The sequence below is a fragment of the Miniopterus natalensis genome, chromosome 4 (assembly GCF_054644295.1).
Source record: "Miniopterus natalensis isolate mMinNat1 chromosome 4, mMinNat1.hap1, whole genome shotgun sequence".
Classification (NCBI taxonomy): domain Eukaryota; kingdom Metazoa; phylum Chordata; class Mammalia; order Chiroptera; family Miniopteridae; genus Miniopterus; species Miniopterus natalensis.
The window spans coordinates 63108589-63224801 of NC_142084.1; the positions used below are offsets into that span (position 1 = coordinate 63108589).

Genomic DNA, 116213 nt, shown 5'->3' on the forward strand with positions numbered 1-116213 from the left:
TAGGCCCTGCCCACCCTCCACCTCTCTTCCTTTCTTGGTGCAAGGGGCTGAAATCCAGTGGGACCTAAGGGGAGTGGGCATCAGGGTGATGCTCACTGTGGCGATCTGAATACTGAAGGCTCAGTGCAATTGGGCAGGTTTCTCTGATGCCTTGGTTCCTGTGAAGACTTGGTCCTGCCCTGGCTTTTCTAGAACATCTCCTATGAGCTCTGCCTCCCCTTAGTCTCTCCTGCAGCTGCGGGACTGGACGACCTCCGTGCTCTGCTCTCCCTCTGACCTCCCTGCGAAAGGCTTCAGCAACCAGATTCCACTGGTGACTCGGGGGAACTGTACCTTCTACGACAAAGTGAGGCTGGCCCAGGGCAGCGGGGCACACGGGCTGCTTATCGTCAGCAAGGAGACTCTGGTACAGCCGCCTCAGCACCCTCCTGTGCAGTATGACCTACCTAGGGCAAGGGTTGGAGGTGCTCAAGGGAGGCAGGAAGGAACCCCTGGGCCCCACTCAAAGTAGACATGGGCACTGGCCAGGGTCCAGGCGGCCACAGCCAGGGGAAATGAGTTTAGTTTGCTGACTGGCTGTGGACTTGGGCCTTTGGACCCTCATCTTGGAGTGGGCTTGTCCCAGAGCAGTCCTGTGGGTCGGGGGATACAGGGCCTCGAGGCAAATCTCTGGAGGTGCCTTCTAAGGAGTAGGTGGCAGGGGCCCATGTGCCGGCCTCTCCTCCAGGCCCCTAGCAGGGTGAATAGGCTCCTGACCCCAAGGTTTGAGTGAAGGGCTAGCTTTTCCTTCCCTAGCGGGTCGTGCTGAGCTTGTAGGCCTCCCTCCTGACATGTCCCCCTCCCATGCTGCCTGGCACCTGAGTACTCTGCACACACGAGGGAATCTTCCCCTCCCTCGGAAAGAGGGCTAGCTCTGTGGGCCATGCCATCAGGAGGGGTTGGCTGTCTGCCCCATCCTGGGTGGGCCTTGGTCAGCCTGCAGATCTGCCTCCTCTGGGCTCCCAGGTACCCCCAGGAGGCAACAAGACGCAATATGAGGAGATCGGCATCCCTGTGGCCCTGCTCAGCCACAAAGACATGCTGGACATTTTCAAGGTAGGGGTCTCTCCCCCTTCAGTCTGCATTGGGCCCAGGGCCTGAGTAGATGGTGGGCAGGGCCTGTGGCAAGGCTGTCCTGTCTGGAGCTGGCTGTGGGTGAGTCTTGCCCACTGTGAGTCAGCCACATCATGAGGGTGGGCCTTCTGTGCCACTTAAATCCGGAAATGGAAACCATGGCCCTGAAGTTCCCTACGCAGCTGGTTAGAGTAACCCAGGCTCCCGGCTTGGCCAGCCTGGCGCTGCCCATATGTGGAAACTGAGCATCACTCCCTCCCTGCTGCTTGCACACTCCTGGCCTAGGTCTTTTTCACCTGAGGCCTGTGTTCATCTTTGATTTGGGGAGCTGGGTCTGTAGCAGGGCGAGTGTCATTATATAAGTAAACGGGAATCTCAAGGTCTCTGTTAAACTTCCAGAAATGCACAGTAAACATACCTGAATGCAGGCCTCACTCCTCTCCCCATGGTGCCCCCATGGGCGACCTAGATGTTATGCAGGTGATGTGCATTCTCATGCATGCATGTGCACATCTAGGCTGGGGGTCTGTGTTCTCACGCGCAGGGCTGCTCGCCTGCCTTCGTGCACGGCTTGTTCTGTCAGAGCTGACTGCTTTGGGGTCAGGAATGATGGGTGAAGGTGTAGGGCGAGGGGCCCAGGGATGGTGACAGCCTGGCCTTGAACTCTGATGTGTTCTCTGAGACAGAATTTTGGCCGATCGGTGAGGGCAGCGCTGTACGCCCCCCATGAGCCCATGCTGGACTACAACATGGTCATCATCTTCATCATGGCTGTCGGCACCGTCGCCCTTGGGGGCTATTGGGCTGGGAGCCGGGACGTGAAGAAGTGAGTGCCCTGTGTGTGTGTGCGCGCGCGCGCATTGTATGTACACGTGTGCACGTGTGTAACTGACGGGTGACCCTAATGCTGGGAAGTGAAAACATGAAAGTAATAGGACTGCCTAGAAGAGGGGCATCTACGTTCCCAGAGAACCTTTTGGAATACAGTTGCTGTGATTAGCTGGGAGACCCAGCTAAAGGCCCTCTGGGTCCATTCCCCAAGACTCTGCTTGGGCACTGGGATCCGAGCCCAGGCCCTCCCAGACTGGGCCACACTCAGGAGACGGGGTTTGTGGGTAGTCCTAGTGGTGCTCAAGGGCATCTCATAGTCGGTGACCAGGGGCCCATCTGTGGGAGCCTTGTCTGCAAGGTCCCAGAGCTCCTGGACAAAGATGTGAGGTCCAGGGGGCAGGCCTGGCTCCCCTCTGGGGCACTGGGGACATATAATGGATCTGGAGAGGGTGAACAGCCCAACAGATGAGCTCTCTCTGCCTGTCCTCCCCTGTCTCTGTGGCCCTTTGTCCTGGGCACTGTGCCAACTGGCCAGATGTCCTCATGACCCATCTGTGCTTCTCAAGAAGGTATATGAAGCACAAGCGGGATGATGAACCTGAGAAGCAGGAGGACGAGGCTGTGGACGTGACACCTGTAATGACCTGCGTCTTTGTGGTCATGTGCTGCTCCATGCTGGTGCTCCTGTACTACTTCTATGACCATCTTGGTGCGTTTTCACAGGCCATGGCTTCTCTGGAGAAGTCCTGTGGACAACAGGGTGCAAGGAAGGGCTTCCGAGTGGGCTTGTCCCCTCCCTTTAGTGGGTACAGGTCACCCTGCCCAAGTGCTAGAGTGCACGGGGCCCTTCCGGGGGGTGGGTGTTGGGACCCCGGCAGCCTGGCCTTTCCCTCACTGATACCCTGCTCTGCAGTCTATGTGATCATTGGGATTTTCTGCCTGGCCTCCTCCACGGGCCTCTACAGCTGCCTTTCGCCGTTGGTCCAGAGGCTGCCATTTGGCAAATGCAGGTGAGCTCCCTCAGGCAGCCTTTGCCCAGCCTCATATGGCCCCTTGCTCACGGCTTTGTTCTTGAGGTCCTGCACCACAGCCTCTCCTTGGCCCAACTGCTCTGTTTTCCATTTCCTGGCCCCTGAGGCTCCAAGCTCAGCTTCCATGATTCGAGGACCCCCTCACTGTTCTGTGGGCCTCAGACAGTCTGGCACAGCACAGGCTTACAGCACATGCTCACTCAGTGCTTGCTGGGGGCTCATGGGTCTTGGGAGCAGGACAGAATGGGGAGGTGAGTGGACTTTCTCAGTCCTCCCGCTGTCTCAGATGGCTTCCCTTTCCCCACCTTCCATTCTAGGGTAGATAGGGCCTGTGGGGACACGGGTGCTGAGTGGGATGATGTCGGTGTATGTGGGTACTCGGCAGCGGTGCTGGCAGGGCAGGGCTGGGCCACATGGCTGGATGCACTGGTGGTTCAGGCCTAAAGGTTCCCTGGCCCAGTCTGGTTCTTATAGAGCAGATAGGCAGCTACTCAAAAGTTTAGACAAGGGAGACAAGACCTTTTAAGGTTCCCATACAAGGGTGAGAAGGCAGGGACCTGGGAGGCATGGTACTGAGCTGAGGGCTCCCATGGGCTCTCCTGAACTCTTGTGGGCTCTTATGGGCTGCTCTTGTAAGTTCCTGTAGGCTCTTATGGGCAGGCTAGCTTGGAAACTGGCCAAGGTTTGCTCACCCTGAGTGCCTGCCCCCACCCGATTCTTCTCTGCTCTTGGGAACCTCCCTTCTAGAAGTGTAATAAAAGGCAAGGGGATTATGGGCTTAGAGAATGTGAAGTAGAGGAAGGAGCAGGGCCAGGTGGGCAGGGTCGTGGCCCCTCTTAGGGCAGAGCCTGGAGGACAGCTGGAGGCCTGGGCAGCAGGCCTGTTGGAGTCAGGACTTGAGGGGGCTGAGGGGCTTTTGGGCAGGAGTTGAGATGACCCTCTGGGTGCTGGGTGGGAACAAAGCTCTAAGGGTCAGAGGTCAGTTGGGAGGGTGAGAGGCATGCTGCCCATGACGACCGCCCCCTTTTCTCCTACCCATCTCAGGATCTGCAACAACAGTCTGCCCTACTTCCACAAGTGTCCTCAGGTCCGCATGCTGCTCCTGGCACTGTTCTGTGTGGCTGTCAGCGTGGTGTGGGGAATCTTCCGGAATGAGGACCAGTAAGTACAGCCCCCTTGGAGGCCTCTGGCCGTTGGGTGGCACCTCCCTCTTGAGGGCTGTCCTCAAATGCTCTGAGTGCTGGACTGCAACCTTCCTGTACCTCCCCTGAGGCCGTTTGGGGGCACCTGGAGCCAGTTCACCTCCTTGGTTATTAAAAGCCCTCCTTTTAGTCTTCTGGAAGCGGTGGCCAAATGATGTCCAGGTGTTGACTGGGCTCAGCTGACGGCCTCCCAGCCGTGGCTGCCCTGCCTGCCTGCCTCCTGCGTCTAGTTTCATTTGAACTCTGATTGGATCTGGATATGAGATGTTGCAAACCCTCTTGGCCTGGGCACTCCAAGCTGTCTTTCTCCAGGATGGCCTCAATGGGGCCCTGGGCAGTGGGAGGGGAAGCCGCTCCCTTGCCCTGGCGCCACTTGTCCCCACTGCTCCCGAGGTGGTGCCCAAGGGGTGTGCTCAGCCAGCATTCTCATCGATGGTTTAGGAAGGCTGGCTTGCTTCTCAGAGAACTTGCTTCCCCTAGGCTCGGCCTCCCCTTTGAGGCAGCATGCCCGCTCTGTGGCCTGGAGCCCAGGCTGCGATGGGAGGACAGAGCCGGCCTGTTCCTGCCCAGCCCCCTGTTGCTATCACTGACACCATCTGGCGCTCTCAACGAGCCTTTCCCAAGGCAGTTAAATGTTCTTGGCGGCACCTCCTTTTGGAGCCATAGCAGATTTAAGTGGCAGAAGGACAATGGGAAAATATTTTGAGTCTTTTGTATACAAAGAGAATCCAAACTCTCACAGTTCAATCTAAGCCAAGAGACTTGTATAAAATTAGAACAGGCTGAGGTTCTCTGGGTGCATGCAACTGACATGCACCCACCTGCCGCCTCCGAAATTTCCCTGTTCTTTAACCTGCTCTGGCTGGGAGACGTTTGGTTTTTTGTCTGGTGAAGCATCTGATGAGTGAGGTGGACAGGCAGAGCCCTGGCCAAGGTGCAGGGCGAGGCAGGAAGGGGAGGACAGAGCCCAGGCAGGGCCAGCCAGGTTGGGACTGCACCACCTCCACAGCCTTGGCGGGAGGGGCTGCACAGGATGAATGTCCCATGTCCCTGCTGGCCCTCTGTCGAGTTATTTCTTAGAGCCTAAATGTAAGACTTAACAGCACAAATTTAATATGCAGATTCAGGAGTGTGTCTGTAGAACGGCAGCGCCTGGGTGGTGTTGGGTTAATATGTAGGTATTTGAGATGAGTCTTGCATCTGCTTCTTGTTCCCATGGGACTGTTCCAGGGAATTCCAGATGCTCATCCTCAGAGCCTGCCCCTGGTGGTCCGAGCCCTAATTTCCCATGGGGCCAAAAACTCTGTGGAACCTGGCTGGGCACAAGTTTCTCACCCCATCCTGTGATCTGGGTATGAAAGCCACCACCACTGTAGAGAGACAGAGGGCCCAGCATGTATCTGTCTCTGGCCTCTTGGCATCAGGGTGGAGGGTTCGTTTACCCCCTGCCCCATCATCCATCACTAGCCCACCTGTCCCAACAAGGTGGGGTCCATCTCACAGGTTTTGGAACCCACACCGCTGCCTCTGACAGTGCCTGAACCTTCAGAACATGGCGGGGTCAGGACTGGTGTGAGATATGTCAGACTACTTGGTGTGGATAAGGTTGCTGAAGAGGGACAGATCTGGCTCTTGGTGGAGTCTGTCCTAGCAAATGATGCTACTCTGCCCTCCAGGTGGGCCTGGATCCTTCAGGATGCGCTGGGCATCGCCTTCTGTCTCTACATGCTAAAAACCATCCGCCTTCCCACTTTCAAGGTGAGGGCTCCAGGGGCGGGGGTCCTGGGGGATTGAGTCCTGAGGACCTTTTCTGTCAGCCCTGTCCCTTGAGTGGCCAGGCCTGCCTGCCACCCAGCTCTGTCCTGGCCTTCCCCTCTGAGCTTGGGGCCCAAGGTTATTGTCCACAAGATCTGGTGGGAATAACTTAGAGATACATGGGGAAATTGAAGAGGGTCATCAACCTCCCCAGACCCATAGCTGACCCATCACATAACATATGTCCCCCAACTGCTGACCTCTGCCACCTTTCCCAATTACTGGGAAACGTAGAGAGTGTGACTTATGCTCTGCCCCCAACCCTCCACTGGACATCGCTCTGGAATACTCCTTTGTCTCCTGTTGCCCAAGGGCTGGGACGGGTGTTGCTCAGACTTTCTCAGAAAGACTTCATCCCAGCGGGAATAGTCTGAGCCTTGTGAAGGGAACCAAGAGTGTGGGGATTTCTCTGTGGGTCTGTGCCTGGGGTTCCTGGGCTGGCCCCTTAGGACACCTCTCCCCAGGCCTGCACGCTGCTGCTGTTGGTGCTGTTCATCTATGACGTCTTCTTCGTGTTCATCACTCCCTTCCTGACCAAGGTGGGAGCCCCTGCCCCCTGCCCTGCCCCTCCCACACTGCCCGAACCCCATGCCCTACGCCCCTACTCTGATGCGGCCCTCCTCTGTTAGAGCGGGAACAGTATCATGGTAGAGGTGGCGACTGGTCCTTCGGACTCAGCCACACATGAGAAGGTATGTTCAGACCCTGGTGGCCAGAGGGGAGCTATAGGCTTGGGCTGGTCTGCAGGCACTCCCTCCTCTCCCCACAGCTGCCCATGGTCCTGAAGGTGCCCAGGCTGAATGCCTCGCCACTGGCCCTATGTGACCGGCCCTTCTCCCTCCTGGGTTTTGGGGACATCCTAGTCCCAGGTATGGGGGCTGGGCTTGTGGGTGGGTGACTCCACAGTCCTGAGGACACCCAAGTGTCCTGGTAGTGTTGGGTCGGGGGCCATTGGGTGGAGATGGGCCCAGCTGGTGGGGCTGGTGGCACCCAGGGCTGGTGCATGTTCGAGGTGGCCCCATGTTGACCCCAGGCGTCAGCCCTGCCCTGTGGGTCATAGCTGCACAGACATGCCTGCCTGGGGCTAGCTGCCCAGGGCAGAATGTGGCCTTGACAGCCCCACTGCACCCAGGGTCCACCCAGGCAGGACCTCCTGCTCCTCTGTGCTGTGGGATATTCGCTGACTCACTGTCTCGGGTCATAGCTCCATTTTGAGCTGGCAGAGTGGTCATCTGTGAAATAGCAGTAATCACTGTTAGACAAGACCATGCATAGAGCCTGGCCCCTTCCCACGGGGTCACCCGGCTCTCATCCAGGGCTCTGGCTTGGACCCTGGCCCATGTTCTCTTTCCTCCCCAGGGCTGCTTGTGGCATACTGCCACAGGTTTGACATCCAGGTGCAGTCATCCAGGGTCTACTTTGTGGCCTGCACCATTGGTAAGCACCATGCTCGGGAAGGGCCAGGCTGCAGCCCTCACACCCCCATCCGTTCTCGTTGGCTCAGGGAGCTGGGTGGGAAGGGGGTGGTGCAGCCTCTGCTCACTGCACAGCCCTGTTTCTCACTTTTCTGTGATTGTTATAGTTTTCCTTTTGTCTCCTTTTTGTAACTCTCTTTTTCTTCCTTGTTTTCCATTGGTTTCTTTTGTTACCAAAGCCAATGACACAAAGGTGACATTTTCTTATTTTCCATTGAGCCCTGATTGCTTTTAAAAATTTCCCAGCCAGTTTGACTCCCCACCCCATCAACTCTTAAGGAAGAGAAGTGTGTCATACACTTGCTCTTACGCACACCTGCCTACTCCTGCAGGAGAGCCAGGCTGGGGGGATGTACTCCCCTGACCCCTGACCCTTGTTGTGTGCAGGGAGCAAAGTGCACAGGCCTGACAGCTCCCACATCAGGGGAGGGGGACCTTGTAGATGTCACTATAGCACCAGGAGGGCAGAGGCTAGCCTTCGGGCATATTTTGGGGTCATTATAGTTCAAACCTGCCCACTCTGGTGCCTGCAGTTGCTGGCACATTGTATCTGAACATTCCCTCCAAGTTACAGTCTTCAGAACCATCCTGTAAAGACACAGCTACAGAGGCTTCCCTGTCTGACCCAGTGTGTCAGAAGGTTCTCGTAGTTCCCATCATGGGAACCCTTTAGATCTTATAAAGCTGCCAAACATCTATATCCTTCCATTGTCTGCCCTTGTGAAGTCATTTTATTAGGACACAGGCAATCGACATTGTTACATAGGAACCCTCCCTAAGTGAGCACACCACTCGGAAATGTGGAGTAAGGATCAGGACAGAGCCCAGTTGGATGCTGGAGATGGGCTCTGGGCTCTGGAGGAAGCTTCCAGTTAAAGGCTGGTTTTCTTGTAACTTTTTCCTTTGAAATAATTCCAAGGTTATTGTTGTAAGATTAGTACAAGAGACCCCACACTCCCACCCTCACATTGCCCAGTGGTTGATGTTTTGTCACAATTGCCTCCCTGTATTGTCTCTCTTTGCATATGTGTGTATACATGGTTACATATTATACTCAAACACATGTAATACACGTTTTATTCTGAGTTGTGAGAGCAAATTGCAGACCTCATGCACCTTCACACTCAGTGCCACCCCAAGGAACAAAACATATTTTTCCAGGATTACGATTAGGTTATCAAAAATATGATTTCCTAATTCTTTAGATACATTGTTATAATTCAGAATCACATTTCTAACTAAAAGTTTATAAAAATGAGGTATTTGGGCAAATTCACGGCTTTCTTCAGTTACTTCTGTGATTCCAGACCCTTCCCATAGCTATAGGCTGCTGATAAAAAGCCCCATAATTTCCTGTCCCCTTCCTCTTCCTAATGTCCCCATCCTTTCCCCAATGTCCTCACCCTCTCCCTGGTGTCATCAGCCTCTCAGCTACACCGTTGTTTCCTCCTGTCTTCTCGTTGAAACCTGACTCACATCTTGCCTGTCCCCTCAGGGCCAGGTGGGGCATATGTCCTGGAAATTGCCAGAAGTTTCCATTCACTTCTAGAAGTACCCAAATCTCATTGGCTTGTCCCTGTGTCATGTTTCTGGCACCCTGTGCTCCCAGCATTCCTTCAAGAGCTGGGGGGGGTGGGGGGGTGGCCTTGGGGACTGCTGGCCCAGGTAACACACTGCTTATCTCTGTCCCTCCAGCCTATGGCATCGGCCTCCTTGTGACGTTCATGGCCCTGGCCCTCATGCAACGTGGCCAGCCGGCCCTCCTCTACCTGGTGCCCTGCACGCTGATCACCAGTGGCGCCCTGGCCCTGTGGCGTGGGGAGCTGGGCATGTTCTGGACTGGCAGTGGCTTTGCGGTGAATACCAGTTTGCTATGACTGTCTGCAAGAAATAATAACCCATAAGCCCTAACTAGAATTAAAGTTGAGTAAAGCCTCTAGTTTTACAACTAAACCCTGCAGCCCCCATCCCATGGTTGGTGTCTCCCCATTTCCAAAAGATTTTGATTTGGGTATTGTGTCCATGTTGCTCTGGTGGCTCCGAGCTGTCCCCGTGGAGGGGATAATGTGTGGCTATCGAGCCAGGTGTGACTTGAGGATGGTGCTGGTCCCACAGCACAGTAGCACCCCACTTGACTGGGCATTGGCTTCCAACTGCTTTCACCATTGAGAATGCAGTGTTAAGCTGGGGGGAGCACTGAAACCCCTCTGCCAGGGTAAGAGCTGTCACAGCTCAGGCTCTGGGCTCTGTAGGGGACCTAGCACCTCATTCAGGCCCAGCCATAAATGAGTGACAGCAGGGGAGTGTGGGCCAGCCCAGCCTTTCCTTGCCTGTAGATCAACTCAGCACACTGCCCAAAGGAGGGGGCATCAGTGAGGCTTCCCCACCTGTGACACACGCCATGCTCAGCGATACCGTTAAATGTAGTGTTATGCCAGAAAGGAGCAGAGCTCCAGGTCTAACTGATTGATTAACCCAACCCAGAGCCAGACCCTTTCCCAGGCCCTTGGGGAAGGCCTCCTGGGCTAGTGCTCACAGTCCTCAAAGGGTCTCAGTCCCGACTACCATTGGCTTTGCCACAGAACTGGTGGGCTGGTTCTGGAAGGTTCAGGAGTGGGGGGACAAGCCAGTGATGTCAGTTAGGCTTCTGTTTCAGGTACTCTTCCTGTGGCCTACATGCTGGCCGGCGGGACTGGACCTGCTTATTCTGGGCCTAGAGCCTGACCCTCGGACAGTGACTCCGCCTCTTCTCCCGAGGCTTCACTGGCCTCACCCACACCTTACCGCTGGCTCTCTCCTCTTGCAGAAGGATCTACCTCAGCCTACTTGGGTACCAGCCTCAGCCGAAGGCCCACAGCCTCTGAAAGACTCTGAGGCTGTGTTTTCCCAGCAGCCTCCAGAAGCACAGGTCAAGTCCACGCTGCCCGAAGAGCAGTCTCCAGAACTGGCTCATCCCAAGGATGTGGCCGATGTGTCCACCCAGGAACCCACAAGTCCTGTCAGTCATACCCCTGAGCCTACAGGCCTGCCAGGCACCTCAGCCTAGGAGGGCAGTACAGCCTCAGTCCCTTGCCGTCCCCCCAAGGCTGGACCTGCCATCCCCCAACTTGGTGCTCTGGTCTGGCCGATGCTCACATCTCCTGCCTCATCAGGCCCAGCTGCACCTGGACCCCTGGCCCTGCTCCCAGCTCATGTGGCTGCCGCAGCCCCTTGGACCACTGAGGTCCCCATCCCGCGAGCCCAGCCCATAGTCTTCCTAGTCGGAGTGTCTTGGTGGAACCTCAGACAGGACAGGAAGCGTCACCTCTGCCCGCCGATGGCTGCAGATCTGCCACATTTGGTGCTTACACCACGCTGCTGCTTCCTTCAGGTTTTCCTGAAGATGCCCTGTCCTGGGCAGGAGGGCAATGGTCTGCCCCTGAAGGCCATGGCTTTCCTTCTGTGGTACTCCTGGCCTGGATGCCGAAAGCCCGGCCCGGAGATGTGGACTCAAGCCCTCAGCCCGGCTGGCATGGGGTCTGGACCCACCTCTGGGTAGGTTGGGGAGCCAGGCTAAGAGCTGCGAGCAAGGCTGGCAGTAAATGGACAGGGGCTCTTGGTCTGAGCCTGACCCTGGTTCCTCCATCAGCCTGGGAGATGTCTGGAGCCTGTGCTCCATCCAGTCCCTCCATGTCTTAATAAACAGCCACTACTTTCTGAAATTCCACTGGTTTTGCCTCTCTTGGACTGCCCTTCCTGGAGGCAAGCTGGGTGCCAGACTGGGTGGCCAGGCCCTTGGGGTCCACATGGCCCAGCACCCCGGAGCCCTCAACGGCCGGCTCTGCCCTTTGTGTAGGCTCCACTGCCTCAACGCAGAGGGACTGGGGCTTCCCTTTCCACATCATGGGCGTCTGCACGTTCTTAACACTATCCCAACAAAGACAACTCGCTGGCCTCCAGCTGCAACATGAGCAAGGCGAGCACACTGCGAGGAGCTTCTGGAACGTGGGAGAATATTTTGGAACTGGCATTTTGTTTTCTACCTCTGAACCTCACAACATGCCGTGGTAGAGCTGGCCCAGCAGCCCCCATTCCCTGGCACCGTCCCTCTACCATCGTGTTGCATGTGTCACCACCACTCTGAAGCCAATGACAGGTGCCTTGGGGCTACGGACCGCCAGGACTGTCTGTGGCCCTGGGGCCTTGCTCTTCCCCATCCATCCATGCAACCTCTAGACTCATGTTCAGGTGTTTCCATTGGTGTGATGTGAAGGCACAGACCCTCCAGCCACGTGGTTCCGGTCCTGTCTCTCATAGACCACGGGCACGGGACCAAACCATTACCCACTCCAAAAATACCAGCGACAGACAGACTTGCAAACCATCTTTGTTAGCCACACTTCTCAAGGGAGAAATATTCCCCCCAAAACAAAAGATGTCTTCCACCTGTTTCCCATGTGTTTCCCCTGGGAGGGAGAGCAGCTAGACCTTTGGCCCCATGGAACTCCTGGACTTGGGGGCCAGGACCTGGATGTAGCCATGGGGCGGCCTGGGCAAAGGATGTACATGGACCCTATCTGACCCTTGGCCTGCGCCTTAATCTAAGCCATTTTGTACATTGGTGTCAAAGATGGGAATCTTTTTTGTTTTGAAAATTAGACAAATGTCACGGAATTCGAAGGTGATGTTCCTACAGTTTTTGTTTGCAGTTTTGGCCTTGCTTCTACTAGAATCTTATAATTAAACACAGCTTTTGATATGTAGGACTCAACTTTTGCCTTTTCTGAGGTGCAGTGAGCTGGTGGAGTCTGGCACACCATGGGATGCATAGTGGAGCTGGGTGGGTCGGGCTGTCCTGCATGGGCACTTGCTTGTAGGTATTGGGCAAATCCACAGGTTGTGCTGGCTGGTGCTGAAGCTGGGCTTTTGCTGCAATGCCGCTGATTGTTGTGTGGGTGTGGTGTCATATTAAATGGCATTTCACAGTTGAAGGAAGTCTATTCCCCATGTCTTGGATACTGTTAGTTTATTTGTGGTTATCTAAGAAGTCTGGAAGGAAATCGCCTATAGTAGGGGCTGCAGACCTGCCATAAAGGCAGATGGCAAATATTTGGGACTTTTCAGGCCACACAGCATCTGTCGAAACTAGTCAGCTCTGCTGCTGGGGCCAGAAGCATCACAGACAACGTGTGAGCAAACAGGGTGACTGTGGCCAGAACTATTGGTGGACACTGAAATGTGAGTTCTATGTAGTTTTCACAGATCATGAAGTATTCTTTTTGATATTTTCCAACTATTCAAAAACATAAAGCTCGTTCTTAGCAAGCAGCTATGCAAAGACAGGCAGTGGGCCAGATTTGGTTGACACGCTCCAGAGTGCAGACCCCCAGCAATAATGCAGATTATAAAGATGTGGGCTCTGCAGCCAAGGGAGCTGGCCAGAGTGTTGGGACAAATGTTCTGTTGTCGCCAACCTCTTTTTATTTTTTTTTTTAAATTTTAAATATGTCTTTATTGATTTCAGAGAGAGGAGGAGAGGGAGGGGGAGAGAGAGAAAAACATCAATGATGAGAGTCATTGACCAGCTGCCTCCTGCACGCCCCCTACTGTGGATTGAGCCTGCAGCCCGGGCATGTGTCCTGACCCGGAATCAAACCTCAGTCTCCTGGATCATAGGTGGATGCTCAACCACTGAGCCATGCCAGCCGGGCCACCAACCCCTTCTTTACATATATACAGGAGGCATGTCTCCAAATCCAACCAGCCTGCACAGGGCCAGCAGAGATGGGTGGAACCCTCCAGGTGCCAGAGTCACCAACCCCCTTCTTGGGCAAAAACCCCAACTCCTATGAGACCAACAGAAAACAGATATAACCATCAGCGACGTTTAGGGCAGACACTGCAAAGCCTAGTTTAAACCAGCTGGGAAGGGATGGCTTAATCACTACAAGGTAATTCTAGAATATTTAAAATCACAGTTGTTTGTAAATGTTAACTATTAGTCATCTCCAATAAGCTTTTCTAAAAGGAGTGCCTCAGAACTATCTTAGGCAGGTTGTTTACCCTCTGAGTCCTCTGTGACATGGGGGTGATGACATACCTGCCGCCGGTCGGGGGATGACCCTGAGGTCAGGTGCCTGGGTGTCACTGAGTAGTTGTATTGACTTGGTGGCCTGTCCATCCTACACAACTGATGGTGGGTGACGCCTTTGTGAGGGTGGCGGAGCCCAACAGGTGCCCGGGTGGGGAGAGCCCCACACACTTTTCAGAGTGGAAGCAGTAGCTACACATTAGCTCTAGAAAGAGCATGTTTTGGTTCTGCTCCATTGAGGTGCACAGCTGAGCATCTTGAGCACAGTGATTCCCTTTTACTAAGGCTAGATCCTACACATTTTTCATTTATCCACTCATTCATTCATTCATTCATTCACTCACTTAACCAGTCTTCATTGAGTGCCTGCTGTGTGCCAGGTCCCCTGCATGGGCCCAGGGATGAATGTGTGAGTTTTGGATCCTGCTCTGGCCCAGGTGGCTCAGCCTGGTGAGGAAGTACAGGACACAGGTCAGTGCAGGAGAGGCCCTCAGCTCCATCTTGGAAGGCAGGTATCAGGGAAGGCAACCCAGAGGAGGCAACTGTTAGCTGAGCCCAAGGGACTCAGGAGAGGCGGTTCTAGGCTGAGGTGGGGAGGTGAGCCTGCCTGGTTCCAGCATTCAAGGATGGAGGATGAGGGCCCTGGCTGGAGAGGGGAGGGGATTGCCAGCAATGTGTGGAAGGCACTGGCATGTCACCAGATGGTGAAGGGGCTGGAGCTCCAGAAAGAGCCCAGTGGATGCCCTGGGAGAGAGGAGGGTGGCCCCCAGGGTTTGCAGGCTCCTCCCCACACAGCTGTCCTGGCTCAAAGGAGGGAACAGTAGGAAGAACCCAGGTCTGGAGCTGGGTGACTTTGGACATTTCACTGCCCTCTTGGGCACCCTGCCAGAGGGGTGACAGCTACTTCTGCAGGATCATCTTGAGCACCAGAGAGAATCTGCATGTGCTCAATAAATGGACCCTGCTGCAGACAGCTGGAACTCTGAGGGACAGCTCCCCTAGCACTTCCCAAAACAGTAAATCACTATTTAGGGCACAAAGATGTTGCAGCCAACGGTGGTAAAACAACTAGTTCAGAATATCCTGGAAGTGTCCTGAGCAAAGATGGTGGTTTTAAGGGAGGGAGGGCAGGCAATCTAAGATGGAAGTGGGATGGGAGGATGGACTGCCCTGTGCATCAAAAGAGATCAAGACAGCCCAGCTGGTGTGGTTCAGTGGTTGAGCGCTGACCCACGAACCAGGTCACAGTTCAATTCCTGGTCAGGGCACATACCCAGGTGGTGCGCTCACTCCACAGTGGAGGGCATGCAGAAGGCAGCCGATTGAAGACGCTCATCATTGACCTTTCTCTGTCTCCCTCTCCTTTCCTCTCTCTGAAATCAATTTAAAAAAAGGGGGGGTCAAGCCATTGTCCTAGCCAGACTGAGAAACACACCTGAAGAACCCCAAATGGGGCAATTGAGGAGCATCTACCAAACTCCTGACCCCTCCTCCTCACTACTGCCCAGGGCATCCAGAAAGAGGAATGTCTGAGAAACTGTCACAGCCTAGAGGGGATGAGTCACCTGTCAGGTGGGGTCCTTGGACAGAGTTCGGGGAAACTGAAGAATCTTAATAAAGCATATGTGTTAGTTAATAATGTGTTGATATTAGTTTGTTAATTGTGACCACGTCCCAGCTAATGTAAGATGTCAATAATGGGGGAAACTGAGTGCCAGGTACATGGAAACTCTAGTACGATTTTCATGACTTTTCTGTAAATCCAAAACTGTTCTAAAATCAAGTTTATTTTAAAAAATACTGTAGTTGCCCAGCCGGGCGTGGCTCAGCGGTTGAGCATCGACCTAGGATCCAGGCGATCAGGGTTCGATCCCCGGTCAGGGCACATGCCTGGGTTGCGGGCTCAATACCCAGTCGGGGGAGTGCAGGAGGCAGCCAATCAATGACTCTCTCTCATCATTGATGTTTCTATCTCTCTCTCCCTTTCCATCAATCTGAAATCAATAAAGATATATTTAAAAAAAAAAAATGCTGTAGTTATTCACACAGGGCACCCCTTCCCCCAAGCTCTCCCGCCCTGTGCAGCTGCTTCCGCAGATCCCTGCAACCCTGCCCTGCCCTCTGGGCAGGATCACCTGCCACGCGGGCGCACCTGCCCAGGCCCTGCCCTCCACCTGACGCCCGCTCCCTCCGCGGCAGCCCGGGGGTCCAGGGACGGACCACCCGACCCCTGGCTCCCAGGCACCTGGGGCGCCCAGCCCCCTCCCTCTGCTGGTCGGGCCCATTCTCCAAGCAGGTGAGCGCCCGGGCGGGGGGGCTCCTGAGCGGCCGGGGGGCCGGCGCACCCCGCGTCCTCTCCGAGGCTCCGAGAGCGGCGGGCGGGGCTCACGTGCGCGGGGGAAGGACGCACCTGGGGCGGACGAGGGAGGTGGGCGGAGGGCGATGCCCCGGCGGGGGGGGGGGGGGAGGGGAGAGGGAGGACGCCCCAGCCCAGGTCCCGCCCCCAACCTGTGTCGCCCCCAGCCCAGGTGCCGCCCCAGCCCAGCCCGGCTCCCTAAGGCCAGGGCTTGGTTTGCGCAGCGGGAGCCTGACGCGGTGCAGCCTCGGCGGAGCGGAGCGCGGTGAGTCCGGGGTCCTTGAGCGCGGCGCCCCCTCCTGAAATGGGGCAGGGCGGCCCCTCCCTCAGTTTTCTCGGGCCTCGCGCTGTGTGGACGCGGCTTTGTAGACGCGTGGACAGGCTGTGTGGGCGCAGACGGGCTGTGTAGACACCTCCGGGGTGTGTGAACGTGGCGGTCAGTGTGGATGCGGCGCACACGCGGGTGCACGCTGCGGGCAGGAGGTCCCGCGGCTCCCCATCCCCTACGGCAGTTCGCCTGCAGTTCTGTGAATTAGTGAGACTAAAACCCAGCGTGGTGCCTCAGCCCGGAGCCTGGGGGTGGGGGTGGGGTGCGGGTGGGGTCTCGGGCTTCGGCAGAACTCAGATGGTTAGACTGCCCCGTGTTTGATAAGGTTCTGCTTCCCTCCCTGTCCCTGGCTCAGCTTCTTAGTTACTGGTGAGTGAATAAATGACAAGGATTTGGGGGTAACGGTTTGGGGAGGGTGTGGTTATAGGCCTGAAATTGGAGTGGGGTTGTCTTTGCCGGGGAAGGGGCTGTCATGAATTTAGTTACACGTCACAGGAAAGCCATTCCCGGCACACATTTTTTATGTTCTCCAAGTTCTCGTGGTCTGATTCGAAATTTTCGTATTTCCCACGATTTGGCTGAGGATGGCCAAGGTCCTCACTCTCCTTACCCATCTTTCAGGGGTCAAAGCCAGGCTCCCACACAGGAAGGCATGGGCTTTGGGGTGGCCAGAGGTTTGAGGAACACGTTTTCACATCCACCAGGCCCCCTGGCCCCGGTGTCCACTTATTGGGACTGTGAAGAGAAGCCTCTGTGAACCTGGCCAAACTAGTGACACATTTTGTGCATCGTGACTGTGGGACTTAATATCTGACAAGCAGAGGTGGTGGCCTCCATAGTACCTCCGACTGTGTCCGTGGGGCGCTGATCGTGCAGACCCAGACCCCACCCTGCCTGCCTGTGGTCCTGGCCAAGTGTGGTGTGTGTGTGAGACTGTGTGCAGCTGTGTCATGTGTGTGACCATATGTGTGAGATTGCGTGTGGCTGTGCATGTGATTATGATTGTGTGTGGTTGTGTCATTGAGTGTGTGCGGTTGTATATGATTATGTGTTTTTGTGTGTCTGTATAACTAAGTTTGTGACCACGTGTGTGCAGTTATGTATGGTTTAGTTGCAACAGTGTGTGGTTGCATGAGGTTGTGTGTATGAGTGTGTATATGCGAACTCCCCCTTACAAGTTTTCTCATCTGGAAAATGGGACAGGAGTCACTGCCGCTCACACGAATCTAACAGCCACATAACCTGAGTCCACGTTGCAGTGGGCAGCCCTCTTGTCCCAGCAAACACAAGCCCAGATGTGTGGCCGTGTGCTCATTCAGTGTGCATTCGCGTGGGTGGACCTACAGCCCGTCCTGGCTTCGGGCCCCATCCCTGTTGTTTGTCTCTGCAGAGTTCTGAAGGTTTAGGGTGCAAAATGTGTAGCTTGCAGTCTGTAGACAGCAGCAGCGTGTTAGACAGCCTTTTGTTAAGGTTGGGACTCGGACAGCCTGCTACGGAAAGCTCTGCTCCGGTTCTCACAGCCGTCTGTCAAGGGAGCCGTGGCAGGGCTGTGGTGGCAGGGTGGCACTGCTGAGTGCATGTGTAAAGGCAGGTGCCCCCCTGACCGCGGCCAGGTGAGTCCTGTCGGTCCTGGAGGAAGCAGGAACAGAAGCAGGGGGTGCGTGGGGCTGGGCTGCTATTCTCGCCCTTTGGGAAAGGAAGGAGAGAGGGACAGGCAGGGAGAGGGGGTGCACATGTGGAGCCATGTGGGTGCCGCTGTCTCTGGTCCCTATCTTCATGGCTCACCTGCCTCACCTGGACAGCAGGGTCCTTGAGTAGCAGAGGCCCGTTTTGTGATTGAGAAGTCACTAGCAAAAGGGGAAGAATTCTTGGAAGTCTAGGCACTGCATATGTGTAAGAGAGGAGGGGGAGAGGAGGCGAGGGAGACAGAGATAGAGACAGAGAGAGGCAGAGGCAGAGAGAGGCAGAGACAGAGACAAAGAAACAGAGATAGAGAGAGGGGGACAGAGAGATAAAGAGACAGAGAGAGAGACACAGAGAGATGGAGGCAGACACAGAGAGAGGCAGAGAGACAGAAACAGAGACAGAGAGGAGATAGTCTCTCCAAGGCTCAATTTTGTCATCTCTAAAATGAGAATAGTTGTGCTGGCCCCTGAGGCCTGACTTAGCCTACTGAAGTCTGTGAGCCGCTCAGGTGCTCCGTGTGGACTTTGCGTCATGGCTGCTTCTCTGGGCATAAGCACATCAGATCCCCACAAGCGGGGACAGGGAAATGGCTGTTCCAAGCTAATTATGTGAATCCGTGTGGCTCTAAAATTAATGCGGAGATTAACCTCTTCAGAGTTGTTGGCTGATATCTGCATAAGGCTTTGCTGTTTTACCCACTTTACTTCTGTTAATTAAAGAAAATGATTCCAGAATAATTTTAGTTGCAAAGATGGCAGGGAGGGTCCGGGTCCACCCTTCACCCAGCTTCCCCTGGTGTTAAAATCTTACATAGCCACAGCACGATAATCACAACTAAAAAATTAATATTGTCAACACTCTCAGAGACTTTATTCTAATTTCCCATGTTCCCACTCATGTCTTCCTTCTGTCCTGGGATCTAAGCCGGGGACCCTCCATTGCATTCAGGACCTGTATTCATTTTAAATTACAGGAGTCCTAAGTGATTGGAAGTTTCTTTTTCGAATCTGGGCGTCTTTAGACTTTATCTATTTTCCTGGGTATCACCCGTGTTTATTGGCTTCTCCCCTGGAATCCCCCGCCCTCAGGATCTCTAACTCCCTTTCCCCTGTGCACGTTATAAAGCTACAAGAACACAAGATATCATCATTGCAAATAGTTTTCTCACAAATACCTCTTCCCATGAAAACCTAACAAAAAGTCCATAGACAAAAAGAAAAAAGCAGACCAAACTTATTAAGTTTCCTTTAGGCTTGCTGAGTGATTTATTTCATGAAGCTGGGGCAGAGGGGAGGGAGGTTTTCCTGGCTTGGTTTGAATCTGAGGAAGTGGATGGGGAGAAATAGGAGAGGCTGCGGTGTAGACAAGTGAAGCCTGTTCCATAAACAGGCTTTGGCTGCAGTGGGACCAAAAATGGGGAGACACGTGGGATGGGAGATTCCAAAATGCAGGATCACTTTGGATTAGGAGAAAGTAAAAAGTCATGCAGACAGGTGGGCAAGATGGTCACAGAGTTGAGAGTGAGTTGGGGGAGAAGTTTAGGCGGCCAGGGGCAAACCGAGATGAAGTTAGGGGTGAGGGGTTTTGTTGACGTTGATAGCTCACCTTGCTTGGAAGAAAGTGAACCCAAGCATTCTGTTTCCCCTTGGAGAGGATGAACCACTGTTTCAACCAACTGGATAAAACTGTCCATTAAAAGCAGGAGCAGATTCATGGCAGGCACTTGGCAGGCTGCAGGGGGTGGGGCTGAGGAAGATATGAAGAGACGGGTGCAGGATGAGCCACCCAGAAGAGCGTGTGCTTCCTGGGAGGGAACTTGGAAAACCAGACAGAAGGGTCATGGACTCTGGAATCCTGTGTATTAGTTATTGGTGGCTGCATAACAAATTATCTCCAAATTTAGCAGATTGAAAAACAAATATTTATGATGCCAGTTTCTGTGGGTAAGAATTTGGGAGTGATGATCTGAGTGGTTCTGCCTGAGGGTCTCTCAGTCAAGCTGCTGGTTGGGGCTGCCTTATCTGAAGGCTGGACTGGGGCTGAACTTCAAGAATGGCTCCCTTGTGGGGCTGTTGCAGGAGGTTCCCACTTCTCTCCATGGGTGGCCCCTCTGTAGTGCCTCTTGAGTACCCTCGCAACATGGAGGCTGGGATCACCCATTGAGTGATTCCAGAGAAGTGAGGAGGAAGTCACTCGCCTTTTATAACAGCCTCAGAAGTCATACTCCATAGCTTCTGGCACATTAAGATTGAGTCATCAAGTACAGTCTGCACTCAAAGAGGGGCAAATTGGACTTTGCCAAAAAGAGGATGACAAAGAATTTGTGGAAATGCTTTCAAACCATCACATCTTGTGACCTTGGGCAAGTCGCCTAGCTCCTGTGCACCTCTGTTTCCTCTTCCATGAGAATATGGCTGGCCTCCCAGCAGAGTGGTGATAATAAATCAGATAATGCAATGTAAATATTTAGTGTGATGCATTTCTCTCAACAGATTTCCATTCTCTTGATGAACAATATACCAGCCGTAGTTATCAAACTGTAATCCTCGAACTGCAAGGCCAAAGGGCAGAGTGAGATAACTCACTCTCTTGGTCAATATTGGGGTAAAGAGTGGAGAGAACATTGTGGCTGTTCTCTCCCTGGCTCCCTTCTCAAAGGATCAGCCACTTCTCCTAAAGGGACTCCAGGGGATCTCAGGCTCTGCACCCTGGAAGAAACCATCCTGTCATCTACTCCCATGAATACTGCTTACAAATTTCAGGAGAAAACTAAGTAGGGGATGGGGAGGTGACCATCATGAGGCTATAGATAAGCACATCAGGTGCGGACGCATTCCATGTCCAAAGGCCCTGAGGCTGGACTATGCCTGGTGTGTTTGAGAAACAATGAGGAGGCCCATGTAGCTGGACCGAAGGGAGGGAGGAAATAGGAGCTGAAGACAGAAACCAAAGATCGGGTGGGACCACAGGGAATGAGAACCATGGGGATGTTCAAGCAGAGGTGGGACATGGCCTGACTCAGATTTTTGATGATGAGGATGGAAGCAGCCAGCCAAGGTGATGTTCTCCTTCTCCTAGGGTAGAAAGGGTGGAGGTGACCCAGTTCGAGATATATTTTGAAGGTGAAGCTGATAGCATTGTCAGGCAGACTGCATGGGGGATCTGAGAAAGGTGTCACCAATGACCTTTTGACCAGAGTGATCATAGAAATGGAACTTCTGTCTGAGAGGGAAAACTGTGGGAGGAACAAGTACTTAGGGGGCATGAGAAGAGCTTTCAGGAACTCAGTTTGGTGTGTGTTGGATTTGAGGTTCTTGTTAGTCATTGGATTGTGGTGACAAGTTACCACAAATTTGGTGGCTTGACAGTTTCTGTTTATTATCTCACAGTTTCTGTGGGTCAGGAGTCTGGACATGACTTAGCTGGGTCCTCTGCTCAGGGTCTCATGAGGCTATAATCAGAAGGCTGGCTGGGCTGTGTTCTCATATGAAGGCCCGACTGAGGAAGGACCCACTTCCAAACTCATTCAGGTTGTTGACAGGTGAAGGGCTGGCTGTCAGCTGGTAGCCACTCTCAGCTCCTAGAGGTTACCTCCAGCTCTTTGTCCTACCTTTTCCAGCCTGGCCACTTACTTCATCAAGCCAGCTCTAGTCTGCTAAGACAGAGTCTTACATACTGTCATATAATCATGACAGTGATGTCCCATCACCTCTGCCATAGTCTGTTGTTTAGAAGCAAGTCACAGGTCCTGATCAGACTCAGGGAGAGGAGATTACACAGGAGTGTGAACACCAGGAAGTAGAGATTAAGGGGGTCACCTGAGGTCACCCAGAAGCTGGTTCCAGTAGCCATTTGGATGTGGGTCGGGAATTCAGAAGATGAGTCTGGGTTGAAGCTTATAGCCATCAGGGATGTTATTAAAATCACAGACTGGAGGGGATCACGGGGGTGAAAGCATAGCTGTAGGTAGTCCATGAAAATAGTTATTTAATCTTCTTTAAATGGCCTACTTTTTAAACCTAAAAAATTTTTTTTAAGGAAACTTAGTTGCTGACGCATACAAATAGAAAACAAGTAAGAGAATGCAACTTTTCAAATAAATGAGAGAAAAAAAGTTTTCTTAAATTGCTACTGTCCTCCAGTGCCCAAATTTAGGTGAGGCAAGCAGGACCTCACCATGGGCACAACACTTAAGGGGATGCCAAAAACTCGGTGATCCAGAGAAATAATATCATAGTGCAATACTGTAAAATATCAAGTGAGTGCAGAGGAGTCCTTGATAAGCAAAATACCAACATTTTAAGCAAAGACAGCACAGGATGGGGCTGGGATTAGGGGAAGAAGAACAAGATGAGTTGGGCAAGTGCAAGGTTGGGTCCTGTCTTTAGGTAAAATGTCTATTTAGTGTGTCATGGGTTTTTGGCATTAATTTTTATTTTTTTTAATCCTCCCCCGAGGATTTTTTTTTTAGTTGATTTTTAGAGAGAGAGGAAAGAGAGAGAGAAACACTGATCTGTTGCCTCCCATATACACCCCGACCAGAGATCGAACCCAAAACCTAGGTATGTGTCCTGACAGAGGAATCTAATCCCAGCCTTTTGGTGTATTAGATGACGCTTTAACCAATTTAGCCACCGACCAGGGCTTAATTTTGATTTTAAAAAATTGTTGCATATGTTATTTATCTTGTGGGCCAAGGTTTTTGGTGCCCTCTTAAATTTTGCCCCCTGAAGCCAGTATCTCAGTTGCCTCACCCTAGGCCTTGGCCTTGACCTTGGTCGCCTCCCAGAAAGCTCTGCACCTGAGGTTCACTCTTTTTGGAAACAAACGCTGGCAAGCATGAGGGTGGCATTAAGGACAAGTTGGCCTTAAAATGAGACTCTCCATGTACCGCCAGGAGGCTGCAAACAGATGATCCTGCCTCATCCACAACTATGGCTCAGTTCACAAAGTCCTCTTGCTTAGCACCTCCTTAGAAACCCCCAAATTGTTCCAGACCCTTCCTGGCAGATGAAGACAGAAAGGGGAGTAGAGTGGCCAGATGACCTGATTTCCAGATTCAAGCTGGAACAGTTCCAGGTGGCCTAGGACGATCAGTCACCCCAGGTGGGAGTGACTCGCTCAGTGTTACACCATCACTGTGGAGTTGGGATGAGAGTCAGGCCTCCTGCCTCCCACCTGGGACAGAGGACATGGCATGTGTTAAGCTGGAGGCTGGTTGAACCACAGGCTCAAGTTGGGGACATCAGCACTAACAATTCAGTTTAGTTCTGCTCTATATCTTGATTCCTTCTCTATATCTTGGTGACCCCTTCAGATCTTAGATCTGGCGCCGATCCTTCTCAAAACTGTTAGGACCATTCCTGGAATTGGGGACAGCAAGTCCCTCACCCACTCATTTCTCTTTTTTACAACTGCACATTTATTCTTTAGCTTCGTCTGGGGTGTTCTCATGTATCTCTCAAGCTCAGGTGGTAACTTATCCTCCTATGTGGCTTTCAAAAAAATTAATTATGCCTCATCCTGTCAAGGGCTTTCTCTTAGCTCAAGGTTGCCCCTTGTGCTCTCTTATTTCTCCTAATCGGCTATCTTCCCTCTTTCTACCCAGCTTTTGTATCCCACTCTCTTCCACCCCCAATCTTTGCAAAAAAATAAAAATAAAGCAAATTCTAGAAGAGATTGTGTAGTCTGAGGTTAGAGGTGTCACGGATCTTCCGGATCCTTCCATCCCTTTGTCTCTCTCTCTTAAGCAAAACACCCACTTGTCCGAGACAGGCTGTCTCCGTTCCATCTGAGTGAAAAGAAAAAGATACATCTAAACAGGCATATTTGTTTTTCATCTACCCAACACCAAGTAATTTTTTTGGCTGACTTTTTTTTTTTAAGCCCTAAATGAATTTACATCTTTGTCAGAAGTTTACTTCTATTTAGAAATATGGGTGTTTGGGAAAATTCGAGTGTTAAATGGATGTTACCTTATGACTTGATAATTTGCCCATGACGACTCCAGCTTACCTGAGATGGAAGATAAAGCAATCCAGACAAGCTGCATCTGGAGGTGTGGAGTCTACTCTTTGCAAAGCTAATCAGCACATGGCCCATTTCTTCTTTGGCAACATTGTCAGCTTTTCACTCAAGCAGTAAAGGCCTTGTCTATGCCAGTTGTTTGCAAAGACTTTGCAGGGACATGAGAGCAGGCGAAGGTGCCGAAGGCTCTGTCCTTGAAGAGCTCACAGGCATTGCAAAGTTTCTGTAAAATGGGTGCATCTGTATAGAACTTTATAATTGCTTCCCAAGCCAGCCCCTGGTCCCTACCATCCCACTTTCTGTCTCTGGATTTGACAACACTAGGGACCGCCTATGAGTGGAATCACACAGCATCCTTTTATTACTGGCTTATCTCACTGAGCATAATGCCCCCAAGGTCCGTCTGTGTTCTAGCAGGTGTCAGGATTTCTTTGGGAGCAGAATAAATGTGGAATGGCTGGATGTGGTGGGTGCTGAGTGATGAGCTGGGAGGGTGTCGGGGCTGAGAATTTGAACTTGGTGCTGAGGGTAGGGAAGAGCTGTGGAAGAGCAGGGAAGTAATGTTAATATAGATCAGACTTACCCCCCCTGGGCACAACTGAAGTTCCGGGCATCCTGTGCACTGTGGGGTGCTGATCAACATCTCTGACCCCCACCCACTCTATCCCAGGAGCACCCCTAGTGGTGACAACCACAGATGTACCCAGATGTCACCCAGTGTCCCCTGAGGGCAGAATCAGCCCCAGATGAGAACCCCTGGTGTAGGCAGATATCTTTAGTTGTATGAAAAAAATGAGTAGGTAGGGGCAAGCCTGGAGTTAGCAAGAAAGCCGCTAGCCCAGGGAAGGGGTAAAGGTCCTGAGAGCTGAGATGGGTGGGTAGAGTCCCTGGAGAGGAGCAAGTAGACTGGCTGGCCAGATTTGGAGGTGACCAGCAAGGAGGGGAAGGAGGAAGGAGTCACACCGTACTCTCAGGCGGTTCTAGAGTATCAGCTATGGGAGAGAGGTGGTACCCGATTGGGTGAAGGAGTGGGTACTGCGACTGGAAGGCCGGGGTCCTGTGGGGCCAATGACCAATGTGGAGAAAGGGAGTAAGTACTCTGATTGGCACGCCTGGTGGCCAGGAGGGTGGGACACCACATGGGGGCACCGTGATTCCCAAAGAAAGGAATTCTGGGAAGACAAAAATGATATTGTCACCCACATGCCATAGAAAACTAGCACTAAAGGGACAAATCTGATCAACAACCAGAGGTAATGTGGCCTGAAGAGGTGAACTGCCTTTGGGGGTCACTGATTAGTCAGACTGAGGCTGGAATGTGGACACTGGTCTTCTGTGAGTCCTCCCACATGACCCAAGAGAACAGTGGGGGAAGGACAGATCGCATTTTCAAGGTGCTCTTCGTATAAAGATGCCCAATGCCCAGATCAGCACTCAGTCCCCTCTCCAGGGTCAGCACTGGGCAGCGTTGCCCACAGAGCTTGTGTTCGTTTCCTGTTGCTGCTGTGACAGGTGGACCTCAAGGGGTTAAACCCAGGCGTCGCAGGGCTGGTCCTTTTGGAGGCTCCAGGGTGAATCGTTTCCGGCCTTTTCCAGCTTCTGGAGGCACCGCATCCCTGGCTCTCGGCCCCTTCCTCCACCTTCACAGCCAGCAGCGCAGCCTCTTCCGTCTCTCTGACTCCCTCTTACGAGGACTCTGCAATGACACTGGGCCCCCAGGGAATCTAGTGTGGTCCCCATCTCAGGGTTCTTGACTTAATCCCAACTGCAAAGTCCCTTACTGTGTGAGGTAATGTGTTCATAGGTCCTGCGACCAGGACGGGGATGCCTTTGGGGGCATTATTCTGCCCACCACAGTGCCCAAGTAAAATGCCATTTTTATGGAAGCACCAGAGACACTGTCAGAATTTTTGGATCAAGCAGTCACTGCCTTTTCTGAGCCTTGCTTGGTTCAAAGGCAGATTTTGTAGCTTGATTTTTATCTGCTCTCCACCAGGCCTGCCAACTGCTAGATGAAGTTTCTCTGCCCTTCGAGGAGGGCCACGGCGGGGTCGAGCCGGGGCATGGCTGCACTGTGTGCAGGAGGCTTGGAGAGGAGCATCTGGCCTGGTGGGCTCCTCCTGGGTTTCCTTGTTTGTTTGCAGATACTTGCTGCTGGCTCCCCTCATTCTGGATATTTCTGTGGAGAAACAGTTCCAGTGTGTCCCATTGTCCCCTTTGATTTTGAGACTTTAACTGTTACTTGCACCAGCTTTCTTCCCACGTTCCAGTTTCCAGCATTTCCTCTCTTTCTCTTTCTTAAGTTTTTTTCTTCCTATTTATTTTTTATAACATAAAATTCAGCATCTTAATTATTAAACTCTAACTTCCCTTCCCCCACACCAGCCCCTGACTCCCACCCTCTCCTTTCTGCCTCTATGGATCGGACTCCTAGGGCCTCCTCTGAGGAGACTCACACGGTATTTGCCCTTCAGTGCCTGGCTTCCCTCATTGAACATAATGTCCTCAAGGTTCATCCACATTGTAGCAAGTGTCAGTTTCCTTCCTTTTCATGGCTTAATAATATTCCAGTGTGTGGAGGGGACCACACTGTGTTTATTCATTCACTTGCTGATGGACACTTAGGTTGCTTCCAGCTTTTGGCTATTGTGAATCCTGCTGCTGTGAACACAGTGTGCAAGTACTTGTTTGAGTCCCTGCTTTCAATTCCTTTGGGTATCTACCCGAAAGTGGAATTGCTGAGTCATGTGGTGACTCTGTTTAATTTTGTGAGGAACCACCAAGCTGTTTTCCAGTCAGCTGCCCCATTTCTCATTCCCACAAACAGTGCACAAGCATTAGGTTTCTCCACATCCCCGCCAACACTTGTTATTGTCTGTTTTTTAATAGTAGCTATCCTCCTCGCCGGCATAGCTCAGCAGTTGAGCATCGACCTAGGATCCAGGCGATCGGGGTTCGATTCCCAGTCAGGGCACAGCCCGGGTTGTGGGCTCGATCCCCAATCAGGGGCGTGCAGGAGGCAGCCGATCAATGACTCTCTCATCATTGATGTTTCTATCTCTCTCTCCCTCTCTCTTCCTCTCTCTGAAATCAATAAAGATATATATATTTTTAAAAATAGTAGCTATCCTAATGGTTGTGAAATCTCTCTTTTTTAACTCTTTTCCTTTGTGAGAAGTTTAGGGCTGATGACAAGGTCAGAGGTCACAGTCCCCATGCTAGTTTCTGCGGTAGGCAGACTTCTAAGGCAGTTCCTAAGGTTCTGCTACTGGGGTACACGACCTATATAATCCCTTTCCCGTGAGTGTGAGGAACCACTGAACATGATGCCACGGTCCCTCCCTGAATTAGGTCATGTTAGATGAGCAAAGTGACAGTGTAGCTCCCACGATTCCTTTGCACTGTATAAGACTCGGTCCTAGCTGACTGGAGTCGGTTTCTCCTGGTGGCCTTGAGAAAGTCGCTGCCATGTTGTCAGGGGCCCTGTGAGCAGGAGGCCCCTAGGAGCTGAAAGCAGCCCCTGGCCAACAGCCAGAAAGAAAATGGGGACCTTCGTCTTACAATTACAAGAAAACACATTTTGCCAACAATAAGGAGCTCAGAGTGGACCCTTCCCCAGTTGACCCCCTGGATGCGGGTGCAGCCTTGTGAGACGCAGAGCAGGGGACCTAGCTAAAACATGCCAGGATCCTGACTCTCAGAAACCTTGAGATAATCAATGTGCGTTGTTTTAAGCTGCTACACTCACGGTAATTTGTTACAAAGCAATAGCTGACTGACCCACTTTCTCTACATTGGCCCTTCCTCCCTCCTTCCTGCCATGGGGCTTTTTACATAAGTACTTTGTTCTTACTGTATGAACATCTGTTACATCTCTTCCTTCCACTGGGCACTTACTGAATTCTTATTTATCCTTCAGAATTCAGATAACTCATCCCTCCCTCAGAAAGCCTCCTCTGACCCCCTGTCTAGATCCGGGCTCATAGTCCCATGAATGCATCTCATTTTCGAGCCTTTATTGTTGGTATAATTTTAATTTATTTAGGCCTCTGCCAATAAGGCTTAAGCTCTGTGAGCTCAGAGAATCACATCTGCCTCATTCAGGGTTGGGTGCCCGGCACAGGGCAACCAGGTCACAAATGTCAGGCAGATGGAGAACCGAATGAATGGTGCTTCTATATTCGATGCTAAATAGCAGCAGGGCCCCTTCTGTGCCCTAATGATGATGATGACAAGACAACTTAGAGAACACAGGAATCCTTAGAAGACTCACGGGGCTGGGGCAGCAGGGGCAGCTGGGGCCGAATGAACTGTGTGCGTGTGTTGGGGGGGCGTCAGTGAGCTCACACACTAAATCTGAGTTTCCAGCCTTAATCACAGAAGTGAATCTTGGTGTCTTTGTCCCTAAAACATTTCATCAAGTAATTCTTAGAGATTCTTGGCTCCTCGGCAGGCAATTCAGCTCAAGTGTGAGAATAAAGGGACGAGTGTTATGCAGCCTCGCTCCCCGCCAGCCCCGGGCCCCCCGCCCCCACGCATCTCCCCTTTCTCATCAGCTCTGGATGGTGGCCGTGCAAAAGACCACATTACAGAAAGTCTTCTGCATTACTCAGTATCTAACAATTTAAATGTTAATCTCATTTAAAAATTACCGTCACAGCAACATCTAGAATAACGTCTCACCAAACAACAGGGCGCCATAGCCTAGCAAAGTGGACACACACAATCAGCCATCCCAGGGACATACTTATGCCATAGATGTGTTGTTTATATGAAATTCAAGTTTAATGGGGTGTCCTGTATTTTATCTGACACCCAGGCCTGCCATTCAACCCTAAGAGCCTCCAAAGCAACTCCATCACCTTCAGGGAAGCCCTCAGCCAAGTGGCATCTTTATGGAGCCCTGTCAAGGAAAATAGGATAGGATTGTCACCCCAGCTTTCTTCTCTGTGGTTTTCTGATGGGGAAAAGTGTGTCAGAGTCCAGGGATGAATCCTCTCCACCCACACGGTGAAGGCAGCTTGCCGGGAGCCGAGGGAAGGGGAGGTAATGAGAGCCGCCTCTGCAGAAGGCGCGGAGGTGATTCAGCCCCTGTGGAGAGAAAGGCTCCTCTGTGGGCTGAGAATGCGGTGGGTTTGGAGTAAAGGTCTGCTCAGGTCTCGGGCACCTAAGAGAATTATCCAGTGGGGGGCTATTCAAGGCTCTGTCTTAGGGCTCTTCTAGTCGCCAGTGGCAGAAACCAACTGCCCTATGTAAAAAAGAGAATTTGTTGGCTCTTGACAAAAAGTTTCAGAGGCAAAAGTGTCAGGGCTCAGCCCGTCACCACCTCTCAGCTCTGCTTTCTGGGAACCGAGACCCTGGAGCCTCCAGAAGAATCGTAGCCCTCTTTTTGAGACTTCTGACCTCCAGCATGTCATGGTAATAAGCCTGTACTCCTTTAAGCCTCTAGGTTTGTGGCCATGCAAACCAGCAGCCCCAGGATACTCACACATTCTTTCCAGCAAGGCACCCCAGCGGCCCCGGGGAGCATATTTAATCCGTGTTTTAGGACTTTTTTGAGTGTAGCCTGCTGGTGCCTAGGGCACTGTTGACAGCTGTCACATCTGCACAAGATGGCTTAGGGGAAGAGAAACGCTCTCCAGCGCTGATAATTTTTCTGCCCCTTTTTCGATGGCATCCAGGTAGCTGGCTGGGCATCTGGGAGCCATGGAGCCCACCGCTGGTGAATTACAGCTTGTGCCCAGGACGACAAAAGAAGTCCCTGCGTGCTTCCGAGTGGCCCTCTCTGCAGTGGTGGCCACCAGCATCGTCATCCTCACCCTGGCAGTCCTTGTGGGTAAGTGGCTGAGGGCTCACACGGCTTCATACACTGGGTGGCTTGCACCGCAGCGCTCAGGCATGGCTCAGCGGTGTGCCCACATGGACCTGAAGGCTGCCCTTCAGGCCGCCAGGGGATAAGACGAGCAGACCGGGGGCCTGGGCACATGCTCTGGGGTGGGTGGCGTGTGGGCAGGCAAGTTAATACCTACGTATTTTGGTTGCCCACAGCCGGGATCTCCAAGGAAGTTTTCACAGCCGGGGTGAAATGGAGACAAATAGGGACAGGGAAATGAACTTTTTAAGAGTCTTGAGAAATTTGAGAAGTATTAAAAAATGAATAATTGTCTATATTCCCACAACACAATGATTTCCATTTCATGTTTGTTCCCAGTAAATATTCATAGAATTTAAGATGAAACATGCACTCAGAGGGGGTGGGGGTGGGGAGAGATTAACCAAAGAACTTATATGTGTATGTGCGTAACCCATGGACACAGACAATAGTGTGGGGAAGGCCTGGGGGGGGAGGCCGGAGTAGGAGATAGGAGTCAGTGGGGGAAAAAGGGACATTTGTAATACTTTTAACAATAAAGATAACTTTTTTTTAAAAAACATGCAAAATGATGACCCATCTATACAGTGTGGGACTGCAGTTATAAAATAAAGTTCTTATGTTTCAGTAGAATCTTCACAGGCCCCTGCACACTGTGCCGCATTCCAGTGTCGTCCTACATTTGTGCTGTCCATGATGGTAGCCCCGAGCCCTAGTGGATATTTAGAGTTAAATCCATTAAAATGAAGTAACTTTTAAAATTAAATTCCTCAGTCCCCACCAGCCACATTCCACGGGTGCTCGTGGCTATTGTACTGGACAGCACAGATCTAGAACATGCTGACATGTCGGGAAGTTTTGTGGCTTATCCTGAGATGATAAGGTTCTTACAGTGTTATTTGGGGATGTGAAAGTCACCCTACTTTCATGAAATGATAATAACATGTAGTAGTTTGCAGGAAAATGCTCAAAGATCTCATGTGGCAAAATAATAAATTGGCACCCTAGCCTGTTTGGCTCAGTGGTTAGAGTGTCGGCCCTTGGACTGAAGGGTCCCAGGTTCGATTCCAGCCAAGGGCACGAACCTTGGTTGCGGGCTCCATCCCTGACCCCGGTCAGGGAACGTGCAGGAGGCAACCGATCGATGTGACACTCTCACATCAATGTTTCTCTCTCTCCCTCTCTCTCCCTTCCACTCTCTCTAAAAAGCAGTGGCAAGAAATATCCTCAGGTGAAGATTAAAATAGTAATAATAAGTTGGCAATCCTATGTGGGTCCCCCTAATTTAAAAAAATATATATTTGTGGAACATCAGGAGTATCTCACAGCTGGACATAGCTCACCAAGGCCCCTAGTGGCTCTGGGCATCAAGTGCAGGAAAACTGGACTCGTGCATGCATGTGCACGTGTGTGTGAGTGTGCATGTATGCACATGCACGAGTGTGTATATATGTGTGAGAGTGTGCACATGTGTGTGGGTATCCTTGCACCAGGAAGAGGTGGGAGCAGGGTTTCACACCTTTATTCTAGAAGCACAGATACATTTGTGATCAAGAGATAACATAATCCCCAGCAGAACCCCTGAAACCAAGGAAGGCTTGGCTTTAAGGAGTACTTAAAATTTAAAAAAATTTTTTAAAAGTTTTAAAGTTAAAATGAAAATGTATCCCTTTGCCCTTTAGGACAGCTTGCAAGTTAGCCTTGTGGGGACCTGGAGGAGGTGCTGGGACCTCTCTGCTGTCTCCAGCTTCCTGAGATCCTGTGACTATATATCCAAGGGAAACTGAAAGGCTTAGTGAGATACAGAGCATAAGCAATTTTGTGTACACAATAGGATGCTTGTTTTTCTTTATTTTTAATTTCTTGAGAGACAAACCTAAAAGCAAAATTTTTAGAATTGGTTTAGAATATTTGTTTTATCTACTGAATATACAAATATCTAAATATCTGTCTAGATGAATATTCATTCAGAAGAAACAGAATTGGGACCTAGCTTTCATGGTTTATGTGGCTGCTGCTATTTTTTTTTTAATTTTTGCAATTATGATCATTTTTTGCTAGTGTGTCCTTTTGACAGTTCCAACATATTTTCCACAGTTAAAAACCCCTGTTTTCATGGTTTACATGGTTGCTACTGTATTCTGTATTTAAAATTTTATAACTATCATTCCTTGGTAGTGTGTACTTTCAACAAAGTTTCTGACAGTTGGAAACCCACGTGTTTTCAGAGGGTAGCGTCCAGGACCCTGGTCCGAGGGTCCTGATGCCCGTGGCTGTGGTCATGCCCTTACAGCATTTGGTGTCCCCTTCCTCGGGAGCAGGTGGGATTGTGGTTCCAAAGTGGAGGGAAGGTATCCTGAGGTCATTTCAGTCATTTTTGGCTGAAGTCGGCCTCAGGGCCTGGCCAGGCACATCCAGTGAGACAAGGAAAACTGGGAGTTAGTCCTGCCCTCGAGCAAAGCCTGGGGATCTGAGGCTTTGTGCTGTACCCGGGGCCTCCAGGTGGGTGATATGGGAGCTGAAAACGAGGCACTGTTAATAATCACTTAGGACAGCCCTGGGGAGTCAGCCCACCTACCAGTCTGTCAGGGGACCCGGCCCCTGGGTGGTGAGGACCTTTGAGGCCCCTCAGCTGAGCCCCACAGTGGGCTCGCTCACAGAGCCCTGGTCTTGCCCGCAGCCTCCCTCTCTACACAGGGCGTCGATGTGGAGCACACGGCCGAGCTGCACGGAATCCGGTACGCCCGCAGCCTGCAGCAGGCGGCCTCGGACTACTACTGCGCGCTGACGCCCACCCTGGAAACGCTGGTGAGGGGCACCTGGGAGCAAGGGCGCGGGGGCGGCCAAGAGCTTCCCCAGGAGGCGCTCTCATGCTGAGTGAGCTCAGCAGGGGAAGGGCCAGGTGGGCCCAGGGCAGAGAGACGCACATGGGGGAGTGCGGCAAGGCCTGTGTGGCCAAGGCTGGTGCTTGTAGAATGCAGGGAGAATGGTGTCCAATGGGAAATGACCCCTGCAGGGCTTGTGGGCCACATTTAAAGGTTGTAAATTGTCTTCTGGTGGAGAAATAAGAACCCTCATACACGCTGGTGAGAATGGGAAATGGGGCAGCCGCTGGGGAAAAAAGTTAGCTGTTCATCAAAAGGTTAAGTATAGAGTCATCCTATGACCCAGCAATTAATTCTGCTTCTGAGTATCCACCCAAGAGAAATGAAAACATATGTCCACACAGAAACCTGCACATGCATGTTCATAGCAGGAGTCACAATGGTCCAAAAGTGGAAGCAACTCGTGTCCATCAGCTGATGAATGGATACACATTGCGGTCCCTACACACACTGGAATATTACTCAGCCGTGAAGAAGAGCGAGTCACTGACACTCTTTAGAGTGTGGATGGACCTTGAACACATGGTGCTCAGTGAATCAAGTATCCATTTTAAAATTTAAGCATGAATTAATTAAAATTAACTAAAATGGTCCTGGTTGGTGTTGCTCAGTGGTTAGAGCATCGATCACAGACCAAAGAGTCGCCAGCTTGATTCCTGGTCAAGGACACGTACCTGGGTTGCAGATTTTATCTCAGCCCGGTCTGGGCACATGCTGGAGGCAACCAGTCGATGTGTCTCACTCACATTGATGTTTCTCTCTCTCTTCCTCCCTCCTACCCCCCCTCTCCCTCCCTTCTTCCCTTCTTCCCTTCTTCCCTTCTAGTCTTTCTGAAGATCAATAGAAAAAAATATCCTTGAGTGAGGATTAACAAAATAAAAAAGTTAATTAAAATGTCAAAATCAATTCCCCAGTAGCACCGACCACGTTTCAAATGCTTGGTAGCCACGTGTGGATGGGGGCTGCTATATGGGGTGGGGTAGATGTAGAACATTCTGGACTTTGTGGAATTTTCTATGGGACAGTGCAGGTATAGATGCAGGCAATGAGGACATGGACTGGTGAGTCCATCACCCCAAAATAAGCCCTTTCCCCACCAACAATCACTCATTACCCACCTCTGCTTCTAGTCCCTGGCAACCACTAACCCACTTTGTGTAGATTTATCTGTTCTGACCATGTCACCTAAATGGAATCACACACTGTGTGGCCTTTTTGTGTCTGGCTTCTTTCCTTGAGCATCACGTTTACAAGGTCCATCCATGTTGTAGCAAGTGTTGGTACTTCGCTCCTTTTCATGGCTGAGTAATATTCCAGTGTGTGGATGGACCCCATTTTATCCATCCTTCAGTGGAGCAATATTTTCATATTAATAACTTTGAAATGCCCTTCCCTGTCATTATTTGGCTCTGTGAAGTCGCTGCGTGCATTGGGTCTAAGAGGAGGTGCTTTTCTATTCCCCTTCCCCAGCTTCCTCAGGGTGCCCGTGCTGTGGTCTCAATATCTGCTGCTGTTGTTTCCGTTGTAGTTTGTAAGCAGCTTTAGGAAGACAGAATTGGAGGCCAGCTGCGTGGGCTGCACGGTGCTAAGTTACAGGTGAGCTGGGACCTCTTTGAGGCTAAAGGAAACTTGATGGACACCTGAGATGCTGGAAGATTCCTGGGAGAGGGACCCTCCCTCCACAGGCCTCTCTCCTACCTGCAGGGATGGGAACTCCAGTGTCCTGGTGCGTTTCCGGCTCCACTTTCTGCTACTAGTCCTGCAGTCACTGGACCTGGGCCTGGAGCAGGAGCTGTTGCAGCAGGGGCTCCGAGAGAGGCTACAGGGCCACGGCATCCCCCTGGCTGCCCATGGCACCATTGTGTCCGCCGAGCTCACAGGCAAGTAGGCAGTGGAGACCTCAGACACTGAGAAGCAGGGGGGAAGTGCTGTGGGAGGGGAGCATTAAATTTTAGGTTTTCAATAATCACCCCTCCCATGATAAGAAAACACATGCGTACTGCTTCACAGTTAATGGTATGGACCAGGTGTCAGCAATCTGTAAAAGGCCAGAGTATAAATATTTTCATCTTTGGAGTCCACCACTAGACTCTGCTATAGTAACACAAAAACAGCCCAAGATAATGTCTAACTGAATGGACACAGCTGTGTATCAATAAAACTTTATTTACAAAAACAAGTGGTGGGCCAGATTTGGCCCACGACTGGAGTTTGCTGACCCCTGGTGTAGAAATGAGATAAATGCTAAATTCTAAAATCTGAGGATGCATCAGACTATCAGTTTAAAGATTGATCACCTTGCCCTTGCCCTTGCCCTTGCCCTTGCCCTTGCCCTTGCCCTTGCCCTTGCCCTTGCCCTTGCCCTTGCCCTTGCCCTTGCCCTTACCCTACAGGACATTTATGGTCTCCTCCCCACCATCCCTGACACACCAGTTGAGTCTTAGTGGTCTGGACATCATCACTGCCTAATAGAGTTTTCCGTGGTGGTGGAAGTGTTTCATGACTGCGCTGTCCGCTATGGTAGCCACCAGGTGGCTATTGAACACCTGTCCTGCGGCCGGTGAGACTGAGAAACACTGTTCCATTTGGTTTCATCTTAATTGATTTAAGTTAGACTTTTAAGTGGCTCCTGCAGTGGATAGCACCGTCCTCTGCTTTGCAATTCCATGTTTTCAGAGTGTCACTGCTCACTGAATGAGCTGATATCTCCTCTCCATTTTACTGCAGGAAGCCAGAAGGGGCCACTGACAGAAAGAGACTTGAAATCAGGTATGTTTTCAAGCGCCCTTCCCTGAGCTCCCTGCCCTCTGTCAGGTTTCATCTGATTGTGGGCACTGTGAGAGGGCTCCTAAGACAGTTCCAGTGCACAAAGGAAAGGCCTGAACACGGTGAATGCTAGTTCTGCGCACCAGCCTCCTACAGGAGATGGATTTGCAGCCCTGTGTGCACACAATGTTTACAGATGAAGCACTTTGTTATAACAGTAGTCATGGGGATGTAAAGTACAACGTAGGGAATACAGTCAGTAATATTGTAATAACTATGTGTAGTGCTGGGGGTACTAGGTTTATGGGGGGATCGCTTTGTGAGGTATATAAGTGTCTAACCACTATGCTGTACACCTGAAGCTAATATAATACTGTATGTCAACTGTAATTGAAAAATAAATTAAAAAAATTTTAAATAAAGATGAGGCACTTTGAATTACACGTGGCCAAGCATTATTATTATTATTTTAAATATATCTTCATTGATTTCAGAGAGAGGAAAGCAGAGGGAGAGATAGAAACATCAATGATGAGAGAGTCATTGATTGGCTGCCTCCTGCACACCCCCGACCAGGGATCGAGCCCGCAACCCGGGCATGTGCCCTGACCGGGAATCAAACCCCGATCGCCTGGATCCTAGGTCGCCGCTCAACTGCTGAGCCACGCCCGGCCGGGCCAAGCATTAGTAAGAGAAAACATTGCTGGGTTTGGGGTTTTTTGCATGTTTTTTAAAGTGATGGAGCCCGGCCGGGCATGGCTCAGTGGTTGAGCATCGACCTAGGATCCAGGAGATCGAGGTTCGATTCCCGGTCAGGGCACATGCCCGGGTTGCGGGCTCGATTCCCAGTCAGGGGCGTGCAGGAGGCAGCTGATCAATAACTGTCTCATCATTGATGGTTTTTCCTCTCTCTCTCCCTCTCTTTTCCTCTCTCTAAAATCAATAAAGATATATTTAATAAATAAGTAAATAAAGTGATGAAAACCTGTTGCTAAAAGAAAAATCAAACAAATAATTTGGGGGAAAAAGAAAAAAAGATTAAGTGCCACCTGGAGCCTCATCGCTTTTAATATTTTAGTGACTATCCTTCCAGACTGCTCAAGACACACATATAGATACATTTATTTAGCTTCCTTAACTAGGGGTGACTCTGCCCCAGGGGACACTGGGTGATGTCTGGAAAGATCTGTAGTTGTCACAAATCAGGGTGCTCCTGGCATCAAGTGGGTGGGGCCAGAGATGCTGCTCACATCCCTCCCAATGGTGTCCAGGACAGGCCCCCACAAAGTGTGACCAGGCCCCGAGGTGAACCGTGCACTTAAAATGGTTAAAATGGGAAGTTTCATGTTGCGTATTTAACCACAATCAAGAATTTTAAATGTCACCTCTCTCTTTTTTTAAACGTGGCTCCTAGAAACGTGGAATTACATACATGGGCGCATACACTCCTGTAGCCCAGCGCTGGCCTCGGTGCTCACTGACATTCTCTGTTGTCTCCATGCTGATTTTGAGAAAGTCATTTCAGAAATACTCAGAGATGAGCAAGTGGATAGGAGATGTCCATGCTGGGGGTTCTGAGCAGAATGCGGAATCTTGCTGCAGCCAGGAAAGATGCAGTGAGGTCAGGAACTCGTTTTCTCTGCCCTCAGGTCACTGTCCAGGGCATGCCTTCTCCTGCAGGAACAGCCAGTGTGTGACCAAAGTGAACCCGGAGTGTGATGACAAAGTGGACTGCTCCGACGGATCTGATGAGGCCCACTGTGGTCAGTCCGCGCGTCTGGCCTGGTCTTGGGCCGTGTCCCCTTCCCAGGGCTGGCTGCTGTTTGTGCTCTCTGGCCCACTTTGCACAGCAACGCCAAGTGTGGGACCCTGAGCATGTCCTTAAATGTGGGGGCTGTGGGGATGAGAGACTCAGAGACGGGTGTACCAGGAACATGGCACAGTCCTGCCTTCTTGGGGTCCCGATTGGTGGTCTGTCTTGCAGACTGCGGTTTGCAGCCCGGCTGGAGGACAGCTGGCAGGATTGTGGGCGGCGTAGAAGCTTCCCCGGGGGAGTTCCCTTGGCAAGTCAGCCTCCGAGAAAACAATGAGCACTTCTGTGGGGCCACTGTCATCGGGGCCAGGTGGCTGGTGTCTGCTGCCCACTGCTTCAACGAGTGAGCCTGAGGCCCTGAGGCTTGGACCCTCCCCGTCCCTGTACCCCACCTTCCCTTCCACCCTGGAGTCCCCACTTCTCCTGGCTGTCCTTAGAGCACGTTGGGACTTGTTTGTTCTTTTCTTCTCTTCTTTTTTGGTTGAATCTGAATGCATTCTTTTTTTAAAATTATTTTTTTAGCCTGGCCTGGTGGCTCTGTTGGTTGGAGCATCATCCCCTGCACCAAAAGGTTGCGGGTTTGATTCTCAGTCAGAGCTCATACATAGGTTGCGGGTTCGATCCCTGGTCAGGGCACATACGGGAGGAAACGTATCCTTGGGTGAGGATTTAAAAAAATGTTTTAAAAATCGTGGTAAAATATACATAACATAAATTTACCATTTTAACCATTACAGTTAGGTAGATGGCATTATGCACATTCACACTGTCATCCCCACTGTTCATCTCCAGACTTCCATCTTCCTGAACCGAAACTCTGTCCCCGTTAAGCACTAACTCCCTCTCCAGCCCCTGGCTCCCACCATCTACTCTCTGTCTACGCATCTGACTCTTCTAGGGACCTCCTATGAGTGGAATCACACAGTATTGGTCCTTCTATGTCTGGCTTATTTCACTGAGCATAATGTCCTCAAGGTTGTAGCAGGTATCAGAATGTCCCTCATTTTCTTTTTTTAAAAAATATATCTTTATTGATTTCAGAGAGAGGAAAGGAGAGAGAGAGAGAGAGAAACATCAATGATGAGAGAGTCATTGATCGAGCCTGCAACCCGGGCATGTGCCCTGACCAGGAATCGAACCCTGATCTCCTGGATCCTAGGTCGATGCTCAACCGCTGAGCCACGCCCGGCTGGGCATCAAGACTGAATAATATTCCATTGCATATATATATATATATATATATATATATATATATATATGCATAATATTTTGTGCTCCTTAACATTTCTCACCCTAACTCAGACCTGTTGGATTCTGTCTTTGTTTAAAATGCTTCTAATTCTCACACCATGGATTTTTCTTGCATTCATTATGCTTTCTGACCATGTTGCTTGAAACTGTCAGTCTTGAGGACTGAGCTTTGGGGCACCCCTTAACATTTGCCCCCAGAGATGCCTCCCTCTCCTAACCCCCGCTCTTCAGCCCTATCCACAGGAGCCTCTGAACTGCCATTTGTTTGTCCTGCAGGTTCCAAAACCCCACGGAGTGGGTGGCTTATGCTGGCACAACCCAGCTCAGCGGCTCGGAGGCCAGCACGGTGAAGGCCCGCGTGGCGCAGATCATCACGCACCCCTCCTATAACCCCGACACAGCCGACTTCGACGTGGCGGTGCTGCAGCTGGGCAGCCCCCTGCCCTTCAGCAGGCACGTCCAGCCCGTGTGCCTGCCGGCCGCCACGCACGTCTTCCCGCCCAGGAGGAAGTGCCTGATCTCGGGCTGGGGCTACCTCAAGGAGGACTTCCGTAAGCACCCCGCCGGCGGCCAGGAGCAGATACGGCCACATGCCCTTCTTATCCGGATTCCCTCTTTGGGAATTCACCCACTTGCTAACACTTGGGACCTCAGGTGGATACAGATGGGAATTTTGTGCTCATTTGCAGATATGCACAGAACAGTGAAAAATCTGAGTTGAGGACAAGCATGTTCTCATTTAAGGTGGGACAGGTGATGCCCTACCTTCTTGTTTCAGCCCAGACTGTAAACTAGGGTCCTTTCCATGGACGTTTGCAATTGATTTCATGGTATATTTATTGCCATGTTTTTGGGTGGTTTTTGTCTGTTTGCTTTTTTATGCTTTTTGTGGCTGATTTTGCTGCCTCCCAAGCACAGAGCTGACGTGCTGGCTAGTGTAGCAGAGTGCAAGAAGGCTGCCACGTGCCTTCGGGAGAAAATGTGTGTTAGATCAACTTCCTTCAGGCTTAGAGTTCGGTGTTAATGAATTGACACTGTTCTGATCAGGAGACAAAGGCAAAGGGTATTTATGAGACAGGGAAGGGGAATAATTACATCCATAGAAGGAAGGTATTGCTATTGGTGCAGGTAACGTAACATAGTGATATTTATTCTAAATGTTTTAAATTTTCAGTCAGTAGCTATCAGCCCAGTAGTCATAATATCTGCTTTCTTGTTATCTTTGCAAACAGTTCTTTGGGACACAAGGTTTCCGTAGGCCCAGTCCAAAGGTTATTTTGCCTTGTGTTTTTTTTTATGTACCAATAAAGCTTTATTTATAAAAACAAGCAGTGAAAATTCAATCAAAAACAAGCAGTGAGTGTATCTAGCCTGAGAGATATAGCTTGCTGACTCCTGCTCTAAATTGCAGTGAGGTTAGTGGGAATAAAGATATTTCACATGGTTATTTTGCCATTTTTACATTCCAAGGTTTGATGTATAAGATGTACAAGTCAGTTCTTCTGGGGTGGCAACTCGGGCTCTATTTTAAAGCAGCTCTGTTTTTTTTTGACAAATGTATATTAAATAAGGTGTTTTTAAACAGAAACATACATAACACAAGGTTATGTGTCAATTACTTGAGGAAAATGTTGTGATGAATCTCACAGGAACCTGACCTTGCATTTCCTCAGGAACAGTAGTTTCATATTCATTAATCCAGGGTTTGTGGCAACTTTTGAGAACTGAACTGCCTGAAATAATGAGAATTGATTGTGCCTGGATGGTGATAGGTGCTGAGGCTGCAAGAAAAATGAATTGGTGGTGGGAGGGACAGGTTTAGGAAAGGCCCAGGAAGGTGACACCTCAGCTAAGACCTGACTGATGAGCCAAACCCAGGCAGTCAGGAGACAGGAAAAAGTCCCATCATTGAGGAAAGTTCTCTTGGACAATGCTGATCTAGAACATTATAGAGCTACAGTGTCCAATACAGTAGCCACTAGCCTCAGTCCAGTTCAGTAGGTATATAGTTTTTTGTAGATAGTGCCTGTCAATGACTCGAGCCTGGGGGTGAGGGGTCCTTGTACAGGAAGCCCTAGGGCTCCCCGAGTTCAGGGACTGAGAATCAGACACAGCCGACCTTCTTAACAGGGCCCACTGGCCTGTGTTTTGGGCTTTTCTCAGATCTGTGCCTGCCTGAGAACAAAGCAAAATCCTAGAAGATTAGGATTTTTGTGATAAGGAAAGATATTTGCCACAAGAACCTAATCAGGAGGGAAAGTAGTTGATGATTAAACTCAATCAACAAACATTTGAATCCCTCCAGCTCACTTTTCCGGGACTAGGCAGGAAGCAAAACAGACAAATCCCCGCCCAAGTGGAGCTCACAGCCCAGACCAGCGCCGTCCAGCAGAACTTTCCTTGGTGACGATGTGCTCTGTGCCGGGGCCTCCACTACAGGAGCCGCCAGCCCCATGCAACGTGGCCAGTGCAACCGAGAAACTGAGCTTTACATTTTATTTCATTTGCGTGCATCTAAATCTACGTTTAAATAGTCACGTGTGGTCACTGGCTACTGTACTGGAAGCGGCAATTCTAGGGGCAGTAAATACTAAACAAGATAAGTGATAGATGGTGATAAAAGCAGTGGAGAAAAGAAGCGAGGATGGGGATGTGAGGGGGGCTGCAATTTTAAATAGGTCAGGCGAGGCCTCCCGGAGAAGATGAAGAAGGCAAGCAGATTCCTCGGGGACGATCATGCTAGGCACCTGGAACAGGATGTACGAAGGCCCTGGGGTAGGTGGTCTAGTCTTGGGCATTTAGGCTGAGCCAGGGGGAACACACCCTCTAGGGTTTGAGGCTAAAAAAGTATATAATCTGATTTAGTGTTTAGCCAACATGGCACTGGCTGCTGGGCTAAGAAAAGATTCCAGCAGGTAGGACTAGAGTAACAGCAGCTATAGGTAAAGGGAACAGGGATGTGGAGCCCAGTCTTGGGATGTTAACCTGGACACCTCTTAGCTGTCCAGGTGGAGAGTGTTATTAGTGGGTATTTGTAAAGCATTTACTCTTTGCTAGTTTCTGAGGCTGGTGCTGCAGCATCTCTGCTTGCAGCTGGGGAAATCGAGGCACAAAGAAGAGATGTTCTTCAGTGTTCCGGCTCAGGGTGACTGCCCGGGGCCCTGGAATGCTCACCCCACTTGTCTCTCCCATCCCGGGCAGTGATCAAGCCGGAGATGCTGCAGAAAGCCACCGTGGAGCTGCTGGACCAGGCCTTGTGTGCCAGCCTGTACGGCAGCTCACTCACGGACCGGATGGTGTGTGCCGGCTACCTGGATGGCAAGGTGGATTCTTGCCAGGTGAGCCCCAGTGCCCACAGGGACCCCAGATAACACACCACCCAAGGAGGCCAGCTATAAAAGTCCCCCAGGTTTCCACCCCGTGCCCCCCCCAAAAGGGGGAGTCCTCACAGTTTCTGGTCCCTCTCCAGGATGTCCCCTGCTTGATTTTTAGCACAACTCTGGATTTCCTTCTTTGTAGTTTATATTTTTGCTCTCATTTCTAAAGCCTGGTGGGTGAGGAGAGACTGCTACATGTGCTCAGGTTGCCATATCAAAACCGGGACCTGGAGGAAATGGGAAATAGTAAGAGTTCACTGGTGATGGTTGGAGACTTGATTTAGGGTGGTGAACATACAATAAATACAGTGTACACACGGTGTGTTGTAGAATTGTGCACTTGAAACCTTACAATTTTATTAACCAGTATCACCTCAATAAATTCAATAAAAAAATAAAATGTGCCCTGGCCAGGTAGTTGAGTTGGTTAGAGCATCGTCCCAATACACTGAGGTTTCGGGTTCGATTGCATAACTAAGTGGAATTTATCTCTCCCTCTCTTTTTCTTTCTCTCTCCCTTCTCTCTCTCTAAAAATCAACAAATTAAAATTAAAAATTAAATGGGGAAAAAATGAGAGAACGCTTGTGTTTGAGAATGTAAGAGTCAAGGTGAGCTGGGTGTGAGGAGAAAGCAAAGGACCGCAAGACAGGATAAGTGAGGGCAGATCAGCCACTTCAGGAGAATGCCACAGCAGCCAGTGAGCTGTCTGGAGGCCCCAGCAGGGCAGCCATACTGTCAACCTAAACAAGAGGTGACATTGCCAAAGATCTAGTGAGATTAGGAAGGGAGGGGATGTTGCTGATTGGGGTGGGTTTTTAACTGCTAGTGGTACAACTGAAAGAGATCTTAAAGGTCCCATAGTCCAACTGTCCTATTTTAATTTTACAAAAGAGGAAACTGAGGTTCTGAGATGTGAATTCTCAGCCCACATTTTCTTCTGAGCTTGTGTGGGGAGAGGTCACCATCCTGGCAACGTTCTCTGACCCTGCAGCTCTGGGACTTGCATTGGCTGAGGCCAGGGAGGCCTGACCCCTCCTGAGGGTATGCCTTTGTCTCTTAGGGTGACTCAGGAGGCCCCCTGGTCTGCGAGGAGCCCTCTGGAAGGTTCTTCTTGGCCGGCATCGTGAGCTGGGGCATTGGTTGTGCCGAAGCCCGGCGTCCCGGGGTCTATGCCCGAGTGACCAGGCTGCGAGACTGGATCCTGGAGGCAATTGCCATGGCAAGCAAGCCTCCGGTTCCCACGGTGGCTCCTGCCCCCGCCACCCCCAGCACTGCCTGGCCCACCAGCCCCAACAGCAGGGTGGTCAACACCCCCACCAAACCCACAGTGGCCCCCAGCTCTGCACCTCTTGACTCAGTGACCGCCTCTAAGCCACAAGGTATTTCCTGGGGAGACAGGCAGAAGTAGGCATCTGCTCGCTGCAGGGTTGGATCGATTGGTACTGGCTTCCTGAAGCGTCGGTGGGAAAGAGATTGATCAGTGATGATGGTGATTGATCAGTGATGTCTGTCACGAGCACAGGCTAACACACCCACGTGGCATCCTTCAGATTTACAGCCTGGCAGTCATGCAGTCCAATAGGGTAAACACAGAACACCCCAAAGGGTCAACAACAGGCTAGTGACCATGACTGTGGAACCAGGGTGGGAGAGAGACTAAGTTTTCATATATGGGGCCCTTCCAGAAACACCACTTACATTCAGCGCATAATGGACATTTTAATATCCAAGAACTCTCACTTCATTTTTCAAAATTTTCCTAGACATGCTTGCAGGCTTCTTTTCCCATGTAAGATCAGTTTATCTGGGTTTTTACTTTTATTTCATTTTTAATTGTGGTGACACACACAACGTAAAATCAACTGTAGTAAACATTTTTGAGCACCCGGTTCATTAGTTAAGACTATTCGCCTTGTGGGCCTTGGTCTTGAAACACACTCTACATCTGTCTTCACTTTGTGGCTTCCAAGGACCCAGATCTGATATTGATTCTCCTTTAGGTCCCACAAACCTACTATGCTCTGAGCCCATCAAAACTCTGCTTCACAAAAATGTCCCCCACACCCCACCCCGTCCCAAGATCCCACAATAGCCTGACTTTCCCCTCCCACCCCCAACCATGGCTTTGGTGTGCTGGCCCCCGCCTTACAGCGAGCTCATAAACCTCGCCTTGGGAGCTCTGGATCTGTCTGGTGGGGCTTAGTCTGATGGGACCAGGGCCCTCTATAATTTTATCTTCTCATTTTTAACCTATCCCCCCTGGCTGTGCCACATACTTGCTACCAGACCTTAGGACACTTGGGCACCTTTAAGCCTCGTCTTATTCATCTGTATAATGGGGTGATTTGCCCTTGCCCAGTCAGAGCCAGGAGGCTGCGCCCTGGTGTCCGAGGCCTCTCCGGGCCCAGGTGCTCCCACTTCTGAGCTAAGGCGCCTGGGCCCTCTTCCCTTCCCTCATAGAGTGCGGCGCCAGACCAGCCATGGAGAAGCCCACCCGGATCGTGGGCGGGTTCGGAGCCGCCGCTGGGGAGGTGCCCTGGCAGGTCAGCCTCAAGGAGGGTTCCAGGCACTTCTGTGGAGCGACTGTGGTGGGGGACCGCTGGCTGCTATCTGCGGCCCACTGCTTCAACCAGTAAGACCAGCCTCGGCCCAGGAGAACTGCTCAGCTCGCCCCATCATCACTGGGCCCCCTTCCCTCCAGCCCTATCAAATCCCCAAGCGTTCAGAAACCACTTATGACCAAACCTGTGGCCATCTGTGCACTAGGGTCGCCACGGCAGAGCCCTCCCAACATGGCCCCCACCCCACCCCGGGCTCACAATCCTAATGTCTGGATGTCCCAATGCAAATGAGAGGGGGGAACATGAAGAAGTAGGGTGCTGTAGGGGAGCCATCTCAAGGGCCCGAGCCTGGGCTGCAGCTTCTGTCAAGCTGGTCTTTGTGGAACAAATAGGGGCTACCTGGGGAGGGGACAAGGGCTCCTTCCCTTGCACTGCTCAGCCGGGCAGCATTGACCTTTGAGAGCCATAAAACTGCAGGGGCCTCTCAGGCTGCTGGGCCAACTCCTCGTTCCAGACAAGGAAATGAGGCCCATTTCCCTGCCTTGCCCCCTGTCCCCCAGCCTGGGGCTGTTTTGGGGGAGCAGCCGTGTGGCCCCTCCACCCTCCTGGTGCCCCCCACCCACCCCGAGCCTGGGCCCTGCCGCCCTGCCTGGCTTCCTGGGGGCAGCAGGTGTGTCTGAGTGGCCCCTTGTTGGCAGCACGAAGGTGGAGCTGGTGCAGGCCCACCTGGGTACTGTCTCTCTCATGGGCATCGGCGGGAGCCCGGTGAAGATGGGGCTCAAAAGGACGGTGCTGCACCCCCAGTACAACCCCAGCATCCTGGACTTCGACGTGGCCATCCTGGAGCTGTCAGGGCCCTTGGTCTTCAACAAGTACATCCAGCCTGTCTGCCTGCCCCTGGCCATCCAGAAGTTCCCTGCGGGCCGGAAGTGCATGATCTCCGGATGGGGTAACACGCAGGAGGGCAACGGTGAGTGCCTGGTGGGTTCTCTGCGCCCACTGCCTGCAAGCCACTGCTCTCCGCACTCCTCCCGGGGTTGCAAACTCCAGCCGGAGGCCCAATGCGGCTGTTTTTTATATATAACATTTTACTGGCACACAGCCATGTCCATTTGTTTACAGATGGACCATGGTGGCTTTCCTGCTACAAAAGCAGAGCTGAGTAGTCCCAACAGAGGCTGGCCCGTAAAGCCAAAAGTACTCTGTGGCCCTTTCTAGAAAAAGTTTCAGAAACCTTGTGCTATACCCTTCAGAGCCCCCAAGAGTTAATGCTTCCTTCAAAAACTCAGAGTGGCCTCCCCTCAGGTCACCCAAGGTGCTAGGGAATCAGCTTGGGGACAGTGGCGAGATCCTAGGGCTCTGAGTTGGGACTCTGGGCTCCACTTCTTTCTTGCTATGTGACTCAGTTTCCCAGCAACACTGTGAGCCTCAGTTTCTTCATCTGCAGTATGAGGATGGCACCTTTCGGAGCTAAACCTGATATTGAACGGTGATCACTCTGGGTCACGGGGGGGGGGGGGGGGTGTCTCCTTTTCCTGGCAGCAACGAAGCCAGACACTCTGCAGCGAGCGTCCGTGGGCATCATAGACCAGAAGGCGTGCAGCGCCCTCTACAACTTCTCACTCACAGACAGGATGCTCTGTGCCGGCTTCCTGGAGGGCAAGGTCGACTCCTGCCAGGTAGCATTCAGAGGGCACTGGGTGGGATTCGGACAGAGCGCCCACACCCTCCCCCCCGGCAGTGCTACTTGTATGGACTCGATAGAAGGAAAAGGATTTTCAGTGCAGGGAAAATTGGGAGATGAACTAATGTCTTTAAATGTATAATTTAGAGAAATTATAGTATGTCCCAGCAGAGGATGAGGTAGCAGTTTAAAATTATGTAGTAGGCGCTGGCCGGTGTGGCTCAGTTAGTTGAATGTCATCCCACGCACCAAGAGGTCACCAGTCCGATTCCCAGTCAGGGTGCATGCCCAGGTTGTGGGGTCAGTCCCCTGTAGGGTCATGCTGGAGGCAGCCGATGGATGTTTCTCTCTTCCTCTCCCTTCCTTTCTCTCTAAAATCAATAAAAACATTTTTTTAAAATCTATTTTAAAAAATTTTATGTGGTAGATATATACAAAATATATACATATTTAAATATATCTATATATACATAAGGTAAAATTTTATATACACATATTTTAAAATGTACAGTGTATAGTAACTGAAGAAAAAGCTAATCACAGATTAGTACACATATGACCACACTGTCCAACAGGATCACTCCTGGGGAGGTGGGGCATGGGGATGAGGGTGGGGCTGTTTTAGTCTCTGGGTCCCCATGCCATGTCCTCTTGCTCCCCTGATGGGCCTCTCCAACTGTGGGAATTAGGGAGGTCCTGGCAGTGACCTCTGCAGAGAGGTGACAGATGGTCACAGCCAGCCCTCTTTCCTTCTTTTTAGGGTGACTCTGGGGGGCCCCTGGCCTGTGAGGAGACCCCTGGTGTGTTTTATCTGGCAGGAATTGTCAGCTGGGGGATTGGCTGTGCTCAGGCTAAGAAACCTGGCGTGTATGCTCGAATCACCAGTCTGAAAGGCTGGATCTTGGACATCATGTCCTCCCACCCCCTCCCCACACCTGCCTCCTCCACCATGAGGATGCCTGCCACCACCATTCACATCCCCAGGACAATGGCTGGCCTCACAGTCCTGGGGGTAACAGCCAGCAGACCCACCCTCTGGACCACCAGCAGGACAAACAGCCAACCTGCCAACAGGACTGCCACCGCCATGAGCACAACTACTAGGGGACAGACACCACTTCCAAATGCCTCAAGGACCACCAAGGACTCCAAGCTACCAGGTACTGGGAGGAATGGAGTGACACGTGGGTGGCAGGGGTCCTATATCGGTCTAGTAGGGCTGCTGTCACAACATCCCACAGGCTGGGGGCTTAAGCAACAGACATTTACTGTCTCCCAGTCCTGGAGGTCAGAAGTCAGCAGGGGTGGTGGAAGGGCTGGCTTCTCCTGAAGCCGCTCTCCTTGGCATGTGGACAGCTATCTTTTCCCTGTGTCCTCACATGGTCATTCCTCTGTGTGTGTCTGTCCTGATCTCCTTAGGACACCAGTCATATTGAATTAGGACCCACACCAATGACCTCATTTTACCTTAATCACTTCTTAAAGGCCTTATCTCCAAATTCTGATGTCCTGGAGATCAGGGCTCTAACTATGGCTCTTGGGGGGACACATGTCTGCCCATCATCCTGATGGCCAGGGACATGGGCACGGGCACTGACGGGGCAGACCTACACCATCTAGTGGCAAATGCCTTAACCTGCAACCCCTGGCTGCTCCCAATTTAAAAAGGAAACTTCAGGGGCATGCACCATAGTGCATGGGAGAGTCCCTGACTGGGGTTCTCCATGAGGGGACTTCTCCATCCCCTCATCCCATGCTCATAAGGCCCTCCTCTGTGCCAGACCCCATGCCAAGCTCAGGTACAGCAGGGACCCAGAAGGCTGAGAAATAAACTCATAATAGAATGGCACATAGGAGTGAAAGGAAGACCAAGCAGGACAAAGCTGGAGCACAGGAGTGCGGGCTGAGGAGTTATCTAACTGGCTAGTAGAGACACAGAGAGCGAACATAGCCCTGAGATCTTTTCACTTGTGTCTAAAGTGCTGAGTTCATTTCTATTAACTATTAATCAGAAATATATGAAACTACTCTATTTGTAGGTAAAAAATAAAGCCCTATCAAATACAGGTAATTTCATTTGGCTCGAGCTAAGACTAAGTTAGCAGAAGCCATCTGTAGTGTCTGGGGGACTAAAGAGAATACATTGGCTTCTGCATGACATGGGATTTGCCAGGTGGACCCCAGGTTAGTGATCCCACCCATTCCCCAGGCAGACATTAACTTAATCCCCAGCAGGGGGCATGCAGGAGGCAGCTGATCAATGACTCTCATCATTGATGTTTCTCTCTCTCTACCTCTCCTTTTGTCTGAAATCAATAAAAATATTAAAAAATATTAGAGGTGACATGTTGAGTCTGGAACCCTCTTATCTGAGCCCTGCACCTGGAATGGAAGTCAAGGCAGTGTTTTAGTGACTTAGACCCTCCAGGCCCTAGGGGGACCTTTCCTTCACAGCATTTTCTGCCCGTCTGGGTTTAGGGTACAAGGTTTCCAGCAGGGGCACTCAGAGGACTGGGGTGTTTGATACTGTATAGCTGTAGCTGTTCTTGAAAGTTTCTTTTTAACTCCCCAGCTAGCTTTAGCTGGGTTGGGCCTCTAGCCTGATGATTTCCCCTTTTCCAGTAGCTGTAGGCTGTGAGTTAACTTGGGGGCCCATAGGTGGAGGAAGGCCCTGAAATGGCAGGCATTTTCCACTGTGGGGGCAGCATTTCCAGGAACGGAGTGCAGCTTTCATCAGATTCCCCAGGCCCCTTGGTCCAGGGCAAGGTCGACATGGTGTCAAAAGGGAAGAGGCAGTAGGGCTAGCACGGATGGGGCAGGTGGCCTTTTGTCTCCCCTCTTCTTCCAACCGAGCTGGGGGAGGAGGGCCTTTCCTAAATCTGGAGGGCAGGGGAGGCAGCTGGGTGCTGAAGAGTGGCTGGGCAAGGGGACAGGCTCTAGAATGGTCCTGTGGGAATCGGGTGGGTAGGAGTACCCCTGGTGGGTGGGTGATGAATCCCTGCAGCACACTCTTGAAACCACCTGGTGCTTTCTACAATTGTTCTGAGGGTGAACCTTGTGCTGGGCAGAGTGTCACAGCTCAAGGGTGTGTGTGAAGACAAGCTAGCACGGAAGCTGGTGGTACAGGCAGGGGCCTTCTGGCAGTGCTGAAGGATGTACAAAAATCCTGAGCCAGCAGGGAACCTGGCTCCTAGGGAACTGAGAGATGCCTGGGAAGGGGCGGTAGTGGGAGAGGACACTATCCTGGTCCCCATCCAGGGAGGAGGCAGAGACCCATAGTATTTGAAAAAAGCCTAGAAGAGGCGCATTTGTAGGACCAAGAGCCAAGTCCAGTGTTTGTGCAGAGATTTTTCAAGGCACTCACACACACACACACACACACCCACGAGAGGCACTGTGCAACTGCCCACGCCCTGTGCCCGCTCCCCTGCAGACTGTGGCCTAGCACCTGTGGCAGCGCTGACCAGGATCGTGGGCGGCAGCGCCGCAGGCCTTGGGGAGTGGCCATGGCAGGTGAGCCTGTGGCTGCGGCGCCGGGAGCACCGATGCGGGGCCGTGCTGGTGGCTGAGAGGTGGCTGCTGTCTGCTGCACACTGCTTTGACGTGTGAGTCCGACCCGCCCCCAAGGCCTCGGTCTGTTGCTGGTTCACCAGGACCGATTTGTGGCCCCCAAACTTACTGTGTCATGTCTCAGCACCTTTCCCTGTGATGCCCCTACCTCCGCAACTGAGACCCACCACCACCCCTACTCCATGCAGCCCACCCCTGCCCGCTCACCACACAGAGCTGCGGTGACTTAGTCTTACACGCACACCACTGCGGCTACCCCACACTCCCACACCCCACGGCTGCAGCCTCTCCCAGTCCAGGGCCAGGCTTGCTGGTGACATGGGGTTTCTGGGGAACTGAGACATCTCCATCCTCCAAAGGCCACACACTGGGGTGTCCCCTTCACGGCAGGCTGCGCAGTAGGGTGGACCAGGCCAGGGGCCATGACCCCTGTGGAGATGCACAGCTCTTGGGTGCACACTCTGCACCTTGCAGGGCAGGGTCAGAGGGAATGGGCAGGCAGGGCAGGGGGCCCTCTTGGCCACCAGAGCCCTAATATTGGGCAGAAATAGACAGTTCATGTCACCTCATTGCTGTGTGTGCATTTCAGGCATAGGCTCCCCCATCACTATCCTAGGAGGAAGGAATGACTCAGCCCCATTTCCAAATGAGCAACCAGGGGCCCAGAGAGGTCAAGTGCCTTGCCCAGTCCCTGACCGACCCCCTGGGGCACAGGCAAGGACCTGACCACAGTCCCACCAGGCAGAGTTCAGAGGAGCCCCAGGCAGGTGGTAACTGGAACTTGGGGATCTGGGACGCCTGTCCCCATGCACCCTACAGCTATGGAGATCCCAAGCAGTGGGTGGCCTTCCTGGGCACACCATACCTGAATGGCGCTGATGGGCAGCTGGAGCGTGTGGCACGCATCTACAAGCACCCCTTCTACAACCTCTACACACTCGACTATGACGTGGCACTGCTGGAGTTGGTGGGGCCTGTGCACCGAAGCCGCCTGGTACGGCCCATCTGCCTGCCTGAGCCTGCACCCCGGCCCCCTGATGGGGCGCGCTGTGTAATCACCGGCTGGGGCTCGGTGCGTGAGGGAGGTAGGCGAGCCTGATAGGCAAAGCCAGGCCCTGCACCCTCAGGGGTTATTGGTCTGGGGACATCAGGAAGGCCTCCAGCCTGGTCCCTTGTGGCGCCACGGCCCTTTCGCTTGTAGGCTCCATGGCACGGCAACTGCAGAAGGCAGCTGTGCGCCTCCTCAGTGAGCAGGCCTGCCGCCGCTACTACCCAGTGCAGATCAGCAGCCGCATGCTGTGTGCCGGCTTCCCACAGGGTGGGGTGGACAGTTGTTCGGTGAGCACAATTTAAAATTGAAATGGGGCTCTGTCAGGGTCCAGGTCTCATCCATCGGGGGAGAGTAGGGTACTGGTCACTCTAAAGCCCACAGCCAGGACCCACTCTTTGGTGCAAACTTAGGCTGATCAACCAGGGAACCTTTCCGGCCATGAGGTTTCAATGGACCACCATTTATTGGGCAGCCATTACAAGCCAGTTCCCACCCTACCACATCCCTACCATGGCTCTGCAAGGGAGGGATTTCCAGGCTGCAGTGTAAAGCCATTCTGCTAGGGAACCTCAGTGGCAGGTGTCCATAGATGTCTGCCTGCCAGATGAATGGCTTATCCTAGCATTAAGCCAATTCCCAATAAAAGTGAGGCTCACAGAGCTAGTCACTCAATTGGGGGTCACATGGGGAGCCCAAGCGACACTCCTGTGGTGTGCAGATCAGGTCAGTACTCCCTTGGCCCCAGGGCTGCTACGGGGGAGGGAAGGAATGCAACTAGCCTGCTCTGAGTGCCTTTCCTCTCTCCTCCCCTCAGGGTGATGCTGGGGGACCCCTGGCCTGCAGGGAGCCTTCTGGCCGGTGGGTGCTAACTGGGGTCACCAGCTGGGGCTACGGCTGTGGGCGGCCCCACTTCCCAGGTGTCTATACCCGAGTGACTGCTGTGAGAGGCTGGATCATGCAGAACATCCAGGAGTGACCACCCCATGGCTGTCCAGGCCTGGGAGGAGAGATGTGAAGGCAGTAGGAACCAGCCAGCCACCAGCCTGAGAAGGGGAGTCCAATTCAGGTGGTGGGCAGGGGGGTGCTGCCGGTAGCGGAGTACAGTTTTACTGTATATTTTGTTCCAATAAAAAGCCCCTTGATCCCTAGCTTACTGGCTCAGCACTTCCACATCAAAGGAAGAACCACTTGCCTGCCCATGACCCAGGGCCCAAAGATGGGATGAAGGATGGGGGCTGGGGGTCAGCCTCATCTTCAAGGCTCCTTTTTGTGTGAATACATTCCCTCTCATCAAGGGAACCCAGTAGCAAGCATGGAAGGGGTGAATTGGGGCGAGGGGAGGGCAGAAACAAGCTCAGTCTGGGCATGGGACCCAGGTACCCCAGACAGAGGCCTCCTACAGGGAAAAGACACAGGACTCTTCTCCACCCCTCCCTCATAAATTTATTTGTCAGCCCACCCCCAAGAGGTCACAGCTCACGTGGGGTCTAACTATAGCCCCAACCCCAGGTCCACAGGAGGACTCTATGGCCAACACTTTGGGAAATTCCAGGACCCCTAAGTCCCCAACTACACTCACTGGCAGGTGGGAGGTCGGCTAGGCAAAAGTGGGGAGGCATAATCCCGTGTCCCAGCACCAGTGTCATCCTCATAAACCAGGGGCAGGCAGCACGCACACGCGAGCCCCTGCCTCACAAAGCACATTTATGGAAACTGAACACGGGTAGGGGCGGCCCACCAGTTGGGCCAGGCCCAGCACCTCCCGGTCACATGTTGGCTCGTTCTCGCTGCAGCCGCGAGTTGTAGGCGCGGGATACGGTATTCCAGGCGTCCATGTAGCGGTCCATGCACATGGCGATGCATTTCTGCGGGCGAGGAGGGCGAACGGCTCACGTCTGAGTTCCCCGGACCCAAGGCCCTCACCCAGGGCAGCAGACTGCGCATGCGCAGAGTTCCCACCACACCGCCCCCTTAGTCTGCGCAAGCGCAGAGGCCCCTCACCGGTAGAGCCCACGACCCACGCCTGCCTCAAGGTCTCACCTGCTCCGAATTGTCCAAGGAGCCCCCCGGCTTCCCGATGCACTTCCGGAAGCACTTGTCTGTCATCCTCTGTGGGGACATGAGAACCCTCAGCCGCGACGCCCGCCCCCTGGCGGCCCCCGCCGCCCTGGACCCCCGCTCCCAACCTGGCCCCGGACCTGCAGCAGCTCCTGCGCGTTGGCCACGGCGATCTGCACCTTCACCTGCTCCATGATGAGCCCCGGATCCAGCTTGCCGCCCCCCGAGCCACCGAAATCCGAGCCGAAGCCTCCATCCATAGCTCCGCAAAGTCAACCGGCACGAGGCCGCGTGCGCCGACCCGTACCTGCACCGGAAGTCGGACGCCCGTGGCTCCACGGGAAATGGAGTCCGGGCGTGCTGGGGACAGGACGACGGGCAGGACCACAACTCCCATAAGCCCGCCGCTATGTTGGAAGCCGATATCCAGTGTTGACTTCCGGACAGCTTGCTGTGCTGGGAGCTGGCGGCTCCGACTTGGCGCGGGGAGGGGCACTCCGCGCACAGGCCCAGCCCCCAACGCATCCCACCACGCATGCGCAGGGGGAGGTGGCGGCGCGTGTACCCTGCGCGCTGCATTGGGGTGGAGCCGAGAAGAACCCTGGGCGCCTCGAGTGAAGAACGCTGGCCTTGTTGGAGGCTCAGCTAGAGAAACGGTGCAGGGAACTACGGTAGCGAGTACTGCCGGGGGAGGTTAAGAAGTGGAGCCTGTCCGCACCTGCCAGTGGTAATTTTTTTTAGTGTGTGTGAGGCCTAACCACTTGTCAACCCGGAGAAAGAATAGACCTGCCAAAAAGGACTCCTTCTGGTTAACTGGGCTTGAATTCATAACCAGAGTCTAGCAGCCATTGCTTACAGGGGCCTCTCACCCACATTGCATTTTGGGGAAATGCTGCAAAGTAAGCTGCCAGCCTCCTGCACTGTTTCTGCCTGCTGACTCACTTTTAGAAGAGAGGTCCTAGGATGGTAAGTCTACCAATAGGCTGAAGACCTGCCCTTTCCAATCAGAGCTATGCAACTATAGCCTCATTTGTATCTCTACTGTCTAATCAAACCACTTGGAGCTGACTGGTATATGGGCCAATCTGCAAACGTGAAATCCTCATTTGTATAGGAATGGACCAATTGGTAACCAGAGGCTGGCACTCTATATATACACCTCACCGCTGTATCAGCAGTGTCTAGTTGTACAGTATTTCTGCAGTTTGCAAATTGAGCTATAGCACCCGATCCCCTCACCTCAGCCCCTGCTTCAACTAAGCTGTTTGACACCTGAGCTGGCCCACAGCCAAGCTCACATTAGCAGGCATGTGGAAGGATGCTTTCATAAAGAGGGGTGCATGTGAGGATGCTCACCCTATGGGCACTGGGGGGCAACACCACCCATGAGTACAAGATGGGTAACACATGCTCTAAAATTCTAAAGTTAATCAGCCGCCTCCTGGTGGTAGCAGAAGGGACTGTACAAAAATTACAGCCCAGAAAATTGCATTTGGCTAGGCCTCTGGACAAAAATCATGAGACGATCTTGAGCTTTGTCGGCCAAGATTTAGTTCCTTTGAAGCCCCAAAGCTTGCCTGAATACCATATCTCCCAGAAATAGTGGGAAAATTTTGCCCATACCTTGAAAACTCTAAAGTAAAACAAACTGAATGTATCTGTATTTTAAATGGCTTCTGAGGTCTCTTTTTCTCCTCCCCATCTTTGGGGGTGAGGGGTGGGGGGATCTTGTGTTCAGGCTGCACCTCTGGAGCCATCTTCTTTGACTCTAGGAAAATCAGCTCCTTTAATCAAGCCTCCTGAGGCTGCTCTCTGCTTTCTGAGCTTTCCAACTTTACTGTGCTACCACCCACAGCAGTTACTAAAATACTTCTAGAAAAGATTTTTCCAGATTGGGAAGCCCCCAGCTAGCTCCACTTTACAGGACAAACTCTATAACAAATAATGTAAAAACTTGGCTGACATTGTAGCATTTGTATTTCGTTTACCATTCCCAGTCCTCTGGCCTTATGGGGTGGATGAGATGATTAAAACTCAATTGGTACCCTAGCCAGTTTGGATCAGTGGTTAGAGTTGTCAGCCCGTGGACTTAAAGGGTCCTGGGTTTGATTCTGGCCAACGGTATGTATCTCAGTTGCAGGCTCCATCCCTGGCCCTAGTTGGGGGGTATGTGGGAGGTAACCAATAAATGTGTCTCTCTCATGTCAATGTTTCTCTCTCTCTCTCTCCCCCTCTCTCTAAAATCAATAAAGATATATTTTTTAAAAACACAAAACTCAATTGGGGCCCTGTCCAGATGGCTCATTAGGCTGGAGAGTCATCCCATACACCACAAGGTTGCAGGTTTCATTCCTGGTCAGGGCACATACCTATGTTGTGGGTTTGATCCCCAGTTGGCACGTACGAGAGGCAACTGATTGATGTTTCTCTCACATCGTTGTTTTTCTCTGTGTCTGTGTCTGTCTCTCTGTCTCCCTCCCTCTCTCTAAACATATCCTATCCTCCTCAGATCAGGATTAAAACAAAAACAAAAAAACTCAATTGGTGAACCTTGTTGAATTTTTGAATCTACCCTGGCCTAAAGCCATTCCTGTGGTATTTCTTAACCTTAGAACTATTCCCTTTGGTAAGCATCGATTATCTCCTTTTGAAATAACTACCAGGAGACCCCTGAGACAGCTCAGGAAATACATGAACCTGCCTTAAGGAGACATTCTTATTGTAAAGAAACTATAAAAGCCCTTGAAATTATTCCAAGGACATTTCCAGAGAACTCCTCTAACCTCGATGGAAGGAACTACACTGGGTATTGTTAACTGGTCCCTGGACCAAAAAGTTAGAAGGTAGTCTCATAAATTTGTGTTTCACATTTAGAAAGGCTCCCTCACTTACACCTCATGCCCCTGACTGGGCCTCTCAGCCTGTAGACCTCCAAGTCGTCGGAGCAGACCGCTTTCCCAGGACCTGGGGCCAGGCTGGGAAAGTCCACTCCTGCTGTGCATAATCCTTGTTTCATAGTTGTCGTATTCCTGGATATGCTAATGATATGAATTTTTTTGCAACAAGCCAGTCACCATCCCTGTGTTTTAGATTGTATGTTCTAGTTATTCCATATTGTTAACCCCTGACTACACAGGCCTTCCTGGTTTTTGTTGTTTTAACCCCTGAATTTACTATTGATTTCGACAAACCTCTTCCTTCTGAGACTGGTCAGGTTAGACTACAAAAGAGGGCCCCACCTCTCCCTTGTGTCCACCTAAACCTATCCTCTACATTGATCACCGTATATGCATACACTTTCCCCTCCCGGCCCTACGTGGGACCTGACCATCTCCTACAACTGAGTTAGTCTCTATCTGTTAGGGCATCGCTACTGCATCTTAAATGCCTTAAATTAGGCTGCACCTACTTCAGCCCTGGCTGTTGTAGGACTCCCTCTGTAAGCCACTATGGCCAGAAGCAGTACTATTCAGCATGGTCCCCCTCTCTGCCGTCAAAGTCAGCATTCCAGTAATTTTACATACCACCTAATGGTAGCCTCACTTTTCCCTTATACAAGGAGCTCTTTTGGACCTATGTGCATCTTCCTTTGTTTCTGACAAGTCAAGGGAGCTTAATTCGTGTGTCCAGGTAGAATGAAGTGCTACTAGTTTATGAAAAGTACATTTTATTCCTTCTATCTTGCTTCTTATGCTGGAAAGGTTTGTAACCTCTATATTGATATCTGATCAGTTATTCAAGTGGAAAAAGACCTGTATCTCAATTGAGGCGATTTAGAGCAAAGTGGTAAGGTAAAAACTGATGGCTGAAAATTGATGCAATCTTGATGAATACTTTCAAATGTGTATTATCCTCCTCCCAGTACCTTAAACTGAAAAGAAAAGGGGCAATTTCAAATATGAGAAAGACTCTTTCAGATAGGAGTGATATCTCAGCAGTGGTCAGTCTGCCCACTTAAGGCTTCTCTTTCTTTACTCTCGGCACTAACTGTATTGAGTAGAGCTCAGTGTTCTGAAGACTACTTCCCTTTGTGAATTCTGTATCTCCCACCTCATGCCAGTCCTAAAAAAGAAAAAAAAGAAATGCATTTTAAGTGTTGTCAGAGAGAATAAGTCTAACATTTTAAATATCTATTAGTATGGATAACATTTAACATTAAATGTGCTATATGATGGATTGGTGTTTTCTGTGAGGCAGAAGGAAAATTCCTTTCCCAGATGTCATCCACCAATGGTCCTCAGGCCCACACACTTCCCTAGGTGCTGTAGAGGTTACAGGAAAGATGAGACCTGCTTCTGTTCACTAAAACAATTTAAATTTCATAGAAGAGATGAAACTGTTGCCTGACAATTAGGGAACAACCTGACTTAATTAGCAGCTGGTCTTAACTTCTCAGTCGTTGATCCAGAAATATATTTCAACCAGGGACTTGACTTCCTGGAAAACAGGCTTGTTGTACAATACCAGTAACATTCTGGAACCTACAAATTCAATTCCTCAGATCCTTTAGAACACCTACCTCGGCCCAGACACTGCAATGAGTTATTGGATTGATAAGAATGGGTTAAATCGGTAAAAAATTGAGTTCTCCCCCTTTCACCTATGAAGTCAGGATGATGTATTGGAAGGGGAAGAGTATTTATTTTTCTTTTTTATTCCCTTCCCCCACCCTTTTCCCCTTTGGCAACCATCAGCTTGTATTCTGCAGTTATGGACCTGTTTCTGTTTTGTTTTGTCATGCATTCGTTTTTTGTTTTTAAGATTCTATAAGTGAAAAAATATGGCATTTGTCTTTGTCGTTCAGACTTATTTTACTTAGCATAATACCCTATAGGTCCATCCATGTTGTCGCAAATGGTAAGATTTCATTCTTTTTATGGCTGAGTAATATTCCATTGAATAATGTATGATCTTTTTTTTTTTTTTTAACTAAAAGAGTTGACAATTTTATTTTTACATTTCACAATACAAATGAAAATTGCTTTTTTTTTGGTCTCACTACTCCCCTCCAAAACTATTCTCTTCTGATAGGAAGAAGGAGTGAATCTTCTTGGCCTTGCTGTTAGAAAACACCCAGAGTCACAGTAGCACGATCTCCTGGTGAAGTAGAACAAGTAACCGACAGAGAGGCTCCCCTCTCCCCTTACCTGTCTGGTCCAGGCGTTCCTGGCCAAGTGGGTGCCATCGTGGGGTGGGTGGGACGTCGCATCACTGGGGGCCCAGGCATCATTGGCGTGTGCCCTCTCGTGGGTGGCCGCATTCCAGGAGCAGATGCCACTGGCATCATCCCAGGAGGTGGAGGGCCCATAACTGGCATCATGGAAGGGCCCCATATGGGGTGCTGGCCTCATCCCAGGGTGAGGAGGGCGGGAAGACGCGGGGGAGGTGGGGCCGCTGCCCATGCAGGGGGAGGAGCAGAGAATGGAGTGGGAGGCACCCTTCCTTGCTCAACTGCTGTGGTTTTGTCAGTCAGGCTCTGAGCATACTCTCCCATCCATTTCTGATAGTCTTTTACATTTTCTTCCATTTCCTACCACTGCAGTGTATCTTTCTCACAGATGGAGAGTCATGGCTGAGGTATCCCAGAAGTCACCATAAAACTTGGGCATCTTGCTTTGCAGGCCATTGGCCACTCCATTCCTTGTACCACCTCTTTATCCAATTGTCTATCAATAGACACTTAGGTTCCTTCCATATCTTGTCCATTGTAAATAATGTTGCAATGAACATAAGGGTGCATGTGTCTTTTCAATTAGTGTTTTTTTCTTTGGATAAATACCTACAAGTATAATTGCTGGATCGTGTGGCAGCTCTATTTTTATTTTTCAATTACAGTTGACAGTCAATATTATATTAGTTTCAGATGTACAGCATAGTTGTTACACATTTATATAACTTATGAAGTGATCCCTCAATAAGTCTAGTACCCACCTGGGACTGCACATAGTTATTGCAATATCATTGACTGTATTTCCTATGCTGTACTTTATATCCCCATGATTATTTTGTAACTGCCAATTTATACCCTTTTCACCCAACTCCCCTCCCATCTGGCAAACCTGTTTGTTCTGTCTATGAGTCAGCAGTCAGCCTTCTTTGTTATAAATTTACTGTGTTAGGGATGATTTATTTTTGGGCTATTCTATTCCACTGGATTATATATCTCTTTTTATGCCAGTACCATACTGTTCTGATTATTGTAGCTTTATTGTTCGATATCAAGGAATGTGGTATCTCACCACTTTGATCTTTCTCACAATTTCTTTTGATGTTCAGGGTCTTTTGTGGTTCCATCTAAATTTTAGGATTAGTTATTCTAATTCTTCGTATGTAGGTGTGTGTGTCCAAAGTCAATCTCATTAGTTTAGGAAACCAAACCCTTTGCAATAGCCCTCTCTGGCCAGTATCATAAGATCCCAAGTCTTGTAAGTAGCCTGCAGGTTTCTCTAGCTACTTCAACCTCACAGACTCCTGCATGGTTGAACCAACTGAATGTGCATAAAGTTTTCCCCTTCTACTGTATTTTCCATTTCATTTATTGTACTCTTCAGGTTTGTTTGGTTCTTTCTTACACTTTCTCTTTGTTGAAGTTCTCCCTAAGTACCTCTCAAGTTTGGGGAGGATCCTTATAACTGTTTCTTTGAAATCTTTATCAGGCAAATTACTTATTTCCATTTCCTTAAGATGTTTTTATGGGTGTCTCTTCGTTCCTTTATTTGAAAGATATTTTGTCTTTTCATTTTAACTTTCTAGGTGGGTTTTTAAGAATTAGACAAAATAGCTCTCTCCCCCAGCTGTGAAAAATGGCCTAATGTAGAAGTAGGCTGCGTGTGCCAGAGGTTTTGGCAAGTAGGAGGTGAGCTGGTGCCTAAGGATTGGCCCTGGGGCGGGGAGCCCAGATGTGTGTAGTAATGCCGTAATCGGCTTGCTCACTTTGTTCAGGCCAAAATCGGCTGGAACAAAGCCATGGATTGAGCCCCCAGGGCTCTCCCGCCTTCTCTGTAAGACCTTCCTCGTACAGAAAGTGGCCTCTGTGTAGGTTAGGTGTGTCAGGTGTTTTTGGCAGTTGGTAGAAGCCTAGCAGGTACCTAAGCATCAGACCCAGGTGTGGAGGCCCAGGGCCCTGTTGTCCCTTTGTTCAGAGGCAGAAGGCTCTGGGCAGTGTAGCTGGGAACTGTAGTGAGCCCCTGCTATCCTATGTAGGTGGAGGGGACATGAATGGTGCTCACAGGCCGAAAAAGGCCATTGGCATTTTAGCAGTTTGGTTGCAGTAGCTGGGCCTCAAAGTAAACTCAGAGGGACAACTTAAAAGCAAAATGTTTATTGGAGTGTTGTACAAAAAAGTTTCCAGTCAGAAAATGTGTATTACAAAGCATTGGAGGAAAAAAGAAAAAGACCACACATTTGGCATGCACCTTAAAAACCACCAACACATCTGAAATGAAAGTGTAGACCTCGCAGTTCTGGAAGCAGACTCCACTGCAAGTTGTGTTGAGGTGCTGGCATAGACATAAAACCTTTCCAGTAGCTCTGCCGGCCTGGAGGAGCGTTAGTCTCGCTTGGATATGCTAATGTGTACAGGAGTGCAGTCTCCGTGTCAGAGCCTCAGTTAGGAAACTAGCTGAGTGGCCATGCCCTAGGTGGGCGCCCAGTCACCTCCCTGGGGGCAGCCCCCTCACTGCTGCTGGGGGCCAGTGTGGTTTTTCAGTAGGAGCGCTGGGCTTAGTCACACGACAGGGGCTCAGTCAGAGGCATCACTTCTCCATCATTGTAAGAGGCTTAAAGCCAAGCTTGTTTAAGGACACGTGCACTATTTCCCAGGCCATAACAAGCAATTTCACATTGATTTCTGCTCCATGTTTCCAAATACTTGATTACCCATGAGTGTCACCACCAGGTCCAGGTGACCCTCCCTACTGGGTGGAGACTGGGCCACTTCCCAGCCCCACCCAAGGCCTCTGCCAGGCACTAGGGGGGCCCTGTCCATGAGCTTACAGCTGGGAGACTGTTAGCAAACCACAAACCCAAAATCCAGGACAGTTTTGAACCCTCAGATTTCCCCCCTTTTGTCTGGGGCTACCAACACCCATTTTCCCAGTGCATCACTGTACACTCTCCAGGCCCTCACTGTCCACACAGTTCCTGCAATGGGGCTGTGGAGGCTTGTGGGGGGCAACCCTTGGCCTCAGGGGCCCTGCATGCACTCCCAGGAAAAGTTCAGGTAGGGTACAGGGTGCTACATCATCAGGCAAGCTCTCTGGGACCCACCAGAACCTTCTGTGAGTTGTTCTGGTGACACTTCCCTCCTTGGCCTGCGAACTTAGGGTGGCCATGGGAGGAACCTGGACATAAAGCGAGGGCTATGGGCGACCCAATAGTGCATTTAGGTTTTCAGCCTCTGGGGCTCTCCTGGCCTGGGGCTCTGGCCTCCACCCTTCCTCACTATAAGCAATTCCTAAGGAAAGCCAGGCCTGGGGGTGTACACATGGCAAATGTGCTTCTCCCAGCCAGGGGAACCAAAGGGCCAGCCATTGGGGTGCTCTGAAACTGCCCGGCCAGGCAGCATGCTGCTCTGGCTCAGTATTGAGTCTTAAAGACTCGAGCTGCCCTTTCTGAAGGAGTTTGCCATCTGGGGACTCAGAGCTCACTGAGACAGGCTCCCTGTGGGGCTGTCCCTGTGACCCAGGCCTGAGCTACAGAAGCAGGATCGGCAATCTGAGTACTGACCAATGTAAAAAAATAAATATCCATTAAAAAAATAACTTCTGTGTATCTAGGTAAGGGTCTGTAAACGGTAGGCTAATGCAGAGAGGGTTGCCAGGCGGCCAGAAACTAGCCTGTGACATGGAGCCACCCTTAAGGGATCAGCTGGCAGTGGCCTGAGTAACATCATTTCCACCAGAGTGTTACAGATAGAAGCGAGAATAGCAATATATATGCAGAATAGTGTCCTAAAAAATGTATACACACTAATAGCTGACAGCTTAATTTTGAAAATGAAATGTATTTTACTAAATAGTGCCTTTATAATTATTCAAAGTGTGTGTATACATTTTTGGGGGACGCTCTATATATATGAGACAGTGGGAAACTGGCCCTCAGCCCTGGGCATGAGGTGTGTGTGAGGGCATCCAATGGCTCTCCCTGATGTCTGTATTTTCATGACAGGAGGGCACGAAATGGTTGTTACACATGGACATGGTTCTAAAACCTGAGGCGTTTGCTGCCAAGGTTCACTCTTGTCCCCTCACTATTTACCTGGTTACTAGTCTTTGATTGGAAGTGTCCCTGTTCCCAGATTTCCTTCTCTCCTGTCTTACTGGTCTTGTTCCAGAAATGCATGGCAGCCAGAATGGGAACAAGGAGCTCCTCCACCCTGCAAACGGCACCCTGATTCGTGCAGGCGGAAAATCCTGCCTGCCACCAAACACCTTCAGAGTGGGAGTTGCAAGATAGAAGTCAAGTGGACAGTAAAACCTAGGACTCCTAAGCGCTCCCACACCACGTTCTGGTGGGCAGAGCCACGAACCCCACAGGGGACACCCTTACCGCCACCAGGCAGGAACCTGGATCCTAATTTTGGTTTTAAAAAGCTTAATAACACAAAGGACAACTAGTGAATTCCTACAGCTTCTCTGCCCTCCCATCTCAGCCTGTCTGTAACGGAGGCAGGGGCAATGCATGGGCCTCTCCAGCCTCCAAGCCCAAACCCGTCAGCCGTTAGGTTCCTGGACTGGAATTCAACCCACATGGGAAATGGACAGTGGTTGAAGGGAGGGTCCACAGAAACCCACCAATAGTACAGAACAGAGACCCACCCACATTCTGGCAGTTTGCTTAAAAATTCTCTAGAAATGTATGAAGGACTAAGGAAAGCCAATGATATAAAAATAGTTTTCAGTGGCTCTGGGTAAAGAAAGATGTGTGATGAGGGGTGTTTCAGTCACATCACACGGCAGCCTCTTGAGGTGGTCCTTGGGTCCCCCTGGAAGGAAGGACAGCAGCAGTTAGGTGGGACTGGGAGGCTAGAAAGGTAGCTGGTGGCCCCCAATACCACCAGGGAGAGGCTGGTCCAGGCCCAGGGCCTGAGCCACCTCAGGAATACCAGCCCCAACAAGATGACAGGGCAGGTGACATTGGCCTCAACTGTCCCTGTTCCAGAACCTTCCATGTCTCCCTTACCTTGGTTCCAAGCTATATAACACATCAAAATTTTGTCTCAGACACCAGAAGTTTCACAACTTGTATCTAACACGGTGTGGTCCTAGGTGCTCCATCTTCTCCCCAAGGGCCATTATTTAAGTCACCATTCTCTGACACAAAATCATGGTGCCAGGGAGCGTTCTCTGAGACCACGAGGGCAGTACCAGTGAATGCCACTTGGAGAGACAACCAGTTTTCAACACCCCACTCCCAGGGGTCCCTGGGTTAGTAGCCCAAGGTACACACAACAGGCAAGACCTAGAGGCAAGGAATGCAGCTCCAAGGGTGCGTATGTGTATGTGTATACATGTGTGTGCCCGAGTGTGCCCCCTGGGGCCCCTACCTGCTGATGGAAAAGATCCTCCTCGCCAAACTCAGCTCCCTCCTCTTCTCCCTCCTCCCCATTCTCCGTCTCCCGCATCACTGAGGACTGTTTCACGGTTCTGATGGCCACTTCCTGTGTGAGACAAGAGCCACGGCCACTCAGCCCCTCAGCTGCAGGGGCCCAGCCCATGTTGGTGGGAGTCAATATACTTGTTCAGGGTTTCACCACACTACAGAGTGCCACCCTGGGACCAGGCCCAGGGCTGCCTTCACTGGCTCTGCTGGCCTAGGCTCCACCCATGGGCTCTTGCACCAGCTGGTGGTGTGGTGTTAAGGTGGACAAGGGAGACCCAGGACTGAGGCAGAGGAACCCCCACATCCAAGCCCCGGCACCCACCTCCCCATCAGCGTTGACCAGGACAGTCCGGAAGTTCTCGCCTGTGCCCCAGCTGTTCTGACTCTTCCACACGAGTGTTGAGGGGGGGCTGTGTGCCACCCCTGCACCAGCTGCCCACACCTGGGGACACACAGGAGGGCCTTCCCGTCAATGTTGGCTCTGGTCACGGTGCATGTGCTACTAGCCAGTCCCTCAGAGCCCCCCTCTGATGCACCAGGGTTTAATCCTTCCAACTTTACTGGGTCCTACCCAGAAATGATGATCACCAGGGTATGGAAGACAAGACTGGAGTTCACAGTGGCCAAGGACACTCATCTTGGCAAACAGGATAAGCTGGGATCTGAAGTTCGTCAGCTCCAGGGCCCATACCCATGACTGGTACATCTCTTGCCAACACCCGCTGGCCCAGACAGCCTGGACTCAGACCCACCTCCACCATGGATCGTGGCATGTTACTTAGGAACTCCAAAGGGCTCCAAGGAGGGCCCAATGAAACAATGCCAGCACACAGGTGACTTTTGACAGCAGGCAGCTTTTCTCAAAATCGGGCATTTAGCCCAACCAGTGTGGCTCAGTGGTTGAGCACTGACCTATGATCCAAGAGATCATGATTCGATTCCTGGTCAGGGCACATGCCAGGGTTGCAGGCTCGATCCCCAGTAGGGGGTGTGCAGGAGGCAGCCAATCAATGACTCTCACTGATGTTTCTCTCTCTCTCTCTTCCCCTCTTCCTCTCTCTGAAATCAATAAAGATATATTTAAAAAACAGAACAAAGAAACAAAAATCACACTGGGCATTCAACTACTACACCACCCCCTAAGCCAGGTCCTGCTTCTCCAGCCCCCATCTCACATTCTGTCATCTACATGGTTGCTGCTGCCACCTCCCTCCCACTGGTGGCCACTCTCCCTACCGCGGCCCACCTGCCCTTCTGCAGCCACCTACCGTGACAGTCTGGCCAGCCCGCAGCACGTACTTGGGTGTGAATTTGTAGGCAATCTCCTCCCCTTCTAGGACCTGCCTCTTGATCCTCCAGTTCCCCAGAGACTGGTCCTGCAAAGGGGTCATTGCCTGACACATAGCTCCAAGAGACCCAACAGGGGGCCCCCACCCATGGTCAAGGCCCCATACCCCCTTACCTTGTCTGAGCTGTTCTTCAGTTGCACAAACTTGCCCTCCAGGTCAATCTCCTCGATGCTAACGCTGCCCGAGGCTGAGGCCTGCTGGGCCAGGTGGAAGCTGCTGCTGCTGCTGCCACCTGAGCTGATGCCACTGGAGCCTGTGCCCGGAGGTTCCTCCGCCTCCAGCCGCCTCCGCTTGCTGCGGCCCGATCGCCCCGTCATGGACACACTGCTGCCACTGCTCGAGGTGGCCCTTGAGATGGTGACTCGTGACGATGGGCTGGGGGACAGCTTCAGCCTGGGGGAGAGGGGCACAAGGTGACTGGTGATGGCAGCAGGAGCCTATTGGCCTAAGGTTGAACTAGAACAGCCCAGACACTGCAAGGTGGGCAGACTCACTCACCAGCCCATCCTGACCTGCCCCAGGGGCTGGCCTCTCCTCCTTACACCTCCCCTAAAAACCCCACCTTCCATCCCCACCTCACCCCTCCACATCCTGTCCCTCTCCCTTCCTGGACCCATCCCTCATGCCACCTGACCTCTCCTCCTGGCCCAGCATCCCCCTCCTCACCCTACCACCTCTTGCCCGGCCCCCTTCCTTCACCTCTCCTCCTCGCCCTCCAGCAGCTTGCGGTAGGCGCTGATCTCCATGTCCAGAGCCAGCTTGACGTCCAGCAGCTCCTGGTACTCAGCCAGCTGCTGCTGCATCACGTCCCGCATTTCCGTCATCTCCTGCTCCTTAGCATCCAGCATCTTCCGGAACCTGTCACGTTCCCCGGCCATGGCCTCCTCCAGCTCCCGGATCCGGTCTTCAGCAGCACTAGCCTGGGGAGGGGTCCGGGGGCCAGGTCAGGGTGGCCTGTGTGGGTTGTGAGGAGCCCACCTGGTTCCAGGCCAGGGCCAGGGGCCAGCAGCTGGGCAGCCTCATTCAGTGCACAATAGGAATGGGATGGTGATGGCTGGGAGCCTGACCTTCGAGGTTGCATCTACCACCCAGAGGCAGGAGGAAGGACACTGCTGGTGTTATGGGGCAAGGGCAGGTGGGGACTCCTATGAGTCACCTGCTTCTGGAGGCCGGAGAGCTGGTAGCTGAGGGACTCAATCCGCATGCGTGCCTCCTTCAGCTCTTCCCGGGCAGCACTGGCGGCTTTGTCATTCTGGTCAGAGCTCAGCTTGGCACTGTCCAGCTAAGGAGATAGGAACAGGCAGATGAGGTGCCAGGTATGGAGCAAGAGGAGCCATCTGTACTTTCCCACCTGTTCTGTCCCACCCATCCCACCCCCTGCCTGCCATCTCCTGCCTCCTTCCTAACCGCACCTTGGCCTGGTAGGACTGCTCCAGCTCCAGCTTGTAGAGCCGCACTTGCTCATCATGCTGGCTTCGCAGCTCCTCCAGTGCCTGCGCCATCCTGAAGTCGTACTCCTGCTGCCGGCTGCTGTCCACCTCCACCAGGTGCCGTTCGTGCCGTCGGCGCGTCTCTCGTACCTCCTGGGGACAGAGCACACTGACCCATTGAGGCAGGCAGGAGGGCTGGTGGACTTGGGGTGCCACTGACCCATTCCACTCACCAGTGTCCTCAACCCAAGTGTCAGGTGCAAGCAAGAACTCAAAACTGTACAAATAGGGAACCTGAGGAGTTTCCCTGGTTTCACAAATTATTGACTAATACACATTTCACAATTACCAAAGAGGACACAGCTCAAATGTCCATTGTTGATGAATGGGAAAACACAACATGGTCCATCCACACAGTGGAATATTACTCGGCCATGAAAAGGAGTGAAGCACTGACACTCACTACAGTGTGGATGGATCCTGAACACGATGGTCAGTGATATAAGCCAGACACAAAAGGCCACACAGTGTATGATTCTATTTATGTGAACTGTCCAGAAGAGGCAAATCCAGACAGGAAGTAGGGGATTGGGGGTGAATGCTAATGGGTGCAGGGCTCCTTTTGGGGGTGATGGAATGTCCTAGAACGGGTAGGGAACGTCCGGCCCACGGGCTTCACTTCACCAAAGAGAAAGAGTTCCAGCCATCACAATAGGGGTGAGTTAATTAAATGCTTGACCAAATATAGCAAACTAATTTTTAAGTTGATAATTTTGTATGGCCCATGAATGATGTTATAATATCCAGATGGACAGGGGTGGGGAACCTTGGCAGAAAAAAGGTTCCCCACCCCTGTCCTAGAATGAGAGGTAATGGTTCCTCAACCTTGTGAATATACTAAAAACCACTCTAAATTATACACTTTAAAAGCTTTATGATATGGGAATATTTCAATAAAGTTGTTACTAAAAAAATAAATTCCTGACTGAGTCTGTCCCAGGTGCCCAGGGCCTGAGACATCCAGCAATCAGGACACCTATGGGATGGGACAGTGATAGCTGAATAAACCAGCTGGAGGAAGTCCAAACCACAAAGGCCACCAGGTAGCTGCCCCAGGCTCACAGTGGGGCCAAGTGCAGGTGTGGGGCAGGCGAGGGACTCCAGAGGGAGGGGATTCTCTCCCACTCATGCCACCTCAGAAATCAGTCACTGTCACCATGTAATCAAGTTTGTATATACCACAGGAGTGTCGCCCCAGGAAGCCAATCATGTTCACAGAGAAGTAAAGACTACTGTGGAACCCCACGGCAGCACACCCACCTTTACCACGCACCCCACGGCTGCTCACCAGGCCCCTCCTGCAGCGCCCTCCAGCGCACAACCCCTCACTGCACCCACATGGGCTCTCTTCACAGTCCTCTTCGTGGTGCCCCCCAGGAGCTCATCACAGCCCACCTCAGGGACCCCTTCCACGGTGCCCTCCCATCACCCCACATTGGCTTCTTTATTGGTCCCGACAGATTTGGGTACCTTCATGGGTCCCCCCTCAGCTCTCCTCCTGGACTCCTCCCTAACTCTCCTGGAGGCCCTGGCTGTCACGGGGCCTGGCTGGAGCCACAGACCACTCCTCAGCTGCATGTGTGCCCTCCTGCCAGCAGCTCTTCCCAGCCATGAACTGCCTGGCCGCAGGATTCCATTCTGGGCCATGACAGCACAATGGGCCCTGTGATGATAAGGTGGGAGGGCCCCCACACTGGCCCTCTCCTAGAGAGCACAGGACCCTAGGTCTACCTGTGGAGACCTCAGTCCCTCCCAGCCAGGCCTGACCATGCCAGGGAGCGAAGGCCCAGGGATTAGGAGGTTGTCAGGGAGGGGTGACCAAACCCAGGAATAGAGGGTAGTGTCTGGCCCTCACTCTGACCCTTAAAGGTATATCTGCACCTTGATCAGTTGCTTAGAGCACAGTCCTGTAGATGAAAGGGTGGCAGGTTTGATTCCCAGTCAGGGCACATACCCAGGATGCGGGTTCGATTCCTGGTAGAGGCATGTGCGGGAGGCAACCAATCAGTAGATGTTTCTCTCTTTCTCTCTTCCTCTCTCTGTAAAAATCAATAAAAATTAAAAAAAGGTATACCCATGTCCTAATCCCCAGAACTTGAGTGTGACCTTACTTTGCAGATATAATTAAGTTATGAGTTTCGAGATCACTCTGGATTATCCAGGTGGGCCTTAAACCCAGTGACAAGTGTCCATCTTAAGAGACACCTCTGGTTACAAGGACAAAGCATTGGAAACCTGCAGGCCCGGAGCCCCACCTGACCCGGGACAGAGGGGATGCCCACCACCTTGGGGTATATGGGGCATTTTCCATGAACCCAGGTCATAGTGCCCCACTGAGATCCCAGAGATGCCATCATGCAGGCGAGAGAAAAACAAACTTACACTATTGCACCTCCTACTAGGAAAAAAAAGAACACCTCCACTTATGAACCTGCCGAATTGTTAACAGCAAAACAGTATGTAAACAAGAGTTCACTGCCTCAAATGCATAGGTGGAAAAACAATTCATCAGGTACCATGAATAACCAAGGGTATCATACTCCCCGACTTCAAACTGTATGAAAAAGCCACAATAGCCAGAACAATACAGTATTGGCAGAAAAAGACATACAGCCCAGTGGGACCGAACTGAGAACCCAGAAATAAACCCATTCATATGGGCAACTAATTTTCAACAAAGGAACCAAAAACATATGATGTTCTCTGAGAAAGGAGTTTCTTCAATAAATGGTGCTGGGAAAACTGGAAAGCCAAAGACAAAAGAGTGAAACTAGTCTGCTGGCACTGTACATAGAAATGAACTCAAATTGGACTAAAGTCTTAAATATACGACCTGAAACAATAAAATACATAGAAGAAAACAGACACTAAACTTATGGACCTTGGTACTACATGGGTTTTTGTGAACTTGACCCCAAAAGCAAGAGAAGTAAAAGAAAAAATAAATGAACAGAACTACATCAAAATAAAAAGCTTCTGCACAGCAAAAGAAAGCAACAAAACAAAAAGGTAACCAGCCAAAGGGAGAACATATTTGCAAATGATACCACAGACCAGGGACTAACATCCAAAATATATAAAGAATTTATACAGCTCAACAATTGAAAAAAAAAAACACCCCACAGAAAAAAATCCTATTAAATAAAGAGCAGAGGACCTGATAGTTGCTTTTCCAAAGAAGACACACAGGTGGCTAACAGACACATGAAAAGATGTTCAATGTCACTAATCAGAGAAATGTAAATTAAAACCACAATCACAATGAGATCTCACCTCACACCTGTCAGAATGACTATCATAAATGAATCAACAAACAGTTGACAAAAGTAAACTCTTTTGTTCTGTTGTAATGCAGGTGGAATTGTAAACTGGCATAGCCACACTATGCAAAACAGTATGGAGGTTCCTCGAAAACTAAAAAAACAGAGCTACCTTATAACCCAGCAAATCCTCTTCTAGGTATTTATCCAAAAAAATCCAAAACACTAATTCGAAAAGATATATGCACCCTTATGTTCACTGCTATATATTATTTACAACAGTCAAGATATGGAAGCAACCTAAGTGTCCATTAATAAACAATCGGATAAAAATGAGATACATACAGTGGAATATTACTCAGCCATAAAAAGAATGAAATCTTGCCATTTGCAACAACATGGATGGACATATAGGGTATCATGCTAAATGAAACTAGTCAGAGAAATAAGAGAAATAAAGACAAATACCATATGATTTCACTTATATGTGGAACCTAAAGAACAAAACAAAATAAACTGGAAACAGATCCATAGATACAAAGAACAAGCTGATGGTCACTAAAGGGTGGGGTGATCGGAACTGAAAAATCATATATCTGGTAAAGGGTTAATATAAAAAAGTAATGGATTATCACTACTCAATATATTATTCATAAACTAGTCATAATATTGCCATATTTCAGCACGCTTGCTTTTAGTCTGTCACCTGGCTTCATCACCTGGATAAAGAAAAACAAAAAACACCACTATTCTGGTTGGTTTGAACATTGAGGTCTGTTTAACAACTACTTTCTGCACATCCAATTGGTCCAACCACACAGGAAGTTCATCTGTGACACTGAAGTAGGTGGGACACCTGCAGGCCACTTCTAAGACTTATTTTATAATACTGGCCAGAGAGGGCTAGCGCAAAGGGCTTGTTTTCCTCAACTTTTCTGATAAGAATCACCCTGATGCACGTGTGTGCATGTGCACACACAGAGAATTAGAACAACTAATTCTAAAATTTATGTGGAACCACAATAGACACCAAATGGCAAAAGAAATTTTGAGAAAGAACAAAGTGGGAGGTATCATGTGCGCTGATATCAAACCATACTATAAAGCTACAATAATCAAAACAGCAAGGTACGGGCATAAAAACAGACATATAGATCAAGGGAATTGAACAGAAAGCCCAGAAATAAATCCTCACTAATATGTCAAATTAATCTATGACAAAAAAGGCAAGGATATACAATGGGGTACAGACTGGCTCTTCAACAAGTGGTGCTGAGAAAACTGGAGACACACATGCCAAAAAATAAAGGTGGACCACACTCTGACACCACATACAAGCCTCACCTCCTCGAAGACGCTCTTGCGGAAGTCAAGCTCCTCCTGTAGGCTCTGACAGCGGTTCTCCAGGTCCACACGCATCAGTGTCTCCTTTTCCAGCTGCTTCTTGGCCACTGCATGACCGTCCTCTGCCTGGGAGACACAGGACAACAAGCTGAGGTGACTATCTGCTGCACTCGTGCCCTGGCTAGAGTCTGTTGCACTAGTCTGGCTCCTCATGCCCAGGGATCTCCTATAAATACCTGTACATAAATTCACACCTGTGAGACATCCCTTGACCATCCCAGGACCCTCACATGCCCATGAGCTTGAGGTCTCTCACCTCAGCCTGGGGCCTACCTTGGCCAGCTGGGCCCGAAGCTCGGCCACTTCACTCTCGAGGCTGCGCTTATCACTAAGGGCAGCAGCCAGCTCTGCCTCACTCCGGTGGAACAGGGACTCCAGATCCTTCACACGGCCCTGGGCCACTGTGAGCTCGCCATCCCTCTTCTTGGAGCTGAAAGTCAAGAGCAGAGGTTAGCTGGGAGAGTTGAGCAGCTGTGTGGCTGGGGCCCAGGGAGGGCTGTGGACAAATTCACTTCAGCCTGAGCCGAGGGCCCTTTGGACCCATCCCCTGCTCTCTGGTAAGGGAGCCTTCCCTGTAGGCACAAAAAGTGACCCTTCCTCAAACCTGCCCTGCACCTTCAGGGTTTTTCTGACCTACAGATACAGTGTTTAAGAAACCCTCAAGGCATGGGTTGTCCTTTTCTGAGAATTTTGATCACAAAAAGGATCATTTAGGAGAACTCTGATTTTTTTAAAAAAATCAATGTATAGTTTATTAAAGTTACAAATTAAAACCCTAGTCTTTGAAAAGTTAATCTCCTGTGTAAACTTTAGCTATTTCACACAGGATCATCTGGTATTCTAATAGACAATTATCTTCAATAGCAAATATTTAAGATGTCAAATGGATTCTTTAACATACTTTTCATAGCATAAATTTAAGCTCTTATACACTTCTGAATGTAATTTAATTCTCTAAATTTTCTTGGAGTTGAAAGTTTACCACCTTTTCCCCATGGAACTTACTCAGCAATTGTGGAGACACCCAGGGTCTCCCCGTCAGTACTGGGGACACTAGGACTGGGTCATTCTGTGGGGTTGTCCTGTGTACTGTGGGAGGTTGAGCAGCATCCCTGGCCCCCACCCCCTTGGTGCCAGGAGCAGCTCAGTCGTGATGACCACAAATGTCTCCAGACATGACCCAATGTTCCCTGGGGGCAGTAACCCTGGATGAGCCCCACTAGGGATACTGCATAAACTCATGTGAATTGCGGTGGCATAAAGACCAGTGACTTCAGCGTGGAGAACGCCATCCTCATACAAGAGATACATGAGGAAACAGCCCTGCATGCATGAAGCAGAGAAGACAGTGAAATATGCTGCCTGTCAAACATGAATCTGTTGTAAGGATAGATGAAGCACGAAAGGGAGATGCGGACTGAGCATGTGCCGGGTGGGAGCTGCACCTTTAAGTGGCGCAGGCCCTGTAGGAGGAACCCTGGGAATGAGCCAGGTCCAGTATTTCTAGAAGAGTGTTCAGGACCAGGACAGAGAAGTGCAAAGGCCCTGGGGTGAGCTGTGCCCAGCAAGTTCAAGATTAGCAACAAGGACAGGGTGATGGGAACGGAGGGATTAGGAGATGTGGAAAAATTTTAAACAATTTTACCCAATTTTAGGGTTCTGAAGAACTACACAGAGTGGTCCAGAAAGCAGGGGCAGTGGCAGCTCTCCCTGGCTTGTGCACCTGTTTAAAAGCTTCAAGGTGTTAAAGCAGATTCCTCATCTGCGTAACTGTAATTCCTAAAGGATTGTGGGGGGGAATCTGGCCTTTTTGTTGGGTCCTCCAAGTGGCTACCCGCAATTCTACCATCATAGGGTTTTGGTGATAAATTTGTTGGGAAAAGAAAAGCACTGAATGTGACCTATCTGGAAGTTCACACCATGTTTGGGGTTACAGCCCACCCACCTCCCTGCCTGGGAGGACCAGAAGACGAGGAATAGGAAGTCAGGCAACTGAGAGAAGTGCTTGCAGATCTATAGGCTGGAGAAGGCTGGAGACCAGAAAAGGAAAAGGCCATCGGCCCAGAGAGCAGGAAGCTGTTTTTCCAGAGTGGGGGCCTTAAACAAACAAGTCACTACCATGCCCAGAATCAGGTGTCTTGCTTATAAGCCAAGGAAAATGACTGTCCTGACAATGGGCACAGTTGTCACTCAAAGAAGCTGTCATAGAACAATGGGACCAACCTGAGTCACGGCGGCCACTGATGACACACTCCCAGATGCTGGTACATGCCAGCAGCTGGGACATCACATCACAGAGGACATCGATAACTCAGAAGATGAAGAAGCTCGCTACACGGAAAGAACCTCATTGATGTCTATGTCCACCTTTATTTTAAATTAAAAAGGTGGAAAACACATGTATCAGATCGGCCACTGCGATTCCATCTGAGGGAGGCTCATGGACACTTTTATTTTTCTCTTTAAACTGTCTTACATTTTCCACTTTCTTGACAGTGAGCATCTATGACTCTGATAACAGAAAAAACATGACTTCTTGGCCCAGACCAGGAACAGCAGGCAGAAGGTCAATTCCGAACTTAAGTTGATAATTATTACCTTGAGTCGATAATAATGTATAGACATTGACTCATCATTTATAACATGGCTCACTCATTAATATAAGATGTTGACAATGGGGAAACCCGAGGGGGGATTTTCAAAACTGAACCTTCCACTCATTTTCTTGTAAACCTAAAACTGCTCAAAAACACCTCTATTTAAAAAAAAAACACAGCCTGTTAATTTAAAAAAAGAAAGGAAAATGCTACAAACATGAAAGTGGATGTTGGAACTACAAGAGGGACTCGGGAAGCCAGGGTCCAGACCTTGGTCCTGGTCACTACTGAGCTGAGGGAGCTTGGACAAGTCCCCAACCCCATGCCTCAGTTTCCCCCTCTGTAAATGGAGATGATGACAGTCTGGCCCTGCTAGGGTCACTGTGAGGATGAAAGAAGATCATGCCTGAACTAGGTGTTAGTCATGGTATCCCCTTTATTACTTTAATACTTGATGTATTTAAATTATTTTATTACGCCCTGGGTGGGTGGCTCAGTTGGTTGGAGTGTCGTCCCGTTCATCAAAAGGTTGTGAGTTTGAGCCCAGCTGATGTGGCTCAGCGGTTGATCATTGACCTATGATACAGGAGATCCCAGTTCGATTCCTGGTCAGGGCACAGGCCTGGGTTGCAGGCTTGATCCCCAGTAGGAGGCATGCAGGAGGCAGCAGATCAATGACTCATCATTGATGTTTCTATCTCTCTCTCCCCTTCCCTCTCTCTGAAATCAATAAAGATATATTAAAAAAAAAAAAAAAAAAAAAAGGTTGCAGGTTCAATCCCCAGTCTGGGCAAATATGGGAAGCAACTGATCAATATTTCTCTCTCTCTCTTCCTCTTTCTCTAAATTAATAAATTACTTTATTAATTCTGCTACTATAATCCCCAGCACCAGCTTGTTCTCCAAATTTTCAGAGCCTTTTTAGTCATAAACAGGCAAAAGAACATGCTTTGTGAATAAGAGAAAAGGCTCAGCCCAAAGGTCGACTGGCCACAATGGGCCCGGTTAGGGTGAGGGGGGAATCTGGCCCCAAAGTTTCTCAGGGTGGGGACCCTGAGAGGAGGCAAAGAGGACAAAGGCCACCTCATCAGACATAAGACAGAGGGTTGGGGCCTCCAGGGGCCCCAGGGACAGGGAAGTTGGAATACTAGTGGCTCCCAAATCCAGGGTTCCTTGGAGAAGCTGGGCTCTATGGCCTGAAGGAGGAGTTGGGTCGCAGAAGAGATGCTTGGGTTGAAAACCCTCCTTGGGCCAAATTATCGGGGGGGGGGGAGAGTAAAAGTGGTCAAGGGGCAGCTAGAAGGCCAGGCCCCAGAAGCCACTACCCACCCAGCGTCCAGTGCACTCCTGACCACCGACCTCCAAGAACCCACAGGACCAGCTCCCAGTTCTGCCCAAGTGGGGGCCACCAGCTTGGACACGAGCCCCCAGGGGGTTGACAAGCCTCTGACCCCATCACCCACCCTGCCGTGTACACATAACAGCCCTAGAATCAGGGCAACATCACACCAGCTGCACCCCTACCTTTTGTTGGCCTCTTCCACCTCAGCCTTCAGTTTCCCTATTTCGATCTGCAGCCGGGCGCGCTCTCGGGCCGTCTCGTCCAGCACTCTGCGGGCGTCAGCCAGCTCTGACTCATACAGCGTCTTGATGCCACTTACCTGGGGAGACAGCAAGGCCTAGGTGAAGGAAAGCTCCCCAAAACAGCAGGCATCCCAGGGTGGCCTGCCATGGGACACAGCTCCAACCAACCCAGGAGGCTTCTCAACCAGCTCAGCCCCACAACCTGGGAGACCCCAGGCTGCCTGTCCTGTCTCCATCACTCGTCCCTTGCCAGGTCACGACTAGCAGTTGGAAGCACAACTCATATTTCCCACCAGCCTCCCATGTGGAGGTGCACGTGTGTTTACAAATACCTGGAAACAAACCAGGACAGTGAGGTATCACCTCACCCCCACTGGGACAGCTAGAGTCAAAAAGACGATGGTAACAAGTGCTGGTGAGGACACTGAGAAAAGAGAACCTCCACTCACGGTTGGTGGGAATGAAAAATGGTGCAGCCATGAAAAGGAGGGAAGCATTGACACTTGCTACAACATGGATGAACTGTGAAACTATGATGCTCAGTGAGAGAGACCAGACACAAAAGGCCAGATTGTGTAATTCCATTTATGTGAAATGTCCAGAACAAGCCAATCCACAGAGACAGAGAGTGGGTTAGCAGCTGTCAGGGGCTGGGGAGTGACTGCTGATGGGAATAGGGTTTCTTTTGGGGGTGACAGAATGTTCTGGAATTAGAGAGTGGTAAGGACTGCATACTCTAAATATATTAAAAACCACAGAACTACAGGGTTTAATTAGGTGAACTGTATCAATGGGAGTTATATCTCAACAAAGCTGTTAAGACTTCATGTGGTGCTGACAGAGAAGGCAGACAGGACGACAGCAGACCCCCTCAGGGCAGCTGGCTTGGACAGCTGTACCATGTGCCACAAAGCTACAGGACACCAGCGAGTATCTGTGCTGGGGTGCAGGGTCAGCTTAGATCCTGAGAGGGCCACTCCCCTACCTTTCACAAAAAACAGAGGGGTTTAGGGGAACTGCCAAGGACTTGTAACTCAGTAGGTTAACCAACGGTTCCAGTTTGCACGGAACTGAGGGGTTTCCTGATGTGGGATTTTCCAGAATGTCCTGGGCAAATCTGGACAAGGTGAGACCTAACAACCAGTTTGAGACTCCTATCTCCTACCTTCTCAGGCCTGGATGTCCCGTCTCACTCTAGCAGCTCCCAAACCTGTCATCCCTCAGGGCAGGATATGGGCTCCTGGCCCCATTTCACAGATGGGACCACCGAGGCACAAAACAATAAACTGCCCTCTCCTGACCTGTGAAAATATGGGATAGAGCAGGTGTGCTGGGGGCAATTCTGAGAGGGGGTCAGGGTACACAGTGAGGGGAGTAGAGACAAAGCAAGCTTCTCCCTCCTGCACCCTGGCTGATCCCCACTCCCCCTGCTCCCCTCCACACACACAGCAAGGGCCCTTTCTCCCACCAACAGTAGTCACCTTGGGTCACCCCCTCCATTTCTGCCCTCTAGGAACTGCCTTCTGTAATAAACTGTGAATTCACCAAAAGCTGCTGGCCCCACTCATCAAAGATAGCTGGGTTCACATGCCTGTCTCTGCCCTGTCTTCTGCTATTTCAACTTCCAGAACTCTCCTGAACGCCCCCAGGGAGGGTCTTGTACCCCGAGGGAGGAGCCACAGACAAGGTCTCCTGCCCTCTCCCCCCCAGGACTGGGTACCTAGCCCTGGCCAGGTAGTCCAGTTGGTTGGAGTGTCATCCTGATATGCCAAGGTTGTGGGTTTGATCCCCAGTCAGGGCACATACAAGAATCAACCAATGAATGCATAAATATATGGAATAACAAATCAGTGTTTCTCTCTCAAATCAATAATTAAAAAAAAAGACTGGGGCCCTTTCTCTCCTCCCCTTCCCCTCCTTGAACAGGAGGGTCTCAGGCTGCAGCAACACAACAGGAAACCAAGTTAGCGCTCAGACAAAAGGGAAAACCAGCAATTCTGATAATGGATTTAAGTTTTTGCTATTTTGTTCACCATGGAATTTTTTTTTGCATTAATTCCAATTTAAAAAAATATTTCATTAAAATATTACTCATCCTATTGCCCCAGTCAGACTATGAGAAAAACAGCAGATGACCCCAACAGAGGGACATCTACCAAACTCCTAACCCCTCCTCCTCAAGACTGCCCAGGGCATGAAAATTGAGGAATGCGTCAGAAATGTCACAGCCCAGAGGGGTCCAAGACGTGATACCTGTTATGTGTGATTCTGGATGGGGACCTCAGGGGAAAATTAAGGAAATCTGAAAAAAGTGTGGGTGTTAGTTAACATTGCTGTATTGATATTGCTAAGTTCGTTCTGAGAAACACTAATGTAGGATTTTTATTTATTTATTTATTTTTTTACTTTAGAGAGTGGGAGGGAGAGGGAGGGAGAGAGAATGAAAGAAACATCGATTTCTTGTTTCACTTATTTATACATTCATTGGTTGACTCTTGTATGTGCCCTGACTGGGGATAAAACCGGAAATCTTGGTGTATCGGGACAACACTCTAACCAACTGAGCTACTTGACCAGGGACTAATGTAAGATGTTAACAAGGGAACTGAATTGGGGTACACAGGAACTCTGTACTACCTTTGCCATTTTCCTGTAAATCTAAAACCGGCCTAAAAATAAGTTTGAGCAATTAAAATTATATCATTCATCATGACTGAGATTTTGGCGCCCCCATTAGATTCTGTGTTCAGGGTGAGTGCCCCACTTGCAGGCCCTGTTCCAGGCTCCTGGGCCATCCCAGATGTCTTGTTCAAAGCACTTTGTTTTTCTCGTCTGTTTCCGGAGTGTGTGTGTCTTAAGGCAGTGATCTCTAGCCAGGTCTGCAAACTCAGGCCCATGAGCTAAAACTCCAGCCCACTGCCTGTTTTTGTCCAGCCTGCAAGTCCAGAATAGTTTTTACATGTTTAAATGTCTGAGGGGAAAAAATAAAAAGATACTTTGTGACACAGGCAATTACACAAATACATTTCAGCGTGTATAAAGCTTTACTGGCATACAGCCTGGCCCATTCCTCCAGATCACTGGGGCAGCTTTGCCACTATAATGGCCCAGTTCAGTAGTTGTGACTGAGATCATCCAGCCCAGGGATGAAAATGACTCTGGCCCTTTGCAGAAAACATGTGCTGACCCTGATCTACTGCACTGAAACAATTTAGAAAATTCTTGTCTAGAGAAAGACAAATAGACAGCCGACTTCCCAAAGACTCTTTCAGACCACAAACAGGTGCTCTCCCAGCAGGCCCTTGTTTCCCTGCACCTGTGACCATCACTATGGTCACTGCAGAAGCCTGGGGCACCACAACAGGAAAGGAACAGCTTGGGCCTTTTTTCTTTTATGGCTTGCACAAGTGCCAAACATGAAGAATCCCAACAAATGTGTGAGCACATGTTGGCCAGGGTTGGGGGTGGGGGGGTGGGGGGTGGTGGTGGTGGTGGTGGTGGGGTGTGTGTGTGTGTGTACACAGATAATCTGAGGGGGCCTTTCCTGTTGCCTGTGTCCCTGGGGGGATAAAAATCACAGCTCTGCAGGTAAAACCCAAACATGGGCTCTTGTGGGTAGACACAGATCCTACCCCAAATGGTAGGTCCTCCCCATAAGCTCCAGGAGCCTAGCCCCTACCCTTTAGGTCCACTTGGGGAGCCTTCCCCACAGCAACAGGATACCTGGGCAGGTAAGGGAAAAGAAACTAAAGCCAAGAGGAACTTAATACCAGGCTGGGGAGGTTCCCTGAAGAACCACCCTTCCCTGGCCCACAATACCCCTCTCCCAGCACCCATGATCTTCAAACAGAAATCTGGCCAGCCCTGGCCCCAGCCCCCCACCTTCCAGAACCCTTCCAGTGATATCTGCAGTGGCTATTCACCCAGTACTGCCCACTTGGCCAAGAGGCATCAACTGACGTCCAATGGGAAAGGCGTGGAATGCACACATGGCCAGGTCGGTGTATCAATAAGTACGAAGGAGGGAGTATGTGGACCAGACAAAGGGGTAAGATGGGCACCAACCGAAGGGAAGAGCAGGGCTTTAGTTTTACCCTGGGCACCTGAATTGCTTGGGTTTTATTACAAGTTTAAATGGCTTCTTCAGAGAGTTCCTTAAGTGACTTCTCAGCCTTGACAGTACTGGCATTTGGAGCCAGCCTGGGCAATGTGGAGTGCTGAGCAGTATCCCTGGCTCCACCCACTCGATGCCACAAGCATCCTGTCATAACAACCAGAAAGGTCCCCAAACATTGCCCAGTGTCCCCTGGAGGGCAGGATCACCCCATTGAGACGATGCTGTACAGGTAACCTGCACACTCCTCAGCATGACAAATCCCTATCTCTCCTAGTACAGCCACCTTCCCAGCCCCTACTCACCACCCACTTCCCACCAGCCTGAGCCGAGGCTGTTCACCACCAATTGCCTTACTCTGTCCCCTCAACAGTCTGAAGCCTGGGCCCCACTGTAGCCCAAAGCCATTTGCAGGTCACTCTCTTCTTACAGCCTACTAACCACCCCACACTTACTGCTCCAGGTCCCCTTTCCAGGAGGTTATCAATCAGCTCCCTCCACTGACCATTTCTCACTTCACCCCCTAAGCAGCAGGGAGCTCCAAGAGAATATGCTGGTTGAAACTCCCTAGATCCAGCTATGAACACACCTGTCATAACCTAAAGCTCCACGCCCCCCACCCACTGCTGCCTCTGTGAGGCAGGCTTAGCCCCCACAACCACCCCTTGCTCCCAGATGTTAGCTTACATTCCAGTAAGTCTTAGCAGCTGAGAAATAAGCCACACTCAGAGAGACAGGGGCCAGGGACATGCCTGCAACGAAGCCCACTAAGTTCAACACTCCCAGTGCTGTATCTCCCCATTTGCAGGTGGGACAACTTAGGGGGGATGGGAAATACCAAGAAAACAGCTCAAACATGGGGCGCTCAGCAGAGAGAAACTGGGTTGGCAACCTGAGGGCCCTCACACTGCTAAGGCAGGTGGTCACTATTTGGGTGAGACAATTCTAGCCCCACTGAACAGATAACAAAACTGAGGCTCGCCCGGCTGGCATGGCTCGGTGGTTGAGCATCAACCCATGAACCTAGTCATGGTTCAATTCCCGGTCAGGACACATGCCCAGGTTTTCGAGCTCGATCCCCAGTAGGGGTTGTACAGGAGACAGTCAATCGATGATTCTCTCTTATCATTGATGTGTCTATCTTTCTCACCTTTCCTCTCTTTGAAGTCAATAAAAATATACTAACCGCCCCCCAAAGCTCCAACAAGCTGAGTGACCTACCCAAGGTCACACAGATTAAGAGTTTGGACCCTGAGTTTGAATCCAATCCCAAGCAACTTAGATCATCACCACCAACCAACAAATGGTCTCTCCCCCCAACACCCAAGCTCCACTTTCTTTTTTTAAACATGTTTTTATCGACTTTTAGAGAGGAAGGGAGAGGGACACAGAGAGAGAAATATGGATGAGAGGGAAATATCATGGATTGGCTGCCTCCTGCACGCCCCCTACTGGGGATGGAGCCTGCAACCCTGGCATGTGCCCTGAAGGGAATCTAACCATGACCTCTTGGTTCCTGAGCCCACTCTCACCACTGAGCCACTCCAGCCAGGCAATCCAAGCTCCACTTTCTGAGCAGGTTCCTGTCCCAGCGACTATTAAACAGGGACAACAGAACCCAGACCAGTGCTTCCAGTGGGCACCTGTCCTGTATTTCATTGCCTTTATTTTACAAAACAAACATTAACTCATCGTGGCCCCACAAACAAGTCCAAAAGTTGAGTATTATTTCCACTTTACAGAAGAAGCAGTGAGACCCAAGGTCACAAAGAGGGCAGGCCACTCCCCAAAACGGCCCCCCAGCTGATTTCCTGCCATAAATCCGTCACTTGGCCCATTCTCCCGACGGTAAAGGCAAGGCTCAGAGGACCTGGCTCTTCCACCAGGCCCACAGGGGAGCACGTGCTGGGCACTCCCCCCTTACTCAGAGCACAAAACACACCCTTGGGTCGGGCAGGGCCAGAGGGAAGGAGCAAAGGAGGGGTGGGTTTGGGTAAGCAGCCAGTCTCCAGCCTGCCACAGACCCCACCTCGGACCCCCCCCAGGCACCCCCTAGGGGGCGGGGCTTCCCGGGCCCCTCGCCCTCAGTCTGCAGCGAAGCCCGGGGCCCAACCCGGAGCCCGCACCCCACAACTCCTCCTCCCCTCCCATCCCCTCGGGGTCAGGGCCTACCAGGCTCCCGCCCAAGAGTCACCAGGGTCCGGGGCCAACTGAGGGCCTCCCAAATCTCCCGCCTAACCCCCGAGGCATCAGACACCTCCCCTCGGACCCCACCCCAGGCCCCGGTAGGAGACGGCGCCTACTGCCCACCCCCACCCCCACCCCCAGAGCTCCCCAGGGCTCACCACCGGACCCCTGCAAAGTTCCACGGAGAACTGACCACGTGAGTCGCCCTGCTCCCCCCGGAGACTCTCCGCTCCTCCTCTGGGCCCCTCACTGAGCCCGAGGTTCCTAGTCTCCTCGGAGGACAGAAAAACGTCCCGAGTTTTCTGCCCGGGCACCCGAATACCTAAACGCATCCGGGGAGACTCCACAACTCCTTAGGGGCGGGGCGTCGCCTGGCTCACACTCCATCACTAAGGGGACCCGGGTTTCCTCGGACCCTGTGGTAGGTGGGGCCTGCCTATCTCCACCTGTCGCACGGTGGGGGGGGCAGATCCCCCGGGGAGCCCTCGGAGGATGGGTCTGCCCAAGACTGCACCCGTAAGGGATACCCCAACCCCCTGGGGAACCCTCGGTGGGCGGGGCTGGCCCTCGGGCAGAGCCCGCCCTGGCGCGCACACCTTGCTCAGGGCCTCCCAAGCCCCCTGGGGACCCCTCGGTGGACGCCCCCCCCGGAGGCCGGGGCCCTTGCCCACCTCGCGCGTGGTCACCTCCTCCCGCTCGGAGATCTTGAGCAGGAGCCGGTCGTTCTCCAGCTCCAGCGCGCGGACTCGGTCGATGTAGTGCGCCAGGCGGTCATTGAGCTCGCGCAGCTCCTCCTTCTCCTGCAGCCTCGACAGGCGCGTGGGCGACAGCGGCGTGGCAGGCCCGCCGGTGCGGCTGGACAGCGGCGTGGCCATGGCGGCGGCGGCGGCGGCTCGCGGCCCGCGCGGTTCCAGACGGCGGCGGCGGCTCGGCGGGCTCATTCAATCCGCGCCGCCGACCAAGATGGCGCCGGCCGCCCGCGGCCGCCCGCGCGAGGCAGCCTGGAATTTGTAGTCCGGCTGAGCGCCTTGCTGCGTATGCCGGGAGCTGAAGTTCGGGGAGGCCTGGGAGGTGGGAGCTCGGCTCGGCTGCCCGCGGTGTTACTAGCTATTCATTAAACGGCTAGCGGAGGCCTCGGGTCCAGAGCCAAACCGCTGGGCTTCAAAATCCCGGCTCCGCCACGGTGTGACACGAAGTTGCTTTATAGTGCCTCAGTTTCCCCACTCGTATCACCTTCCTATCTCTTTGGAGTCTTATTAAAAGTGGTGAAGAACCCTAAAAACATGCTCGGCGGTCTCACTCATACCCTGAATCTAAAACAACAACAAAAAACAACGAGCTCATAGATACAGAAAACAGATGGCGGCGAGCGCGAAATAGATGAAAGGGGTCAAAAGATAAAAACTTCCAGTTATAAGTCATGGGGATGTGATGTACAGCATAGGGGCTATAATTAACAATACACTGTATTTGAAAGTTGCTAAGAGCAGATCTTTAAAGTTCTCATCACAAGAAAAAAAATTGCAACTGTATGTACAAATATTGAATCATTAAGTTGTACACCTGAAACTAATGTTATTATATTCAATTAAGAAAAAACATGCTCGCCCGGCTGGGCGTGGCTCAGCGGTTGAGCGTCGACCTGGGATCCAGGCGATCAGGGTTTGATTCCCAGTCAAACCCCGGCACATGCCCGGGGTTGCGGGCTCAATCAATGATTCTCTCATCATTGATGTTTCTATCTCTCTCCTCCTCTCCTTTCCTCTCTCTGAAATCAATAAAGATATATATTTTTTACAAAAAAGACAAAACATGCTCAGTAAAAGAAAACGGACACAAAGGCCACATACTATGTGCTTCCACTTACACAAAACGTCCAGAAGAGGCACACTGATAAAGTAGGGTCTGGGCACTGTGGACATTTGGGCCCCATGCCTCGTTGTTCCTTTCAGGATGTGCAGCAACCTCTCTGCTCTCCCCCCACCACTACCTGATGCCACTAGCACCACCCCCGCCTCCAGTCCGCACAACCCAAAATGAATCCAGCCTGGCCCCGCGTGGCACGGAGGTTGAGCATCAACCTAGGATCCAGGAGACAGCGGTTTGATTCCCGGTCAGGGCACATGCCCAGGCTGCGGGCTCATCCCGAGTCAGGGGCGTGCAGGAGGCAGCCGATCAATGACTCTCTCATCATTGATGTTTCCATCTCTCTCTCTCTCCTCTCCTCTCTCTGAAGTCAATAAAGATATATTTTTAAAAAAATAAAAAATGACTCCAGATATCGCCCACGTCACCTGGGGAGCAAATTGCCCCCCGTTAAGAACTACTTCTTTTCTTGCCAGGTGTTCCTTCTGCCAGAACCCCTCCTCCATGCACCTGGGGCCCTTGATTCAGCCTCCCTCAGGGTCCCCAGGGAAGAGTACTCACCTGTCCCCAACACCTGAAGCAGAGGGCCCAGCCTCAGGCCCTAGACAGGCAGGGTGAGTCCCTGGCTAGGCTGTGACAATGCTGTCTTCCGAAAAGTTATCTTGTGTCTGTGGACCCACTGTTGTTGTTTTTTCTCCTACTGGTAGAAATAGAAAATATTTATGACCGGGTTTAAATCAAAAGGTGATACTACAGGAGGAGGCAGGGCCAAGGGGAGAATGATTGAGGTTTGGGGTGGCATTTCCTACCCTCAGCTCCCCAGACTCAGCTGTAAACCCCTCCCCATCAAAGCTCCAGCGGACCACCGCCCGGGGCCGCGGCGCGGACCGGACGCCCGCTCGCCCGCCGCTCAGGGCTCTGCAGGGCCCCCGCGGCCCGCGGCGCCGGCCGCTCTCGGCACTTGCGGGCCCCGTCCCGGCAGCGCGGGCGGGCCTGGGCCTGCCTTCCCCTCCGCGAGCTGCAGTCCGGGCCCTGCTCCCCGCCCGCGTCGCTCAGCGCCGGCCCCGCGGGACCCCCGGGAGCGGGACTCCAAGTCCCAGAACGCCCCGCGCTTCCCGCGGGCGAGGCCCAGGCCCCCCTCCGGGTGCGCAGTTTGGGAGGCGTTGGCAATTTTCGAATTTTGGCGCTAAGAAGGCGGGGCGGCGACGGCTGCGGCCGTGACCCTCTGACCCCTCCCCGCGGACCCGAGGTCTGGGGCCCCGGCCGAGCTGGCCGTCCACGCGGCGGGGTCTTAGGGCCCATTTCCAGGACGGGAAACTGAGGCATACAGGGATTTTTTTTTTTTTTTTTTTTTAGGAACCTGTCCCGGGACCCAGCAGAGGCCGGTCGGGGTCGGGATTCGAACCTGGGACCCTCTAAGCCCAGGGCGCTGTAAGGTTACTGGCCGACTGCTGACTGCTCTGGGGGTCGGGGTGCCCGCGGCGGGAGAGAAGTCCTGGACCCCAGGCCCATGCACAACCGCTGAGCCACGCCCGGCGGGGGAGGGCTGCAGTTTTATTTTTAAATTTTTTTAATATATCTTCATTGATTTCAGAGAGAGGGAGAGGGAAAGGGAGAGTTGAAACATCAATGATGAGAGAGTCACTGATGGGCTGCCTCCTGCACGCCCTGGACTGGGCATGTGCGCTGACCAGGGAATGGAACCCCGATCTCCTGGATCCTAGGCCGATGCTCAACCGCTGAGCCACGCCTGCCAGGCCAGGCGATTCTTTTAAATTTTGAAAATGAACTGTATGTTAATAAACACTGACTTCATTGGGGGGTTTTTGTATGTTTTTTTTAATCATCACCAGAGGATATTTTTTCCATTGCTTTTTCAGAGAGAGTGAAAGAGAGCGAAGGAGAAACATTGATGTCGATTGGTTGCCTCCTGCACATATCTGGGGCCAGGGATGGAGCCTGCAACCGAGGTACATGCCCTTGGCCTGAATCGAACCCAGGACCCTTCAGTCCTCCGGCTGACCCTCTAACCACTGAGCAAAACAGCGAGGGCAATAAACACTGACTTTTTGATCATTCAAAGTGCATATACATTTTGGGAGGGCACCCTGTATTTAAGACTCAACCAATGAATGCATAAATGAAAAAGAAATCGATTCTCTCTCAAAAAATCTATTAAAAAACCCCAAAATGGCTAAAGTAGCTGTTATTTAGGGGTGCTCCAAATGTGATATAATTGAAAGGAAAGTGGGGGCATGATTAACCCAGAAGTCAGCATAGCGGTTCTGTCCAGAGGGGAGGGCAGGTGGCATGTGGCAATCGGTACACACACAGTGGGGCTTCAGTGTGGTGGCCATGTTCTATTTTGTAAGCCCAGGGATTGTGAATGTCTCCATAATCTGGATGTATAAATCATAGATGCTCTTTGTGTGTTGGATATACTTCATGTTTCAAAAAAGAAAAATAACCTCACTTGGACCTCTGTGTAGAACCACATGGTCCTAATATAAATAGAATATCCCACCGCAAAAAAGAAATAATAATTAGGTGGCCTGATAGAGGTGTTAAGTAACAGTAAAGTGGAAATCATGTTGCAATATATCAATGTATCAAATCAGCCACCTTAAACTTACACAATGTTTTATGTGAAGTATATTTCAATTTTTTTAAAAAAGAATACCTTAAAAAAAGTAGTGAGCCACATATGTTACTTTAAATTTTCTGGTTGCTACTTTTAAGAGTAAAAGGAACCTGGCCGGTGTGGCTCAGTGGTTGAATGTCGACCTATGAACCACGAGGTCACAGTTTGATTCCCTGTCAAGGCACATGCCCAGGTTATGGGCTTGATACCCAGTAGGGGGCGTGCAGGAGGCAGCCAATCGATGATTCTCTCTCATCATTGGTGTTTCTATCTCTCCCTCTCCCTCCCTCCCTCTAAAATCAATAATATATATATGTATATATATATTTTAAAGTAGAATTCAGTGGTTTTTAGCATATTCATAAAATTATGCGATAATCATCATAACAAACTTTTCATAAAGTTTCAGGACATTTTCATAACTTTTTTATTTTTATTTATTTTTTGTGTTAATTCTCACCCAAGGACATTTTGTCCATTGATTTTTTAGATAGAGTGGAAGAGAGGGAGGTAGTGGGGAGAGAGAAAAACATAACTCACCCTGACTCCAGCCAGGGGATGAGCCCTTGCCCGGAAGCGAACCTGTGACCCTTCAGTCCATGGGTGGATGCTCTAACCACTGAGCACACCAGCCAGGGCCATTTTTATCGCTCTTAAAGAAGACCCTTATCTGTAGTCACTCCCCAGCCCCCTCCCCCAGCCCCAGGCAACCAGAAGCCCACTGCCTGTGGCTGAGGATTTGCCTGCTCCGGACACTTCACATAAATGGAATCACACGCTGCATGGTCTTTTGTGTCTGACTTCTCTCACTGAGCCTCATGTTTTCTTTTTTTTAATCCTCACCTGAGGACATTTTAAAAAAATTGATTTTAGAGAGAGAGGAAGGAAGGGGGAGAGAGAGAAACATTGATGTGAGAGCGAAACATCCAATGGCTGCCTCCCACATGCACCCCAACAGAGGGTAGAACCCGAGACCCTTCAGTGCACTGGCCGACGCTCCAGCCAACTGAGCCACACTGGCCGGAGCTGAGCATCATGCTTTCTTTCTTTTTTTTTAAATCCTCACCAGAGGTTTTTCTTTTCCCCATTGCTTTTCAGAGAGAGAGAGAAACATTGATGTGAGAGAGACAAATCGATTGGTTGCCTCCCGCACGCACCCCGACCAGGCCAGGGATCAAGCCTACAACCAATGTGCATGTAACCTTGACCGGAATCAAACCTGAGACCCTTCAGTCTGCGGGCCGACACTCTAACCACTGAGCCAAACCAGCTAGGGCTGAGCATCACGTTTTCAAGGTCATGCACATTGCAGCGAGCTTCAGTGCCTCACTCCATCATCAGCTGATGGACATTTGGATTGTTTCCACTCTTTGGAAATGATAAATATTGCCACCATTAACATTCACGAATAAGTTTTTGCGTGGACGTAGGTTTTTCAGTTCTCTTGGGTAGATAGGAGGGGAATTGCGGGGTCAGGTGGTAATTCTGTGTTCACCCTCTGGAGGATCCGCGGAACTTTTCCACAGCGGCCACACTGTTTCTCATTCCTGCCAGCCGCGGGGGTTCCAGTGTCTCCACTTCCCCCCGACACTTATTGGTACCTGTCTTTCTGTGTAGCTGTCCTAGTGGGTGTGAAGTGGTATCTCATCGTGGCCCCAGCGCAGCCACTGTTAACCCACTGGAGCATTTGTCCCCAAGGAGAGCAAAATGTATTCTGTTCAGCAGTTTATTTGATGTTTAATTTTTGAAGCCTTAGCCATGGGTGTATGGCCCTCTTGAGGTCTTGCTCTGTGTCCCACAAATGTCAAGGGCATGCTTGTTCATGGTTGGCCAAAGGATGGAAAAAGGGGTAGATCTGCTTTGGGACCAAAGCCAATGGATTCAATATTGGGGACAAGGTAGCTGTGAAGGTTAGACCCACCCAGGCCCTCCTGCACCCCATTCCCCCTTTGCTCTTGAGGGCTGACCCATCTACATGTCCGGCGCCCCTCCAGCCTGGAAGCCCCAAATCTTCACTGTCTGTGTTGAAGTGAATGTGTCCCCTGCAAATGGAAACAGGGTCTTTGCAGATATAATTGGTTAAGATGAGGTCATCTTATAAGAAGAGGGCGATTTGGACATTGAGGGGAGAACCTCATGTGAAGACACAGAGATGCACAGGGAGATGGCCCCACGGAGACAGAGGCAGAGATTGTAGCCACGCATCTACAAAGCCAAGGGCACCAAGGATGGCTGGCAGCCACCAGAGGGGCCTGGAACAGATTCTCCCTCAGCCTCTAGAGGGAACCAGCCCTGCCAACACCTGATCTCAGACCACCCTGCAGAGTCGGGACAGAATAAATTCCTGTTGTTTTAAGCAACACCGCCCACAGCATGTGGGACTTTATTGAGCCCCGACCCCGAGAATCAGACATTGTGATCATAAACTCAGCACTTTCCTGAGTTTTGAATTGTTTTAGTGAATTATTGAGCCTGAGGGGGTTCGTGGGGACACCTTGAACTTTCTTCCAGCTGGTCTGAAGGGAGAGTGGCCCTGGGAGACCCTAGAGCTTGCAGCTGGTGTCTGAAGTAAGGGCACTCTTACCGGAGCTGTCCCCTCCCACCATATAAGTGGCTAGCCTCCTTGCATCTGGAGAAACAGAAATTATCTGACGGAAAATTGAGGACCGGGCCCCGGCCAGGTGGCTCAGTTGGTTAGAGTGGCAGTCCTGATACGCCCAGGTTTCAGGCTCGATCCCAGTCAGGGTGCATATGAGAATCGGCCAATGAATGCATCAGTAAGTGGGACGACAAAGCAATGTCTCTCTCTCTCTTCCCTCCTCTCTCTCTAAAAGAAATAAATAAATAGATCGCAGCTCGTCCTATATTAATTTGCACCTACTAAACAAATTCATTTTCACATCCTGATTGCCTAGAAATGTGTGGTTCTTTGAGTTCTTTGAACTGGTGGTGGCGTCTTTCTGGTTCCCTCGTTAGTTAAATGCAATCCTTGGCACACATATTGTATCAGCTTCTTCCTTCCTTTTTTTTTTTTTTTTTTTAAATGTAACCTTTTAGCATAATGTGGAGCCCCTCAGAGTGATGTTGGGGGCTCATTCAGTCATTCAACCGGCACACATTTATTGAGCACCTGCTATATACCAGGAATATCACGCTGAGCAAAACAGATCCAAACTTTTGCCCTGCTGGAGATGACATTCCAGTGAGAGCACAGGTAATAATTATGACAAGTAAGTAAAATATCTAGTATGCTAATGGTGTTCAGTGCTAAGAAGTAAAAAGGGGGTATGAAATGTGCGGGTGGGGGTGTGAAACATATGGCAGGGGGCCCAGGGAAGCCCCACCAAGACCGGGGACAGAGGCAGGATGACTCAGGGCAGGGAAGATTGTCCAGGGGAAAGGCCTGGAGGTAGGTTGTGTCTGACACATTCAAAGTGCAACAGGAAAGGGTTGCTGGTGGTGTTTGTCTTTGGAGGGTGAGTAGAGGAAGGACATTGTGAGACGAGTTCTGGAAGGGGCCTCTGGGGACTGCAGGGAGAGCCGCAGAGGAGACATGGGACATGGGTGTCCAGGGAGGAAGGGACGTGGCTTTCAAGGTAACTACAATAGAGAAGATGTGTAGAGACCCTTCTCTGTGCCAAGCCCAGTGTAGGTCATGTTTTTTTGGTCATCCTTTCGATATGGTTTTCCCATGAAAAGGAGTTTCAGAGAGGTTAAGTCACCAATTCAAGGACACACAGCTTGTGAGTGGTGGACGTGGGATTTGAACCAGGTGAGCTTGACCTCACAGTGGAGCCCCCGCTGCCCCCGGCATGCCTGGCCTTCCAGCCTCCTCACCTACGCTCCTGCCATCTCCCACACCTGGTGAGTCGTGTCCACCTCCTGCCAGCCCACCCTGTCTTACCAACGTCTCAAAGTTCAGATAATGACTCACCTCCACCGGGAAGCTTCTCCTTGGGGACAGGAATCACGTCTTGTTCATCTCCGGGAAAAAAAACATACACAAAACAACCACAGTGTCAGAGGCCAGCACTGCCCTTGCTTCAAACACTCTGATGTCTTCCTGGCAAATCCAGAGTCAAATCCAGGCCCATCCCCACAGCTGCCAGGCCCACCTTCCTGATCTCATGTTCCCACTCTCCCCTCAATTACTCTGCTCCAGCCACCCGGGCCTCCTGGGGGCTCCTCACCTGTGCCAGATACGGTCACGCCTCAGAGCCTTTGCTGGCACGGTGCCAGGAGCAGTGTCCTTCACAACTTCACTCGTCACTCAAGTCTCAGCTCAAAGGTCACCTCCTTAGAGAAGCCCACCCAACCACCCCACCCGAAGTAGCTGTGCACCTCCCCCAGGGCTGAACCACTACCCAGTAGGCCTTCAATTAATGTCTGAAAGTTAGATAACAGCTTCCACTTACTGGGTGGTTCCTATGCATGGGCCAGTGTCTTTTAAGTATGGACCAGAATGGATTCATGCTGTACTCAGAAAAAGCCTAGATAATGCTATGATTTCCATTTGCAGAGGGGGAAACTGAGGCATGAAGGCGAGGGTGGAGAAATGACGTGCCCAAGCTCACACTGCTGGTCAGGAGAGAAGCTGGAAGTTAGAATGCAAACCCAGGCAGTCAGAAGTATCCTCGGTTACCCCCATCTCTCCCATGTGCTGTTTGGGGGGGCTCTGTCTGACCCCCATTCTACTTACCCCAGCCCCTCATACCCCTCCTATCTTAGTCTGCTCAGGCCGCCATAACAAAATGCCATAGCTTGGGCAGCTTAAATAGCAGACATTTATTTCCCAAAGTTCTGGAGGCTAGAGGTCTACAATCAAGGTGCCGGCAGGGTCAGTTCCTGAGGAGGGTTATTTCCTGGGTGTAGATGGGCACCTTCTTGCTGTGCTCTTACATGCTGGAGAGAGACTGATCTCTCTTCTTCTCCTTCTGAGGACACCAGTCCCATCACAGGCACTCCCCCTCACGACCTCATCTAACCCTAATCACCTCCCAGACGCCTCACCTCCTAATATCCCTCTGGGAGTTAGGGCTTCAGTATATGAGTTTGGAGAGGACACAAACATTACGTCCATTACACCTCCTACAATGAAAGGGGCCTTAGCTCTGCACTCAGCTCTTTCAAATGTCCCTCCCCAGCCCTGACCCATAATCCTCTCACATTCCAGCCACCATTCTGGGAAGGAACCCAATCCTAGGCAGATCAACTCCACAACTCCCTGGAGACTTGGTTTCCCCTCTGTCCATTGGGAACACCCCTCAAGTTTGCTTTTTGGGGGTTAGGGTTTTAAAATGGTACCAAGAAGGAGGGCAGGTACTCGTGTGAGGCAAAAACTCAGTCATAATTTTTTTTAATCATATTTTTAGTGCAACTGAAAAAAACACATGCAAAAGAAAATTTGCATGCTGGAGACATTCTCAAAATTTTAAATTGAGACAGAATCAGTTATACTGATTTTTTTTTTTTTTGGCCTGGCTCCAGTATGGCTTGGTGTGGCACTGCTACTGATCCATCTTGGATTTTAATGTGTTTTTATTTTAAGATTTTTTATTGATTTTTAGAGAGAGAGGAATGGAGGAGGAGAGGGAGAGAGAGAAAAACATCAATCAGCTGCCTCCTGCATGCCTCTTACCAGGGACCAATCCTGCAACCTGGGCCCATTTCCTGATGGGGAATCAGACCAGCAAGCTTTCAGTGCGTGAGATGATGCCCAGCCAACTGAGCTACATGGACCAGGGTGTTGTTTTTTTCTCTCCCCCTGCTGACCGGGGCTTAATATTTTAAAATTTTAACATTCTGTTCATCATGGATGTTATGACATCCTTTTTTTTTTTTTTTTTTAAATATACATTTTTATTGATTTCAGAGAGAGGAAAGGAGGGGGAGAGAGAGAGAGAAACATCAGTGATGAGAGAGAGTCATTGATGGGCTGCCTCCTGCATGCCCACACGGGGAATGGAGCCCGCAGCCCGGGCATGTGCCCTGCCCTGGAATCGAACCGAGATCTCCTGAATCCTAGGTTGATGCTCAACCACTGAGCCACGTCGGCTGAGACATTTGTTTTGATTTAAGTTATCACATTGAATATATCTCATTCTGTAGTAGTGGTGACAGTTGCATAAACTTGTGACTATACAAAAACCCCACTGAACTGGACACTCTAAAAGGATGAATTCTATAGTATGTAAATTATCTCTTAATTTTAAACAATGGGAAAAAAGGTTATCTTGAAACTGAGTTGTTTTGGGCCCCCTTAAATTTTGCACCCTAAATTTGAATGCTCTCTTCAGCTAAGGAGGGCAAAGCAGGCCTCAAAGAATATGTGTTCAGATCCTTCCTTTGCATCAGCCACAACAGTCTTTCCCCAGAGGCCAAGCCTTTGTCTGGGCCCCTCCGCCAGGAAAACAAATACTCATCCTTCAGGGTTCATTTTGCTTTGTCTCCCTGCAGTCTGACTTCCCTGACCAGCCCCCCAGACATCTCCCTCTAGACTCCAAACATCCCCTCCTAAACCCCCCCCCCATCTTGGACTGCCTACAGTTCAGCTCTGCGCCCTTTAACCAACAACACTGTCTTCCTGAGTCTCTGCTTCTTTCTTGGCAAACCTGGAAAATCACACCAGTGTGATTGGGCATTGAAATAAAAACTGTTAACAAAATGCTTAGCATGTAGTAAACACTCAATAAGTGTTTGTTCTCAGTATCTTCAATGCAGTGCAACATTAATAAAAAAGAGGGATTACACTTATTGATTCTCATTTGCAAAGAGAGTATGGATATGTTTGCTTTTTTTTTCCAGTTGAGGAGTTCCCTCCCTCACACATTCTCCAGTGAGGGGGTTGTGGGTCACCTCCACCCCATAGCTGTGTCACCTCTGCTTGGACAGGGACATCTTTAGGGCTGGGCCTAGGGTAAGGTGAATGAGGTGCTGGCCTCAGGAACAAAATTTAAGATGACACCAAAAGACTCAATAATCAATGTAAATATTTTCATGCAATAGGTTAAAAAAATCAGAATCAACACCCTAGCTGGTTTGGCTCAGTGGTTAAAATGTCAGCCCTAGGACTGAAAGGCCTGGGGTTCAATTCCAATCAAGGGCACTATGTTGGTTGCAGGCTCAATCCCTGGCCTGGTCTGGGTATGTGCAGAAGGCAACCAATCCATGTGTCTCTCTCACACCGATGTTTCTCTCTCACCCTTCCACTCTCTCTGAAAAGCAATGGCGCCTGGCCGGGCGTGGCTCAGTGATTGAGCATTGACCTAGGATCCAGGAGATCGCAGTTCGGGCATGTGCCTTGTTGCGGGCTTGATCACTGGTCCTGGCTGTGCAGGAGGCAGCCAATCAATGATGACTCCCTCATCATTGATGCTTCTATCTCTCTCTCTCCCTCTCCATTCCTCTTTCTAAAATCAATAAAGATAATTTTTTTAAAAAAAAGCAATGGAAAAAATCCATGATGAACAAAAAAATCAAAATTGCATATAAACAGGATCTGACCTTACACACCTGCACAGCTCATCTGCCTGTCCTTACCCTAAGTCCTGGCCCTAGTCCTGTGTACATATTTTATTCATCATGGGTGGCTTTTTTGCATAAATGCTGATTTTAAAGTATATTGCATCTGGGTATTATTAAATACATGTTGCACATGTAAAATATTTTAATGTCACCCAAGTCCCAGCCCTCTTTACCCCGCCACCGCCCCAGCTAGTCCCTTCTGTCGCTGCTGGAGCAGATACCCAAATCGGCCACCAGGTGGCGCATCCATGCCTCTCAGGGCCCGGGACCTTTCGCGCCTCCACGGTGGGCGGCGCGGAGGTGGCGCGATGCGTCAACCCGGTCGCGGACGGGGGAGCCTGGGGAATTGAGCGATGGGGCGGAGGCCAGACCCCAGGTTGGCGGGGGAGGGGACACAGTTGTGAGTCACCCGGGAGCCCCCGCTCGGCCGTGGGAGACAGTCCCCCGCAGGCCTGCCCGCCTGGCTCGTGAACTGCCTTTCCCGAGAGACTGGGAGACTGGCGGCAGTCTCTGCGTGCGGCCGTTCCTGGCGTACACGTGTGGCTCCAAGAACAAGTAGCCGGTGGCTTGTGGGAGTGGTGGCCTCACCAACCCTCAGTTTCCCCTTTTGCATCCTGCAGATAAGTGTGGCCCTTCTTCCTGGTCCCTTGAAGATTAAATGAACTATGATACAAGAGCCTGGTACATTGCGCACTAAATACATATTACCATCCACCCACGGAGGAAATAAAAGTGGCGACCATCATTGCAAGGGGACCCTAGGTGACAGCCTGCGGCGCAAGCTTGTACCATTTCCCCCGGCTTTCTCTCCGACCTTGATTTGTCCAGATGCGGTCAAAAGATGGAACGCAAGACGCCGGCAGGGGGCGAGCAGGGCACTGAGGCCTGGCCACCTGCACCTCCCACGAGCGCCCCACCCTGACAATCTCCGTGGGTGGGAAGGGGGTGCTTGGGCTCGTCCCTAGAGCACCTCGGACATTGCAGCCCCTGCTTCTGGGGACCAGGCAGTGGCCTCCCGCGACCACCAAGTGACATTTATTCGGGGCTTATTGCGTACCCCTTATTTTATGTAATGCTTCCTGCAACCGGATGAGGCCAGTGTGCATGCTCATAGGACAGGTGTGGAAACAGGCCGATTTTCGCAGCCCCCAACATCTGGGACTGCGAGGCTGCCTCCAGCGACCACCACAGTTTATTAAGCACCTATTGTGTACCCCCTTTTTAAACGCTCCCTCCAACCCAAGGAGGCCGGCGTTGCCTGCGATTAGGCAGGTAGGGACACAGAGGGCCAGAGAAATTAAGTCACCCAGTGTCTAAGGGTCTCACAGACTGGGGAAACCCACCACCTGGGAGGGCTCGGGCTGCAAGCCGGGTCCCCTCCCTTTACAAGCCCCCAGCACAACCTGGAAAAGGCTCTGGCCGGGGACTCTCCGGTGACTGGGAGGGGATTCCAGGCCCCCCCGACAGTCTGGGCCGCCTCGCGCGCTGGAAATCCCGCGCGCGCCCCGAAACGCGGCGCGGCTGCCGGGAAATCTGGAGAAAAACTTCTGCTTTTTTTCTTTTCTGGCACTCACTCTCCCCGGGCGCCCTCCTCCTGGCTTTCGCCCCCACGTGGGGCGCCCCCGGGTAGCGCCCCGCCCCTTCCCCGCCGACAACCAATCGCCTTTGTGGGTTCCCCAGTGGGTGGGGCGGATGGCAGCCGAGGCCACGCCCCCGTTTGCTCAAGCCTCTAAAAGGCGCCACGGGCGGCGGCAGGATCAGATCGCTGACGCCGGGGACCCGAGCACTTTGTCCGAGGGATCCTGGATTATTCCTGCTGAGGACTTCGCAGAGTTTTTTTCGCCTTTTCGGGGGAGGATTTCGTTGCCTTGCGAACGCTCGGGCTCCGTAGGAAGGTGTTGGGCTCTCTGGCCTCGGAGTTTGCATTTTCTCCCTTGGGACTGTCGTGGGCTGTTTTCCACTGTGGATTATAACTGCAACATGACTCTGGAAGAGCTGGTGGCGTGTGACAACGCGGCGCAGAAGTAAGTAACCTGAAGTTGGCCGTGCCGGGGGAGGGGGGGGACCCGAGCGCCGGGTGACCGGCCGGGCGCTGACCCCCCTCTCCTCCGCCCCAGGATGCAGACGGTGAGCGCCGCAGTGGAGGAGCTGCTGGTGGCCGCGCAGCGCCAGGACCGCCTCACCGTGGGGGTGTACGAGTCCGCCAAGCTGATGAATGTGTGAGTCAGATCCCGTTCCCCAGCTGGGTGCGGGTGGGGACCACCCCTCCGCTCTGCACGCTTTCTGCTGCACACCTCTCTTGCACGGGGCTGGGACTTCCCCAAGTGTCCCTACTGTGGGTGAAGAATCTCTCTGCTTTCTTGTGGGGGGGGGGTAGCTGAAGTATTCTCACGTTGCACCATTTGCAAGCTCCCCCCATTATATTCCTACCTTACCTTCCCCAATACTTTGAACAGTGCATCTCCCCCCCCCCCCCCCCCAGCTGCACGCACAGGCTGTTCCTGCAGACCTGCGGTTTCTCTTTGTTTTTGCAAACTCCCCCTTGCATGGTCGCCCCTCCCCAGGCTCCCAGCTGACCTGTCCCCTTCCTCTCGCCCCCTCAGGGACCCTGACAGCGTGGTCCTGTGTCTGTTGGCCATTGACGAGGAAGAGGAGGATGACATTGCCCTACAGATCCACTTCACGCTCATTCAGTCCTTTTGCTGTGACAACGACATCAACATTGTCCGGGTGTCTGGCATGCAACGTCTGGCACAGCTGCTGGGTGAGCCAGTTGAGACACAGGGCACCACCGAGGCCCGAGACCTGCACTGCCTCCTAGTCACGGTGAGCTGGGCATCCTGGGTCTGCCCCACCCCAGTACCTGGGCCCGTGTTTGTCAACAAAGTTGAGCTGGCTGGTCTTGCACCAGCTCAGTGCTCAGCCACGATTGGCATGTCCCGTGGGCAGCTCCATCCGGGCCTTGTCACCCAGCAAGCTATTTTGAGCTGGCCTGTTTTCCCCACAGGGACTCTGGGAGAGGGAGGTTCCCTGCACACTCCTGGGGCTCCCACTGAACCCCATCTTTTTCCCCTTCCACAGAACCCTCACACAGATGCTTGGAAGAGCCATGGCCTGGTGGAGGTAGCCAGTTACTGTGAAGAAAGCCGGGGGAACAACCAGTGGGTTCCCTACATTTCCCTCCAAGAGCGCTGAGACCCCTCCCAGCATCAGAACCTGTCGAGTTGCTGCCAAAAATACAAAATAAATATTTGACCCCCTCCCCCCAGAACAACCCCCCAAAACAAACTAACCTGTGAGACCATCGGGGGCAGAATCATTGGAGACTGGAGACAAGGAGAGGGGAGTGCGCAGCCACCCCCGGGGCCGAGAGCCTGAAACAGCGCCAGTGGCGGCCACCGTGAGAGGAGAAGATGGGGACTCAGGCCAGCAGAAGAGGGGACCCTGGAGCTCAGGCCTTCTGACAGAGCAGAAGCTGCAGTGGGGGAGGGCATGGACTCCACATTTCAGGGGTGGGGTGAGGCTGATGGCATCCCCCACCCTTCTAGAGGCTGGAGCTGACATCTACGACGGGCCTTGGTTGACGAGGGTCTGCAACCCTCGCCAGGACTAAACTTTGGGACTTGGGAACTGGGGCTGATGTTGCTCTGTACCCATGAACTCCCAGTTTGCAAACTAAATAGATAATCTATTTTGTTACTTGCACTGTGACTTGAACCACTGAGAGAGACCGGAAGCTTACAGATACATCTATTTTACTTCTACGATGATGGCCTTGTAATAAATTTCTAAAGCTTCTGGGTTCTTGTGTATGTGCTGCCTCCGAAAGGGACCAGGACCCCCGCCCCCCTCACACTGCAGCAACCCTGCCCCCAGCCCCCTCCTGCAGGCTCACCAGGAAATGTTACTTAAGTCCCTGTTAGCAGCTCCAGGCTCCTTCGCAAAAACAGTGCCTCTTCTCTCTGCAGCCGGCGCCACCCAAGTCCAACAAATCTTTGCCTCTTTTTTTTTTTTTTATTCTCCCTCCTCCTGCCCTGTAGCAATTAAAAGACCGGTTTATTACGAAACCTGGCCGCCCTGCCACTGCTGTTACAGGCTGTGCTGGAGCCAACCCCAAGCCCTGGGCACATACAGATGCAATGGGGAGGGCCTGTAGTCCCTGCCTGCCCAGCCACTGCCGAAGCCCTAGGTCCAGAGGGGTCAAGAAGGTACCTTTGACCACACAACAAGGCTGCCTCAGAGATGCCTCTGGGCAGGCTGGGACCTTGCAGGAAGAGTTCCTCTGGTGATCCCCCAGGGTGCGCCCCCTACCTGGGCCTTCTCCCTGCCAGGATAGGCCTCTTCACTGCACTAAAGAAAAAAAAACACACTTTTCTCCCAAACTAAAATCAACAGGCAGAAAAATACTCCAGGAAGTTTTGTTCCTGGTCCAGCTGGGCTTGGCATGTTGCTGCATTTTGCCTCTAAACCGAAACTGTAGGGGTGGCCACCTCTTTGTTCTCCCTAAACTGAGTGCAGTGATTTCCACCCCACTACCCCCCCACACCCCTGCCCTGGGCTGGGAGCTGGGAGTGGCCGCAGTATGAGGGGTGGGCTCACGCCTGGGGCAACCTTGCCCCCCCCTCTGTCAGGCGGCCTGGCCTGGGAACTGTGGGTATGGAGGGGGAGAATCCAACCGCAGGCCACGACCTTTCCACAGAGCCCACGTGGGCAGAGAGGAAAAGCCCCGGTGGCCCCCCCCAGGAGTCACGGGGCTGGGCGAGCCCCGTAGGAGGCGGGGAATCGAGTGAGCAAAAGAAGGGGGAAATCCCAAAGAGAAGGGGAGGGGCAGGACCCTTAAAGGGTTGGGAGAAGGGGAGAGAGCACAAATAGGGAGGGAGCCCTGAGTGAGTAGGGAACCTGGGGTAGGGGGACAGAAGAACACCTGTAGCGAGTGGGGAAGGGGAGATTCTAAGAAGAGGGACTCAAGCCCCCCAGGGTGGCGGGTGGGGGGAGCACAGGGGTCTGGGGGCGAGGTGGAGGGAACCTAGAGGGGCTATAAGGGGGCTGAAATAAATCCCTGCAGGGGGTGGGATAGCTGAGTTGGGGGACCACAGCCCCCAGGGGAAGGAAGGGGTACTCCAAGGGGGTGTGTAGGGTAGATGGGGAGGAGATCCCTGAGATGGAGCTGGGAGAGGGAAGGGACCAGGGGAGGGGGGAGCAGACGTTGAGAGATTCCCTGAGGTGGGGGCACAAGGGGGAAGGACTAGCAGGGACAAGGGTCAGCCCAGCTGTGGCCTGGAGCTCAGGCTCTCTGTGTTAGGTCAGTTCCTCTCAGGGAGGCACATCCCTGCTGGTTTGCCCATAGGCCTGGGCCACTCTGTCTCCATCCTGACCCTGGCCCTCCAGAAGGGCCCAGTGACCTCTGACCCTCTCAGCCCGAGGTCCCCTGTGCAGTAGGGGCAAGACCACAGGCTTCTGGGCCCCAAGGAGATATCAGGGCTTGGGTGAGACTTCAGCTCTGTGAACCACAGCCGGTTCCTTAACCTCTCTGTGCCTGTTTCCCCTCTGCAACATGGGCATAATAATGCTGCCTACTCAGATTGTTGAGGAGGTTCAATGAAATATATATGTCTTAAATCAGCACCTCCTACATAGAAAATATAAAAAACGATTCGCCTTTATTACTAATACTACTATTATCAGCGCTATTATGTCCCTGCATTTCCAGAATCATCTCTAATCCTCTCACAGCCACTTTGTGAACCAGCACAGTGGAGACCAGGGTGAGGCCAGGGAGACACGCCCTGGTGCAAAATTTAGGAGAGAAAGGTCCAAAAATTCAGTGAGCAAGATAAAGAATATTTTAAAGTACTATTTTATAAACTGAAATGCAAACCAAAAAAATAAATAAATGAGAGAGAGAGAGAACTCCCTGGTAAACAAAATTGTAAATCAAGATAAGATCAACATGGCTGAGTTTTCCTTTTGCCTCAGGCTCCAACACTTCTTAGCTGGCCCGTCCCCATCCTGTCTTATTTAAACTCCATACTGTATTCGGTTTGCAGGTGGGGAAGTGAAGGCTCAGGGCAAGGTGCAACTTCCCAGGATGAACCCTGTGCTCCCTCATCAGCATGAATGCTGAGGGCTGGAACTCTTTTTTTTTTTTTTTTAATTTTCATCACTTTTTAAAAAAAATCCTCACCTGAGGACATGTTTTTTATTTGTTTGTTTTTTAAATTAATTTTTAGAGAGAGGGGAAGGAAAAGAGAGAGAAACATCAGTGTGAGAGAGAAACATCGATTGGTTACTTTCTGTATGTGCCCCACAACCTTTGGTGTACCAGAGCAGGAGGCTCCGGCCAGGCCAGGGCAAGGGCTGTGACTCTCATGAGTAGTTCTCTCATTACTATTACTGTTATTGTTGCTGGTATAATTGTTGCTGTCATTAATAAAAGTATTAAGTCTTCTTGACTGGACCCAAGGATGTCCAGAAATCTGCTTCAAATGACGCTATTTCGCTAAGTTAATAACAGCAGTTTGGTCTTTCCTGGCTATTAAACCCCTTAACTTAGCCATAGTCCCAAGAGGATAGGGCCGTTGTCTCATTTTCCAGAAGAGGAGACTGAGGCCCAGAGTGGAGGCCTGGAGTCTTGCATTGTGGGTGGCTGGCTAGCCAGCCACTGAGGAGAACCCAGGGTGATGGTGGGAGCAGGGTTCACCGCCCCCAGTACCTCCCCTAACTCCTGAGTTCAGGATGAGCCAGGGAGAAGTTGCCACAGCTCAACAAGGCTCAGTCATGGATGGAGGTGGCTCCCCTGGGCTCCCACCGTTGGGAGCTGGATACCAGGAGACACTTTGCAACCTCACCAGGAGGGGTGTAGGCAGACACGCTTCCCCGGCTGGGGTGCATGCTCACCTCCGGGTACTCATGCTGCCTCTGCCCACACCTATACTCATGGGCCCAAGACACGCACGCATGCAGGCACCCCCCGCACTATGAAGATATACACATATTGGAACCCTGCACACAGCTTCCCAAACACCATACACACTGTACCCACTCAGGTGCACCGCACATCCCGATCCCCTGGGGCCAACTGCTTAGCTTTTCTGAGCTGCCTTTCCATGTCTGTCCAATAGACACCCCCCTCTCCCTAGCATATGTCCACATGTGTATACACATGCCAACGTGGACACAGAATGGGAATGAGACAGCCAGACATGGCAGCGATGTTGGGAGGAGCAATACAAAAATCACTGACAGAGTCCTGGCTGGGTAGCTCAGTTGGTTAGAGCATCATCTCTATATTCCAAGGTTTCGAGTCAGGGCACATACAAGAATCAACCAATGAATGCATAAATAAGTGGAACGACCAATTGATGTTTCTCTCTTGCTCTCTCCCTCCCTCCCTTCTTTTCTCTCTCTAAAATCAATAAATAAAAATTTAAAAAATAATAAATAAAAATCACTGATGCGGCACTGGGCCAGCCCTTCCACCCTATTACCCCTTCATCCTCACAACAACCCTACAAGGTAGGGACTATTATTATCTGCTTTTTACAGGAAGGGAACACAATGGACTCAGAGAGGTGCAGTGACTTGCACAAGGTCACACAGCTGGATGGCAACAGTCAGGGACCAAGCCAAGGCCTGTGTGATGCAGAGTTAGGACTTTATATCTATTTATATTTATATATAATGGAGATATATACCACAAAATAGCTCATGTACCATAAAATTCACCCCTTTAAAGGGTAATTCAGTGATTTTTTTGAGTTCTACACAAAGCTATGCAATCATCACCACTATCTAGCTCCAGAACATTCCATCACCCCAAAAGGAAACCTCATGAGCAGTCACTCCCCATCCCCATCCCCCAGCCCCTGGCCACCACAAATTCCACCTTCTGTCTTTGTGGATTTGCCTGTTTTGGACATTCCTTATAAATGGAATCACACACTCTATGGCCGCCTTCACTTGAATAATATTTGGGGGTTCATCCATGTGGTAGCATGTGTCACTCTCAAAGTCTGGACTTGTATCACCTCCTTGTATCTGCAGTCCCCAGTGTGTATACCTTAGCACCCTCCCGTGTAGACAGTATACACAGGAAGGCACTCTGAGTCATGAACACAGTTTATAGTTAGCAAGCACCCCTCATACACACACACCCTGCACCCGTACACTGCGTGCACACCTGGCCCTCTAACATCTGACCTGTGTATGTGCTGATACCTCTGCCTAGAACCCTTCCTCCATCCCTCCCTACCACATTTCTCCAAGCAAACTCCTACTGTCCTTTTTACTTTCATCTCAGATGTCCCGTCTTCAGGGAAGCCCTCTGACAGGACACTTAGAGCCTGTCTCCAGCTCTGCCCACCTCCTCTTCCTGGCACCTCCCCTGTTTGCAATGGCATATTTAATCTTGGCATCATTGGCTTCTTGTCTGTGTCCTATGTTAGACTGCAGACTCCAAGAGCGTTGAGAAAGAGCCTGTTCTGCTCACCCCTGGCCCCACATGGCTGAGCTCAGGGCCCAGGACCCAGTTGGCATGTCATAAATGTTTGTGGCATAAAGACTCAAGCCGGAGTCCTGAGTCTTGTACAACTAGAAATTGACCCATCAATGACCTCCTTCTCCAGGACAGACTGTTTTGTCCCTAAAGGACACATGCTGGCCTGCCAAGGGCTAGGGCCTGGCCAGATACAATGACACAACCAAGGACAGGGCTGGAACCTGTCCCTGTGGAGGCGGCCGGCCACATGCCCTTGGGCAAGTTGCTTCACCTGTTTGGACTCAGTCTCCTTACCTGTCCAATGGGGAGACTAGTAGGAGTGACTGTCTCTCAGAGCTGTTGTGAGCATTAAACCAGTGAAATTATGTCAGGCATTCAGAACAGTGGGGAGCCTTGCAGAGCATTAACTATTACTATGTGAATTGGTATTCGACTGTTTATGATGCTACCTGGACTTGGTATCTGCTTGTCTACCTATGTGCCTGTGAGTAGGATTTGTCTATGAATCTCTCCAAGTGGATGTGGTTCAGGCCTGAGGATCTGTGCGGCTACATGGAGTCGTGGCAGTCCACATGCGCCTGTGGCTGGGCCTTGAATTCCTGGAGTACCCAGCATGGGCCTGGGCTCCCAGAATTGCTGACCAACTGGGGTCACATGATTCTACCTCGACCCCTCCCACTTTACCTCAACTCAGAGATGCTGATTCTGCAATACAGCTCTGCATCTCCCTGAGAAGTAAGGTGGTCCCTGGGCCTAACCTTTTTGGGGAGGCAGCGGATGTGTCTTGTGGCCCGAGCATTGTTTATTCTAAGCAGCGGGCATGGGTGGCCACATGTACGCATGCAGGCACACTTGTGCATAGCAGACAGGTACTCAGATTTGCAAACAGGCATGGACACACACCAGGTATGAACACACAGACGCACACAATTGTTCTTACCCTCCTGAATACCCATTGAATGAATTTCCTGGGGCAGCTGTAACAAAAAACCACAGACTGGGGAGCTTCCCTGACAGGAATTTATGGGCTCTCAGTTCTGGAGGCCAGAAATTGGAGATGAAGGTGTGGACAGAACCTTCTGAGGCAGTGAAGGAGGATCTTTCCAGGCCTCTCTTGCTTCTGGTGGCCTCTGATGTTCCTTGGCTTGCAGATGTTCTCCTGTGTCTTCACATGGTCTCCTCTCTCAATGTGTCTCTGTGTCCAAATGTTTTCTTCTCAGAAGCACACTGGTCATATTGGATCACGCCCCCCCTCCCCCCCATGACCTCATCTCAACTTGATCATCTGCAAAGACACCACCTCCAAATAAGGTCCCATTCACAGGTCCTGGGGGTGAGGACTTCAACATCTTTTGAGGGGACACAATTCAACCCATAACACCCCCAAAAAATACCCAAACATGTACTGCCAGGCACACAGGGAGACGCCAGATTGCCTGGGGCACACACGCCAACAGTCACCTTTCTTTATCTTGTTCCCTCTAGTTCTCCCAACACTAGCATGGGCCCTACTGCACAGCAAGGGCCCAATAAATGATAAGTAGCAATACACACCCAGGGCCACAAGTCTCAGACACACAGGTGCACCAACTCTCACCCAGCCCCTGCTGAGGCGGCAACTTCCTGGTCCTTCCTGCCTACCCAGAGGGTGTCCAGGTAGAGAAAGGCATCAGAAAAGTTGTGGGGTGTTGGGAATCACCTCAGGCAGCCTCTGTGGTGCCCAAGGGGGCAGGGGTAGCACCTCTGAAGAGCACTTCTCAGACTTCAGGTTTATGGGGCTTGGCGTCACAGTTCTGGCTCTGTACATTCAGTAGATAAGATGGAGCCCCAGGGACCAGGCATCCCCAGGGGTCAGCACCACACCTCTGACCCTGTCCCACTCTGGCCGTCACCTTCTCCCTTCCCTCTGCAAAACACCACCAATCAATGGCCAGCTCCCCGGCTTTTCTCCATGGTCCCTTCTGTGGTCCACTCCGCCTGGGGTGTCCTCTTTTGGCCTCTGTCATATGCCTCACTCGTGCTGCTTCTTTTCTCTCCTGACCCCAAGTCCCAGGCAGAGGGTATGGCCTCTCTGCTAGATTTTCAGGGTTCCAGTGGTGCCCTACCAAATCTGGGCACACGCATGAGCAGGGAGGCAATTGAGGAGCATGGCTTTATCTGTTGGAATTGGGAAGCCTGGCAATGTTGCTCCCTGGAGTTGTACAACAATGGAGGCACAGGGACCTGCACTCTGGCACCCCCAGTCCTCAGTGTAGTGAGGTAGGCATCCACGTGGATGTGTATGCCAATGACCAACAGCCTTGCAGTTATCCAGGGGCTTGTGGTGACCAGCAATCACCTCTAGAGACCCAGATAACTCAGAGTGACACACAGCCCTAGTGACACCCCTCCCCCAAGGATGACAGACCAGGGAGCCGACAGACCAGGGAGCCGGCAGACCCATTAGGGACACACGCAGAAGCTCCATCTGGAGAAGGGGTAGGGGAGTTTCCTTTGCAGCCCCTCCCTGTTCTTTCCCTTCATTGTTCGTTCCTTCTCGTTCCCACCCCACGCCCTCCTCCTGGGCGCCAGAGGTTCCCAGGCTTGGGGCAGAGGAGGGGTATCGCGGGGCAGCCGAAGACCCTCGTGCACACCAGGTCTCGTGCGCTGTCCCAGGAGTGAGAGCACACGCGCGCTGAGGCGCGAGCCCGTGACCACATGCATGCTTGCGCGGGGCGGTGTTTGTGCCGCAGCGTACACAGCAGGAGCTCCATAAATGCCTTGGAGGTAACAGCTGGGTGGAGGGGCAGAGTTCCTTCCACACCCGGAGAGACAGCCGCAGAGCTTCGGGTTCGAACTTGGTCTCGGACAGCTTCCTAGCTAGGGTCGCGCGGCAAGTGTGACTCAGTTTCTCCATTCATGAAAGGGAAAGTCTCATCGCCCTCCCACGTGGCGACGTGAAACTAGATAATGCACGGAAGCGCTCAGCACAAAGCTGGCCTTGAGAACCCTCATTACGCCTTCCTTCCACCCCGCCCTCTCGCCAGACACTCTGGGGGTGGAGGGGCGCTGACCCAGGCCCCAGACACCCCTCCCTCCATCCCCAGCAGGCGGGAGTCCCGGCTTCCTCGGTCTCTAAATTGGATAATTGGAGACAGAGGCGGCTGTGCGAGAGACAGAAATCCCCGAGTGGGCGAAGTTCAGGGGCCTGTCCTCCCAGTTTCTCCACGTTTGAGGCTCCGACCCTCACCAGCGCCACTACCGGTGCGCCCTGAGCGCGCGGCCGGTGCGCTCAGGAGCCCCCAGCGCTGGCCGCCGACCCCTTCGAGAGCCCGGCAGTGCCAGCCTCCCTCTGGTGCCCGCCAGGCTGGGTGTCTACGGCCGCCCCGGGCGGGGGGCGGGGGTGCCCGCCGGCGGCGGCCCCGGCGGCGTCTCCCTCCCCCAGCCCCAGGCGGCCGGCGGCCGAGGAGAGGGCGGGGCGTCTGAACACACCCTCCCTTTGTGAGCGGCGCCTTCTTCTGGGCTTCCTGGCGCGCAGGGCTAGGGCACCGCGCCAGCGCCAGGAATAGCCTCCCAGCCCAGCCGGCCGCTCCACGCCCTGCTGGAGCCGCCTGACCTGCCCGGCCTGGCGCGGGGGTGGGGGTGGGGGTGGGGTGTCAGGCCGCGCAGCACGGGATCCAGTGCGTGCTCAGCGGCACGGGCTGCACGCCTTCCGCCTGAGAGCAGCAAGGCCTACTGTGTGTGCAGCCCCTCTGCTGGTTGCAAACGCCCACTGTGTTGGTCTGTCTGCATGCAGCCCCTACTGTGTGCAGACCCCCACCTACATGCAAACGCCCACTGTGTTCCTTCTTCGTACAGCACCTATTGTATGAAACCCCTCTGCAGGGTGCAAATGCCCACTGTGTGGAGACCATTGCCTGCGTGCAAAGCCTAAATGGACACCCCATCTGCATGCAAACACCCATGTGCAGACTTCAGCCTGCATGCAAAACCCACTGTGTGTAGACCTCACCTGCCTACAAACACCTACAGAAAATAGACACCCTCATGTGTGCAAATGTCCAATGTGTGCAGACACTGACATTCAAACACCCACTGTGTATAGCACCTGAGTGTGCACACACCCACTTAGCACAGGCACAGACACATTCTCAAACACCCATTAGTGGGGACAACCCATACTTTGAAATGCCCTTGTCTGTGGAAGCACTCACATGCAGGTAAAAACCCTAATGTGTGCACACCTGCTTTCTGACGAGTACATGTGTGGTCATCAGGATAGTGCAAACATTTCGTAAGTTCAAATATTTGCTATGCAGAGCCCCTGTGCTTGCAAATACCCACTGTGTGCAGAGATCCACGCATGCACCAAGGGGCATGTGCATATGCCTTGACTCCACTTGCAGACTTTGCTCTGCTTGATTCTCTTCTTGTTCTGACTGTGAGGGGCTCTGTAAGTGTGGGAGGAAGTGGGTTGCACCCCCCCCCCCTGCATTGTATGGGTGAGGGCGGTGGACTCAGGCATGCAGGGCTGGGGGCTGGGCCTCCTAGGGCCTTCCTGGAAGCCCAGGGGACAGGTGCAAAGGCAGGCAGGCTCTGTGGGCAGGACGCCAGCGGGTGGCTTCCCTGAAACTGGGCACAGCAGCTGGGAGAGGTTTCCGGGGCCCACCTGGCCCCGGGCACTCTCGGCAGATGGGCAGGGCAGGCAGGCAATGCCAAAGATGATCAAGGCCCCAGCCAGCACATGCCCAAACAAGAGCCACTGGTGGACTTGTGCACACACACCTGTGTGCATGCATGTGTGAACTTTGCTCCCCGCATGCAAAGTTGTGTGCTTGTGCAAACACACGAGCTTGCACTTGTGTGTTGCATGTGAACCACATGACACAGGCAATGACTCTGGGGGTTCATATTCACCCTGAGGCTTCGCAGGACAGAGAATTCTGTCTGCATTGCTCATTGTGTGTCTCTAGCACCTGAGAGTTGGTTGGCGCTCCGTAAATATTTGTGGAGTGAACCAAAGAATAAAGGGGCGAATCATTTTACAACTATGTACTGAGTGTCTACATGTGCTCGGCACTTGTACATCTGGGAACAACAAAAAGATCCTTGGACTGACATTCTAGACATGCACACAGGGCTGTGAATAAGCTCACAGCTGCATACATCTGTGAGTACACGCATGTTGATCAGGAAACAACTAAGTCCACTTTAATTCATTCACCTACAGAAACTAGAGCCAGGTGTACACACCCAGCCCTTGTGGACACCTACACATTTTTGTGCACACAATTTCCCAAAACTCTTCTCTCTTTGTCAGCTGCTTGTGTGATCCACTCAGCCATCCTGGAGGCCTCCCCTTCAGAGACCACTGAGTGCCCAAGCCTGGGTTTGGAGTGGTTTTGTTACCAGGTGTACCTCCCCCAATCCCACCTGGAATTTTCAGCACTAGGACTTAAGCTGTTTCTGCAGAAGGTTGGTGGGATCAGAGCTGTGTAGGATGCAGGCTTGGAGGAGCAGTTCCTGGATAACCCCCAAAACGATCCTTCCATTTTACAGCCTAAGAAACTGAGGCCCAGGGCACTGTGAGAAGCAGATGCTCTGCGGAGCCCCCTCTTCTTTCTCATCCCCTTACAGCCGTAAACAGCAGGTTCCCAAGCCTGGGCTAATGGCCTGGGGTGGGGGCAGGGAGGAGGAGGCCTGTGGAGGGAGGGGGAGCCTGTCTGAGTCCTGGAGACAGATGCAGAGGCAGGAGGCCCAGAAACACCTTGCAGACAGACACACACAGCAGGCAGCAGGCAGAGACCTAATCTGGGACACACAGACACAGTCGCTTCCTGTGGCAGATGCTCCTTCCCCAGCCTCCAGATGGGACTCCTGGGGCGCCTGCCCTGCCTGGGGGAGAGGAAGAGAGAGAGAGAGAAAGAGAAAGAGAGAGTCTATGTATGTTTAGTGTGTGTAAGTAACTGCATTTGTGTGTGTTTTTGTGTGCATGAGTGTGCATGTGTATAAGTTTTGTGGCCATAATTATGTGTATGTGGGTATTTGTATAGGTGTGTGCATATTTTAGTGGGTGCTATTGTGTGCATGTTTGTATATGTATTTATATTTGTGTGCATGTGTTTGTGTAAATGTGTGTTTGGGGTGTGTGTGAGCACATATGTGTGTTTCTATGCACACTATTTTTGTATCTATGCACACACATGCTTGTGTGCTGTGTTTGTGTGTCTCTGTGTGTGCACATGCATTTGTGGGCATGCATGGGTGTGGTGTTTTGAGTGTGTGTGTTGCACAGGGAAGGTCCAGTGCTCCAGGTGTCCTAGCATCCAAACTCGGGGATCTGTTTTCTTGGGGCCTGGAGCAGCTTCCACACACCCAACAACAACGTCAATAATAATAACAGCTATCATCTATTGTTTCTTTACTATGTATGGGGTATTTTTCTAAACCCCTTACATTTCTTTTTCTAAGCTAGGTTTATTGAGGTATAATTTACAAAAAGAAAATCCATTACTTTTTAGGTGTACAATTTGATGATTCCTCACACAGATAGTCATGTAAACCTTACACGATCAAGACTCAGAACAGGTTCGTCATCCTGGAAGTCGCCTCCTGACCCTTTGTGTAGTCAGTCCCCTCTCCCCATTACCAGCCCCTGCAACCACCAGTCTGCTCAGTCCCTATAGGTTGGCATTTTCTAGAAAGTAAGGTAAATAGGATCACACAGTATGCAGCCTTTTGAGTTAGTTCTTCAAACTCAGCAAAATGCATTTGAGACACAGCTTTGTTGTTGCATGTATAAATAGCTTGTTTCTTTTATTAAAAAATTGAGCTATAATTCACATACCATAAATTCACCCTTTTAAAGTGTACAATTCAGTGGTTTTTAGTATATTCATAAAGTTGTGCAACCGTCACCTCTAATTCCAGAACATTCCATCACCCCAAAGAAGCCCTGTCTCCATTATCAGTCACCCCCACTCCTCTCTCCCAGTTCCTGACAACCATGAATCCACTCTCTGTGGATTTGCCTGTTCTGGGCATTTCACTTAAATGGAATCACACGCTATGTGGCCATGTATGTCTGGCTTCTCTCAGTTCCAAGTGTTTTCAAGGTTAGTTTGTTTCTCTTCATTTGCTGACTAGTATTCCATCCTATGGATGGACCTCAGTTTACCTGTTTACCTAGGGATGGAGAGCTGGGCTGTTTGCAATTTTGGGGGGATTAAGAATAAAGCTGCTATGAGCATTCACCAGCGATCTTGGTTTGGACCTGTTTTCACTTCTCTTAGATCATACCTAGGGGTGGGATTCCTGGGTCCCATGACGATTAAATACCTACATTTATTAATTCATTTGTTCCTCATAATCTAGGAGGTAAGTACTATTATTAGATCTATTTTATGTATAAGGAGAGCAGACTGTCCCACAGATCTCTCCCTCCCTTCCTCTCTCTCTTACACACACACACACACACACACACACACACACACACACACACACACACACACACACAGAGCAGACAGGAATATTGCCCCAAACACCCACCGCAGGCCGTCCAGGACTGAGCATATACGCCCAAGGCTCCCCCAGTGCACACAGCAGCTAGTTGACACACCCCTCACCCCTAGAACAGAAGCTGGTGTGGCCTGCAGACCCAGACGTGCTGCAGACACATTGCGATTTGTTCATCTTTCCAGCCATCCCGTCTCGTCCTGACAGTAATTAGCTCCCAGACTGGCGGGGAGACAGTGAACAGGCTCAGAGTCATCGCCCCACGCCCACAGGCCACGGGCACTGGGCCCTGTGTGTCCAGGCCGAACGCCCTCCCCTCCACCTCAGATATTACAGACAGGCCCTGAGAGCCAGGCCGGGCTTCTCAGCCTCTTCCTAGAGCCAGCCGGGGCCATGCAAACCCACAGCGCCCGCCACGCAGGATCCGGCCCCGTGGGTTTGGGGCACGCAGGCAGGCCGTGAGCTTATGCACGCTTACACACCCCAGGCATGCCCAAGCCTCGCACTGAAACGGTGTTTGCCCCTGTGGGCGCCCCGGGCACTTCGCACTCGTGGAGCGTGAGCCCTTTGGGCTGCCCCCGCCCCCTTCGCGCCCGCGTCGGGGTGGGGCGCCGAGTGCCGGGTCCCCCACCCCCAAGCCTGCCAGGGCGCAGGCCCGGAAGATCTGCCGCGGCGGCGGCGGGCGCTGGCGTCACCGGTTTCCACTGGGGCCTCCGCGCGGGGGCCGGGATTCCCTGGCCGCGGAGCGCCCGTGACGGCGGCGCCAGCCTGCGTCGGCTGCTGGGAGGCTGCACCCGGCTGGCGATGACGTCAGCCTCGGCGTTTCGGGAGCCCGCCTGGGAGGGGGGAGGACTGGAGAAACTAAAGTGACACGGATTGCCAGTGCATACGCTGGGCTTTGTACCCCCATAGTCGCTGTTGCAGGTGCTGCTAAGTTCCCCATGACACAGATTCCCAAACTCAGGCCTTGGGTCTCTCATCTGGGAAACTTCTATAAGTCGCTGAACGCATGCCTGGCACTTAGGCCGATGCTCAGTTCTCATCTCATGGTCTTCAAAGAGTGTCCCATTCCAGAGCGAGAGGCCCCTTTGCCTAGCGTCTTCTGGGGTCCAGACTCCCTACCAGCGTGTCTCCCTCTCTTTTGCAGTAACCTGGCTCAGAGAGGGCTTGTGGGTGCCCTGGCGCCACCCAGCAAGGCGGACGCTCAGGCTAGATCTGTTCACCCCGTTGGTCTTCCCCCCAGCTCTGGCCCATGCAGTGGCCAGAGGCAGTGCCTGCGTCCTAGCCAGGGAGCCCGGGCTGCCCGGCGGGGTGCGCCCAGGCTGGCTGCCGTTGTGCCGAGGCCTGGACGCATGGGCTCTAAAAATAGCCGGGGAGGAGGAGAGGTCTATTTTTAGTCTGGGTGGCTCTGGGCACTCCCAGTTCCCGGGTCAGCAGATCTGGGCTAGGGCCGTGGAGAGGGGGAAGGAGGCTCCATTTTCCAGGGTCCCCACCCCTCCTGGGCGCCCCCTGCGGAGACGCCCCCACCCCCAGATCAGGGGCAGCCAGCCTGCCCTTAAAGCAACCGGCAGCCCTGGGGAGCCGAGCCCAGATGGGGAGAAAGAGCCTGGAATGGGGTAGTCTTGCGGGTGGGGGGAGGGGTCGCCCAAGGCCATCTTTCCTCAAACCCCACCCCTCTCTTGGCTTTTGTTGGGCGGGGAGGCTGCTTTCTATTTTGGGAAGGTGTTGGAATAATTTCCAGGGCTATTTTTAGCTGGCTTGGGGATTCCTCCAACCAGGCTGGCCGCCCAGCCTCTCCGCCTTCTTCGGTCCTCCTCCTCCCAGCCGGCGCCCCAAGGCTTGCCTTGCTCACAAAGGGCAGACAAGGACACAGCCCCCCGGAGCAGGGGTGTCCACTGGGGCAGACCTGGAGTGGGGAGACCCCCGTATTTTCTGGTTGGTGGGAGGGAGGGGGCTCTCAAGGGCGTTCCCACGTTTCAGGTGAGCCAAGCATTCCATCCTTAAGGAATCCGTGACCTCACATCTGAATGCCATCTCCAGGGCAGGGTGGGGCTCCTGGACTCTGACCTTTCACCTCCTTTAAGGGTTGTGACAGGTCTACCCAGCCAAGAACTGAGCTTGACCACTATCCTGGGTCTTGACCACTATACTTGTTGGCTGGGGCTCCAGTGTCCCCAAGAGGAAGATCTGAGAGTAAACTGAGGCACAGGGAGAATGGAGGAGTGGGCTACATTTTAGGCTTATTCTCTTATGGCTTCACCCCCATCCACATTCTTAACAGCTGGGCAACCGTGAGGGGAGTGACTTCACCTCTCTGTGCCTCAGCTGCCTCCTTTGGGAAAATGGGGTAATAATTGAAATGGAGTTTTAAAAATATGAGTGGATATATTAAAGATCTTAAAAGAAAAACTAGGCAGGTGATGGAGCAGGTGGTCCCAGAAAGGATGCTGAGATGGGCCTGGCTGGAGATGTGAGGAACATTTTGGGTTCTAGCTGGTTCCACACTTTGAGATGATTCTCCAGCTACTTCCTTACTCCTCACAGCCGTGAGGCAGGAGTGATCCCATGTGACAGATCAGGAAACTGAGGCCTTGGAATAATTTCATAGGCACAGGGTCTCATGACTGGTGACACATAGGAGGCCAGCACAGTCTCCTGACTCTTCTTGCTCTGACCCACACGGTGGTATTTCACAGCTGCCTTTTGCATCCTTTCATTGTTCCTTCACTCATTCAGCAAATATTTGTTGGATAGTGTATGAGTTTCCTACGGTCTCTGTAACAAGTCACCACAAATTTAGTGGTTTAAAACAACCCAAATTTATTCTTACATTTCTGGAGGTCAGAAGTCAGAAGTTAGTCTCACTGTACTAAAAATCAAGGTTTTGCCGGGCCAGCATGGCTCAGTGTTTGAGCTTTGACCTATGAACTAGGAGGTCATGGTTCGATTCTCAGTCAGGGCTCGATCCCCAGTAGCAGATGTACAGGAGGCAGCCAATCAAAGACTCCCTCTCATCATTGATGTTTCTATCTCTCTCCGAAATCAATAAAAACACATTTAAAAATAATAATAAAATAAAAATCAACATTTCCACAGGGCTGTGTTCCTTCTGGAGGCCCTAGGGGGAAATGGCTTCCTTGCCTTTTCTGGTTTCTAGAGGTGCCTGCATCCCTTGGTTCATGGCCCCACAACACAAAGCCTTTTTTCTTGCTTCCATCTTCACTTCATCTCTTCTTTCTGACTGATCCTCTTGCCCTTCTCTTATAAGAACCCTTGTGATGACACTGGGCGCCCCTGAATAAGCCGAGCTATTCTCCCCATCTCAAGATCTTTAATTTAATCCCATCAGCTGTCTGGAAAATAGTCACAGGTTCTTAGTACTAGGATGTGGGCATCTTTGGGGGAGGGGCTATTATTCAGCCTACTACAAGTACTTTATTTGGTCAAACCCTGCTAGGTGCTGGATGGTGAGGAACAAAAGCTGATGGGTGCCCGCCCTCCTGGAGCTCACAATCCGGGGTACATGACCAAACTAATCAGATGGTCACAATGATGAACGAAAATTTATAAATAGGGTTGCCAAATAAAATCCAACATAGCTAGTTAAAATCGAATTGAAATAAACAAATTAATTTTAGTATAAATATATCCCACGTACTATCTGGGACATACTTATACTAAAAGGAAATTTAGTATCTTTTACACCTGCCCGTGGTCCTCCTGCCCTTCAGGTTCCTGAGCCGCTTGGCCAATCAGAAGCCGAGAGGGAGCGTCGGGTTCTGAGAAAGCTCGCGCCCCCCTGACCCACCTGACCCCGGGCCTTCCGCGCAGCCTCTGGGGGCGGAGCTTCGCTCTGGTGTCTTCTGCGCAGCCTCTCCGGGGCAAAGCCTCACGGTGGGTGGGGCTTCCCGCGCAAAAGGCCCCTTTGACCTCCGGCTGAGAAGCGCCGTAGGGGGAGCTCTGGGGAGAGCCGGTCGGGCGTCTGGAGACCCTGACGTGAGGTTCAGGCCAGTCGGGTCTCCCGTTCCTGCCGGGAGTGTCCAGGCCTGGCTGTGGGCATCAGCCTTAGGAGCGGGGCCGCTGCCTGCCATGACCCCTCACAGGAGCGTCAGTCGGAGTCCGAGACCCCTCAGGTGGGGTCCCTGGTCTCCAGGCCTCTTTCTCCTTCTGAGAAAGGCTCCGGATCCTCCACCCGGGGAGCCTGCTGGATTCACAGAAATGAAGCAGAATTGCCCTGAACAGCCCTGGAAGGGGAACAGCTGCCTGGCTTCGGAGAAATGGGCCGGAAACACAGAGGAAGCAGCAGCAGGCCCAGGGGGAAGTCAGCTCAACCCGAAGGCCTCACTGGCCCTGCCCGCGCCCTGACCTCTTGTAGGGTTTGCAATGGAAGAACAGAACGCGCGCTCAGCCTCTCCAGCCTATACATTGTCCTGGGTCACAGCAGGCACAACAGCAACAGCGGGCAATGTAGTTTCTTATTTTTTTCTGTGGTGCCAGTTTATTTCTGCTAGCCTGTTGCAACCCTCCAAGAGAGGATAGTCTGCCTGCGGAGATAAGGCCCAGGAACAGATAGTAAACGTGGTTCAGCATTTGGCAGGAAATGTTCACGCCAGTCAGAAGGGACAGTTGTCACTTACTTGCACCACAGACCACCTGGATGTTGAGGGCATTACAGCATCTTAAGACTGTTGGCCAGTTTTGCTTGTTGGAAGCTCATTATGTAATTTATGCCTATTACATATTTTTACGACAACCTCAGTGCTACTAATTCTCATTTTACAGACAAGGAAACTGCCATGCAGAGCCATCACTTGCTGGAAGTCTTCCAACTAAGTTGGCGGTAGAACCAGCCCCACCTGTTCCTTTTTACCTGCTGCCTCTTGTTTGAATGCTTTAGAGGCTATGCAGATCCTTGTTCCTCCCTCACAGTCACAGGAGAATAGTGGGTTCCCCAATCCTGGGCCCAGGCGCACTGTGCTCTCCTGATCTGAGGTGTCCTCTGAAAACAAAGAGCCTCTGAGAGCCTATGGAGAGAATGTTCCAAAGTGTGTTGGCCAGGAAAGAGACCAGACCTGAGGGGTACTTCCTCCCTCACTCTGCTCCAAAGGTGGCTGGGATGAGACTGGCAGATAGGCAAGATAGCAGGAGTGTCGGGAGGATGGCAGCTTCCACTACTTCCTCCCCATGGGGGGATGTTGCTGGGAGAGCAGTTTCATGACCCAAGGATCAGGCTTTGGATTTCTTTGACCCCCTAAGCTAGCCTGTATAATGCCCTCCACAGGATGGGTGACTAGTTATGATCCCATAGTTATGCCCAGGTTGTCTTATGAAGCTTTAAGACCTTGGTCTGAGAAGTCCTCCTTTCCAGAGGCAGTTCCATGTGGCTTTGAGGATGGGGACATGAGTGTTCGCCAAACTCAGACCTTTTTAGACTCTCTTTATACTTGGGGAGTAAGTTGGGGGCAGATAAACTACCTGGCAGTGCAAGCTGGGCTTTTCCTGACCCTAGAGTAGGAACTTGCCCTCCTCCTGCTTAAAGCTGATCTCTTATCTGTAGGTAAGAACAGGAGGCTTTAGAACAGGAGAGACCCTACCACTTGCTCCAGAATCCCAATGCTATTCAATCTGAGATTTTTCATTTTCTTGATTATAGAAGAATGGAATAAGACAACATTGAGATGGTCTATGGAAACCAAAAATGCAAGAAAGTATGTGGTTGCTATGTGAGATCATAGAGCAAGTGAGGGGCAGAGCTGGATTAAGACCCTGGACACCTGTTGGCTAGCCCAGTTCTCCACCTCACCCTGTCCTGTGTCATGTAGGCCAGCAGACTGCGCCATTCTGACCAGAGGAAACATTTCTTTCTCAACCTGGGGCTTGGAGTTCTTCCCAGAGTGATAAATTTTGGCGAGAAAGAGTGCCACATTCTTAGGGCTGGCTCGCCGGTGAGGCCTTGCATCACTCTTTCCACTGTAAACCCTGTGCTGGCTTCCAGAGATCAGCCACACGTGTGTTGCAGAAAGTGCTGAGCCTGACGTGGCCACCCAGGGGGAACCCTCATCCTGGAGACTTTGCGGCTGCCTCAAGGCCCCAAATGTGGGATTTCCCCCCCTCAATTCTTTGGGTTCTTGGGGGAACTGAATCCTGAGCCTGCCTCATTGGCTGACTGGGCTCCAGAGCCCAGCCATCACTTGTGAAAGACTTTCTTGGAATCACAGGGACTAGCCAGGAGGGTGTGAACTGTTGAGCAGGCAGGCTTCTGCAGGACATAAGATCCCATTGGGAGGGAGTGGAAGCTGGCAGTGGGTCAAAGTCACAAGTCCTGATAGAGGGGGATTAAAGTCATCACTTAGATAAACACTTTTGCTTCTGCACCACAGCCTTATGAAAGTCTCATTTACCCTTTCTTTGGTATGAAAACAAACTTTCTAAATATTATAAATAAGATGTGTGCAATGTGAAGGTTGGTGGGTGGTACTCTTACATTTCTCCTTTGTATCAGTTTCCAAAGGTTTCTCTTTAGTGGAGTTGATTGGTGTCAAATGTTTATGAATGTAGAATGTTAACTATGAAAGCTAAAGACAGACAAGTCTGGTGGGTGTGGGGATACACTGCCCACATCCCTTTAAGGAAGGACGAATTGCCCTGGTTTCTGGGAGTGTTGACACCCTTCAGCTGTCAGCCCCTGCAGGAATTGCTTCACCTGCAAAGAGCTTCCTGGCCCAAGGTCACAGCGCTCTGGAAGCAGCCCATCCAATGGCTTATCAAGATCGAGGTATAA

At 51.5% G+C, this 116213-nt stretch overlaps 5 protein-coding genes across 9 annotated transcripts in view; 3 read left to right on the forward strand and 2 right to left on the reverse strand.

Annotated features, from left to right (window-relative positions):
- The window catches only part of SPPL2B (signal peptide peptidase like 2B), a 17123-nt gene extending 4918 nt beyond the window's left edge, over positions 1–12205 (forward strand). Inside the window, exons 3-15 of one of the 2 annotated variants that reach the window (XM_016209758.2) lie at positions 224–406; positions 1006–1095; positions 1800–1939; positions 2511–2653; positions 2858–2954; positions 4020–4136; positions 5854–5935; positions 6457–6531; positions 6622–6684; positions 6762–6861; positions 7352–7429; positions 9163–9323; positions 10274–12205. In XM_016209758.2, coding sequence (XP_016065244.1) covers positions 224–406; positions 1006–1095; positions 1800–1939; positions 2511–2653; positions 2858–2954; positions 4020–4136; positions 5854–5935; positions 6457–6531; positions 6622–6684; positions 6762–6861; positions 7352–7429; positions 9163–9323; positions 10274–10513 — 1569 coding nt within the window. In that variant the 3' untranslated portion in view covers positions 10514–12205. Of the gene's footprint in view, positions 1–223; positions 407–1005; positions 1096–1799; positions 1940–2510; positions 2654–2857; positions 2955–4019; positions 4137–5853; positions 5936–6456; positions 6532–6621; positions 6685–6761; positions 6862–7351; positions 7430–9162; positions 9390–10273 lie in introns of both variants that reach the window. The other variant, XM_016209762.2, reaches the window with a different exon arrangement.
- Positions 12206–29640: 17435 nt separating this feature from the next.
- Positions 29641–51741, forward strand: TMPRSS9 (transmembrane serine protease 9). Of its 3 annotated transcripts, XM_087816622.1 has the most exons (19): positions 29641–29770; positions 32487–32614; positions 34220–34287; positions 34396–34575; positions 35423–35460; positions 37107–37220; positions 37442–37613; positions 38798–39072; positions 41723–41859; positions 42960–43278; positions 44360–44531; positions 45159–45430; positions 46003–46139; positions 46905–47304; positions 49259–49261; positions 49578–49749; positions 50534–50799; positions 50916–51052; positions 51580–51741. In XM_087816622.1, exons 1-19 carry the CDS (start codon positions 29641–29643, stop codon positions 51739–51741), a joined length of 3282 nt encoding a protein of 1093 aa, XP_087672748.1. The 3 variants fall into 3 exon arrangements, with proteins under 3 accessions (XP_087672748.1, XP_087672747.1, XP_016065250.2); XM_087816621.1 differs by lacking the exon at positions 49259–49261; XM_016209764.2 differs by lacking the exons at positions 34220–34287; positions 49259–49261 and having other exon boundaries at positions 32487–32613; positions 34429–34575.
- Positions 51742–52452: 711 nt separating this feature from the next.
- TIMM13 (translocase of inner mitochondrial membrane 13) lies at positions 52453–53170 on the reverse strand. Its single transcript, XM_016209765.2, has 3 exons — positions 52964–53170; positions 52806–52874; positions 52453–52630 (listed from the first exon to the last, which is right to left on the reverse strand). The coding sequence occupies exons 1-3, from the start codon at positions 53081–53083 to the stop codon at positions 52532–52534; spliced, it is 288 nt and encodes a 95-aa protein (XP_016065251.1). The 5' UTR covers positions 53084–53170; the 3' UTR covers positions 52453–52531.
- Positions 53171–60128: 6958 nt separating this feature from the next.
- On the reverse strand, positions 60129–84176 carry LMNB2 (lamin B2). Of its 2 annotated transcripts, XM_087816623.1 has the most exons (13): positions 83838–84176; positions 82082–82723; positions 75050–75186; positions 71202–71358; positions 70869–70994; positions 66187–66357; positions 65931–66056; positions 65474–65694; positions 64888–65167; positions 64694–64801; positions 63748–63867; positions 63370–63483; positions 60129–62808 (listed from the first exon to the last, which is right to left on the reverse strand). In XM_087816623.1, exons 2-13 carry the CDS (start codon positions 82349–82351, stop codon positions 62767–62769), a joined length of 1872 nt encoding a protein of 623 aa, XP_087672749.1. In that variant the 5' UTR covers positions 82352–82723; positions 83838–84176; the 3' UTR covers positions 60129–62766. The 2 variants fall into 2 exon arrangements, with proteins under 2 accessions (XP_087672749.1, XP_087672750.1); XM_087816624.1 differs by lacking the exon at positions 63370–63483.
- An 11027-nt stretch (positions 84177–95203) lies between these two features.
- Positions 95204–97239, forward strand: GADD45B (growth arrest and DNA damage inducible beta). Its single transcript, XM_016209694.2, has 4 exons — positions 95204–95465; positions 95559–95660; positions 96045–96267; positions 96523–97239. The coding sequence occupies exons 1-4, from the start codon at positions 95422–95424 to the stop codon at positions 96634–96636; spliced, it is 483 nt and encodes a 160-aa protein (XP_016065180.1). The 5' UTR covers positions 95204–95421; the 3' UTR covers positions 96637–97239.
- The last annotated feature ends 18974 nt before the right edge of the window (positions 97240–116213 follow it).

What these genes read in the sequence shown, in the direction of transcription:
- TMPRSS9 (XM_087816622.1), top strand. Translation starts at nt 29,641, where the DNA reads ATGGAGCCCACCGCTGGTGAATTACAGCTTGTGCCCAGGACGACAAAA. An exon ending in AGAAAGAGACTTGAAATCAG is followed by an intron (nt 35,461 to 37,106) that starts GTATGTTTTCAA and finishes CTCTGCCCTCAG; the next exon opens with GTCACTGTCCAGGGCATGCC. An exon ending in GTGGGGTGGACAGTTGTTCG is followed by an intron (nt 51,053 to 51,579) that starts GTGAGCACAATT and finishes TCCTCCCCTCAG; the next exon opens with GGTGATGCTGGGGGACCCCT.
- TIMM13 (XM_016209765.2), bottom strand. Translation starts at nt 53,083, where the DNA reads ATGGATGGAGGCTTCGGCTCGGATTTCGGTGGCTCGGGGGGCGGCAAG. An exon ending in ACGCGCAGGAGCTGCTGCAG is followed by an intron (nt 52,875 to 52,963) that starts GTCCGGGGCCAG and finishes ATGTCCCCACAG; the next exon opens with AGGATGACAGACAAGTGCTT. An exon ending in CCTTGGACAATTCGGAGCAG is followed by an intron (nt 52,631 to 52,805) that starts GTGAGACCTTGA and finishes CCTCGCCCGCAG; the next exon opens with AAATGCATCGCCATGTGCAT.
- LMNB2 (XM_087816623.1), bottom strand. Translation starts at nt 82,351, where the DNA reads ATGAGCCCGCCGAGCCGCCGCCGCCGTCTGGAACCGCGCGGGCCGCGA. An exon ending in TCTCCGGCCTCCAGAAGCAG is followed by an intron (nt 65,695 to 65,930) that starts GTGACTCATAGG and finishes ACCCCTCCCCAG; the next exon opens with GCTAGTGCTGCTGAAGACCG. An exon ending in GGGCTGGCCAGACTGTCACG is followed by an intron (nt 63,868 to 64,693) that starts GTAGGTGGCTGC and finishes GTGTGTCCCCAG; the next exon opens with GTGTGGGCAGCTGGTGCAGG.
- GADD45B (XM_016209694.2), top strand. Translation starts at nt 95,422, where the DNA reads ATGACTCTGGAAGAGCTGGTGGCGTGTGACAACGCGGCGCAGAA. An exon ending in TCCGCCAAGCTGATGAATGT is followed by an intron (nt 95,661 to 96,044) that starts GTGAGTCAGATC and finishes TCGCCCCCTCAG; the next exon opens with GGACCCTGACAGCGTGGTCC. An exon ending in TGCACTGCCTCCTAGTCACG is followed by an intron (nt 96,268 to 96,522) that starts GTGAGCTGGGCA and finishes CCCCTTCCACAG; the next exon opens with AACCCTCACACAGATGCTTG.